Source organism: Hypanus sabinus, chromosome 15, assembly GCF_030144855.1.
Source record: "Hypanus sabinus isolate sHypSab1 chromosome 15, sHypSab1.hap1, whole genome shotgun sequence".
In the NCBI taxonomy this organism is placed as follows: domain Eukaryota; kingdom Metazoa; phylum Chordata; class Chondrichthyes; order Myliobatiformes; family Dasyatidae; genus Hypanus; species Hypanus sabinus.
The window spans coordinates 13,446,962-13,568,857 of NC_082720.1; the positions used below are offsets into that span (position 1 = coordinate 13,446,962).

The window sequence follows — 121,896 nt, forward strand, 5'->3', positions numbered from 1 at the left end:
AGGCAGTATTTGGTAAGCCATATCATCTCGGCAAAGTTTGAATCAGGCTCCTTGATTTGGAACCTTGTATCAGATCCAAACCAACTTCATGATAAATCCTGAGCTATGCCACACATAGGCATTCAACACATTGCAGTTCTGCAATCCAAAACATTGAAGGTGAAATCACCAGCAAACGGTGTAAGTAGTCTCTTCCCCACAGTTGGGGAATCAAGAACATAAGTTCAAGGTGAGAGAGGAAGGATTTCATAAGTACCTGAGAGGCAATGTTTTCTCCTGGAGGATGGTCAGTATATGGAATAAGCTGCCAGATGAAGTGATTGCAGCAGGCACATGGACAACATTAAAAGACATTCAGATAGGTACATGGATAGGAAAGGTTTAGAAAGATATGGGACAAGCTTAGATGGGCATCTTGTCTGGCATGGACCAGTTGGTCTGAAGGGCATGCTTCCAGGCTGTATGACTCTACAACTCAATAAAAAAGTCCAATGGAGATCATAGCAACACACACAAAATGCTGGTGGAACACAACAGGCCAGGCAGTATCTATAAGGAGAAGCACAGTCGACGTTTTGAACTGAGACCCTTCATCAGGACACAATGGAGATCATGTAGTCAAGCAATGCTGGCCAAGATAGATGTTGAGTGCTGTCAGAAAAATTATTGACGTTCATACCCATGGCTGCACATTGACATGTTCTGGTAGTGCAATTGCTGTTGTATTTGAAACATTTCAACTAAGTTATAGACAGAAAGCTCCAGCAAATAATAGTACACGTTCCACTTCTGTTTTTGAGGGATACTTAATGGCCAGAACAACCAGTGTAGAATACTTTGCATTCACCTAAGAGAGCTGACACGACATCAGGTTCACATTTCATAAAAATAGCGGCTGCATAGCACCCACGGCAGCATCATCATTGAAGACGTCATTAGGTCTCTGGAGATTTAAACAACAGCCCACTTATTAAGAAATGAGGTGCTGCCAAAACAGCCACAACATTCATCCTACACAGGTCACTAAATTATCAGCACATTCTCTACACAGAGGACATATTTGATCATTTTGTTTATTACCTGCACAAGATTTTCACTGAACTCGAAGAGCATCTTTCTGGAGATGGGAGCTGTTGGCAGAAGGTCTTGCGGATGCAGTGCAGCAGCAGTGGGTTGATTTGGTGGGGATTAACTGCATCTCGATTTACAGCACAGGGCAAACAATGCAGTGACGTTATCAGAAGACGTATGTGTAATGAAGAAAGTGCACAGAACAAACAAACTGTAGTGATAACTCCCTCCATTTATTACAAACAGGGTGTGCATATACCTGAGCAATCAGATTGCCTCCCATCTGTTTCCACCTAACCTGAATTTAAAATGAACTTGTTTTCTCTTCCCCATTTTTGCGTAAGAGTTTTCAGCCTGAACCATTAACTCCATTCCTCTTTCTGATAGATGTTACTGGGCTTGCTGAGTGGTTTCCAGCATGTTTTTTCTTCGTATTTTAGCTCTCATCGATGTCACTCTCACCCAGAACACATCGCAACAGCACCAGACTGGGAGAAGTGACAAACAAAGGGAATTTGAGAAAAGAAACAGAAAACAGATGGGGGTTGGGAGGAGAAGAAGGTGTGTAAGGGAGAGAAAGATACATCAAAAGAGAGAAAAGCAAGAAAAAAACAGAAAGAAGAAAATGAGATTAGGAGAGATAAGGAGATGGATTGGTAGGGATAGTATAATAGAAACACAATAGATGAAAACAGGGGTTTGCTGAGTCAAAGCACTTTCCCAAGCAATTTGACACCATGACCTTAATGGCTTCTACAAAATGGCGCCTGGATATGCTCTGCCGGAGGCTCTTGGATTTTAGGATTACAAGGATCCGAAAATCTACAGCAAAATAATGTCAGAATAAGTCAATGGCAAACAAATGGCCAGGAAGCTATGATTTAGGTCGAAACCTTAACAGTACCAAAAAGGAAATCTTTGTTGATCAAAGCTTACTTCAATCAATTAATGTATTAATGTATTTTGTTTTCCTTTCCTAGATAGAGTAGATCTTTATTAGTCTGTTTCATAAGGCCTTCATTAGTAAAAGGCAGACTCTGCTTTGTTGATGAATGGAGAATAAATGTATGTTTGGTAGTTTCACTGGGTAGTGAATGGAAGCCAGCACCAAGGGGCTGCTTTCTATTCTGTTTAATGTTCAGGCACTAGAGACTGTGGATGTCACTGTACAAGTGTTCCTAAAGCAGCAATGGAGATCCGTTCCTGAGATTGTTCATAACCTGGTCTGGTCACCAGTTGGAAGTCATTAATGAGTGAGAGAGGATTTCAGAAACAGTTGTGACGGGAGAGGGAGAATTGGCACGGGAAGAATAACAGCAAATTAGTCTTAATGACTACTGAGTGGGCGAGTGGGTCTGCTCAGGGTCCCAGCTCTGCTCAACTTGTCCTAGCTCCTAATTATTCCAGCTTGCGGACAGAGGCTGGAGAGGGAAGGAAGGCAAGCAAAAATGCCCAGTTCCCACCCGTTCCATCAGAATATGCCTGCAGGCCCATAGCTGGAAAATCAGCCCCATTTCCCAGTCACTCAGTCACATGTATCAGGTGTCCATAAATTAGTTACCCAAGGAGGACTCCTAATCTGAAGCACAACACAATCTGTTGCAGGAACTCAGCAGTTCATGAAGCATCTGCGAAAGCAGAAGGATAATTGAGATCTTGCGTCAAGACTTAATATTGAGTTTGAACTTCACCCAGTTCCTCCAGCAGTGGATTCTAGTTTAGTACCAACCTTGCTATGTGCTATACAGCGCCAGTACCTTTAGATTTAATTTGATACTGTTTCAGAGTATGGTTTTTACACAGTTCCCCAGATCAATCGCTCTTGTATTGTTCTTTATATTTAATGTAGCATAAGAAATTTAGTATGATCACGGATGACATGGCTGGATAAGCTTGACATTTGTGTTAATTAGAAAAGGTGCCGAGAGAAAGGTAGGTGTGGGGTGGGAGTCTCTGAAAAACTGAGATTAAGTCGGATTTTCAGAAAATCAGTTTTGGGAATTAGGGATGAACACGATTATAATGTCATTCTCCTGATTCGGATATTGCATGAACGCTTTTCTCACGTTACCTTTATTGAACTTTGAACCAAATACCCTTTTACCCTAACCGAGGTTATTGACGAGAGTGCGGGGGCAGGGAGGTAAACTGTCCATATTTTGTTTTAAAGTTAGAGGAAACTTGGAATAACATTCTTCAATTATAAACACATAATAATGACGGTTTGGTGCATTCACGACTCATCCATTCGACGCTTTCTTTACATTGCTAACATCGAAAGTTAAGTGACCGGGTACTTTCCAATGTTAATAAATAGACATCAGGATGAAAAGACTGCAATTAGCGTTTGGGCCAGGCTTATTTTCGTTTTGCTTTAGTAAATATATCTAGATATCTTGCCACAAATGATCCTTCGCTTTCCGGAAGCTGGAGTGAAGAGCCGGTGTTTTGTTGACTTTCAGTCACCTGATCCTGGCGTCTTGTTTCCATGGTCGCAGAGCAAGTTTTTAAAACTCTGCAAGTGTTTGCGTCATTCCCTGCGAAACCGAGGCGTCGGGACACTTGTTTGGCTTGGAAAGCTTATTCAGAGAGGATGGAGTGCAGACACCCTATGTTCTGGGTGCCGACAAGGGGAGCGGTGAAGGGGAGGAAAGATAGAAAGTGTTCCTCCGTGAGCTTGTGCAGAATACAGGCCTCTTCCAACGCTGCGACACGAAGTACAAAATAAAACACGGGCTGCCCTTCTCCCCTTACCTTTCTGAGCGCCATTCCATGATCTAACCCAAGATGTCAATGCAAAAGCATCGGACTATCTCAGTCTGCCACCGCCGTTCAGTGAGCGCTCTGGGCTATCACTTGGCACGCAGGGAGCTTCTGACCGGCTTCGAGGGTACGTACAGACCATGTTCCTCCTGCAACTCTCAAATATAACTAAACTGCTTCAAAAGAAAGGTGTGCTTGCATGCATTTACCGCCTTTCGCCGTCCTCGAGTGCTTCACAGTCAATATTTGTTTTACAGGAAGTCTAATTACCTCTGCAATGTTGGCAAACGCATCAAGACACTTGAAATAGTAATAAACCTGTTTTAATTTGCTAGAATAATCTTCCCAGCTTTTTTTTCATATATTGGAAAGATTGCCGCTTCTCCTGCCGAAAGATTTTCGGTAAGCCCATGAGGGCTAACATCTGATTCAGAGTTGGCTGCATTTGAGTGGACAACGTGACACCGAAGTGGCAACCAACTCATGGGTGTCGACACAGGAGTGATAACGTCCAGTTTATCCGCTAACCCTAAATTAACCACCTCATCCCAGTTTACTCCTCGTTCCCGTTTCCGCTCTAGTTAGCACTTCTCCTGATTGCTAATCTTGTGTTGGTCAGTAAAAAAACACAGCATTCCTAAGTTAGCCAAACACTCACTGTGGAAATGTACCATGTCTAGATGAAGATATGAAGGAGAATATAGAGATGACAGTGGTATTAGTTCAGCCATCTGGTAATTGTGGATTGTATTCAAAATCCAAAACATAAATTTACAATGTATGCTGATAGTACATCAAAGTTTCACTGTCCATGGAGATACTGACACCTGCCCCCCCCCCCCCCAGAAGAGTCAGTTAATTCTTGTATGCAAAGTTGAAATGGGTTGAAAATCAAACAAAACACGAAGTTCCTTGCCTGCACTGTCACGTGATGCTGATTCCCACATCACAGAATTGAATCAACGATGGCCTCTAAGCCTTCAGCATCAAACAAGAAGCTGGGGGAACTGAGTGGGTTAGGCAGCATCTGTAAAAGGTAATGGGCAGTGAACAGTTCAGGTTGAGATCCTTGATCTGGTCCATTTTCCTCCACAGGTACTGACTGACCAGCTCAGTTCCTCCAGCATCTTGTTTTTACTTGATGTTCCAGTATCTGTAATGCCTTCTGTGTCCAGCTTCCAAGCCTTCCCTTACTGATCTAAAACTCAGGTTACTTTTAGCTTCAGAGGATCTAAGACTGGGGAAAAACAATAACTCAGAAGGGCAGTGGGACCAGTATTAATCTTGAGTTTTATTCCATCTATCAGCTGATTGATTTAATTGTGTTTTGGAAAAATTTTAATGGGACAAAATCAACTAGTTCACAGCTGGCTGAAGTTTTCAAGGATGTTTTCAAACTCTCACAGCTGCAGTTGGAGGTTCCCACCTGCTTCAAAGGGCCTCAATCATACTAATGCCCAGGGCTAGCTGCCTCAATGACTTCACACTCGCATCTACAACAATGAAGTGTATTGAGAAGCTGGTACTGGCCTGGGCTAGGATCTGGGTCTACAGCGGATACAAACTGACTGGCTCTCCACTTGGCCTTGGACCACATGCACAATAGCAACACCTCGATTAGGCTGCTGCTTATTGATGACGCTTCAGTGTTCAACACCATCAACCCCTCAGTATTAACCAACGAGGTTCAAAACTTGTGCCACTGTATCTGACTCTGCAGCTGGATCCTTGATTTCCTTTTTGGGAGATCAGTCAGCATAGATGGGAAATAACATCACTCCTCACTGACAGTGGCCACATGTGCATAACAAGGATGCATCCTTTAGTCCAGTGCTGTATCCTCTGTACACCCCTGACTGTGGATAGGCACAGCACAAATGCCATCTATAAATTCACTCATGACACAACTGTTGTCGAGACAATCAGATGGTGACAAGCAGGCATGCAGGACTGAGAAAGATCAGCTTGTTGAGTGGTATCACTGCAATAACCTAGCAGTCAATGTCAGTAAAACTAAGGAAATTAATGTAGATTTCAAAAAATGTAATTCAGGAGAATATACACCATTCCTCATAGAGGAGTCTGCATTAGAAAGGGTGAGCAGCTTCAAATACCTGAGCAGTAATATTTCAGCATTGATGCAGTCATGAAGAAGGCATGTCAACAGCCCTGCATCATTAGGAGCTCGAGTTTTGGTATGTCGTCAAAGACTACCAAATTTTTAGACGTGTACTGTGGGAGCACTCGCACTGGTTGCATCACTGGCTGGTATGGAGGCTCCAATGTATATGTCTGAAACTCTAAACTCAGCCAGCTCCATCATGGGCAAAAGCCTCCCCAGCCTCAAGAACATCTTCAAAAGGCACTGGCTCGTGAAGTTGACATCCATCATTAAGGACCATCACCATCCAGGATATGCCTGTTTTCTGCTACTACTATCAGGGAGGTGGAACAGGAGCCTGAAGACACAGGCTCAATGCTTCTTTCCCCCTCTGTCATCAGACTTCTGAACAGCTGATGAATCCGTGACCACTACCACTATATACCATAAATATAAATTTATTGTAAGTTACAGTAATTTTTATATCTAGCACTGTACTATAGCCACAAAACACCAAATTTCATAACAGATGACAGTGATATAAAGACAGATAAAGATTCTGATTCTATCTTGTGTTGGAACAGGCAAGTTTGTTTGAAATCAGTTCTTGATATTCAGGTCTCTGCTCAGGAGAAAAGTGCAGAGAGACCTGAGCTTCTGTGAAAATCACCAGCCACTGGACTGTGGCTAGGAACTAAAGTGGAGGTATATGTGTGAAACCACTGCTGCTACCAATTGTAATGGGTGACATGAAGTAAGTGTTATTTTAAGTAGGGGAAGAAGCCTGTATGTTAAAGTTCCCCCTGCATCCTTTGTCAAAACCCAATGTAACCACTGTACATGAATATGTAAATAGATGATGGGTTAACAGGAAGATTTTTCAATCTGAGTATACAATGGGCGTTTATAATCTAGATGTGACAGCCAACCTGTTGAGGGATAAACCAGTATGAGAAACAAGAATGGTTTATAATCTCCTCAAGCTTGTTCTATCAATTCATGATATTGTGTATGATCTGTGACTTCATATCACGGAAATATTTTGGTGACCAAAAGTTTGTTATTCACAAGTTTGCAATTAACAGCTGACTCAGCTTCATTTGCATAGAAAAGAGTATATCAAACTTCACCATTCTCTATCTCCAGAACACTTTTCTAATTCAGTCCTGAACGTTTGTCATTTTCAGAAAATGCTGACGCTTCTTATCTGCCCAAACTATGGAAATACTCTCTCTGCCTCAACTTTCTCTCTCTCTCTCTCTCTCTCTCTCTCTCTGCCTCAGCTCTCTCTCTCTGTCTCTCTCTCTGCTTCTGCTCTCTCTCTCTCTCTCTCTCCCTCTCTCCCTGCCTCCACTCTCCCTCTCTCTCTCTCCCTGTCTCAGTTCTCTCTCTGTCTCGCTGCCTCTTATCTGTCCTCTATTCTCTCTCTCTCTCACTACCTTAGTTCTCCCTCTTTCTCAGCCACTGCTACCTCTCTCTGCCTCATCTCGCTCTCTCTCCCTCCCTGCCCCAGCTCTCTCCCTTCTTGCCTGAGCCCTCTCTCTCAACCTCAGTTCCCTATCTCACTCTGTTTCAACTCTCTTTCTTTATGCCTCCCTGCCTCAGCTCTTTCTCCCTGCCACTACTCTGTCTTCCTGCCTCAGCGTATGTTTTCTCTCCACCCTCTCCCCCACCCTCTCTTCCCCCTCTCCAACAGCCCCCTCTCTCCACCACCAGTCTCCAATCCTCCCCACCCCCCATTCTCTCACTATCTCAGCTCTCTCTAACTCTGTACACTGGCATTCACGGCAGACCAATTGATTCACAGAGAGCACTAGCTTCGCACAGGTTGGGGAGATATTAGCAGGATTAGCAACTCACGATTTATTAGCAAGAGCAAATAAAAGTGAAGCAGGGTCAAAGTAGAGTGGCTATTGTGTGAGTGGACCTGTGTAGGAATGGGAATTAAATACAGTGGGATGATGCAGGATCAGGCAATGTGCTGTAGCTACATGCTGTGGGAGCTGGTGGACTCCATCGTGGTTCCTGGTGACCACATCTGCAGCAGGTGTTGGCTGCAGGAACTCAGGCTCAAATTTGATGACCTGGAATCTGAGCTTCGAACACTGTGACAGAGGGAGAGTTACCTGGATTCTCTGTTTCAGGGGGTAGTCACACCCATTAGATCAGCTGCCTCAAATTTGGTCTGTGGTCAGGGGCAAGTGAGGTGGGTAGAGACAGTGCTGGAGGAGCCTCAGCCCTTGAGCTTGTCAAACAAGTCTGAGATTCTTGTTCCCTGTGTGGATGAGAGTGGGGGCTGTAGGAAGGATGAGCAACCTAACTGTGGCTCTGTAGTTCAGGGAGCCATTCAAGAGGGGGGGGAGACAAAAGAAATTTAGTGGTAATTGGGGATAGTATAGTCAGGGGAATAAACAGAGTTCTCTGTCACAAGGATAGAGCATACTAAAGGCTCTATTGCCTGCCTGGTGCCCGGGTTTGGGACATCTTATCTGACTTGCAGAGGAATTTACATTAGGAGGGGAAAGATCCAGTTGTCGTGTCCATGTGGGTTCCAACAACAAAGGTAGAATGAGGAAAGAGGTTCTGCTGAGGGAATTTGAGCAGCTAGGGACTAAATTAAAAAGCAGAACCAAAAAGGTGGTCATCTCTGGCTTACTACCTGAGCCATGTGCAAATTGACATAGTGTCAAGAAGATGAGAAAGTTAAATGTGTGGCTCAAGGACTGGTGTGGGAGAAGTGGGTTTGAATTCATGGGAAATTGGCACCAGTATTGGGGAAGGAGGGATGGGATGGGCTCCACTTGGACTGTGGAGGAATCTAGATCCTATCTATTCACATCACTAGACCTATGGATAGAGCTTTAAACTAAATAGTAGGGGGGGGTGGGTTCAACAGATTGGAGAAGAATAGATAAAGTAAAAAGAGAAAAGTGTGTATAAAGATAAAGTAAAAGCAAAAGATAAAAAAGAGAAAAGTAAGAGTGGAGTCAAGAAAAGTCAAGTGCAAAAGAGTAAACGGTTACAAGATTTTAAAAGCACATGAGTATAAGAACACTTTATTTGACTTGTGGCAATGATCAGTACAAAGGGATATGATTTTGTGGTGATTACAGAAACGTGGTTGTAGGGTGGAGAGGACTGGATATTAAACATCCAAGGATATCAGGTAATTTGGAATGATAGGCAGGAAGGTAAGGCTAGTGCTCTTAATTAAAGATGAGATCAGGGCAATAGTGAGAGACAGTATAAGTAGCAGAATACTGAATCCATCTAGGTAGAGATTAGGGATAGTAAAGGAAAAAGGTCACAAGTGGGAATTGTCTATTGGCCACAGAATAATAACATTTCAGTGGCACAGGCAATAAACAGAGAAATGTCTGAGGCATGTAAGAATGGAACAGCAGTTATCATGGGGGATGTTAACTTGCGCATAGATTGCATGAATCAAGTTGGTCAAAGCAGCCTTGAGGAAAACTTCACAGAATGTATCCGTGACAGCTTTCTTGAACAGCGTGTACTGACCTACAATGACACAGGTAAAATTAGTGATCTTGTATTCAGGGATCCTCTTGGAAAGAGTGATCTCAGTATGATTGAGTTTCTCATACAAATGGAGGGTGCAACAGTTCAATCTAAACCCACTGTATAATGCCTTTACAATGGAGACTACAATGGGATGAGGGGGGATTTAGCTAGTGTAGACTGAGAACACAGGCTATATGGTGGGACAGTTGAGGAACTGGAAGATTGGGAAAACTTTAAAAAGCAACAAAGAAACGTTAAGCGAGCAATAAAGAAAGGAAAGATAGAGTATGAAAATACACCAGCACAAAATATAAAAATAGGTAGTATAAGTTTTTATAGTTATATAAAGCAGAAAAAGGTGGCTAAAGTGAATGTCGGTCCCGTGGAGGACGAGAAGGAGAAATTGATATTGGGTAATGAGGAAATGGCTGAGGCTTTAAATGACTGTTTTTTTTTTCTCAGTCTTCATGGTGGAGGGCACATCTAACATGCCAAAGAGAGATACTATGGATGTGATGGGAGGTGAGGACCTCGATACAAAAGCTATCATTAAAGACGTCGTGCTGCGCAAATTTGTGGGCCTGAAGATAGATAAGTCCCCTGGTCCTGAAGGAATGCATCCCATAGTACCGAAAGAAATGGCAGAAGTTATAGTAGAGGCTTTGGTGATAGTGTACCAAACTTCTCTGGACTCTGGGTAGGTCCCAGCAGTTTGGAAGATGCTGAATGTCATGCCACTGTTGAAAAAGAAGATGTAGGAAAAAGGCAGGTAACTATAGGGCTGTTAGTTTAACATCTGTTGTTGGGAAAATGCTTGAAGCTATCATTAAAAAAGAAATAGCAAGGTATCTGGAAAGAAATAGATCCATCAGGCAGACTCAGCAAAGGCAGGTCCTGTTTGACAAACTTACTGGAGTTCTTTGAAGATATAGTGTGCGCAGTGGATAGAGGGAAACAGATAGACGTTACTTACTTGGATTTCCAGAAGGCATTTGATAAGGTGCCGCATAAAAGTCTTTTCCATAAGATAAGGATACATAGAGTTGGGGGTGATGTATTAGCATGGATAGAAGATTGATTAAAAGCAGAGAGTTGGGATGCATGGATGTTACTCTGGCTGGCAATCAGTGATGAGCAATTTGCCGCAGGCACTGGTGCTGGGCCCACAACTGTTCATGATATACATTAACAATCCAGAAGATCCTGCCTCTTTGGATCCCGATTGTGCTAGCTCCTTACCATTCACAAGGTATTTGATTCTATTATGTTTAGATACAACTCGTGTTTAATTATGCTGAAATACACATGCCACCATTTTGCTGTTCACTAAACTATTAATTTTTTTCATTATAACTTCATGCCATGGTTACATTGCCACCTATTCTTGTGACATCAGCCAACTTGACCTTCCATCCCATTACTACCTCAAATATGCACCTGAGAAATGGTTGTAATTCCAACTTGGATCATTGGAGCACCCCACTGATCACGTTGCCATTTGAATTCCAGGATGATTAACCCTGCTGTCAGTCACCTGTTGGTTTCTAGAGCAGATCCATAATCTGTCTCCTTTCTATGGACTTCTACTTAACGTGCTAATTGTTTATAAAAGAGTTGATTGTAAACTTTCTGGAAATAAGTAACATTTCTAACTTTCCTCTGTGCACTAGTTACTTTTTAATTAGGTTACTAGTTAGGTTCATTCTATCCTTGCCTCATCACTCCAGTAATAAGGTCTTTTAAGAGTCTCTTAGATAGGTACATGGAGCTCAGGAAAATAGAGGGCTATGCGCTAGGGAAATTCTAGGCAGTCTCTAGAGTAGGTTACTTTGTTGGCATGACATTGTGGGCCAAAGGGCCTGTAACGTGCTGTAAATTTCTATGTTCTGTGGAAGAAAATACATTCTAAGTGTTTTTCCCTCTCCCATTCATTATGGGCTGCAGTCAAGATAGTGAATGTAAACATGAGCAACTCTCCTCAACTCAACCAAACAAGCCCAATTGAATGTGTATTTCACTCATGATGTCCTTTGGTCTCAGATTCTGTCGAAACTAGTTTCTGCATGTTCTCGCTGCTGAGCAAACAGGGAGAACTGGGAGGGGGCAAGCAGAATGTTCAGCAATTATTATGGAATGAAATTAAATAGAGCCCTCTAATCAATCGCTTAAAGTTCTCTGAGAAGAGAACAAGAGCTAATGTTTCAAGGCAATAGCTGTGGCCTGACCTGATGGGTATTCTCAGCATTTTCTGTTTTTATTTTTGGGTAGATATATCTGCAGTTTTTTTTTATTTTTCACTTCTGGAGTCTCTTCCTTAGCTACACAATGTCAGTAGTAGCACTAGGGTTTTGAAGTATAAAGGTGGAAGGACACTACCTGTTCCTCCCTCTGGAATATGTGTACATACAGTAATGGCACTCCTTGATGTGGACAATATTGTGTTGCTCTCACCATCCTATTCCAGTTACCATTATTACTCAACTACTAGAACTCTGAGAGGAATAGGTTAACTGAGGTTGATTTCTTCATATAGGCTGCCAGCAAGGTTTGTGCCTCTGTGCCTGCCCATTTAGCCAACAAACAAAGATAAGGTTAATATTGGAGTTGACTTTTTAGAGGAAAATTAAGAAACACTTTTTATGGGTATTTTATGATGTTTTTGAAATATGGAACTCTATCTAAATAATTGTTGGATATTTGAAAATTTCATAACTGCAATAAAAATAAATGAATTTGTGTAAAGTGTAATAAGGGATTTGGATTGAAGATCGATTAATAAGATTAATTGGGCAGATGGTTTATATGGTGGAACTGCTTGAGAGGTTGAAAGTTCTACTTGTCTTTCTATGTAAAGCATTGGGAGATGAACTCTGAATATGGACTGTAAATGTGGTGCTTTGTTTGTTTAATGAATACTTGCTCGCTTTCAGATGGTGCCATTAAATGGTGGGATTTAGAGACTGGATATTCGACTTTTTGTGTCTCTGAACACACTGGGATGATCACACAGTTACTCTATTGGGCTGAACATAAACTCCTTTTCTCATCATCCAACGATGGAACTATTGTGGTCTGGACTATCGGGGCCACCGTATTTGACCGTATTATGGTATGATCTGCTCCTTTGCTTTCACTGTTTATCCTTGGATTTTAATTTTGTTTGTTTCAACTTTTAATCCAATTTCGCAAAAAGATTGGTTAAATTGTCCCCAGATGAGTCCTAGAGAAGGCATCTAATTTCAAAAGCTGATGTTAAAAATAAAGAATAAAGAAAATTTTTTGATTGAAACAAAGTAACAAATACCTAATTTCGTGGAAAATGAGAACCGCAAATTGCCATGTGACGATGTCAGTTTCAGTGATGTCATTCCATCAATTTTAATTATGAGCATTAACATCAAGAAGAGCTTTTCTATTCCTTTGGTTGGGATCCTTGTATCAACTGAAAAGATTAGCTAGGCCTGTGTTTTCTATCTCATATATTTTATGTTGGAGAGAGCCCATTTCAACTGAACTTGATCCCACAAGCGACAAAGGAATGACTAGTTTCAGAATATGGCACCTATTTATTTTGTTTCTCATTTCTAGTTAAATGCCTCGGTATTTTGCATGGCAATCAATCACCGGAGACATCAGCTCATTTGTGGATTCAAAAACCAGCTTAGAGTTTTTCCCTTGGATGAAAAGAAAGACTCTGGACATGTGCTTGATCTGGGAAAGAGTTTCACTAACTGCAAGCATAAAGACATTGTGTCGGCTGTGGTTTGTCTTGACACCCGGATATATTCTGCTGGGTGAGTACTAGGGATTCAGCTAGTGTTTTAACTATAATTGTAATTGGTTTATTATTGTTATACTTAGTGAGATACAATGAAAAGCTATTGTTTGCATGCAAACCAGACAGGTCTTTCCATACATACCTACATCAAGGTAGTACAAAAGCGAAAACAAAAACAGTGCAGAGTATGGTGTTACAGTTACAAAGAAATTCCCATGCTTAGGCCATGACAAGGTAGGCTGAGAGATGAAGAGTTCAACTTTTTTGTACTGGATGTCCATTCAGGGGTCTTATACTGGTGGGATTGAAGTTGTCCTTGAGCCTGCTCCTACGTATTCTCAAGCTTTTGTATCTTCTGACTCGTAGGAGGGGAGGGGAAAGGAACTGAGGAACTTTAAAACCTTGAAGTTGCATTATGTTAAATTTGTGAAAGAAGAGTCTGCATTTATTAGCAACTAAGTGAGACTCAGCACACTAATAGTCATGGACCATTGTTTGCTTTCAAAACATAGGTTCACCCTTGCAGTGTTCAATGCCACCAAGAGTATGCATTTATGTAGTACTTTTAATGGCATGTACCATACAAACACTGATTCACAGGACTGTACTCGCTATCAGTCCCAACATTCATTGTCCGTGACCTTGGCTGTAGTACACCTATAGAATAACAGTAATCTCGGTCGTCATGCTGTTTCTGTGGCTTTGTTCAGTAGAAAATTCAAACTGATGAAAGAAATATCAAGTCAGGAAGGAGGCAAAAGAAATTGTAGTTCCTGGAGATCTGAAGTAACATGCAAAGGAGCTGGAGGAACTTAGCAGGTCAGGCAGCATTCATAGAGGGAAATGGACCCTTTGCATTTTGAGTCAGGACCATTCATCGGGTTCAGAAAGAAAGAGGGCAGATAGCCAGCATAAAATAATATGGGTGAGAGGGTTGGAGCAAGAGCTGACAAGGAATAGGTAGGTTCAGGTGAGGGAGTGACAGACAGATGAGGAAGAGGGGAGGTGAATGAGGCTGTGGCTTGGGGGGAAACTGGGGGAAGAATGTTCTCATAATACTACTCTCCATTTATTTAAATGGTTTCCAGGTAACCCAGGAGATTGTTGCTCCAATGACTGAACAGAATAATCCCTATGACGATAATTAGCAGTTAAATTACTGGACTTGCAACAGAAAGACCTGGATAAACAAATCAGAAATTTGAATTCAAATCCCAATACTGCAACTGTGGAATTTAAACTAGGTGAATAATGTGAAATAAAAAAAGAAAGGTCAATATTAATAATTGCAACAAACCTATCATACTGTTATTGTGAGAACCCATCATGTTTACAAAATTCTTTCAGAGGAGAAAATCTGCCATCTTTGCAAGCTCTGCCCTAAAGCAATTCTGGTCTCATCCATGTTGGTAATTCTCTAAAAGCCTTCCTGAATCTGCCCAATAAGTCTCTCAACTAGAGATGGGCAATAAACGCCTCTCTTGCCAGTGATCCCACATTCCAAAAAAAATCAATAAGTAAATTTAGTTTGTAATGAAGATGAGAGGCATCAATGCATTAGCTGCAATAACAGGAACATTGATAATAAGACAAAACAGAACGCTAATATACTTACAGATTATCTGACTAAGGTTTATAAGGAGAATATAGGTTTGTTCGTACTTGGGCCAAGTTTGCAAGGTCCATGGCAACAATTCTGTGCTGTAGCTGAAGGAGAAATTGCAAAGTAAGTACCTCTTTATCAATGACACTAGATCACTGGAGCCATGGGTTCCAGGTCTTCACAATCCTTCATGCAAAAGCTGGACCTGTTTCCACTTAGACGTATATTGTCTCTTGCAAGAGATTATCACTGCTTAGATTTATTGTTGCTGAGAGAACCTTTGGCATACCTTCTAACACTTGTAACTCTTCAGACAATTTCACATGTCTGAGAAGCATTTACCAAATCTTTCCTTCAATTTGCCTGGGTTTTATTTTCCTTATCTTTCTGGAGAGGAGTAGAGCTAGTATGTTTGTATACTTAATCAGTTAGGCTGAATGGACAAAAGTCATATATTTTTATTTTTTATTTTTAATAATTTAAAAAACAGTTTATTCATAATTATTTTTAAATAATTTTAGATCAGATGTACTTGTGTCCTCTTTGCATTTTGAAATAAAGTATTTCAAGCATTAGCTGAGCCCTGAATTTGACCATAAAATCTTATAAAGTGTGAACTTGGATTTCATCAAACTATGCACTACAGTAGATTAGTGTAAACAGACCAGAAGTACAACAGTGTACAGGAGGAAGAAATAACACCATTATGTTCCTGAAGTCATAATACAGGCATAAAGTTCTTTTGACATTTTGGAGGTGAACTGCATGGTTTAAAGTCAACAATACTTTTATTAGTCTTAACTAAAGTTAAAAATCATATTTATAATTTAAGGAAAAGAAATTGAATTTTATTAGTTTTTTTGGAATATAAAATGTTGGTAATGTATGGGAATAAGCAATTTCTTTTGCTTGGAGAATCTGGAATGGAGTTGGAGTGTTGGGGAAATGGGGTGGACATCAATTATATTTCTAGATCATTCAGGATTGAAATCAGAAATGTAGCTCATTATTCAGAGGGTTATAAATTGATGGAGGTCTCTACTTCAAAACCCTGTGAATTCAGGGTTTAATCTGGAGCTTCAAAGACTGGGGTTAATAGATTGTTGCAGGTAAGTGACAAAGGATATGGAATAAATATAAGCAAAGCTGCAGAAAATCTGTGAACTATCGAAAAAAGAGAATGGGATCAAAAGTCTGTACAACTTTTATCTTCCTGTGTTCTTCTGCTGCTCACTGTGGGTTGGGGGAAGCAGAGTAAAGATTGGAGCTAAGAATGAGACAATGATGGCAGTTAAAGGGTCTTGTTACACCCACAGACTGAAAAAAAATCCACTCTTATATTTTGAGCAGATATGACAAAAAACTCATCATTTATAACACCAGCTCGTATCCAAACAGTAGAACCCTGCAGGTCATCCATTGTAATTCCACTGCACATGATGCGGGAATCACAAATCTGATGGTCGTTCGAGAAATGGAGAGCACAAGGTAAGGAACACAGTCCATCTCACAGCTAGGCAATTGGTGATAAGGTTATTATTATCAGTTGTACCGAGATACGTGGAAAACTTTTGTTTTGACTTCCATCCATACAGATAATTTCAAAACGATAGTTCATTGAGTTAGTACAAAGGGGAAAACAATAGCACAATGTAGAGTATAGTGATCTGGTTACATAGAAAGTGCATTGCATGTAGGCAATAAGGTACAAGACCATGGCAATGTAGAATGTGAAAATGAAGAGTTTACAATTATCATACAAGAGTTCTGTTCAATTGTCATATGTCAGTGAGGTAGAATCTGTCCTTGAGCCTAATGTGTGTTTTCAACCTTATCTCTTCTTACAGACAAGGCATAATGAATCTCTTAATTGCCAAAATTCTGCCTGCAATTTCTTACCAAACAAAAAACCTTGGACCTTAAAACTTAACAAGCAATGTCTGATTTTATTTTGCAAGATAAACCTTCAATCCCCAACATGACAGTGTAATGTACTTCTGACAAATTCAGTGATGACAACGCAGGTATTCTCTGGGTTACAAAGGTGTTTCATTTGTGAAAACTTAATAAATCAGAAATGAACAGTGTGTGGGAGGGGATAGTAAGAACAGCTGTGATGGAAAATCAAGCAGGCATGAGAAGAACGGATGCCAGCCGGCCTGACGAACATAGTGAGTGAGTCTGCTCAGAGTTCAATTGTTGCGGCTCAGGACTGCAGGGTGTGTGCTGGGTGGTGGGGAGAGAGAGCTTTTGTTCCCAGCAAACAAAAGACAGAATGCAACACCCCATCCCTTTGCTTTAAGGAGAACGTTCATCATGTGTGTGGAGGAGGCTGACAATGATCAGATAGCAATAATGATTTTCCTTTTTACCATTAGCTTTTCATTGGCACCTAGGACTTCCTGAAAAAATTGTGAGAGCAGCTTCACTATGCACACTGTTATCATCTTCTCAATGATGCTAGGAATCCATTTCGGAAGAATGAATAAGAAAGTTCTGACAGAGCATGAATGAGTGTCATGTACCATCATGAGCACAGTAAAAAGGATGGCATTTTCAGCATTAACTCATGTTTGTCCCTACAGGCATCGTTTAATGAACTTTCAATCTCAATTCCTTCAGGCTGATGACTGGCTCCTTTGATAAAAGTGTGAAAGTCTGGTCACAGGATGGACAGCTGATCTTGAAGCTCCCTTACTTTTCTGGATTTATAAGTAGCCTTTGTTTTGTACCTTGTGTGAACACTGTCTGGATCTGCAGTGGCGTCTCATCCCCTTCCATCTTTGACCCAAGCTCCGGAGAAATTGTGAGTGTTGTTTTTATCTTATTAAGAGTAAGTACTGTGATTGAAGGGGCTGTGACAGTGCAACTGTGTAGTTCATAAAGAGACTGAAAGCAAGAAGAGGATGTCACTGCCTGAAAGGAGTTAGCGGTTAACTTCCTCAAAAAATTTAGTAAAAGTGGGGTGAATGGCAACATAGTTTTTTAATTTATTCAAGTTTTGAAATAATGGGTGTTGTTGGAAGTCTAGATTCTGTTGCCCATTTTTGGAAGACAATGCCACTTGTATTCCTGCTGCTCCCTATAAGGTATTCCTGCCTCTGCCCCACAATCCAAAGATGTACCAGTTGGTAGATTAATTGGTCATTGTAAGTTCTTCCGTGGTTAGGCTAGGGTTCAATTGGGGGTGCTGGGTGGCACGGCTGGAAAGGCTACAAGATCCTATTCTGTGTTCCATCCCAATAAGTAAATCAGTAATAGACAGGTAGCTGGTAGACTGAATTTAATGCAAAAATTTACAAAATGAGACATTTTCTTAAAAGAAGTGAAGGCAAATATTGTGAAATGTTTTACACCATTTTACCTAGAGTGCAAGGCATTGGGGTCTGGCTGGAGATACACTAATCTTTGATGAGATGAGTTGGATTCTGATGTACTCTTCTTAAGGGAAGGATTTATACTAAGTCTATGCACAACATTGATTAATCATTGCAGGAATATTCTTAGCATAACTATTCAGGGATCTTGGGAAGGTGGAAAAGAGATTTACTACAATCCGATGAAAGATGAGGGACTTAAAATATATAAAGACATTGAACAGATGGACTTGTTCTCCTATAACAAGAGGGATTTAATGAGGAGGAATATTAAGAGCAATATTCTCAATAATAAGTTGCCCTGGTAGGTAACAAAACATAAAACATTATTGCGCAGGGCAGGCCTTTTGGCACACAATATTTGCTGATCTACAAGAACTTAGGCCGGCTGGTGGCTTAGTGGCATCAGCGCTGGACTTTGGAGCAAAGGCTCACGAGTTCGAATCCAGCTGGCTCCAAATCCTGGTGGAGAGGGATGAGCTCCGCCAGGTTTCAGGTGGCCAAAATACACCATATGATAAGCAATCACCAAAGAGATTGGTGCAAAAGCTTGTCACGACGGCACCACAACTCCTCCACCAGGAGCACCATGCGCGCGCACACGCGCACACACACACACACACACACACACACACACACACACACACACACACACACATACACACTCTACATAAACTTAATCCATGATCAGTCTAGCCCCTCCATAGTTGAGTGTACAAACAAAACTGCTTCCAGTGTCTAACCAGAGGACTCTTCTTAGAATCAGGTTTAATATCACTGGAATATGTCAGGAAATCTGTTGTTATGCAGCAGCAGTGCATTATAATACATAATAATAAAAAACTGTGAATGACAGTGTAAAATATAGAGTTTATATTCAATTAGATAATCAGTGCAAAGAAAGTAGTGAGGTAGTGTTCATGGGTTCAATGTCCATTCAGAAATCTGATGGTAAAGGGGAAGATGCTGTTCCTGAATCATTGAGTGTGGGTTTTCAAGCTCCTGTACCTCCTTCCTGATGGAAGCAATGAGCTGAGGGCATGTCCAGAGTGATGGGGGTCTTTAATGATGGATGCCATCTTTTTGAGGCATCACTCCTTGAAGATGTCCTGGATACTATGGAGGCTAGTGCCCATGATGGCACTGACTGAGTTCACAACTTTCTGCAGATTCTTTTGATCCTGTGCAGTGACCCCTACCCCCCCCCAATACCATTCAGTGATTCAGCCAATTAGAATACCCTGTCTTTGTGCATCTGTCAAAATTTGCAAGTGTCTCTGGTGACATACCCCCATTGAAGTATATCCGCTGTTGCACCTCCTTCCTAACTACATCACTATGTTGAGTTTGTATAAGATGATTAGCAAAGTGAATTGATCCCAAAGGCAAACATGAGGAGATCTGCAGATGCTGGAAATTCAAACAACACACACAAAATGTTGGTGGAACACAGCAGACCAGGCAGCAGCTATAAGGAGAAGCTCTGTCAACGTTTCGGGCCGAGACCTTTCATCAGGACTAACTGAAAAGAGAGATACCAAGAGATTTGAAAGTAGTGGAGGGAGGGGGAAATGCGAAATGATAGGAGAAGACCGGAGGGGGTGGGATGAAGCTAAGAGCTGGAAAGGTGATTGGAGAAAGTGATACAGAGCTGGAGAAGGGAAAGGATCATGGGACGGGAGGCCTCGGGGGAAAGAAAGGGGGAAGGGGGAGCACCAGAGGGAGATGGAGGACAGGCAAGGTGATAGGCAGAGAGAGAGAGGAAAAAAAACAACTAAATATGTCAGGGATAGGGTAAGAAGGGGAGGAGGGGCATTAACGGAAGTTAGAGAAGTCAATGTTCATGCCATCAGGTTGGAGGCTACCAAGCCAGTATATAACGTGTTGTTCCTCCAACCTGAGTGTGGATTAATTTTGACAGTAGAGGAGGCCATGGATAGACATACCAGAATAGGAAAGGGACGTGGAATTAAAATGTGTGGCCACTAGGAGATCCTGCTTTCTCTGGCAGACCGAGCGTAGGTGTTCAGCAAAACGGTCTCCCAGTCTGTGTCGGGTCTCACCAATATATAAAAGGCCACACCGGGAACCACACCAGCCGACTCACAGGCCCAAAGGCCTTGGAGTCAGACAACATCGCAAATGTAAATTTGAAGACTTGCACAAGGGAACTATCCAGAGCAACACTGCTATAATGAAGTTACAGCACTGGGATCGACAGAAAATGCAAAACTGGGCAGCTGTGTCTTGTCCACAAAATGAACAGGACAGCTCTAATTCAGCTAAGCTTCACCCGATCAGTCTATTCTAAATGTCAGAAAAGTGATATAGGGTACCGAGCAGCATTTATTCACCAACAGCTTGTTCAGTAATGCTCAGTTTTGGTTTAGCTAGGTCTGTTCTGCTACAAATTTCATTCAGACATAGGTCAAACACTTCCAAGAGAACCATATACTTGTCGTAGGGTTTGGAGGCTTGTGTGCCTCAATGACCCAGAGAGCTACGTTGCATGGAGTCAAGGCCTTGTGCTTTGGCTCTTGGTAGGATCACACACACCAAGTAGATCAAAGGGTAGAGGCCAGACTAACAGTGGTCCACAGTCCTCATGGTTCAGGGGTTCAGCTCAGGACTAACAGCCCTGACTGGTTAAAAAAACAGTTGTTATAGAAACAGCAATGAAGAACCTCTCTATACAGGCAGAGATGGAGGACCTTCATTGCTGCCCTAAGTGCCAGCAGCATAATGGGCAGTGAATAAGTCATAGAACAATGAGTTGAATTTCAGACATGAGTTGGGTGTGCCTGCCATTGACAATTGACATTAAGGAACCTGACAAAACTGAAGTTAATGGGCATGTGAAGGTTAGAGAATGTACAAGCATAGGTTGATTTGATAAATAACATTCACATAATAAAAGTCTCAGGCAATGCTGTCTCCAACAAAGGAGAGTCTAATCACATATGCCTGACTACCCCTCTACCAACAACACAGAGGTTACCATTATCATAAACTCAAATATGCTAACCAAAGAAATACCATGTCTACTTCTGACCACCAAAGCTATATCCATTGTCTAAGTTAGGAGTGAAATGTAATACTCTCCACACGCCTTCCTTTTATAATTGCTGCTATTTTAGATGATTTTAATTTGGGCAGACAGAAGATAACGAACAACACAGAGTGCAATTGAACTGAACTGATCGGAACGGAATATGCCTGGATTCTTTCGAGTTTGTGTTTTATATTCTGTGTTTTTCACTTGTTTTCTTTTTCTTTTTTTTGCATCTTGGAGGGTGGGGTTGATGTTTTACTTTGAATGGATTCCAGGGTTTTCATTGTTCCATGGCTGTCTGTGGGAAGACAAATCTCAGGGTTATATACAGTACTGCATGTGTACTTTGATAATAAATGTACTTTGAATCTTTGAGTGAAACACCAACAATTTTCAAGAAGATCAACATCTGGCTTTTGCATTTTTTATCTTTCACTCATTTTGTTTCATGGCAGATCTGAAAATCCCAATTGTTTCCCAGAGGTTAGGTTCCTAGCAAACTTTGTTGATACTTTCCAAGCTTACTTCGTTCACAACATTCAACAGAAATATCTTTTACACCTTGAATTCGTTAGCTTTTAATCTGGATAGTTTACCTTGAATACACCTGTTGACTGACTGCTGTCTCATTTTCCTTTCTAAGGTTTCAGAGTCCATTGAAACTTTTCAAAATCAAGAGAATAGGCAACCACTGCATCAATTGGTCTGTATTCCTGAAACCAACCACATAATAGGTAAGGAGCTATGCTAACAATATCTGCAGCTATGCTGACTGTCAAATCTATCAGTACTTTCATTTTCCCCTGAGGGTAGCAAAATAAGTTTTCTTGTAAGACATAAGTTTATTTAGAATTTTTTCTTGCTTGCAATATCACAACGTGACACCCACTTGGGTATTTTAAACTCATGAAACAAACACTTACTGAGAACTGTTTACCTTTGCATTATTATCAATCCGTTGGAAGTCAACATACATTAGTTCAAAGTGATCCAATGTTTACTGAACATCTGCACTCACCCTATCTTCCCATCACCCTGACTGTGATAGAGTTCCTCCACACATGAACCTCCACATACAACACATCATCCTCCAAACAGATCCTACCACTAAACATTATCTTTACCATGGTCCCACCCCAGCTTTTTACAGGGATCACTCCCTTCACAATTCCTTTGTCCATTCACCCCTCCACACTAATCTCCCTCCCAGCACTTATCCCTGCATACAGCCCAAGTATTAAACCTGTCCATTCACCTGCTTCCTCATCTTCATTCAGGGCTCCATGCAGTCATTCAAGGTGAGGCAATACTTCACCTGTGAACCTGCTGGGGTCATCTAATGTGTCTGGTGCTCTCAATGTGGCCTCCTCGACATTTGGTGAGACCCATCATAAATTGAGGGACTGCTTCGGCGAGAACCTCCACTCCATCCATTGACCTTCCCAGTGGCCAAACATTTTAGTTCTCATTCCCGTTTCGACATGTCGGTCCATGGCCTCCTGTTAAGCCAATATGAAGCAACCTTCAGGATAGAGGAGCAACATGTCTGGGTAGCCTCCAATCTGATGGCATGAATATTGATTTCTCCTTCCAGCAAACTTTTCCCCTCCCCTTCTTGTCTCCATTGTGGCCTTTTACCTCTTCTCATTTGCTTATCTATTCCTCTTTCCCTATCTCCTATGTCCACTCTCCTCTCCTATTGGATTTCCTCTTCTCCAGCCCTCTACTTTTCCCACCCACTTGGCTTCACCTATCATCTTCTGCCCCTCACCCCACCTTTTTATTCCGGTGACTTCCCCCTTCCATTTCACTCCTGAAAAAGGGTCTCAGCCCAAAACATAGATTGTTTATTCCTTTTCATAGATTCTGCCAGACCTGCTGAGTTCCTACAGCATTTTGCCCATATTGCTATGGATTTCCAGCGTTTGCAGACTTTCTCATATTTATAGTGTAACCAGTTTCAAATAAGCATGTTTAACAGTATTTTTATATTATGGGGCACCAGGAGAATCATTATTATCTTCAAACGATACAGTAACATCCACAATGCCAGCAGTCTTCCTTCTTGAACATAGTGTCTGGAATCCAACAAAAAAGCCTTTTATCACCATCCGTAGTAAACTCATCTCGCAAATAACCCTGAAGTTTCATTATGCATTTCATTATCTGATGTTAAAGATACCAAATACACAAATGACTTTAAAGTTTAGTCAGAATAAATTATCTCAACAATTGAATTATAATTTAAACTTAACTGAAAAACTCAGCAGCCAATTTGTCAGAACTAACGGAAAATAAAATTAATGTCCCAATAAGTCTGTTTTATTGTTTTTTTTGAGAAGAATAAGTATTAAACAAGGCATCAGAGAGAACTTTATTGATTTTGTTTCAAAGTAGTTCAAATGCATCTTTTAAAACGAAACAAGGGCTTTTGATGGGTTGAGCTTGGTTTAACAAAGGGCAATGTTCCCCAACCATACAGCTTGTTTACTAGTCTGGGAGGAATAACTTGGATTATGTTCTTCAGTTCAGGTGCAGTGCTTGAACCCAGAATCTTCTGACATAGAGGTAATTATTTCACCAGTGATCCAATCCTTTATATCAATAATTGTGTGCAAAAGCACAGGTTTTCTTCAAAAGCTAGGATAATTAATAAGGAGATGAACTCATTTCCTTTCCTCGCTGTGTTTGATTGGTTTCTGCATCATCCATGAATGACTGGCCAACGGAGCTATCAAAGGTACTAGTTTCCTAATCCATTTTGTGTCAAAGTCATATTGTGGTGCTACAGTTATTCTCTGAATTGTGACTGAAAAGAGAAGATCCACCAAGCTTCCTGTTCGCAGTATTTATGGAAGACTATGCCATACAGAAACCTCTGTACAAATAAAAGCAGGGCAGGCTCTAATTAATGATTCCCTGATGGTTGAATAGCTTGCTGATACTAATTGAAAAATGTGTGAAAATCTGCTCTGGAAAGGCACCACATAGGCCGTCCTGTTAAAGTACCTTGGCAGAGTCAGCACCCGATAATGGGAGAACGAAACTGGGTAGTGACTTGTTAAACCTTCTTTGTTTTTCCATGGCAGGTGCCAGCAGGGAACATAAAGACCTGACAGTGTGGAAGTATAATAAGATGGGTTCCATCACAGTGTTACGTAGCAAGCAACCAGTGGAGTGTCTGAGTTACAGTGAGTACAACTGGAGCAGAGGCTGTACCACAGTTTCAAGTCATTTGTTTGTTCACATAGTCGGACCAAACAGTCAGGGTGTTACTTTTGGAAGTTTTCATAAATGAAACAGTGTGAGGTGTTTTATGTTTGAGAAAAACAGTAACAACTCATTTATTGTATACCAAACACTAAACAAGAAGCATGGTAAAAGTACTTTCCATTATTACGTTATCATGTCAGACCAGCCTCCCAAAGGGAAACCCCAGTTTTGTGTTGGTGGTTGTGAATTATGTACATTTCCACCAATTACATTAGCCTACACCCTGGCCATGACTCCTAAGGAAGCAGCTAATATCTCATGTACAATAAAATCCTTAGAACCTTGGTTCATCATTGTATACAATATATGACCCTTCCAATAATCCAATTCTGTTAGTAATGCAGAGAGATGTCAACATGGATTATGCAAGAAAGATCTCCGGCATCCTCCAGCTAAAGGGAAGGAAGTCCAGCCAGTACATTCTCCCGTGAACAATACCCAAAGGCTGTCATGTGTCATCCTCTCTGTCCTATATACAACAGGTTATCGTGACAATAACCAATTCCAATGTCTGATTACTTTGTTACAGGAAGACTTTGATGACAATGGAATGGATTGGGGAAATGTTATCCTGCAGGCTGTTTACCAAAATGTGCAATTAACAGGAAAGAGAGCTCCTCTGTAGTGCCTCCCATGAACACAGAACCATCGTATTTTATATTGTAACAATATTTCAGAACATAGGCACTGTAATGTAGTGGTTAGCACAATACTATACAGTACAGGCAAACTGTAAGGGGTTTGCATGTTCTCCCAGTGTCCGTGTATGTTTTCACTTTCCTCCCATGGTTGGTAGGTTAATTGGTCATTATAAATTGTCCCGTGATTAGACTTGGATTAAATTGGGGGTTGCTGGGTGGCATGGCTCGAAAGATCGGAAGGGTCCTCAGAATTAGCAGAGAAGAAATGAGAATTCAGATCAAAGACCCTTTTCAGAAGTGCCACTATCATTCTCTGTGATATTCGCAACTTGCTATGCTTAAATTAGATGTTGTGTTTCTCTATATTATGAGAGTGCCAGTATGTAGGTGATGTTGACCCAGGGAACTGTGAATTTTAATTGATTAAGCTGTTGTTAATCATTCTATCTACTCTTCTGTCCCAGCCAAGAAGGAGCCAATACTTCTTTTCAGTGGACACAGTGATGGAACAATAATAAAATGGGAACGACAACAGTCATCTTACTTTCTCTACAGGTCAGATTCACACTGAAACATATTCCTTTTGGGCTTATTGCTTCCTAAGGAGTTGACAGGTGCATCCCTTCAAATACTTTGTCCAATTTTTCTTCAATAATTGTCCACTTTGCAACTGAGACCATCAGAAGACACAATGATCTTCAAAGTATGTATAGGTTACCAAATACCACTCAGAGATAACTTTCTTGCAGGAATTCACAGTAGAACAAAGGGATACATCAGAATCAATGACAAACTACACACCCCAACAAAGACTGACAAAAAAAAAATCAATGTGGAAAAGACAAACTGCGAATATTTTAAAAATGAGAAAAATAATGATAAATAAATATTACAGGGAACATGAGTTGTAGAGTCCGTGAAAGTGAGTCCATTGGTTGTCGAACTGCTTCAGTGCTGAGTGAAGTTATCTAGCTGATTCTGGACCGTGATGGTTGAAGGGTAATAACTATTCCTGAAACAAGTGCTGTTGAACCCAAGGCTTCCGTGCCGTCTTCATAATAGCAGTGTGAAGAGAGCATGGCCTAGATGGTGGGGATGATCTGGATGATCTCACCTTGTAGATGTGCACAATGGTGGGGAGCGCTTTTCCAGTAATGGACTAGGCTGTATCCACTACTTTTTGTAGGCACTTCTGTTCCTGGTCGTTGGTGTTTCCATTCAAGGCTGTGATTAAACCAGTCAGGATACTCTCCACTGTGCATCTATAGAAGTTTCTCAAGGTTTTAGATGATATTCCACTTGGACTGATTTTCCAGAAAGTAATATTTTAATATATAGTATAGTGATGTAACATGTATAAAAGAAGCAGATAAATTCTTCTAATAGGATTTCCCTCTTTTTGTTTTTCTGTTTGTTGTAAAATAATCAATGGAAACTTATTGTCAAGTATAGCAGTCATATAATTAGTAGAATGGAAGAAGATGAGTTAGATATTGCACCTATAAGTTTCTCCTGCTTAGACCAGGAATGCTGCACTTCCAGCACTGTTTAGTGGACAGAGCGCATCAGTTTTCAATGACTGCCATAGTGCCAACAGATAATCCCTCTGAATCCTTTGAAAGATCAGTTCTCAGTACTATAGCCCATGTTCTCTGAGATTTCCAGTACTTGACGTTGTCATTGACATTTTAGTTGAGCTGTTCTTAGATTACTGTTTAGCTTGTAATCTTTGCAGTGGTACTGACTAACTGCCATGTGTTTGTCTTGTTTCCCGCCCTTCAGTCATGAGTTGTTCAATATGTTTGAAACACAGTCCATGGAAAAGAACAGCCACAGCAGCAGCAAAGTGGCTAGGATCTCCAGTCACCACAAAGTCCTCTCGGCCCCACGTCCTGTAGGTGCATCTCTAAGCAGAGTAGAGGGATCATCTGGAGTTAAGGAACTGTGCAAACCCACCATCCCACCCAGCTTTACCAGGTAAAGGGGTCCTCTGTGCTCTTCATGGGGTTTCTGCTTCATGCCTCTTGTCTCTGAGTCAAAAGGTTAAGCCCATTTGATTGACACCCCGAGGCTGACAGTTTCCATCAGTTACTATATGATCAGTTCACTACAATCTCCTGGGCTAAAGGCACTGTGTTAGGTGGGGCAACTAATTTCTGGTGCGATACAAAACTGAGTCCCTCTTTAACCTTGTAAGTAAATGGTCCCATGACACCTTCCAAAAATATAATGGGAATTTTCCCTGGTCTCCACACCAATATGTATATAATGCACCATTTGATGCAACTATCTCTGAAGCACATTATTTGATCATTTATTTCATTGCTATTCTTGTCATTGTCTTTTTCTTTGGACAAAAATTACCCATCTGCTACATAAAGACTTTGTGAAGGAAAATTGTTTCTACAAACCAAAGCTCAGAGGAACAAGTTGCTCAAAGGAAGTCACCTGCTTCTGTCATACTTGACTTCACATCCCCATACTCTTTGTTAATAGGAAGGGCTGGTGACAGACTGAAGCAGCAAGCAGTAAAATGTTTTAGTCATTTTAAAAACACAAGATAGATAAGCTAAGAAGGAATTTAGATTGATGTCGAACTCTCAGGACTTCAGTGTTACATTTGAAATGTTATCACTGCTGCAACATAGATAAATTGGCTGATTTTCACAAAACCGGCTTCCACAAACTGCACATAAATGAATGACCAGTTAATTACTTTGAGGAAGGAACATAGTTCATGACACCAGGGCTTTACTCAAGGAAGAGCAGAGCAGTTTTACCCAGTAATGGGCACTTTTGCTCTTGAGTTAATGTCATTTTTGAAAGACGACACCAGCAGCTTTACAGCCCTCTTCCACTAGTGCACTCCAGATCGAAGTGAGCTGGATACCCAGATCCTCAGCAAGGCCAATGCTTGAAATGAAGAACCACAATTTACATTTGCATACTGTTCCAAGGTGCTTTCAAACAAAATAATCTGAAGTAGATCATGGGCCACATGATAATGCAAGCCTAAATCTTTCTTGAACCTGCCCATGAAGCCTGTCCTTTAAATGAATCAGGTCCTTAGTGTGAACTTCCTCAGTAATACTGGCCCAAGTTAATTGGCCGTTGGGAATTGTCCCATGATTAGACGAGGGTTCAGTCTGGAGTTGCTGGGCTGTGTGGCTTGAAGATCCGGAAGGGCCTATTCCATGCTATATCTCTAAATAAAATAAAGCCAAATCAGCAATGGCCTGGGCGTGCAGGGTGATCCATTTATAACTCAAATGCCCCACCCATGGAACTACTTTCATTGGTGGCCAAGGGCTGTCAAAACTGTCAAAAGCATTGAATGTTTGTAAATATTTCAGATATTTAGCTGCATTCAACAGGCTAACATGAAAGATGCTTAAAAAACTTAGTAGACTTAACTCCAGAAAATGTGTCCTATTTAATGTTGAATTTGGGGGCACATTCATGAACTTTCACAGCTGCTGACAACCCTGTGATTTCAGTCTCTGAGGCTGACGTGAAAGTATCCATCAGGAGGGTAACCACACGGTAAGCATCTGACCCAGGCATGTACTGCTTACTGTCACAACCCGTGAACAGCAGAGGCCATTTTATTGGCACTTCACTCAGCCATGGAATATCTGGATAATAAAGATGCAAGCATCAGGGTGCTCTTTATTACTACAGCTCAGTATCAATTAACTCCAAGTACTGGACCTCGATACCTCCTTGTACAACTGAATCCCCTATGTCCTCACTTGTAGACCCTAGTCAGTAAGGACTGGCAACAACATCCCCTCCCCAAACAACATACCCCAGGTGCACCAAAAGGCTGTGTGCTTAGCTCCCTACTCTACTGACTTTACACTTACGACTATGAGGCTAAGTACAGCACCAATGCCATATTTAAGTTTGCTGATGACACCACTATTGCTGGCTGAATCAACAGTGATGATGAAACAGCAAATATGAAGGTTGAAAATCTGGTTGAATGGTATCACAACAACAAATTCTCACTCAACGTCAGCAATACCAAAGAGCTATGGAATCAATGAAAGATTGTACACAACAGGATGGAAATACAACCAATGTGCAAAAGATGACAAACTGTGCAAATATAGAAAGAAAAAAACAGCTATAATAATAAATAAGCAATAAATATTGAGAACATGAGATAATGAGTCCAAAGGTTGTGGAAAGAGTTCAGTGAGTGAAGTTATCCCCTCTGGTTCAAGAGCCTGATGGTTGAGGCTGTTCCAACTGTTCCTGAACCTGACAGTGTAGGTCTTGAAGCTCTTGTACCTTCTTCCTGATGGCAACAGCAAGAAGAAAGCATTACCTTGATGGAGTCCTTGATGATGACTGCTGCTTTACTATGACAGTGCTCCATGTAGGTGTGCCCAGTGGTGGAGACAGCTTTATCTGTGATGGACTGGGCTATATCCACTACTCTTTGGAGGCTTTTCCATTCAAGGACATTGGTATTTCCATACCAGACTGTGATGGAACTAGTCAATATACTCTCCAACACACATGTATAGATGTCTGTCATAGTTTCAGATGACACGCTGAATCCTTACAAAATTCAGAGAAATTTGGAGGCACTGGAGTGCATTCTTCATTATGACACTTAACTGTTGGACCCAGGACAGATTCTCTGAAAGGACAACGAGAATCTTTGTTGCCTTACTTACAGGGAACATGCGTCATTAATAAATATTTAATGTGCAATATTTGCAAGTTCACGTACCAGTCAGGAAGCATCTGTGGAGAGAGAGGCAACTAACATTTCAAATTGGTACCTTTTCCCTCTTTCAGCATTTTCTACAGATGCTTCCAAAAGGTCTGTTTCATGAACGAGATTATTGAGTGGGAGGCACACAAAATGCAGCTGAATGAAGAAGGCAGTGAGCTGGGCAGTGTTTTCTTAATTGCTGGTGGGAGCCTGGCATCTCAACACAAATTTTTATGTTGCAGGTCGGTTTATGTGGAAGAGCTGGATATGCTGGTCCTTGCTGCTGACAATGGCAATATTTATCTTTGGGGCTTCGATGACTCTCTGTGTAGTATTCTCAAGATGATGCCTTCAAAAAGGACTCAAGAGCAGAATAACACAAAGGCAAGAGAGAACCAGATATAGCTTGACATCTCTAGTGTATCAAGTGAACAATTGTGACCTAAGTTCTGAACACTGATTAACAAAGCTGACAATTCAAAGGCATATTACATATTTTGAGAATGGGCTTGCACTGATTAGCTGGTCATTGGTAGATGGGACTTTATCTACCCAAGCGACTCCAATAAATTTTGAGTAACCCTGTAGCACAGCAGTCCAGTTGCTTCATAGCTCCAGGGTTCTGGGTTCAATCCCAATCTAAGGCAGTGTCAGTACAGATTTTGCATGTTCTGTATGTGACCACATGGGATTCCTCTAGGTGCTCTGTTTTTCTCCAGCATTGTAAAGGCATGTCCAATGGTTAATTAGTGACTGTAAATTATACCTTAGTTCATGACGAAAGTTCAAGAGAAGTTGATCAGCATGTGTTGGGGGATGGCATGGGGTAAGGTAATTAAGGAGATTGGGAGGAGAGTAAAGGGATTGCTTCTCTGGGAAATGGCATGGAACTAATGAGCCAAGTGACCTCCTCTGTGCTGTTATAAGTATGATCACATCAAGCTCCAATTTCATGGCACACTCATCCATTTGAAGGAGTGCACCTTCAGTCTTCTTGGGCCCCTAGTTCCTAATGGAACATAGGCTAGGGATGTCCTCTGTTTCCATCGTCCAAAGTTGAAAGTATGTTTGGAGTTCATCAAACTTTCTGTATTCCATTGTATCCACTGTATAGGGATTGGTTTATACAGCTTCACCAGAGCCCTGCTGGCTAGCCTTATCCATTTCCACCTCTCATGACGGGGACATAGGCTTGGACTGAGGGTTTTAAATAGTAAAGATTGATTAATGATACATGCTTTCTGTTAAGGTGAGTAAAACAGCAATGCTTGAAGATTGAGAAGCTTCAGGGAGAGTTTTGTATTGGGAAAGATTAACTGTTGAATGTCCTTCAAGTGGAAATAGGGATTAGACAAGAAACCTCTAAACTAGCTGTACTTTTTCTGAATGAATACAGAAAAATGAAAGAAGGCATAGAAGCCATAAGTTAAGAGAAATAATAAAAGAAAGCTGTAGTATGCACCCTGTAATGGTTGTCTGCTTGTATTGGTTTCCATGTGATGGGAGCCAAGGCCCATTGTTAGAAAATCCTTCTTTCCAAGCAGATCTTTAGTGGGTCAAGCAATGCTTTCAAACTTGTCTTCCATCCCCACTTATTTATAAAATGGAAGGGTGGCCAGTGTGACCAGAGACACCTAGTTTAGGCATACTGTGTGTAGAAGCTCAGCTTGGCAATAGGATTTCAAGGCATTTGCTACTATAAATTAGAAGGAATTATTTATTACATAGGACTTGGGTTTGAAGCGCAAAATCAAATTCACCTCATACAATTCCTTTGACTTTTTTCTAGACTTTAGAACACTTTTCCAAGCAGAGTGTTGAGAGACAATGCAGTCCCCTTGAAGAGGAGAGCGTTTTGGTTACTAACCGTGTTTCAGGTAGAAGGGCACCTTTATCAGCGATTTCATGTTAGTTTGTGATAATGGGACCAGTGGTGTATAGAGCACTCTAAGTCTTAGTTGTAAAACTTGACATAACTCTTCAGTTTGTCAATGTAATTCCTCTGGAAATAATCACAATGTTTTGTTTAATGTATGATTTTATTAACTTGTGCAGCTACATTGTTGACATGTACAGTGTATCTGAGTCCCTCCGTTCCTAATCAAACTCATCTCCCAGAACTGAAGATTGTTTACAGTTGCCTCTTTAGGTTTAACTATATTGCAAATAATTTTCATTATTACTACTTGTAATTTTTCTCAACATTGCTCTGTCGTGGTTACACAATGCTGTGTTATAATAATACAGGATGGTGGTGAATATTGGTAGCTTGAGTTGAGGCATTTGACATTATGGTGTTCACTGAGCTTGGCAATTAGCTTGCAGACTTTTCATCAGCAGTTGAGGCGACATCCCCAGCGCGCACTTTCTCTCTGGGAGTGCTTGAGTTTATATAGGCCACCATTCGCTTGCCTTGGTCCTGATCGACTATCCCTTCAATTGACCTTCGAATTCTTTTGGCTCGCATTTCTTTAGCTCTTAGGGGTTTGTAGATGGTGTATATTTCAAAATGTTTGTTTATGAAGTTTTCAGAAGAGAACCATGCTTCTAAAAATTCTCATGCCTGCTTCATGTTTCCTTACACCAGCACCTCCATGGTGTTCCAGTTGATAGTCAAGAGATGCTTACTGAGGAGAGAAAGTCTGCACAGACCTTTCTCAACATGCGTTGAAATGCACAACCTTGCCCTACAACAAGAATATCTCAGAAATGACAGCTTGGCTGCTCGAACCGCACAGCATCACAATCGCTCACAAGCCAACGGTGACTTTAAGGAAGCTTGTCTCAAGAATCAAGGTACCATAAAGACAACCAACAAAAGCAATGTGGTGTTGTTATGAGTGATGGACAGACCTGATGGACAATGGGGTGCAGAATTAACCATCCCCCCCCCCCGAGAACCACAAACTATTGCTGTTGCTATGCTGCTCATGAGAGAGAGAGAGAGAGAGATAAAGCCCAGGCAAGAACATCTGCTACAGATAAGAGGGGGAGAGAGGCTGTTGATTTACTGTATTATGACTCTTCCTGGATCATTTACCTTCCACTACAAGGACTTTACTTTGCTTGTTAACATTGCTCAGGAGATAGCAGGAGTGGCCTGATTTGATGGACACAGTCCTTCAGAGTTGATGGATAGCTGAGACCCCGTGAGTGGGGATAAAAGACAGGTCTGGAGAGACACCTTTCAGACACACCAATGGACACTGACTGAGTGTTGGGAACCCACAGAAAGGTGGGGGCTTCAGAGACCGAACCAGGAGATCGGTCAGTAAAGCTCACAGTGTTACAGCAGGGCCAGTGGGGACCTGTGTGTGTGTCCACTCAAGCCAGAGTGATGAGTCCGCCACAGAAGAACGGTCTAGCTGAAGAACAGAGGGGTCATAACTGAATGACCACAACGATACGACGGATTAAGAAAGCCAAAAAAGGTTTGCCTGCCGCAGCTGTTGCTGTTACATCTCACTCGCTCTCACTTGCTCTCCAACAATTTCAATACAACAACCATAACGACATCAGCATTTATGAACTGAACTCTATACTTTCCTATGACAATTCATTTACCCCTAGACATCGATAGAGCTTGTTTATTATTGATTATTATTATTCCTACACTTTTAGATTTATTACTACTAACTTGTTTTATATGTATATTTGCATTTTTGATGTTGTATTGTGTAGTTTACTAGTAAGCACCTTTAGTCTGGTACCACCAGACTCCAACAGATTCTTCTTTCTCTGCTGGTCAGACACCCAGTTACGGGGTATGTACAGGATCACCTGTGGAGACTACAACAAGAAATATATTGGCCAGATAGGACATAAACTCTTAACTCATTTACGGAACATAACCTGGCGGTACAGAGACATGATCCACTGTTGCTGAACTCAGGACATGAAGAATGAGAAGGACACCACTTTAACTGGGACATCGAGGAGTTTCTGCACAGGCAAACACAAAGCAGGCACGTGAACTTTCTTGTGATTCTCTTCTGATAACTCTGTAAACAAACCTATCAAAATAAACGGCATCTACAAACCCCTGAGAGCCAAAGAAATATGAACCAATAGAATTGAAAGAGCACTGAAGGGATAGCTAATCAGGACAAGGCAACTGAATGGGGGCCTATATAAACAAAAGCGTTCCCAGAACAAAACACCAACAACTGAGAAATGAGGATGTAACCTCGACTGGTGATGAAATTTTTGCAAGCTAATTGCGAAGCTCAGCAAACACCACAACGTCAAAGTCACATATACTTATCCCAGTTCTAAGCCCTGGAATTTTCTTTACAAATCTTATCCTCATCACTCCTTCCACTTTTAGCAAGATCTTTAACCAGACTTCTTATCCTGTATAATAATAAATGTTATTATAGATCGCAGGCCTTTCAGATTAATGTGTCAATGCCAATCATCAAGTACTAATCCAATTTACCAGTAGCAGGTCCATAGCCCTCTATGGCTTAGCAATTCAAATGTTTATACATTGTGGGAGGACCTGCCTCTATCATCCTCTCAGGCAGCGTGTTGTCAATTTCAACCACCCACTGGGAAAAATGTTCTTCATCTGATTCATTCTAAACGTTTAGCCCCTTCTCTAAATTAATGCAGTGATATGGAAAAAGCCATTACCTACCTAATCCATTTATGTCCCAGACATAGCTTGTTATCAAATATGTCTGATGATGCCCTATGAAAAATATCAAGATGCATAACTATATAAATTACATCATCAAATGTAAGTTAACATTTCTCTTGATTGTAAGAAAGGAAGTCACTTTCCCCTCAGAGGTTTTGAGGAGAACTATTTGTTGCTGAGCTTTTCAGTCTCTTTCTTTGCTTCCTTTGAACCCAGTCAATGTTTTGTTCAATGAATCATCGACAGGACATGTTCTCAATGAGTCAAGACGAACCATTACACAGTGCTGGAGAGGAAACTCATTAGATTTGAGGGATGTCCAGATATAGCATTTGTCCGTAAGAAATAGGAGCAGAATTAGGCCATTTGGCCTATCAAGTATGCTCTGCTGTTCATTTGTGGCTGATTCATTATGCCTCTCAATCCTTACACCCTCTCCACCTCCACTCAGTCTAGGCCTTTCAATATTTGATAGGTTTTACCCCTCACTCTTCTAAACTCCAGCAAGTACAAGCCCAGGGCCATCAAACACTCCTCATATGTTAACTCTTTCATTCCCAGAATCGATCTCCTGAACTCCTCTGGACCCTTTTCAATGCCAGCAAATTATTTCTTAGTCAAGAGGCCCAAAAACTGATCACAATACACCGTGTGGTCTGACCATGCCTTACAAAAACTCAGCATAACATATTTGCTCTTATATTCTAGTCCTCTCAAAATGAATGCTAACATTGCATTTGGCCTCCTTACCACTCACTCAGCCTATAAGTTAAACTTTAGGGAATCCTACACAAGGTCTCCCAAATCCCTTTGCAAGTCATGCTTTTGAATTTTTGCCCCATGTATAAAATAGTCTATGCCTTTATTCCTTCTACTAACGTGCATGACCATAGACTTCCCTGAACTATATTCCATCTATCACTTCCTTCAACATTATCCTAGTCTGTCTAAATCTGTCTGCAAACTTCCTACTTCCTCAATGCTACCTGTCCTGCTGCATATCATCTGCAAATCTGGCCACAAAGCCATCAGTTCCATCATCCAAATCACGGACAGACATATAATGTGAAAAGAAGTGGTCCCAACCCCAATCGCTGCAGAACACCACTGCTGTCAACCAGAAAACACCCTCTTTATTCCCACTCTGTTCCTCCTGCCAGTCAACCAGTCTTCTATCTTTCCTGTAATACCATGAGCTCCTATCGTGTTAAACAGACTCATACGGCACTTTGTCAAAAACTTCTGTACATTCAAGTGAAAGGCATCTGTGACACTCCTTTGTCTATCCTGCCTGTTATTTCCTCTAACATTTCCAACAGATTTGTCAGGAAAAACTTCCCCTTAAGAAAACCATGCTGCTTTTGGCCTAAATTTATTATGTGCCTCAAAATACCCTGTAATCTCATCCTTAATAATAAACTCCAAGATCTTTACGATCACTTTAGTCAGGCTAACTGTCTTATAGTTTTATTTATTTTACCTTCCTCCCTTCTTAAAGAGTGGAGTGATACTTGCAATTTTCCAATCCTCATGAACCATTCCAGAATCTAGTGATTCCTGAGGCATCCACAATCTCTTTTGCTACCTTTCTGAACACTGGGAAGGAGCCCATTTGGTTCAGGTCATTAACTAGCTTAAGTCTGAAGTACCTCTTCTTAGCAATAGCTACTACACTCACTTCTGCCCCCGATATTCTTGAATTTCTGGCATACTGCTAACTGTTCCACAAAAACTGATACCCAAATAAGTATAACCGTAACAAGTGGATGCTGCAGATATTTGGTTTCGCTCGAACAAATGGACCCAGACTCGGTAGTTCCTCCAAGATTCACTTTATTGTTAATACAGAGAAGAAAAATAGAGAGTTGCGAGAAATGCTTTATGTTATACACTACGTACGCCACTAATAGGTAGGGCTAACTTAAGCAACCCCTAGTAGTCTACACCACTGAGAATACTTAGCAACATCTGCGTGTTCCCTGAAGCTGGCGATGGACCGTGGACTGGCTAGGGTGGAGGTCCTTGGCGGTGGTTCAGCTGCTCGGCCAGAAGGTGGGACCCAGGCGAGTGGTCTGCCCAAGAAAGAATTTGCCCACCTTTTATAGCCCTATCACCACCTCCCAGTCCAGCTGGTAGGGGCGAGGCATCCAATCCAATGTTTACATAACCCTAACCTTTTGGCCGGGTGACCTTCAACAATCGGCCTCTGCCTCCTCAGGGACAATGCATACAATTAATCTTAGAAAAAACAATATATAAAAAAATTTAGAGACAAGGTGATTAATTACTTTTACAAAATTCAACACTTCTGGTTTGCTTTCAGGCCATTTAATCAGGTAGACCAGAGTTACGTTGTTTATCTAGTATCAAGGGTCAATTTGCCCAACACACAGGTAGACCTTCAAAACAGGACAGACCCACAAATTCCTAACGGTTAACCATTTCCTTGCTGTCTCCATTTTTCAGACCCACACATCTCACCCATACACTTACCAATACGCTCCACCACCTGACTCTGGTATAGCGAATCACGGACGCCTGAAAGCAATCACAGCAGCACACATTGACTTAAGCACATGCACAATAACTACTATAACGACTAATATTATCACAATCCATATTACCCATTGAACACACCAAACATTTGATATATTCAATCGTACAGCATATTCATAACTCATTCTCAAAAACATATTTTGATGCTCGATACTATCATCAATGCCCTTGATCCTTTGACATGGTCCAAACTTCCTCATCCCAAACCATTCAACGGAGGGGAACCGCAGCGGGAATCCGCGACTTCAGATGGTGACCCATGGACCGAGGGTGTTTTTCTCATGCCATAGGCAGAGCATCTGTATCCCTCATTGAATTGGGAGATCGCCTACACTGATCGCATAAGGTTCCACTTTCTTTTATGATTGGCTGGGGAGGGGTTCCAAGCTCGGACCCTAGAGTCTTCCTCTGAAGTGCCCCTAATAGAGCAAAGTACCATCGCAGCCCTCCAGCCATCGGTCTGTAACACACAAGAAACCAGTAGATCTAGTTCTGAGCTGTCAGGCATTCAGAATTCAAACATTGTATTTCCTCCTGTCCTTCTATAGTGACCCACCAAGTGTTGCCCTGTGCACGGGCTACTGTTTTCCCCTTAAGTTGTTCCCCTCTTGGCCCTGTCACCCATACTTTACTAGCTACTCACTGATCTCACTCATGGGAGCCCCCTCTAAAATACCCTCTAAAGCCACAGGATAAGTCTGAATCAAACGGGAAATAGGGGAACCCCCACTGTTTGTGGTCGATCGTTCAGAACATTCACCACTTGTTGCGGCACTGACTGCCAACCCTTCATAGTGTGGGTGGGGGTCATCAATCAAATCTGCTGCTTGAAAAGTCCATTTAATCGTCCAACCAAGACAGCTGCCTGGGAGTAATAAGGTATATGATGGACTTTGCTCTTTCACCCAATCCTGGATCTGTTGCCCTGTAAAATGGGACTGTGTTATCTGACCCTATTTCCTCGAGTGTGCCATAATGTGACATCAGGCATTCCACCCCCCCCCCGAATAGTGGACTCCTGACTGGCACTAGAAAAGGGTCTGGCCAACAGGAATCCAGAATAAGTGCCCACCATTGTCAATGTATATTTATCATTGTTATGTGGGGGCAGAGGCCCAATGTAATCAATCTGCCATAATTTAGCTGGTACGGAACCTCTCAGTATGGGCAAAATGTCCACGCGAGACAGAGCGAGACTTGACTTGCTGGCAAATAGGACAGTCTGACACATTCATCCATCATCAAAGATATCCCATGGTCTTATCTCCACTCTTGTGTCCCCTTCTCCCCGAGATGGCCGGACTGTTCGTGGGCCCATCTAACTAGAGGTTCTGTAATAGCAGACACCGCAACCAATGTGTCTACTTGATTATTGTAGAGTGTCGTAGGGCTAATATCCTCCCTCCTTCTATTCTGTAGTTGCCACAGACTCCATATGGCCACGTTATCTTGAACAGACTCCTGTAATTCATATGGGGCTCCCTGGACCAGAGGTGAAAGGGGAAGAGCCTGTTCAACTGCCATTTTGACCTGCTCAAGTGCCTCCTTTTGCTCATCTCCCCATGTCAATTTGCTGTTCTTACGAGTGACAGCGTACAATGGATTCAGTAGGATAGTCAAATGGGGAATATGTCTTCCCCATTATCCCAATAACCCAACAAAGCACTGAGCTTCTTGCTTGTTAGTGGGGGTAGCTGTGTCTTGTATTTTATTTTGTACCTTCTCTGGTATAATCCTCTCCCCAGCATGCCAGTGGATCTCCAGAAACGTCTTTGACTGGATTGACTGGGACCTTGAACCTTGTCTTCATTCACAGCCCATCCCCTCTCTCGCACACACTGTAACAGGGACCACAGTGCCTCTGCGACACTCTCCTCGTATGAGGACATGGCAGGTCGAATAACCCCAGCTTGTTCCAAGGAGGCAATAGTAACAGTTATTTCCTTGTGACCTCCCGGGATCCGGTATTGTAGAATCGACACTATCTGCGTCGGTGGAAGGATACACGGGGGCTCCCTCTTAGCCCTTCCGACTACTGCCCGCATGCTCCGGATCCCAAAACTAAAGGTCCCTATTGCATCCCCCATAACACATTCATTCCTAAAATACACTCGGTGGTTACAGCAATTAGGACAGATACACAACACAGGATGTTTTTGTCGATCGTTACACACACTGTTACTTCCCGGGCCCTAGAAAGGGCACCCCCCCCCCCCCCATCCATTCAATATTATAGTGGTCCTCTCCAATTATCGGGATTGCCCGGGATCACTGTATGTTCTGCTCCTGTATCCACTAGAGCAACAAACTGTTGATCATTTCCCTTAGCCCAGTGGACCATTATAGATACATAAGGTGTAGGGTCCCCTGGGTCCACATCGAATTGATCTTATATGTCAGGGGAACCCAGCCATACCCCTAGGTCCGGGAGGGGTTGTGAGGCTGCCATTTTCCTCCTGTATGGCCTTTTTTACTACATCCTGCAATTCAGCTAACGATGGGTACAAGGAGGAGCAGGAAGGGCAGCCAGCGTCTTCCCAGCTTTCATGTGCTCTTGATAAATCGCATACAATACACAATTTGGTACACCGTCAATCTTGTCCTTACTGACGCCTGATTTCAAAAGGGTAGTGAACACCTCCCTGCGCGTCAGGGCAATTTTCCTAGTCCCATTGGTACCATTAGTACCTTCCCCTCCAGTATTCGTTAGCCGTGTCGAACGGACTCGGGGTTTAACCACCGGCAAGTCCAAAAGGTTCGCCAAGGCATTAGTCACGCCGTCCACATCTTCCTGAACTAAGGGCCCCAATAATGCAAGAACCACACCCCGAATGGATGGGGTGGCTGATCGCACCAATCTCGTGTACATCCTTCCGGTGAATTCCTCTTGGTCAGGACCCTGGCCCAATCGCCACTGTGCGTCCCAGTCCCCATACATCCTATTGACCAGGGCCTGTTGTCTTAAGCGGTGAATGCCTTCAGTGGCAGTCTCCCAGTCCCCCATACCTGCGAATCCCAATCAAGGGGGTGCGGGAATACCTTCTTAACAACCTCCAACATTTGAAAAAAAGAACCTATCCGCACAGGGAAATTGGCGTAACTCAGTATTAATATTGGAATTCGAGGTTAAAGACCCTAGCCTTGATAATTTTTCAGGATAAAATGTTATACTAGCACCTCCATCATCTCACAAGCGGAGTAACCATTCGGCCAGCGATTCCCCAGACCTTTGTTGAAAACGGGCAGCCATCTCAGATAGCCCCTTATCACTATCCTCCTTGTACTGGCGAGTCTGTACTCCCGGCTTCCCGTGTGCATTCTTTTGAGAAGTCACAACCAGGTCGAGCCTGCAATTGTTCTGGGGGAAAAGCAGTTTCCCCATCACTAAAGAGCTCATTGTCATTGTCATCATACCATATATCCCCATCCCAGATATCTGGATCTCCCTTGGATAACGACATTAATCTTCATGGGAGCGGGGGTGTAATTCTGGCTGATGTTTAATTTGCACTAACCTAAATGTCATCTTAATTCCCTTCTCCTCAGCTTCCTGTGCCCTATTCTGACTAGTCCTTACCACTTCAGTCATTACAGAGCACCTCTCCTTCATAGCATTCACTTCATCCCTCAACTTAACCTTTTCTTGTTCCACTTCACAAGTCCTTTCCAACTGTTGGCACAAGGCTGTGGCCAGCAGCCATCAGTATGAGAGCCTTGTGTCAATGGAAAATTTATTTCTTGCAAAAATCTAGCCATCTTACTTCCCAATTTCTCGCCAGTGTTATCTAGGCGATCTTTCTTATGGGAGGTCCAAACTTAGCAAGCGCAGCAAACCCATCAGTATTATCCATCCACCCAGATGTGCGATATTGTTCCGGGGCATCCTCTTTGTTCTAGCAAAATATTGCAGCAATCCACATATCCGACCGAGACTACGCCAATTGTTCCACAAAAACTGATACCAAATAAGTATAACCATAACAAGTGGATGGTGCAACTATTTGGTTTCACTCGAACAAATGGACCCAGACTTGGTAGTTCCTCCGAGACTCACCTTATTGTTAATACAGAGAAGAAAAATAGAGAGTTGCGAGAAATACTTTATATTATCCACTACCTACACCACTAATAGGTAGGGTTAACTTAAGCAACCCCTAGTAGTCTACAACACTGAGTATACTTAGCAACATCTGCGTGGTCCCTGAGGCAGGCGATTGACCGTCAACTGGCTAGGGTGGAGGTCCAAAGGTGCGACCCAGGCGAGTGGTCTGCCCAAGAAAGAACTTGCCCACCTTTTATAGCCTTATCACCACCTCCCAGTCCAGCTGGAAGGGGCGAGGCATCCAATCCTAACCTCTTGGTCGTGTGACCTTCAGTAATTGGCCTCTGCCACCTCAGGGACAATGCATTCTATTAAGCTTACAACCAAACAATGTGAAAAAAACATTCTTTAGAGACAAGGTGATTAATTACTTTTACACAAATCAGCACTTTTGGTTTGCTTTCAGGCCACTTAATCAGGTAGACCAGAATCAAATTGTTTCTCCCCTTATCTAGTTTCAAGGGCCAATTTGCCCAACACGCAGGTAGACCTTCAAAACAGGACAGACCCACAAATTCCTAATCGTTAACCATTTCCTTGCCGTATCCATTTTTCATGCCCACACATCCCATCCATACACTTACCAATACACTAACGTCTTCCACAGTGAAAACTGATGCAAAATACTTTTTTAAGTTCAACTGCATTTTCCTTGTCCCCCATTACTCCCTCTCCAGCATCATTTTCTAGTGGCCTGATATCCACTCTCACCTGACTTTTACTTTTTATATGTCTGGAAAAAAATTGGTATCCTCTTTTATTGGCTAACTATCCTTCATATTTCATCTTTTCTCTCCTTATGTTGTTTTCTTTTGGTTTTTAAAAGCTTCCCACTAATTTTTGCTATATTAAGTGCCCTCCCATTTCCCTTTATTGCTCTCTTCGACTTCCTTGGTCAGCCTCGTTTGCCTCATCCTCCCTTTAGAATATTTCTTCATCTCTGGGATATATTAATCCTGAGCCTTCTGAGATTCCCCCCAGAAATACCAGCCTTTGCTGTTCTGCTGTCGTTTCTGTTCGTGTTTCCTTCCCACCAACTTTGGCTAGCTACTCTCTCATGCCTCCATAATTTCCTTTACTCCACAGTCCAGAGGGATTAAGGGAGGATTGAACTTCCTTTTTTTCTTCGGCCATCATAGTCACACAGATGAATCAACCTTATAATGAATGAACAATAATCCCTGTCCTTGATGTCACATCAACATTGCTGCAGTTCCACTCACTCTCCCCTTTTCCTGAATGACACAAGGCTGGAAATGCTAGTTTATAATTCCTTTGGTTGGTTATTTGACTATTGGAGTGCTTGCTAGTTTCCCCAACCCTGACAGTTAATACAGCCATGCACTTGCACAATCCAGCAAGGGTCACCGGTTGGGAATCAGAATAGAAACCCGATATAATTGCTGACCCTACTTCTGACCAGACTGCCCCATACACCACCCATCTCTCTGTTGTGTTTTACAGGAATATTTGTTAGAGATGGAGACAGAGAAGTTAGGTGTTTGTTTGTCCTTCCTGATCCAATTTAACTTTCCTGATGCTACAGCTCATTGCTGTATGCGACAGATTTTTTCTCCTTCATTGTGATTTAAGGAGAACTGTTTGTTGCTGAGTTTTATTTTACTTTGGTCTTGTTTCCTTAATAGAACTTGAAGGGAGTCATTGAGGCTATGGGGAGAATAAAACAAAGTTAAAGTAAATTCTTAGTTAATAGCACAAACTTAGTGGATTTTTTGCTCATGCAGGGTTTGTCTGTAAGAAGGTGTTGTCTCATCATGTTCAACCTGTTGGAGGTATTGCTGTGGTTGGAAGAGATCAAGGCTACAACACTGACTACCTGGTGAGTTCACTCCTTTCTGCTCCTCTAACAGAAGACCTTAGAGGGTCAATGAACTTTAATACTCTTCAGCACTGGATGTGCGGATGCCTAAGCATGAAGAGTATCATTGGGGTCGTTGATGATGGTGCCAATAGGTTGGTTCTTGATGATGCAACATCTCTGTAACCAAAAGGAAGTGCACAGTTGGTTAGTTACTGATGTAATAACTTTGAATTTATAATTAGCCCAGACTGTTGGAACTGAATTATCTTCTTGCTGTTGATGGTGAGCCTCTGAAGTGAATGAAGGTGATATAATCTCAAGCAAGCATGGACTTGGGACATAGACTGCCTCTAGTCACAGACAGTCAGGCTCAAGGAAAAATCTACAACAACTTAGGAAAGTAATACTGAGGCACAGCTCATTTTTACTATGCACTGTACCAGCAGTTATGGTCAAAATGACAATAAAAGTTGACTTGGACTAAATCTCCTTTAAGATGCTGCTGATTAATCTTAACCTGCAGGTCTACAGCCTTGTTGAATGGATTGCATGCTCGCATGCCTATATGGAGTCAGGGCCTGTGCTTTGGCCCTTGGTAGGGTCACCCATGTCAAACAAGTCAAAGAGTAGAGGCCAGAGAAAGAGAGGTTCACTGGCCCTCCAGATTCGGTGGTTCAGCTCAGGACTAACAACCCTGACTGGTAAAGTTGTTGTTAACTACTGGTAAAGTTGGAAAAGCAATTTATCTATATCTGTCTGTGACTGAGAACCCTGAACCACACCGGAGGAGCAATAGAGAAGATGGCCGAGGACAGACAGAGATAGAGGGCCTTCATTGCTGCCCTATATTTTCCATGCAGTCTAGTGGGTGGTAAGTAAGTATGCCCTCTAATATCTGACATTTCCATTCTGGGGATAATTATGGACCATTGACACACCTGTTGTGCCTGATTGAAGGGAGTAACAGCTTCCATGTATGAAATTAATGCAAATCTTCAAAAGTTTGTCATCTATATTACTGTGAATGTGCTCTGTTAATAATCGCAGGAATTTAAGCACAGTTTGGAGTAACCTATTCATCTATCCCAAATGTGTTAGCCCTGAGAGAGTCCTTAGGACAGTGTGGTGGCACTGTCAGTTTAAGTTATAACGTGCCTGACTTGTTTTGGTCTGATGGGACAGTGTAGAGGAAGTAGCACTGGTTTTCAAAGCCCTGTATGAAAAGAAAATTGTTAGTTTGTCTTTCAGATGTGACTTTTCACTGCCTTTGTCTTCATTCTGCTGTTGGATGTTTGACAGATTTCTGGTGGTTGGGACAGGCATCTATGTGTGTGGGATCTGCAAACGGGTGTGCTGTACAACACCTTCTCCAACACTGCACCAGGTGAGGGTGGCAATGTACAAGAGCTGGCCTGTGATGGTGCCATTTTAGATCTTGCCTACAGCCCAAAGCGGTGAGTTATGGTCAGTTTAAAAAAATTTCCATTAATCTGTCTGAATCCACAGTCAGTTTCCTAAACAGCTGGCCCCCAAGGACAATCGCACTGCTAAACAATGTGGTTATGCAACTGCATATGCAGGAATGTAGCACAAGCACATTTAAAAAATATTCATAAAGAATTCAATCACCACACAAAGCCAAAAAGTAAACATGTGAATGCAACAAACAATTAGGAAGGTAAAAACTTCTTATTATATTGTCAAGTGCTTGCAAAATAAGAATAAGGAACTCTTTTTTCAATTGTGGAAAAATATGCAAATGCAGGAAATTGAAAGTAAAATAGATAACTTTGGAAGTTCTCAGCCAGTCATCTGTAACAAAAGAAACAGTTAATGGTGGTAGGTCGTCCTGACCTACTGAGTATTGCACCATTTCTGTTTTATTTCTGCAAATGCATTGGTCTGTGGTGAAGATTCATAGATATCTGTCATAAGATGTGGATGTCACTGGCAAGATAGTGTTGCTCAGCCATCTTTAATGTCCTTAAAATGAGGAAGTCGCTGAGTAACCATAGACAGTCACTCTGGAGTCACCTACAGGTTATAGAAGGTAAAGACAACAGATTTCTCTGCCAATAGTGCAGCAAATGTGTCTTTTTAGTGATTGGTCACATGGAACATAGAAATCTACAGCACATCACAGGCCCCTCAGCCCACCATGTTGTGCTGACCATGTAACCTACTCTAGAAGCCAGCTAGAATTTTCCTACTGCATAGCTCTCTATTTTTCTAAGCTCCATATACCTATCTAAGAGTCGTAAAAGATCCTATTGTATCTGCCTCTACCACTGTTACTAGCAGTGTATTCCACACACCCACCACTTTCTATGTGGAAAAACTTACCTCTGGGCATTCCCCCCCCCCCCCCCGCCCCCGTACCTGCTCCAAGCACCTTAAAGCTACGCCCCATCGTGCTAGCCATTTCAGCCCTGGGGAAAAGCCTCTGACTATCCACACGATCAATGCCTCTCATCATCTTATACGCCTCTATCAGGTCGCCTCTCATCCTCCATCGCTTCAAGGAGAAAAGGCCAAGTTCACTCAACCTGTTCTTATAAGGCACACTCTCCAATCCAGGCAACATTCTTGTAAATCTCCTCTGCACTCTCTCTATAGTATCCACATCCTTCCTGTAGCGAGGTGACCATAGCAGAACACAGTACTCTAAGTGAGTTCTTACTGATGTCTTATATAGCTGTAACATTACCTCACGGCTTTTGAACTCAATCCCAGAGTTGGTGAATGTCAACGTACCGTATGCCTTCTTAACAACACTACCAACGTGTGCAGCAGTTTTGAGTGTCCTATAGACACGGACCCCAAAATCCCTCTGATCCTCCACACTGCCAAGAGTCTTACCATTAATATTATATTCTGTTTTCAAATTTGAACTACCATTGCACAATCACCTGGGTTGAACAACATCTGCTACTTCTGAGCCCAGTTCTGCATCTTAATGATATCCCTCTGACAACCCTTGAGCCTATCCACAACACCCCCAACATTTGTGTGATCAGCAAACTTAGCAACCCACCCTTCGACTTCCCCAAAACACACACAAAATGCTGGTGGAATACAGCAGGCCAGGCAGCATCTATAGGATGTTTCGTCAATGTTTCAGTCAATGTACAGTCGACGTTTCGGGCCGAGACCCTTTGTCAGGACTAACTGAAAGGAAAGTTAGTAAGAGATTTGAAAGTAGGAGGGGGAGGGAGAAATGCGAAATGATAGGAGAAGACCGGAGGGGGTGGGATGAAGCTAAGAGCTGGAAAGGTGATTAACAAAAGGGATACACAGCTGGAGAAGGGAGAGAGAGGATCATGGGATGGGAGGCCTAGGGAGAAAGATAGGGGTAGGGGAGCACCAGAGGGAGATGGAGAGCAGGCAAGGAGTGATTGTGAGAGGGCCAGAGAGAGAGAGAGAAGAAGAAGGGGGAATAAATAAATAAGGGATGGGGTAAGAAGGGGAGGAGGGGCATTAACGGAAGTTAGAAAAATCAATGTTCTTGCCATCAGGTTAGAGGCTACCCAGATGGAATATAAGGTGTTGTTCCTCCAACCTGAGTTTGGATTCATTTTGACAGTAGAGGAGGCCATGGATAGACATATCAGAATGAGAATGGGACGTGGAATTAAAACATGTGGCCACTGCGAGATCCTGCTTTCTCTGGCGGACAGAGCATAGGTGTTCAACAAAATGGTCTCCCAGTCTGCATCGGGTCTCACCAATATATAGAAGGCCGCACCGGGAGCACCGGATGCAGTATATCACACCAACCAACTCACAGGTGAAGTGTCACCTCACCTGGAAGGACTGTCTGAGGCCCTGAATGGTGGTGAGGAAGGAAGTGTAAGGGCAGGTGTAGCACTTGTTCCACTTACAAGGATAGTGCCAGGAGGGAGATCAGTGGGAAGGGATGGGGGGGGGGGGGGAATGAGTGGACAATGGAGTTGCATAGGGAGCGATCCCTGCAGAAAGCAGAAAGGGCAGGAGGGAAAGATGTGCTTGGTAGTGGGATCCTGTTGGAGGTGGCGGAAGTTACAGAGAATTATACGTTGAACCCAGAGGCTGGTGGGGTTGTAGGTGAGGACAAGGGGAACCCTATCCCAAGTGGGGTGGCGGGCGGATGGGGTTAGAGAAGATGTGCAGGAAATGGGAGAGATGCGTTTGAGAGCAAAGTTGATGGTGGAAGAAGTTCAGAGAAACTCTCCCAGTCTGCATCAGGTCTCACCAATATGCAAAAGGCTGCACAGGGAACACCGGACACAATATACCACACCAACGACAGCATCCAGTGCTCCCAGTGTGGCCTTTTATATATTGGTGAGACCTGACGCAGACTGGGAGACCGTTTCGCTGAACACCTACACTCTGTTCGCCAGAGAAAGCAGGATCTCCCAGTGGCCACACATTTTAATTCCATGTCCCATTCCCATTCTGATATGTCTATCCATGGCCTCCTCTACTGTCAAGATGAAGCCAAACTCAGGTTGGAGGAACGGCACCTTATATATCGGCTGGGTAGTCTCCAACCTGATGGCATAAACATTGACTTCTCTAACTTCCATTAATGCCCCTCCTCCCTTTCTTACCTCATCCCTTATTTATTTATTTGTTTGTTTGTTTATTTATTTATCTCTCTTTTCCCACCCCCTTTTTTTTTTCTCTCTCTCTCTGCTCCTCTCACAATCACTGCTTTGCCTGTTCTCCATTTCCCTCTTGTGCTCCTCTCCCCCTTTCTTTCTCCCTAGGCCTCCCGTCCCATGATCCTTTCCCTTCTCCAGCTCTGTATCCCTTTTGCCAATCACCTTTCCAGCTCTTAGCTTCACCCCTCCCCCTCCCATCTTCTCCTATCATTTCAGATTCCCCCCCCCCCCACTTTCAAATCTTTTACTATCTTTTCTTTCAGTTAGTCCTGACGAAGGGTCTCGGCCCGAAACATCGACTGTACTTCTCCCTATAGATGCTGCCTGGCCTGCTGTGTTCCACCAGTATTTTGTGTGTGTTGCTTGAATTTCCAGCATCTGCAGATTTCCTCATGTTTGCGCTTCTACTTCCTCATCCAGGTCATTTATGAAAGAGGAGGGATCCCAGAACAGATCCCTGTGGAATACCACTGGTCATTGACTTCCATGCAGAATATGAACCATCTACAACCACCCTTTGCCTTCTGTGGGCAAGCCATTTGTGATTCCACAATGCAAGGTCTCCTTGGATTCCATGTGTCCTTACTTTCTGAATGAGCCTCCACCTTCATCAATGTGTTTTGTTACATGCTCAAAGAATTCAATCAGGCTCATAAGGCACAACCTGCACGTAACAAAGCTAAGCTGACCATCCCTAATCATATTATGTCTCTCCAAATGCTCATAAATCCTGCTCTTCAGGATCTTCTCCAGCAGTTTGCTCACCACTGAAGTAAGGCTCACTGGTCTATAATTTCCTGGGTTATCTCTACTCCCTTTCTTGAACAAGGGAACAACATTTGCAACCCTTCGATCATCTCCATGCAAAGATCATCACCAGAGGCTCGGCAATCTCCTCCCTCACTTTCCACAGTAGCCTGGGGCATATCTTGTCTGGACTCAGTTTACCTAACTTAATGCTTTTTAAAAGTTCCAGCTCATCCTCTTTCTTAATGTCTATATGCAAAGTGTTTCAGACCACTGTAAGTCATCCCCACAATTGTCAAGCTCCTTTTCCCTGGTAAATACTGAAGCAAAGTATTTATTAAGTACCTCTGCTACCTCCTCCAATTCCATGTATACATTTGCATGGTCGGTGATGCAAAGAGACTTGGGAGTCCTTGTGCAGAACACCCTAAAGGTTAAGTTGCAGGTCAAGTCGGCAGTGAGGAAGGCAAATGCAATGTTAGCATTTATTTTAAGAGGTCCAGAATACAAGTTCAAGGATGTGATGCTGAGGCTTTATAAGGCACTGGTGAGGCCTCATCTTGAGTATTGTGAATTTTTTTGGGCTCCTCATCTTAGAAAAGATGCACTGGCATTGGAGAAGGTCCAGAGGAGTTTCAGAAGGATGATTCCAGGAATGAAAGGGTTATTGTACGTGGAAGGTTTGATGGCTCTGGGACTGTACTTGCTGGACCTCACTGAAAACTTTTGAATGTTGGAAGGCCTGGACAGAATAGATGTGGAAAAGTTGTTTCCAATGGTGGGAAAGTCTAGGACAAGAGAGGTCAGCCTCGGGTTAGAGGGGAACCCTTCCAAAACAGAGATGTGTAGGGATTTCTTTCATCAAAGGGTAGTGAATTTGTGGAATTTGTTGCCACGTGCAGCTGTGGAGGCCAGGTCATGGGTGTATTTAAGGCTGACAGTGATAGGTTCGTCATTGGACAGGGCATCAAAGGTTACGGGGAGAAGGCCAGGAAATGGGGTTGAGGTGGAGAGGAAAAAAAGATCAGTCATGATTGAATGGTGGAGCAGATTCAATGGGTCAGATGGCCTAATTCTGCTCTGATGTCTTATGGCCTTATGGTCTTTCCACTGTTGAACCTGATTGGTCCTATTCTCACACGGCTCATCCTCTTGCTCTTCACATATTTGTAGAATGCCTTAGGGTTTTCCTTAATACTGCTCGCCAAAGCCATCTCATGATCCCTTCTAGTTCTCTTAATTCCATAAGTAAGCTTCTTTCAACCTTGTAATTTTCTAGAGCTCTATCAGTACCTAATTTTTTGAACCTTTCATAAGCTTTTCTTTCCTTCTTAACTTGATTTTCTACATCGTTTGTACACCTTGGTTCTTTTACCCTACCATCATTTCCCTGCCTCATTGGAACATACCTATGCAGAATGCCATGCAGATGTTTCTTGGACATTTTCCATATCTCTGCCATGCATTTCCCCAACGATGGCCTTCTTTCGGTCATGACTCAGTGATGTCCACAACGTCATACTGACCGATCTCTAATTGCGCCATGAGTTCATCCACCTTATTCCGAGGTCTGTGTGCATTTAAATATAGCACATTCAGTCCTGCATTCTTCGCCCTTTTGAATTTTGCCTTTGTGGTACAATTTAACTCTTTGTCTGTATTTGTACCCAATCATTGGGTAATACTCATATAAACTTTTTACCTTTCACCCTTAACCCATTATCCCTATTTCTAGTCTCTCCCAACCTCAGTGGAAAAAGCCTATTTTTATTTACCCTATCTATACCATATATTATTTTGTATATCTCTGTAAAATATTCCCGAGTCTCTGATGCTCAAGGGAATGAAGTTCCCTTGAATAGGTGCTCAATTCCTGGCAACATCCTTGTAAATTTTCTTTGCACTCTTTCAAACCTATTGAAATCTTTCTGTCGGTAGGTGTCCAGAACTACATACAGTGCTCCAAATTCGAGACTGAGGCCAATTAATCTTTGGGCTCTAAAGAAGTCATCTTGCAGGGATGAACCTATTGTTCAGAAGGAGATTTAAGCGCCGTGCCAAATTGAAAAGATCATGGTGTTGAGGCCCGAGGCGAGGAGTGGTGGGGGGGGTGGTGGTAATGTGGTTCAGATCACTGTTCTACAGCGTTTACTGGGCTCTGTGCTGAACTGTGGGACCCTCTTGCGAACTTCAGAAATGTTATGTACTTACAGGTACTGATTGCATGATTTTTTTTCAGTGCAGCTTGGGTGTTAGTTGGTCTTTTTTAAAGGATATTTTATTTATGCGTTCTTTTTGACCCCCATGCAAGGCTTACTGAGAAAGTAAGGAGGCATGGGATCCAAGGGAACCTTGCTATGTGGATCCAGAACTGGCTTGCTCACAGAAGGCAAAGAGTGGTTGTAGACGGGTCAAATTCTGCATGGAGGTCGGTGACCAGTGGTGTGCCTCAAGGATCTGTTCTGCGACCCCTTCACTTTGTGATTTTATAAATGACCTGGATGAGGAAGTGGAGGGATGGGTTAGTAAATTTGCTCATGCAACAAAGGTTGGGGGTGTTGTGGCAAGTATGGAGGGCTGTCAGAGGTTAGAGCAGGACATTGCTAGGATGCAAAACTGGGCTGAGAAGTGGCAGATGGAGTTCAACCCAGATAAGTGTGAGGTGGTTAATTTTGGTAGGCCAAATGTGATGGCAGAATATAGTATTAATGGTAAGACTCTTGGCAGTGTGGAGGATCAGAGGGATCTTGGGGTCCATGTTCATAGGACACTCAAAGCTGCTGCACAGGTTGACTCCGTGGTTAAGAAGGCATATGGTGCATTGGCCTTCATCAACTGTGGGATTGAGTTTAAGAGCTGAGAAGTAATGTTACAGCTATATAGGACCCTGGTCAGACCTAACGGAGTACTGTGCTCAGTTCTGGTCACCTCACTACAGGAAGGATGTGGAAACCATTGAAAGGGTGCAGGGGAGATTTACAAGGATGTTGCCTGGATTGGGGAGCATGCCTTATGAGAATCGGTTGAATGAACTCAGCCTTTTCTTCTTGGAGCGACGGAGGATGAGAGGTGGCCTAATAGAGATGTATAAGATGAGGAAAGGCATTGATCATGTGGATAGTCAGAGGCTTTTACCCAGGGTTGAAATGGCTAACACGAGAGGGCACAGTTCTAAGATGCTTGGAAGTAGGTACAGAGGAGATGTCAGGGGTAAGTTTTTTTTTAACGCAGAATGGTGAGTGTGTGGAATAGGCTGCTAGCAATGGTTGAGGAGGCAACATGATCGGGTCTTTTAAGAGTCTCCCAAATAGGTACATGGAGCTTAGAAAAATTGAGGGCTAAGGGTAACCCTAGGTAATATCTAAAGTAAGAACATGTTCGGCACAGCATTGTGGGCCAAAGTGTCTATATTGTGCTGTAGGTTTTCTATGTTTCTGTGTTTTTATGGGCATGGTGTGTTTTTTATTCTCTGCATGTTGAGTGTACAACAGTCTTTATATATATATATATAAATAGGTACATATCTTTTGGGTATGTTTGTTTTTCATGGATGCCTGTTAGGAGATGAATCTCCAGGTTATTGTACTTTGAACTTTGGATATTAGGGAATTAAGGAGTTGATGGGGATGCAAGAGGAAACATGAGATTGATGTAGAAGTTGTGTTTGGTGGTCAGCATGGATGCAATGAACCTGTTTCTGTGTGTATGACTCTATAAGTGTAAGGGCTAAATATGTTATTAAACTTAGACCTGAGAGATGGGCATAATATACTCATCCCACTATTGTAATCTCTTTATATTTCTCTGTAAGTAACAATGGTCATAAAACATAGGACCTTTCAAAAGGTTGCAATCACCTCCTCATTCAGGTTTTGATCTCAACCCCTTTCCCTGAATTTTATCCACCCACCTCCCTCACTCTATCCCTCTTTCCCTCTTAAAGGGAAGCATGAAGATCAGGGACTAACATCTTGAGAACTAAACTTTGACAAAGACTGGAGGTATAAAAGCAACTAATACTGGGTAAACAAAAATTAAAATAGTAGGTACCTTACATATTGAAAAGCAATTTGAAACCAGAAACCTGTCTATTGCCAGGCCACTGCTTGGGTCCCAGAGTATACACAGTATTCATCTGGTTGCTGTGGATTCCAAGTTGCAGGTTGTGTTATTAGCAAACAAATGATTAACAGGTAATGGGATTCACATGACAGACTCCAATAAATGAGCAAAGCCTGTCAAGAAGTGATAAAGGATTTATTGCAACCAATTTCACTGTGCATACACAACAAAATTGGTTTGAAAAAAAAACACTCAAGCTGGATACTGAGCAATCTTTTTATTCTTTACTCCTGTTGCCAGACTCCCTGCTCAGGCATTGCACTGACTGAAGCCTTTCCAAATGCAATTTCATCATTGGACGACCCTCGACGAGTTGCCCAGTCTCCACACTTCCCCCAATGGTCACTCAAAATCGACTTCCATGGACCACAGCTATCCAAATAGACAATTTCACCACCATTTATGAAAAAGTGAAAATATTCAAAGAAAATTAAAAGCAGATTTATTGCTCAATTATAAATTGCTTAATCTTTAGTTTGGAATCAGGTTGATTATCACTGACATATGTTGTGAAATCTGGTATTTAGTGGTAGCAGCACAATGCTGCTTGGAGTCTGTAAGTGATTTCTCATTAGTCGTGAAAGACCCTGTCAAACATAAATGTATGTTTAATTTTTCATTGACTCATAGAGCTCCACAGCACAGAAACAGGCTCTTCAGCCCACTGAGTCTATGCCAAACGGTCCCTTCAACATAGTCCTATATATAGTCACAATATAGTCACAATATAGTCAACATAGTCACAATATATCTGACTTTGAGCAGAAATTCCCTTCAGTTAAACCTTAGAAGGTCTCAAAACATTGATTTTGGCCTCCGTTCATTGGCTACCAAACCTCATCCATCTCTATTATCCATGATGGAACTACCTGACTGAAAAATAAAGGTCTTGCTTCAATTTAAAATTGGTGTTGCAGTCCCACATCTTCACCTACATTAAGAGTACATTGTCACCTATGCTCATTCCTCTCCAATCACCTTGCAGATCAAATTTACACTTGCCTCTAGATTTTCTCCTTCTGCCTCATGGATAAATATAGGTTGTATTTTTAATTAAATCCTAAAACTCCTGGTGCTTTGGCTGCCCTTCTGCAGTGAGAAGCCTTGAGTGCCTTTTCATCGTGAATCTTTCATTTATATTACTTGGGGCAACATGATAGAATAGTGTTTGGCAGATCGCTTTATAGTGCCAACAAACCAGGTTCAATTCTCACCAATGCCTGTAAGGAGTTTGTACGATCTCAACATGACCACATGGGTATCGTCTGGGTGCTCCAGTTTCCTCCCACAGTGCAAAAACTTACCAGTTGGTAGGTTAATTGGTCACTGTAAATTGTCCCGTGATTAGACTAGGATTGCTGAAGGGCTTTTTCTGCTCTGTATCTCAATAAATACAGATATCCCTCCCCTTTACAAAGGTAGAAACCTTTCTTAAGCCGAAATGGTGTAAAGCGAATAACCATTAATTTATATGGGAAAAATTCTCATAAAAGCAAAAATCCTCTTTGTAATGCAAAAACAGGTTACTAATGTAGGTCTTTTGTAAAAGCAAAGTGGCATAAAGCGAACATTCGCAAAGCGGGGGGACACCTGTAAATAAATGCCTCATGCTGCAGGTTCCTTAAAGTTACCAGAACAGAGACCTTCATCAGTCAAGGCTTGGTCTGGGCCTGAAATCTGAAACCATTTCCATTACAGTAAGCTTCAGCACTGCTTGTGTGTTACTAGTTCAAGAATAGATTATGAAGACACATTATACGCATCGATACCATAATGGTAATGTGGATGAATTTTAGAATTCATCAACATTTAAATAAATAAATAGTTTCATCAAAAACAACCACAAAGCTGTCGGTATTCGGTACACCAGTATAAAATAAAAACAAAATAGCTCAAGCTGCTCAGCAATCCAAGTGGCATCCAACGCATCTTCAAGGAGTGACGCCTCAAAAAGGTGGCATCCATCAATAAGGACCCCCCCCCCCCCCCAACACCCAGCACATGCCCTCTTCGCAGTGCTACCATCAGGGAAGAGGTACAGGAGCCTGAAGGCACACACTCAGCAATTCAGGAACAGCTTCTTCCCCTCTGCCATCAGACTTCAGAATTGACAATGAACCCACTACCTTACTAGCTTTTTTCTTCTTTCTGGACTGCTTATTTAATTTAACTTTTATAAATATATATTTAATTTACAGTTTTTATTATGTTTTGCAATGCACTGCTGCTGCAAAACACAAATATCATGACATATGCCGGTGATATTAGACCTGGTTCTGATTGTTCCAATTTACAAACCATCCTACATATCATTGGCATGTAAAGGGAAACAAGTGTATCCAAAGGAGACTCACACGGTCAAGGAAAGATGGTGCAGAACTCCACACATACAGCACCTGATGTTGGGATTGAACTTGGCTTACTAGATATTGGCCCTGGTAATCCAGTCGCCCCACAAGTGTACCGCCAACATGTCGAAGCTTCTGAGTTCACTAAATTTTTCTTTGCCAAGTAATTTATACCAAGGCCCCTCACAAAGTAACGTGATTTATTCTTGTGGCTATTGATTATCAGTTTGATTAATAATGATGAACAAAACATATGTTAGCTGTTGGAAACAGGATTCATTCAGAATCCCTTACTGTTTGTTAGGAATGAATTTGCCTATTCTTCAAGTGATGGGATGGTCTACATTCGCCACTTCAGCCCCATCACGAGTGAGATGAAACTGGTGAGTGTTCTTCAAGGTCATGAGGCTGACATTACTTCCATCTTGTGGCATTCCCTCTTCAATAAGTGGCTGAGTGGCTCAGAGGATGGGACCATCCGGATCTGGGTAAGTGCCTCACAGGGGACAATGCTATGCCCGAACCAGCTGAAGAAACGGGTTGTGTATAGACAAAAGGGGAGTCAAGCTTGTTGCCGTGTCATGTCAAATACAGTGAGGGATAGGTAGGATGAAAAATGTGCTTTCAGCAGTATCACAGACAGGTAGTTTCAGACAGAATACAACAGGTAAGTTATACCAGACAGTGAAGAGAAAAAAAGTGCATATCAGTCAGAGATAAGTCCATAGTTTTGCCAGAGATGTTCTGTTACTGAGGTAGTGTGGTGAACTACATATACCTGTCTGGACACGCCCCCTGCTGAATGCTCCTGTGGCTCCTCCCACAGACCCCGGTATAAAGGCGATTGAGGCCTGAGCCCGGCCTCTCAGTCTCCAGGATGTAGTATGGTGGTCAACCACTGCTTGTTCCTTCTTCCAGTCAATAAAAGCCGATATCTCGCCTTTACGTCTCAGAGTGAGTTATTGATGGTGCATCAGGTAGAAAACTGCATTTTATGTAAGCATTCCCTCAGCACAATACAAAGAACTTTACAGATGACGATGTGTATTAGAAGAATAATTACCATTCTGTAGAGAAAACGTAACCAATTTGCATGCAGTTAGGTCCCTAAAACACTAAATGGGTAATTATCCAGATTATTCGATTGCTAGATTGATTTTTTGAGTAGGTTCAAATGTTAGCACTACATTGTGGATTGAAGGGCCTGCACTGTGCTGTACTGCTCTATGTTCTTTATTTTATTATCTGTTGTAATAATGTGGCTTTGTGGGTAAATACAACAGAAAGAGAAGTCCGGTGCTATTTCTAAACTGCAATAGTTCTACATCCACCTCATCCAAGTGATTTCTGTAATTTAACACTCTCACAGTACTGCAGTGAAATGTCAGGCAGGAATTACGCACTGGAATGGAGGTCAAAACCACTGTCAGCTGACACATCAGAATGAGCAAATAGGCAGAGCACATTGCTGTGCAATATACAGGCATTACATGGGCAAACTACTGTGGGCTACCAGTGAAATGCATGTCTGGAACATATAAAACCACAGCACAGGAAGAGGCCCTCAGTCCACCATGCTATGCTAAACTAATTAATCTAATGATGCCACTAGACTGTCCGTATCCCTCCATTCTCCACATAATCATGGTCTATTCAAGAGCCATTTAAAACACCTCTGGAGTATCTGCCTTCATAATCACCCCTGGTGGTAGATTCCAGACACTTTACACTTTCTGTGTAAAACCCTTTAAATGTTCACTTTCTCACCTTAAATGCTTGCCTTTTAGTATTAGATATTTCGACCCTGGGGAAAAGATACCAGCTGTCTGCTCATTCTCTGAAGCCTGGGTCCACCGTGGATGTTGTGATATGAAAGCTAGTTCACAAGTAAGCCAGGGCAATTCGATATTGAAAACATGCACCTCCTGTCCATGCAGCTGATAAATACAGAGGAACTGCAGAGACCAATACAGTTTAGCACCATCAGCGTTGCAGGAGTTGTCAGTCATTGCTGAACTCAATGTAGTACTGCCTCAGGGACTCCAGCTCTGGATATTTCCTCACAGTTTACTCCCAAAGCCTACCCCATGAGTGTGTATAGTCACAAGGCAGTAGAGCTTTGAGATCAGTGCATTGCTTCTCCTAGATGAGCTGTTAACCATGGCCAGTGAGCCCCGTCTGCCCGAAACGGCTGGTTTTAAGGTACCAATAACCCGCCTTTGCCCCTTCGCCTGTCAGTAGAAACCGTTCCACTGGGCTTAATAGCAAAGCCACACGTGAAGTCCTGGAGTTGGACTTGGTTGACAAAGGCTATCTGTGGTGCATGCCATTGGGAGCATTTAAAAGATAGAGGGAGCTTGTCCCCACTACCACCGCAGCTGTGACAACCTTTAGGAACTAACTTCATTCTATGCTGCCCGTAATTTTCTAAACTTCTATTGGGTCTCCCATCAGCCTTCATTGCTCCAGAAGCAAGCAACTGCTCGTAAGTCATGACCTCTAATCTGGGCAGCACCCTGATAAAACTCTACTGAACTGCAATAGCATTATTAACATTCCGTACAGCAGTTGAGTGTTTCCCAACGTTTAGTGGAATCTTTATTTGTAACAGAGTGAAGATGGAACCCAATGTGAGCAACTCTTGGCCACACACCGAGCAGTTAATTGTCTTTGCATTGATCAGGTCAATGGCTGTATTATAGCTGGGATTCAGGAAAGAATGAGGTGAGTCTTGACAGTGTGACAGGATGGATGGACTGATGGGGTTGCTGAGGGTGGTACCTGTCTGGCATGAAAAACCAATGCCTGAAGGGGGTATTGCAAATGGTTGTATGCCATTTTTAATGTTTCCTAACAAACCTGCAGATGTGATTATGAAGTGTGTCTATATTTGCTAATGTCAAGCAGCGGGGAAGATATAACAAGTTTTAAAACTTCAGCTCATTTCGATTTGTCCATTTCTTCTCAGCCTGCAACTTACTGATGGCTTTATTTTCCCCTGTGTCTTCTGGCCCTTTTTTTTTCTCTCTGGCTTGGACAGGTCATGTTTACCTGAATGTACACATTACCAAGTTAGAATCTGGTAAGAATTTTTAAATTCCCAGATGAACAAAAGCACGAAATGAAGTATATCTTCGCATAGGATAAATCAGCTCTTGACCTGATGATGTTTAAAATTCTTATTATTGATTTTGGATCTCTCCGTTGCCTCATCCCTCCCTCCTTTCAGACTACAATATAGTCCTTTTGACGATGTTTCTCTATTTCCGGTTCGTGGCATCCTTCTCATATTCATCTCTCTCCCGTTAGTAGCCTGACCTGCATGTGACACCCAAAGTATTTTCTTTTAGCCAGGCTAACAGTTATTGCTCTAGAGACTATGTCTAGGTCTGCAGCCACTTATAGGCCAGACCAGGAAAGAATTAGTCGTATTGGTGAATCAGATGGATTTTTTTTAAAAGTAGCTTTTTAACAAGCTTATTGAAAACAATCCTTTTGATTTACTTGTAGTTTCTCCACTCTGTTTAATAAATTTCTTAATTATCTCCTCAGTGTTTATGACCCTGAAACATTTATAGAGGTGCAGAGAAATATTGGACACACTGATTCAATCTGTTCCATCATCCACATCCCTGAAAGAACCCAGGTAATTCAGCTCCTTCTGCAACAATACTATGACTCTTTTTGTCTTCTGGAGCATTTTCTTCTCATCAGTAGAGTACGTTAGCATTGGGAATGAAGTACTTTTACTGTTGGAGCTATCTAGCTGCAGTATGATTTTGACAAAGTTTAATAAACTTCCACTGCACTGTTTAATTAAATATTCCTGAGTGGTGCTATAGTGAATTGTAATAATCATTCAAAATCAAGGAAGGCATATTGGCACATTGGCCATTAGTCAAGTCACATATTTAAAAAATGAAAAACAGCAATATTATGCTCAAATTTTATAAAACTTTGGTTTGACATCAGTTGGGGTACTGAATGCAATTCTAGACACCACATGTTAGGAAAGCTATATTGGTGCCAAAAATACTACAAAGATTAACCAGGATGTTGCCTGGAATGAAGTGCTTCACTTTTGAGGAGAGATTGGAGAAATTGGAGAAAATGGATCTGTTATCACTGTCGCAGAGTAAGTTAAGAGGGATATAGATATAGTAGATTGCAAAAACTTTTCCTCTGTCAAAGGTATACTGTATAAACCTTGAAGACAGATTTAGTTTAAGGGGGAAAAAATTCAGATGGAAATTAGGAAACCTTTGTCATACAGAGAGTGGCAAATACCTTGAATGCACTGTCCAAGAGAATGGTGGAAGCAGAGTACTTGACAGTATTTAAGAAACCTTTAGATTAGCACTTGAATCACTGAGGCATAGAAGAGTACGGGCCTAGTGCTGGGAGACACTAGTGTGGATTGGTGCGAACTGGTCAGTATGGATATGGTGGTCTGAATGTCCTACTTCCACACTGTATGACTAGAAGTCACCTGACAGGTGTATATCACTAACATTGGTGCAGGGGAAACATGTAGAGGTAGTAATCCAAAATATAATAAATTGTCATCTAAAGTAAATGGCATTTCCTATCCAGTTTTAATTAATGTGCAGTGTTGGTGAGCAGTGTTGTCCATGTTTCCTTTCAGATGTAACAAACCGAAACCCATTAGAATTTAAAAGACATTTTCATTGTGGCTGAAAGATGAAAAACAAAAAATAATGTAAAGTTGTTATTACATTTTTAAAACATTTATGACTAGGCTAAGACCATTTTTGATAAAATTAGAAGTCTGATTTTTAAAGTTTCAGATGACCTAAGATTTGTAAATGGATTAAACAACGAAGGAATAATTTTAGAGGTATTGTACGATTAAACTGACATGTATATTTAGAAGTAAAACAGGTTGATGAAAATGTTACGAAATCCTTAGTATTATAAACAGAGGCATAGAATACAAAGCACCCATATTATGCAGGACCTGTTAGGCAAGAGCTGGAATGTTCAAAGTACCACACATTCTGGAGGGCGCTAAGGGTAAGGAGATTTACTAGAATGTCACAGCTTCAGTTATAGGGGTAATTTAATAGTGCTTTTTTCAATTACAAGTGTTATTGACAATAGGATGGAAAAAATTATTTTCACTGATCAGAGCATCAATAGCCATCGGACAGGGCAACATGGTCAGTATAAAGCTAGAGGAAAGGCCAGCTTGTTATGATCTGGATATATTGTTTGAAAATATGGTGGTATCAAATTTAGATATAACTCCCAAAATGGAATTAGATGTATAATTGGAAAGAACATAATTACAGGGCATTTATGGACAAAAAAGGACGGTGTAATTTTGAAAATATGTTTGGGCAGTCAGCATCTTAGCAGGTGATATATCCCAGATCATAACATCTGTTGTGTAAAAACAAATTAATTTCTCTTTTTGATTAGTAATTAGCATAAATTGGAGACATTTAGTTATCGACCAATTGGCATTTAGTCCAATTCACTCCATCAAAATGGTTTGCAATTTTCAGCACCTTGAGGAGCGCTCCATGCTAACAGCACCATGCTCATTTTTCAGTATATTACTGCATCCTGGGATCGCACACTGCGTGTCTGGAATGCTTACATCAAGTTACCTCCCAAAACTAAAGAAATTATGGAAAATGCAAAGAGTGCAACAATTTGAGATGAACTGTCAGTGGGACTTCAAGTTCCTTGGTGGTGTTTCCATTTTGAAATTAGTTTAACTTATGCCAAATCCAGCAAACCATGAAGCTCCTTACCACCAGTTAACTATTTAGTTACATCATTGCCATGACTAATTGAACAGAATGTGACTAGATGTTCCTGACTCCCAAAGTCCTTTATGCCTCCAAGAAAATACAAATCACGTCTGAAGGAATTCTCTCCATTTGCCTGGATGGTTAATTTGTGACAGGATCCAACACCATCCCAGATAATTCAGTCTGCCAATCGGAGAAACAGAGTATATCAAAATCCGATTTATTATCTTTGGCATGTAACGTGAAATTTGTTAACTTAACAGCAGCAGTTCAATGCAGTACATAATATAGAAGAGAAAATAAATAATAATAATAAATAAATCAATTACAGTATACATATGTTGAATAGATTAAAAAATGTGCAAAAACTAGAAATACTGTATATTAAAAAAAAGTGAGGTAGTGTCCAAGGATTCAATGGTCATTTAGGAATCAGATGGCAGAAGGGAAGAAGCTGTTCCTAAATCGCTGAGTGTGTGTCTTCAGGGCACCAGTCACTCACTGAGTATAACAAGATTGTCCTGGATTCAAAAACATTAGGATGATACACATTCTCTCCTTCAACTTTGATGATGTTCATGGTATGGAGAACAACAACGGATGGCTTATCCTTTAAATTCAGTGCCTAGGATTCACCTGGATTATTTATCAGTAGTGCAATAGTTATTATTTGGTAATATCTACCCATTATTTATGATATTTCTTCTGACATTCCTGAGACAGGAGATTGTAAAGCAGATGGGTTAGCTTGCCTTTGCTTAAATTTCCTACAGACCTTCCAATGATGAGTTGAAAAAAAAACTGACATCTTCTTTCTCTGGAGCAAATATTTTAATGAATTACTGTCTCCACTTGTTTTCCAGTTAACAATAAGTAAATCACCATTAGCCTCCTAATGATTGACCTGAAACAATTGAGTGAAAGAGCCACCAACTGAGAAAAGCAAAGTACTGCTGATGCTAGAAATCTGAGATAAAACAGTAATATTGGAGTAGGTCAGGCAGCATCTATGGAGAGAGAAAGAGTGTCAATATTTCAGACTGATTTCTAATGATAAGTCATGGAACTGAAATAGTAACTTTGATTGTGGAGCAGCCTTGATCATAGCTTTAACAATATATTTGTTCTCCTCACTACACCTGGTCAGGTAAAATTAAGTCAGGTTGGAGGGTGGGGGATGCTGGTGGATATGAAACCTGGCCTTGGTTGCTGATGGCTGCAATGTCGTGTTCATTACTAGCAAAGTAAGTTTTTGTCTGAAATGATGGGTATTTGGAGCCCCCGTCTGGTGAAACTGTGATTCAACATTTTCTACATTGTGCCACAGCAAGATACATTGAAAATCCTGCTGCCATTTGAAAAATGTATATATTATCACAATATGTATTGATATTGTCAATACGAATCAATGTCTTAATAACAGTTGTAGATTGGTCTTTGAAATGATGATCAGATGAGTGTGGAATTAATATAATATTTTGGTGTTTGGATATCAGTATTATAGACAAATTGTTAAATTATTCAACAACACCTGATATGTTCTCAGAGTTCTGACCACTATTTTATGTGATTATGCTATTAACATTTACCCACAGAATATATCACAAGCTGAGCGAAGATAATTATTTGTTCATTCTTTGATACCATTCATTTTGATGACCCGACTGGCCCCTATTGATATCTTTAAGTTCAAGTTCAGTTGTCATTCAACCATACATGAATACCCATGAATGCAGTCAAACGAAACAGCCACTCCAGGGCATCAGTGCAAAATACAGTACTGTATTCTACAGTTATATGAGTATATCAGATATTAAACAAGAATCAGGCTTCAGTTCTTATTGTAAATATATATAAGTTCAGGAAGTTTGCAATTAGCCTTCTTTTTTTTGTAAATTGCAAGCAGTAAATTGAAGTTAAAAGCTCAGACTGCTCCACAGACTAAGAGATTGCACATGCAAGAGCCAAACATTAAATGGGGCTGTGTTAATTGGCTGTCATTAAACCAGGCAAGATGGCTAAGTTACTTGGACCATTGCGACTTGAGTTCAAGCTGGCAGACCAGATGAATGTTTCCTCTTAGCATATCAAACATGGTCACAGGTAGAGGCAATCAAGTAGTTTTTTGTGTACTTACTATATCTGTGTACTCAGAGACAAGCCTAACAACATCAATTTTGGGTGTCAGGCTCTCTGTTGTCAAAAGGTTTTAGGATATTTGTACAAATATAGATTCTCCCAAAGGTGTCTGGACCTTGAGAGGCGTCATATTAATTACAATGTGCTTCCACTGTGTATCTCAAAGGAACGACTTATCAACGCAAAGTATTAAACAATGTCATTCTAACTATTGAAATTCTACTGTTAACTTTCTCTTAAGAGTGTAAACTGTGATGTACCATTGAGTTTGTGAGCCTCTCAAGAGTGTCTCCAGAAAGATGTCTGCTCGTTGTGCTGAATAAAGACATCTAGATCACCAGCTTCCGTGTCTGTCTGGCGACTTCGATCACAGTCGCAACAGTACAAACAGTCATATAGAGTACAAGACACATACACATAAGCATACAGCCACACAAAAGGATATATATAATGTAGTGCAAGTCCCTGAGTGTCATGTCATGTAGATTGATAGTGCATGGGATGGTGTCAGCAAGAACAAGCCTACATCTGTCTGCAGACAAATGCAGTCCAGCTTGTCTCCGCCAAGAGAACACTTAGGGACACCAGCAATGTGAGGCCCAACCCACAACCCAGCATGGAGGCCACCGTGTCTCCTGTCCTAGGTGGCTGAAACAGATGACCCCACGTGTGTGACCTAGTCCGTATTACATCTGAGGCCACACAGTTTCCCTGCTATCAATCTCGCCAATAAACCAGTGAAATGACTTGAAGTATTCTACATGACCAAATTCCAGAAGGAGAAAAACCTGCAAGAGAATCGCTCCCTGTTAGACTATGCATTGGATCCACCTTTCTGTAGCTGGCAGCATGTTCCACAAAGTCCATCTCCTCCAATATTGACAATGATATATTTCTCCCCAGGCATTGATATTTTCTAATGTTGCTATTATTTCTTGATTTCAAGCTTCATCATTCTATACTGTTTCCAATTGAGCTAGATACATGCTCATGCTTAATTCACTCTGAAAACATTATCCTTTTCATCATCACTTTGTGCTAATCCATTTACATTTTAATTTGTCTCCATATAGACTCATTTTGCACATGGTTGACTATATGCTGTTTGGTTTCAGAATATTTCCAGCAGATTTTAAAAAATTATCTTCACAATAGGAACATGGAATATTTTTTGCTTCAGCTGATTAACTATGATCCTTTGCAGTTGTAAAAGTATTCAGATATACAAGGGAAAACACAATGCGGTACAGATATTTGAGCCATTAGATATCAGTGTAATTTAACTGGATATTCATTATGGAAAGGACATATCCAACAGAGCTGAGATAAGATAGCTGAAGTACATTTCCATTGTCCTTTGTCTGTGCTGGAAAAAGATGCAATGGCCCATCACAACACAGATCGGCCCTTTTTGACAGGTAAGGAAAGGGGCTCTGTTGGCAAAAAATTAAACCAAATCCTTAGAAAGAGGTGACATAGGATCGGAAGATGTAGAACCCTAGTGGGTGGAGATAAGAAAATGCAAGAGGAAAAAGACTCTGAAGGGAGTTATATACGGGCCCAAGAACAGTAATTAGGTTATGGAGCATATAACCATATAACAATTACAGCACAGAAACTGACCATCTCAGCCCTTCTAGTCCATGTCAAATGCTTACTCTCACCTAGTCCCATCTACCTGCACTCAACCCATAACACACCATTCCTTTCCTGTCTGTATACCTATCCAATTTTTTTTTAAATGTCAATATCGAAACTGCTTCTACCACTTCTACTCGTTCCACACAGCTACCACTCTCTGAATAAAGAAGTTCCCCCTCGTGTTACCCCTAAACTTTTGCCCCTTAACTCCCAACTCATGTCCTCTTGTTTGAATCTCCCCTACTCTCAATGGAAAAAGCCTATCCACGTCAACTCTATCTAACCCCTCATAATTTTAAATAACCTCTATCAATTCCCCCCTCAGCCCTCTACGGTCCAAAGAATAAAGACCTAATTTGTTCAACCTTTCTCTGTAACTTAGGTGCTAAAACCCAGGTATCATTTTAGTAAATCTTCTCTATACTCTCTATTTTGTTGACATCTTTCCTATAATTTGTTGAACAGAACTGTACACAATACTTCAAATTTGGCCTCACCAATGCCTTGCACAATTTTAACATTACATCCCAACTCCTATACTCAATGCTCTGATTTATAAATGCCAGCTTACCAAAAGCTTTCTTCACCACCCTATCCACATGAGATTCCACCTTCAGGGAACTATGCACCATTATTCCTAGATAACTCTGTCCTACTCCATTCCTCAATGCCCTACCATTTACCATGTATGTCCTATTTTGATTAGTCCTACCAAAATGAAGCACCTTACACTTATTAGCATTAAACTCTATCTGCCATCTTTCAGCCCACTCTTCTAACTGGCCTAAATCTCTCTGCAAGCTTTGAAAACCTGCTTCATGATCCACAACGCCACCTATCTTAGTATCATCTGCATACTTACTAATCCAAGTTACCACCCCATCATCCAGATCATTAATGTATATGACAAACATTGGACCCAGTACAGATCCCTGAGGCACACCACTAGTCACCGGCCTCCAACCTGACAAACAATTAATCACCACTACTCTCTGGCATCTCCCATCCACCCACTGTTGAATCCATTTTACAACTTCAATATTAATACCTAACAATTGAACCTTACTAACTAACCTTCCATGTGGAGCCCTGTCAGAGGCCTTACTGAAGTCCATATAGACCACATCCCCTGCTTCACCCTCATCAACTTTCCTAGTAACTGCTTCAAAAAATTTAATAAGATTTGTCAAACATGACCTTCCACGCAGAAATTCATGTTGACTGTCCTAATCAGACCCTGTCTATCCAGATAATTATATATACCATCTCTAAGAATACTTTCTATTAATTTACCCATCACTGACATCAAACTAACAGGCCTATAATTGCTAGGTTTACTCTTAGAACCCTTTTTAAACAATGGAACCACATGAGCAATATGCCAATCCTCTGGCACCATCCCCGTTTCTAATGACATTTGAAATATTTCTGTCAGAGCCCCTGCTATTTCCCACTTAACTCCCCTCAAGGTCCTAGGGAATATCCTGTCAGGATCTGGAGATTTATCCACTTTTATATTCCTTAAAAGCACCAGTACTTCCTCCTCTTTAATCATCATAGTTTCCATAACTTCCCTACTTGTTTCCCCTACCTTACACAATTCAATATCCAAATAATGAATGCAGAAGAAAATAAATTGTTCAAAATCTCCCCCATCTCTTTTGGCTCCACAGATAGCTGTCAACTCTAATTCTCTAAGGGACCAATTTTATCCCTCACTATCTTTTTGCTATAAAATTTTATCCCTCACTATCCTTTTGCTATTAATTACAATGGGAGATAGAAAAGACAGGTAATAAATACAAGGCTATGATAGTCATGTGGGATTTCAATATGCAGGTAGATTGAGAAAATTAGGTTGGTGCTGGATCCCAAGAGAAAGAATTTGTAGAATGCATAGAAGATAGCTTTTTAGAGCAGTTTGTGGTCGAGTCCATCAGAGGAAAGGCAATTCTGGATTGGGTGTTGTGTAATGAACAAGATTTGATTAGGAAGTTTAAGGTAAAAGAACCCTTGGGAGGTAGTGATCATAATATGGTAGAATCCAGCCCGCAGGTTCAGAAGGAGATGATAAAGTCAGGTGTATCAGTACTGCAGTGGAGTAAAAGGGAGTTATAGAGGCATGAGAGAGGAGCTGGCCAAATTGATTGAAAGGGGACATTAGCAGGGGTGACAACAGAACATCAATGGCTGGAGTTTCTGGGGCTAATTTGGAAGGTGCAGGATACATTCCAAAGATGAGGAATTATCCTAAAGGGAGGATGAGGCAACCGTCGCTGATAAGGGAAATAAAGAGAGCATCAAAGCAAAAGTGAGGACATTTAATATAGCAAAAAAGATAATGGGAAGTTGGAGGTTTGGGAAGCTTCTGAAAACCAAAGAAGGCAACTAAAATAACCATAAGAAGAGGAAAGATAAATTACAAAGGTAAATTATCCAATAATATAAAAGGATGCCAAAAATGATTTTCAGATGTATACAGAGTAAAATAGAGGCGAGATTGGATATTAGACCATCAGAAAATGATGCTGGAGAGGTAGTAATGGACAAAGAAATGGTGATAACACATAATAAGTATTTTGCATTTTGTCCAGGGTTCTGAAATAGCTAGCTGAAGTGATTGTGAAGGCATTAGTATTTATTTTTCAAGAATCGTTAGATTCTGGAATGGTTCCAGAGGACTGGAAATTGCAAATATAACTATACTTTTTAAGAAGGGAGGGACACAGAAGAAAGGAAATTGTATAAACACAAAGTGCACTGCAGATACTGTGGTCTAATCAAGACGTACAAAAAAGCTGGATGAACTCAGCAGGTTGGGCAGAAACCATTGAAAGAAGCAGTCAACGTTTCGGGTTGAAACCCTTCATCAGGACTAAAGAAGGAGGGGCAAGGACCCTATAAAGAAGGTGGAGAGGGTTGAAAACCAATCAGAGGAAAGATCAAGGGATGGGGGAAGGTTAGCTGGGAGGAGAAAGGCAGGAGAGGTGAAGAAGGAATCTACAGGGAAAGCACTATTGGTAGTAGAAGAAGGCAGAGTCATGAGAGGTGATAGTCATGAGCTAGAAGAGGAGACAGAGTAGAGGTGGGATGGGAAGAGAGAGGGAGGGAATTACCGGAAGTTGGAGAATTCGATGTTCATACCAAGGGGCTGGAGACTACCTAGACGGTATATGAGGTGTTGTTCCTCCAACCAAAGTTTGGCCTCATCATGGCAGTAGAGGAGGCCATGTATGGACATATCCGAATGGGAATGTGAAGGAGAGTTGAAGTGAGTGGCAACCGGGAGATCCTGTCTGTTGTGGCGGATGGAGCGAAGGTGCTCGACGAAACGGTCCCTCAATCTGCATCGGGTCTCACCGATGTAGAAGAGGATGCACCGGGAGCACCGGATGCAATAGATAACCCCAACAGACTCACAAGTGAAGTGTTGCCTCACCTGGAAGGACTGTTTGGGGCCCTGAATGGTGGTAAGAGATGAGGTGTAGGGACAGGTGTAGCCCTTACGCTTCCAGGGATAAGTGCCAGGTGGGAGACCTGTGGGGAGGGACATGTGAACCAGGCAGTTGCGGAGGGAACGATCCCTGCGAAAAGCAGAGAGGGTTAGAGAGGGAAAGATGTCCTTAGTGGTGGGGTCCTGTTGAAGGTGGCGGAAGTTGCGGAGGATAATATGTTGGATACGGAGGCTGGTGGGGTGATAGGTGAGGACAAGAGGGACACGGTCCCTGTTGTGGTGATGGGAGGATGGGGTGAGGGCCGAAGTGTGGGAAATGGAGGAGATGCGGGTGAGGGCATCATTGGTGATGGCAGAAAGGAAACCACGATTCTTAAAGAAAGAGGACATTTGGGATGTCCTGGAACGGAAAGCCTCATCCTGGGAGCAGATGCGGCGGAGATGGAGGAACTGCGAATAGAGAATAGCTTTTTGGCATTTGGCAGGGTGGGAAGAGCTATATCAAGGTAGTTATGGGAGTCAGTGGGTTTATAGAAGATGTCAATGGACAGTCTGTCTCCAGAGATGGAGACTAAGAGATCGAGAAAGGGGAGAGAAGTGTCCGAGATGGACCAAGTGAATCTGAGGGCTGGGTGGAAGTTAGAGGCAAAGTAGATGAAATTGATGAGCTCAGCATGGGTGCAGGAAACAGCACCAATGTAGTCATCAATGTATCGAAGGAAAAGTTGGGGAGCAGTACCAGTATAGATTTGGAGAATAGACTGTTCCACATAACACATGAAGAGGCAGGATTAGCTAGGGCCCATTTGAGTGCCCATAGCTACACCCTTGATCTAGAGAAAGTGGGAAGAGCCGAAAGAGAAGTTATTAAGTGTGAGTACCAGCTCTGCCAACCTGAGAAGTGTGGGTGTGTTGGGGAACTGGTGAGGTCTATTGTCCAGAAAGTAGCGGAGGGCTTTGAGACCTTCTGGATGGAGAATTGAAGTGTATAAGGATTGGACATCCATTGTGAAAATGAAGTGGTCGGGATCAGGGAACTGGAAGTTATTGAAGAGGTGGAGGGCATGGGATGTATCCCAGATGTCGGTAGGGAGGGACTGAACTATGAGTGACAAAATGGAGTCAAGGTAGGCAGATACAAGTTCGGTGGGACAGGAGCAGGCCGAAACTATAGGCCTACCAGGACAGTCAGCTTATGGATCTTGGGGAGGAGGTAAAAGCGAGTAGTGCGGGGTGTGGGAATTATGAGTTTTTTGGCTGAGGATGGAAGGTCTCTGGAGTTGATAAGGGTAGAGATGGTACGGGAGACAATGGTTTGATGTTTTTTGGTGGGGTCCTGTTCCAGGGGTAAGTAAGAAGAGGTGTCAGAGAGCTGCCATTTGGCCTCAGTGAGGTAGAGCTCCGTCCGCTAGACCACTACGGCACCACCTTTGTCTGCGGGTTTGATGGTGAGGTTAGGATTAGTGCGGGGGGGGACAAAAGTGAGGCCCTTGCTGAGCACAGAACGCTCTGCCTCTGAGACGGGATGGTGAAGACATGGCAAGGGTTGGGGCTGAGGTCACAGGAAGGTAAAGAGTGGGTGGTCTCAGGAGGGAGAGGGGGTTTGGGATGTTCAGGGAGAGCGGGCTGAGGGGAGGATGAGGGATCATAGGAATGGAGAGGAGATGAGGGGTGGAGGGAGGGTTGGGAGTCACGGGGAGGATGGGGGTAGTAGAGGAATAAGACGAGCGGTAGGACCCAGCGGCAGTAAGAGCGGTCCCGGTCTGGATAGGGTCAGGATCTCGGTCCGAGCTGGATCCAGAGCTGGGGGTGTCAGAGTCTGTGGCCTGCAGGGTGCCAGAACTGAAGTCCGAATCAGAAGCGGGTGAGTCCATGATGCGCTGGGGCCTGATTAGAAAATTATGTTAAATTAAAAATAAGGAAATTGTATACTAGTTAGCCTGACTTCAATGGTTGGGAAGATTATTGGAGTTCATTACTAAGGATAAGGTTTTAGGTACTTGGAGGCCCATGATAAGGTAGGTCAGAGCTGGCATGGTTTCCTTATACGGAAATCTCGCCTGACAAGTCTGTTACAATTCTTTAAGGAAATGACAGGCAGTATAGACTTGGAGAGTCAGTTCATGTTGTTTGCTTGGATTTTCAGAAGGCCTTTGAAGAGGCACTGCACATGAGGCTGCTTAACAAGATAAGAGCCCATGGTATTAGTATGGCTGGAAGTTTGGCTGACTGGCAGAGTAGGAATAAAGGGTGTCCATTCTAGTTGGCTGCTGGTGACTAGTGATGGTCTGTAGGGGTCAGTATTATGACTGCTCCTTCCCACTTTATATGCGAATGATTTCAATGAAAGAGTTGATGGCTTTGTGGCCAAGTTTGCAGACCATACTACGATAGGTGGAGAGGCAGATGTTGATGAAGCAGGGAGGCAGCAGAAGGACTGAAGCAGATGGAAGATAGTGTAGGGATGTCTATTGTCAGTCCGTGACCTCCTCTGCTACTGTGATGAGCCCTCACTCATGTTGGATGAGCGACATCTTATATTCCGTCTGGGTAGCCTCCAACCTTGAACATCGGTTTCTCAAACTTCCAGTAATAGCCACCCCCTCTCCTTCATTGATTCACAGCAAGCAGGCAGCAGAGTAAGTCGCCATTTTGCGGGACAAAATTCAGATGTTTTTTAATTACTTGGGATAAAAGAGGCACGACTGCGCAGGCACGTGACCTCAGAGTGCGGAAGGCTTAAAAAGAACACCGCCATATCCAGCAGGCAGCAGAGTGAGAGGCTTTGGCTCAACAGACTAAACGGGAAGAGGCTTCCTGTGACCATTGAGTCTTATAGTAAAGGGGTAAGTTACAGGTTTATTCATTTAGTAATAACAGTAGCATTAGAGGAGTGTATCTAGGTTTAGTGTTGTGCTTGGAGGGTCAGATGTGGGGACCCTGGGAGACTCCCAGCCTCCCCAAGGATTAGAGATAGGGTCCAGAGTATTCTGAGGGGAAAGGGCAAGCAGCCAAAAGTCTTGGTACACATTGGTACCAATAGACAATAGACAATAGGTGCAGAAGTAGACCATTCGGCCCCTCAAGTCTGCACCGCCATTCTGAGATCATGGCTGATCATTCACTATCAATACCCAGTCCCTGCCTTGTCCCCATATCCCTTGATTCCCCTATCCATCAGATATCTATCTAGCTCCTTCTTGAAAGCATCCAGAGAATTGGCCTCCACCGTCTTCAGAGGCAGTGCATTCCACACCTCCACAACTCTCTGGGAGAAGAAGTTTTTCCTCAACTCTGTTTTAAATAACTGACCTCTTATTCTCAATCCATGTCCTCTGGTACTGGACTCTCCCAACATCTGGAACATATTTCCTGCCTCAATCCTATCAAATCCTTTAATTATCTTAAACGTTTCAATCAGATCCCCTCTCAATCTCCTCAATTCCAGAGTGTACAAGCCCAATCTCTCCAATCTCTCTGTGTAAGACAGCCCTGCCATCCCAGGAATCAACCTAGTGAATCTACGCTGCACTTCCTCAATTGCCAGAATGTCCTTCCTTAAACCTGGAGACCAAAACTGTACACAATATTCCAGGTGTGGTCTCACCAGGGCCCTGTACAAATGCAAAAGGACATCCTTGCTCTTGTACTCAATTCCCCTTGTAACAAAGGCCAACATTCCATTTGCCCTCTTCACTGCCTGTTGCGCTTGCTCATTCACCTTCATTGACTGGTGAACTAGGACTCCTAGGTCTCTTTGCATTTCTCCCTTACCTAACTCTACACCGTTCAGACAATACTCTGCCCTCTTGTTCCTGCTTCCAAAGTGGATAACTTCACATTTATTCACATTGAATGACATCTGCCAAGTATCTGCCCACTCACCCAGCCTATCCAAGTCTCCCTGTATTCTCCTAACGTCCTCTTCGCATGTCACACTGCCACCCAGTTTAGTATCGTCAGCAAACTTGCTGATATAGTTTTCAATGCCCTCATCTAAATCGTTGACATAAATCGTAAAGAGCTGTGGTCCCAATACAGAGCCCTGTGGTACCCCACTAGTCACCTCCATCCAGTCCGAGAAACACCCATTCACTGCTATCCTTTGCTTTCTATCTGCCAACCAGTTTTCTATCCATGTTGAAACCCTGCCCCCAATGCCATGAGCTCTGATTTTACTCACCAACCTCCTATGTGGCACCTTATTGAATGCCTTCTGAAAATCTAGGTACACAACATCCACTGGCTTACCCTCGTCTAACATCCTTGTTACACCCTCAAAAAACTCCAACAGATTAGTCAAGCATGACTTGCCCTTGGTAAATCCATGCTGGCTCGGCCTAATCCTATTTCTGCCATCAAGATGTGCCACTATTTCGTCCTTAATAATGGACTCAAGCATCTTCCCCACGACTGACGTTAGGCTAACAGGGTGATAGTTCTCTGTTTTCTCTTTCCCTCCCTTCTTGAAAAGTGGGATAACATTAGCCACTCTCCAATCATCAGGAACTGATCCTGAATCTAAGGAACATTGGAAAATGATTACCAATGCATCCGCAAAAGTAATTTCCTGAGCCACCTCTTTTAGAACCCTCGAATGCAGACCATCTGGACCCGGGGATTTATTAGCCTTCAGTCCTATCAGTCTACTCATCACAGTTTCTTTCCTAATGTCAATCTGTTTCAATTCCTCTGATATCTTATGACCCTGGCCCATCCATACATCTGGGAGATTGCTTCTGTCCTCCCTGGTGAAGACAGATCTAAAGTACGCATTAAATTCTGTTGCCATTTCCCTGTTTCCCATAACAATTTCTCCCAATTCATTCTTCAAGGGGCCAACATTGTTCTTAACTATCTTCTTTCTCTTCACATAGCTAAAAAAGCTTTTGCTATCCCCTTTTATATTCCTGGCTAGACTGAGCTCATACCTGATTTTTTCTCTCCATATTGCTTTTTTAGTTAAGATCTGCTGTTCCTTAAAACTTTCCCAATCATCTGTATTCCCACTCATCTTAGCCCTGTCATACTTCTTTTTCTTTAATGCTATACAATCTCTGACTTCCTTTGTCAACCACTGTGGCCCCTTCCCCCTCTTTGAATCCTTCCTTCTCATTGGAATGAACTGCTTTTGCATCTTTTGTATTATCCCCAAGAATATCTGCCACTGCTGATCCACTGTCTTTCCTGCCAGGGCATCCGCCCATTTAACTTTGGCCAGCTCTTCCCTCATGGCTCCGTAGTCTCCTTTATTTAATTGCAACACTGACACCTCTGGTCTGCCCTTATCCCTCTCAAATTGTAGATAAAAACTTATCAATGACTTACCAATGACATAGACAGAAAAAGAGAGGAGGTCCTGAAGGAAGATTACTGTGAGCTAGGAAGAAAATTGAAAACACAGACCTCCAGAGTAATAATCTCATGATTACTGCCTGAGCCACATGCTAATGAAAGTAAGAGCAGTGGAATTAAGCAGATGTATGTGTGGCTACGTAACTGGTGCAGTGGGCAGGGCTTCAAATTCTTGGATCATTGGGATCTATTTTGGGGGAGGTATGACTTATACAAAAATGATGGGTTACACCTGAACCCAAATGGTATTAATATCCTGGTGGGATTGTTTGATATTGCTGTTAGGGAGGGTTTAAACTAAGTTGGCAGGGGGAAGGAAACCAGGGTGTTAGGGTCGAGGAAGAGGAAAATAGAAATAAGTCAAAGATACTGTGCAGCAAAGAGGGCAAGAAGGACAGGCAGGTAAATAGACAGGATAATTTGATGTTGGATAGAAATATAGCAAAATCGGTAACAGATACTGATCTAAATGTACTGTACTTAAATGCATGCAGCATTAGAAATATAGTGGATGACCTTGTTGTACAACTACAGGTTAAAAGATAGGACATTGTGGCCATCACCGAGTCATGGCTAAATGATGGCTGTCCAAGGATACACAGAGTATAGGAAAGATAGGAAGGTAGGTAAAAGGGGTGGTGTGGCCCTGATGGTAAGCAACGATATCAAATCACTAGAAAGAAAGTACATAGGGTCAGAAGAGGTAGAATCCTTATGGGTCGAGTTAAGAAATGACAAGGGTAAAAAGACACTAATAGCAGTTATATACAGGCCTCCAAACAGCAGCCGGGATGTGGACTACAAGCTACAGCTGGAAATGGAAAAAGCACGTCAGAAGGAAAATGTCAAGATAATTATGGGGGATTTTAATATGAAAGTGGATTGGGAAAGTCGGGAAGGTACTGGATCTCAGGAGAGGGAGTTTGTAGAATGCCTACAGGATGGCTTTTTGGAACAGATTGTCCATAAGCCCACCAGGGGATTGGCTGTTTTGGATTGGGTGTTGTGTAATGAAACTGAGGCGACTAAGGAGCTAGAGGTGATAGAACCCCTTAGAAGTAGTGATCATAATATGATTGTGTTCAGTTTCAAATTTGAAAAGGAGAAGCTGGTATCAGGTGTAATGATATTTCAGTGGAACAAAGGAAATTACAGTGATATGAGAGGAACTGGCCCAAGTTGATCAGAAAAGTAAGCTGGATGGAGGGACGGTAGAGCAGAATTGGATGAAATTCCTACAAGAAAAAAGGAAGGTGCAGGAAAAATATATTCCAAGAACAAAGAAAATCATGAATGGAAAAATGGCACAAATGTGCTAACGAGAGAGGTTAAGGCTAAATAAAAGCAAAAGAGATGGCGTACAAGGAAGCAAAAATTAGTGGGAAAACTGAGGACTGGACAACTTTTAAAAACTTACAGAAGGAAACAAAGAAAGTCATTAGGAAAGAAAAGATGAATTATGAAAGGAAGTTGGCAATTAACATAAAAAAGGATACTAAGAGTTTTTTTTAATATATGAAGAGTAAAAAAGTGACACGGGTAGATATAGGACCGATTGAAAATGATGCTGGAGAAATTATAATGGGTAACAAAGAGATGGCAGAGGAACTAAATGAGTATTTTGCATCAGTCTTCACAGTGGAAGAATTAGCAACATACCTGATAGCCAGAGGTCTCAGGGAATAGAATTAGGTACAGTCAAGATTACTAGAGAGAAAGTGCTTGGGAAGCTAAATGAACTAAGGATAAATAAGTCGCCCAGACCAGATGAAGTGCACCACGGGTTCTGAAGGAGGTGGCTTTGGAGATTGTGGAGGCATTAGAGATGATCTTCCAGGAATCAATAGACTCTGGCATGGTTCTGGAGGACTGAAAGGTCACAAAGTTTCGCTGTTTAAGAAAGGAGGGAGGCAGCAAAAAGAAAATTACAGACCTATTCGTCTGACATCGATAGTTGGAAAGTTATTGGTGTCGATCCTCAAGGACGAGGTTATAAAATATCTCGAGGTGCATGACAAAATAAGCCCAAGCCAGCATGGTTTCATGAAGGGAAGATCCTGCTTCACCAACCTATTGGAATTTTTTGAGGTAATCTCAAATAAGATTGACAAGGCAGAGGCTGTGGATGTTGTGTATTTAGATTTCCAAAAGGCCTTTGATAAGCTGTCACATAAGAGGCTGCTTAATAAGATGAGAGCCCATGGAATTATAGGAAAGATATTAGAATGGGTGGTGCATTGGCTGATAGGCAGAAAGCAAAGGATGGGAATAAAGGGATCCTATTCTGGTTGGTTGCTGTTTACTAGTGGTGTTCCACAGGGGTCGGTGTTGGGGCCACTTCTTTTTACACTGTATATCGATGATTTAGATTATGGATTAAATAGTTTTGTGGCTAAGTTTGCGGATGACACCAAGAAAGGTGGAGGAGCAAGAAGTGTTGAAGAAATGGAAAGATTGTGGAGAGACTTGGTCAGTTTAGGAGAGTGGGCAAAGAAATGGCAGATGAAATACAACGTTGAGAAATGTACGGTTGTACATTTTGGACGAAGAACTGATCGGGCAGACTATTATTTAGATGGGGAGAAAATTGAAAAAATCAGAAGTGCAAAGGGACTGGGGGTCCTCATGAAAGATACCCTAAAGGTTAACCACCAATTTGGATCAACAGTAAGGAAAGCAAATGCTATGTTGGCATTCATTTCAAGAGGAATAAGAGAAAGGAGGTGTTGATGAGGCTCAATGGGGCACTGGTGAGACCTCATTTGGAATACTGTGTGCAGTTTTGGGCCACCTATCTTAGAAGGGATGTACTGATGTTGGAGAGGATTCAGAGAAGATTTATGTGGATGATTCCTGAAATGCAGGGGTTAACATATGAGGAGCATTTGTCAGCTCTTGGACTATATTCATTACAGTATAGAAGAATGAGAGGGGATCTCATAGAAACATTTCAAATGTTGAAAGAGTTGGACAGAGTAGATGTGGAAAGGCTGTTTCTCTTGGTGGCTGAGTCCAGGATAAGAGGCCACAGACTTAGAATTAGAGGGTACCCATTTAAAACAGAGATAAGGAGAAATTTTTTTAGCCAGAGTGTCATAGATTTATGGAATTCGTTGCCACATACAGCTGTAGAGGCCCGATCACTGAGGATGTTTAAGGAGGAGATTGATGGTTATCTAATTAGTCAGGTTATCAAGGGATACGGGGAAAAAGCCGGAAATTGGAACTAGATGGGAGAATAGTTTAGCTCATGGTGGAGTGCCACTGCACTGCCAGTGCAGACTCGATGGGCCAAATGGCCTACTTCTGCTCCTTAGTTTTATGATCTTGTGAACCTTCTCCCCAGTAATGTTAACTTCACATACTTCTGACCACCGACACTCTGGAACTTCTGCCATACTGCTCGTGTATTCCACGGTGAAGACTGATGCAAAATACTTATTCAGTTCATCCACCATTTGCTTCTCCTCCATTACCACCACTCCAGCATCATTTTCTGGTGGTCTGATATCCACTCTCACCTCTCTTTTACACTTCCTGTATTTGAAGTACCTTTAATATTATCGGCTAGCTTACTTTTGTATTCCATCTTTTCCTTCTTCATGACTTTTAGTTGTCTTCTGTTGGTTTTTAAAAGCCTCCCTATCCTCTAACTTCCCACTAACTTCTGCTCTAATATATGCCTTCTCTTAGGTATTTATGTTGGTCTTGACTTCTTTTGTTAGTCATGTTGTGTCATCTTGCCTTTAGAATACTTCTTCCTCTTTGGGATGTATATATCCTATGCCTTTTGAATTGTTTCCAGAATTTCCAGCATTACTGCTCTGCTGTCATTGCTGCCAGTGTTCTTTTCTAATCAATTTTGGCCAACTTCTCTCTCATGCCTCTGTAATTCCCTTTACTCCATGTTAATACTGATACATCTGACTTTAGATTCTTCTTCTCAATTTCAGGGTGAGTTTGATCATATTATGATCACTTAATCTGAAGGGTTATTTTACCTTAAGCTCTCTAATCAATTCTGATTGTGCAACACCCAGTCCAAAAGAGCTCATCCCCTAGCGGGCTCAACCATGGGCTGCCCTAAAAAGCCATCTGGTAGGCATTCTGGAAACTCCCCCTCTTGGGATCCAACACCAACCTGATTTTCCCAACTTACCTGCATATTGAAATCCCCCATGACTACTGTAACATTAGCCTTTGGCATGCATTTTCTGTCTCCCATTGTAATTGTAGACCACATCGTTACTATTGTTTGGGGGTCTATATATAACTCCCATCAGGAACCTTACAGTTCCTTAGCTCTACCCACAGTGATTCAACACTTTCCAATCCTATGTCACCTCTTTCTAATGACTTGATTTAATTTCTTATCAACAGAGCCATGCCACCCCCTCTACCTACCTGCCTATCCTTTCAATACAATATGTATCCTTGGATGTTAAGCTCCCAGCCATAATCTTGTTTGAGCCATGATTCATTGATGGCTGCAACATCATACATGCCAATCTAGAACTATGCTAATAGTTTATCTACCTCATTCCGTATACTATGTGAATTCAAATATAACACCTTCAGTCTTGTATTTACCTTTTTTCCACTCTGTCCACCTGTTATATCGCACCTCAACTTGTTGACCGCAATTTTGCCCTATCATCAGCTTCACTGCTGTGAGTTTCACAACACATTGCCTCTGTTTGTAAACCAACTACCTCATGCTCAGTACTATCACTCTGGTTTCCATCCCCCACCAATTTAGATTAAACCCTCCCAAACAACTCTTGCAAACCTGCCTGCACGAATATTGTCCCCCTTGGGTTCAGGTGTAACTTGTCCCTTTTGTATAGGTCATACCTTCCCCAGAAGATATCCTAATGATCTGAACCCTTCTCCCTGCACCTGTTCCTCAACCACACATTCACCTGCCAAATCATCCTATTCTCAGCCTCACTGGCACGTGGCACAGATAGGGTTCCAGAGATTATTACCATGGAGGTCTTATTTTTCAGCTTTCTACCTAGCTCCCTAAAATCTCTCTTCAGGACCTCCTCACTTTGTCTACCTATGCTATTTTTACATATAACCATTTTGAGAGGATTAGATTATAAGACAAGGATGTGATGCAGAAGCTTTATAAGTCATTGGTCGGACCACACTTGGAGTACTGTGAGCAGTTTTGAACCCCTTATCTAAGAAAAGATGTGCTGGCATTGGAGAAGGTCCAGAAGAGGTTCACGAGAATGATTCTAGGAATGAAAAGAAGCGTTAACGTATGAGGAGTGTTTGATGGCACGACGGCCTGGATGAATGAGTAGGGATCTCTTTGAAAGGTTTACATAGAGTGGGCGTGGAGTGAATGTTTTCTATAGTGAGGCAGTCTAAAACCAGAGGGCAGCGCCTCAGAATAGAGGGACACCCATTTAGAACAGAATTTAGGATAAATTCCTTTAGGCAGAGAGTGCTGAATCAGTGGAATTCATTGCCACAGATGGCGGTGGACACCAAATCATTGGGTATAATAAAACTGGAGGTTCATAGGTTCGAGATTAGTCAGGGTGTCAAAAGTTGTATGAAGAAGACAGGAGAACGGGGTTGAGAGGGATAGGAAATCAGCCATAATGGAATGGCGGAGTGGACTTGATGGGGCGAATGGCATAATTCTGCACCTAAAGGCTACGTCCACACTAGACTGGATAATTTTGAAAATGCCGGTTTCACGTAAAAATGATAGGCATCCACACAAAGTGTTTTTGAGAATACTTCCACCCACATTAAAATGGGTATTTAAGCAAATCTCCTCCTACTGGGCACGCGCAGGACACATTTACAGAAAACAGGTGACATGTTTGGTGTCAAATCTCACAGTGAAAGTGCGCGTTTGTGCAGTTACAGACTAGAAAAACTTAAAAGGAAATTGCCAAACAATGGATGGCTGTTGGCTCTTGCACAGGGGGATTTAAAACTAAAATAAACAAATACTGGAGCGTAAGGAGGCAACTGACAGGCAGTTCACAGACAGATTGACCTGGCTGATGACGAACATTGAAAAACTGACTAACTATGGTGCATTAATAAAGCACCTTGTTAAATGTATAAAACATGTCTGCATTAGTGTTAGCTTGTATTTCTATACAATGTTACATTAGGCTGTTACACATCTATTGTCAGAGAAGCACTTGCATAAATAGGTAAACCACCTTCATACAAGCAAGGACAGAAAACAGGGCAAAGTGAGTATACTTATTTATTCAGGAAGTTATGGGTCAAAGTATTTGGTGAGTGCATTTCTAACTCTTCCGGCTTCAGTCTCGTTGCTGTCTGTTCTGAAATTGTTAAGTTGGGTGGGGGGTTGCATTCAGGAAAACAATGAAATGCTGCCATTTGTTTCGGCACGTCATGACAGCGTTTCTAGAAATCTCTGGTTACCCCGTGCACACTACTCTTGCCCAAGTGGCATTTTCAAGTCTAAACACTCTGGAGGGCGTTTTAGAAAAGCTCTGTTTTCGGGGGAGGAAAACATTGTTTCAGTGTGGATGGAGGGTCAAAACAAAGTGAAAAAGCTTCTGTTATGGATTTATCCAGTCTAGTGTGGATGTAGCCTAAGTCTTATGGTCTTGTGTCGATAGGTTAATTGGCCTCTGTAGTTTTGCTATTAATCTGTAGATAAGTGTTTGAATCCAGGGTAGAGCTGATAGAAACATAGAAAACCTACAGCAGAATACAGGCCCTTCGGCCCACAAAGCTGTGCCGAACATGTCCTTACTTTAGAACTACCTAGGCTTAACCGAGTTCACTCAACCTATTCTCATAAGGCATGCTCCCCGACCCAGGCAACATCCTTGTAAATCTCCTCTGCACCCTTTCTATAGTTTCCCAATCCTTCCTGTAGAGAGGTGACCAGAACTGATCACAAAACTCCAAGTGGGGTCTGACCAGGGTCCTATGTAGCTGCAACATTACCTCTCGATTCTTAAACCCAATCCCACGACTGATGAAGGTCAATGCACCATACGCCTTCTTAACCACAGAATCAACCTGCGTAGCAGCTTTGAATGTCCTATGGACTCGGATCCCAAGATCCCTCTGATCCTCCACACTGCCAAGAGTCTTGCCGTTAATACTATATTCTGCCATCATATTCGACCTACCAAAATGAACCACCTCACACTTATCTGATGTGAGTGTGAGCTGAATATAATTGGATTAGATCAACACAAACAAGTACTGGAAGAATTAAGCAGGTCAGGTAGCCTTGATGGATGAAAGTCAACAGGTGGGCTGAGACCCTTCATCAGGACTGGAAAGGAATGGGACAGATACCAGAAAAAAATAGTGGGAGGCAGAGGAGCAGGAGCTGGAAGGTGTTGTGTGATTGGGGTGGGGGGGAATGATGCTAGGAGATGGGAAGTAATAGATGGGGAAGGTATATGGCTGAAGAAGAAAGCATCTGGTAGGAGATGACAAGAGAGCATGGAATAAAGCACTGGGGGGGGGGGGGAGGCATTGTTGGGAACCAGAGGGAGGAAAGTGAAGGTTATTGCAGATAGTGAGGGAAGGGAGCGGAAACATAAAGGCTAATGGGACCACAAGGATAAAGGAAAAATAAAGGGGAGTGAGTGTTGGAAACATAAGGGAATAATTACCAGAAGTGAGAGAAATCAATGTTCATACCATAAGGTTGGAGACTACCAAGACTATAACAACCAACAAAAGCATGTAAACTACCAGATTGTTGTAAATTCCTGTCTGTTCAGCTAACATCCTTTTGGGGGAGGAAATCTGCTGACCTAACCTGCTCAGGAGGATGAATAACTCCAGACACATTCCATAAAGCTGTCTGTATGAAATGGCTTAGCTTGCAATGATTACTACCCTTGTCAACAATACCCAGGTCCCAAGCAAAGTAGCAGGAGTCTAATGCAACCTCATTAGTGAGTGTAATTTCAAAGTAATTATGTGATATTGGCATTCCAACCTTCTTGTATAAGGTTCTTCCCACTGATACTAAGTTAGTTTATTTCAAACCCTCAGGTTGATTTGGTTGTAGAAGTCTCTCTTTCAAACACTTGCTTCATGTGGGAGCCTAAAGAATGTGTACTATGAGGACACCGCTAATCAAAAACAAAGGCCTAAAGCAATCCCAGTGAACGTCTGTTGGCAAAACAAATGGTACAAGAACTTTGCAAGAAAGAAAGGAGGAACTGTCTGCCTTCAACCAACATTCTCTCTGAACACATGCCTATCATTCCACTTACTGCTTGAAAGCACGAATGAACTTCGTTTTCTAATTTAGAGCTTTGAATTCTAAACCATTCATTCACAGGCACACCACACCTTGCAATAGAATGTTACAATAGAAACAGCAAGCTACTGTGCCCAGCATATCCACTCATATCTATAATATATTTGAGGGAGAAAAGAATAATATTGTGATTGGGTTAGATGAAGTATGATTAGAAACTCAAATATATTATAGACATGAGTGGATATGCTGGGCACAGTAGCTTCCCTTGAAAATAATCTGCATTCTCATCAGAATGTGACAAGCTCCACATTCCCACTGGAACAGCACACAATCTGCTGGAGGATCTCAGAATGCCTGCATTTACCCTACCTACACCATTCATAATTTTGTATTCTATCAAGTATCCCCTCATTCTCCTACACTCCAGAAAATAAAGTCCTAACCTATTCAACCTTTCTCTCTAACTCACGCCCTCAAGTCCTGGCATACTTCTGAGATGGAAGGTTTATCGCATGAGGACAAATTGAGAAGACTGAGCCAAGATTTGAAGAATAAGGGGAGATCCCATTGAAGTTTACATAATTCATAAAGGGTTGCTAGTACTTTATACAGGAAAGATATTTTACCTGGACATAATTTCTAGAACCCAGGATCACAGTGACAAAATAAAGGATAGACCAATTAAGACTGAAATGAAGAGGAACTTCTTCACTCTGTGCGTGATGAACCTTTAGAAATAACTTATCCAAAGTGGTCAGTCATTGAGTCCGTTGTTACACAGTAGGTATTGTTGCTTCCTCAAAGCTCCATGACCCAGTTTTACTCTTGATCTCAGGCAATGCCCGTGTCAATTCTGCGTGTTTTCCTGTATTACATATGGGTTTCCCCCGGGCAACACAGTTTTCTCTTATGTGCCAGAGACATGCTGATTAACTTTACTTGCCAGTGATGGAGTTCGCAAGGCAATCAAAGTGGAAATGATGTGAGAGAATAAATTACTGGGAAATAGGAGGATTAGAAAATTAATGGGATTGCTCTGATAGCCAGCATATATTCAATAGGTCTATCAGCTTCTTTCCTATCATAAGGAAAAATGAAGTATGTGATAAATGAAACGTGGTGTTGATAGATTTCTGGCTATTAATAGAATTAGGAAATATGGGGAAAAGTGCTGGAAGATGGTGCTGAGGTAGCAGATCAGTCATGTTTGTGATAAATGATGGAGCAGGTCTGAAGAACCCAATAGCCGACTTCTGTAAGTTGTCTTACATTGACAACTCTTTGATCCTTTGACATGTGAATGAACTGCTAGTTCCACTGTCAGTCAGTGAGAGTGACTCAGATAGAAATTATGCAAATAATTTAAATGGTAATAACCATTTTCATAACTTAGGAAAAGCTAGCCTTAGTAATTCTAACATTCAGGAATGCAAGAGGCTATAGAGAGTAGTGAACATAGCCCAGTCCATGAGTGGCACAGCCATCTCCACCATTAACAGAATCTACAAGAGGCACATCCTCAAGAAAGTGCCGTCCACCATCGTGGATGCCCACTATTATGCCCATGTGCTTTTTTCACTGACATTGTCAAACAGGATGTACAGAAGACTAAAGTCCAACACTATCAGGTTCAGGAATGGACTAACACAACCCTAAACTACAATGGAACATCACAGACCACTACTTGCACTGCTATAGGCTTGCCTTTGATTTTGCTTTTTTATGCCCAAGATCTTTTTTTCCTCTCTTCCGTGTCTTGCATAGTTTATATATACTTTATACGTATTTGTCCAAACTTGCTGCAGATGAGTCTTTGATCGTACCTGTACCTCACTGTGTGATGCACATAGCAATAAAGTTGAATATGTTTCCAAATATATTTACGGAAAGGAGGCAGTTCCTAGTACAGTAAAGGAACCACAGGACAGCTTAAAACTTGACTACAGTTAAATACGGTAAAGAAAAATGTTCCCCTTGCAATCATCAGGGGATTTAAAGACTCGTGGGAACCTAGAAGTTCCTGTACAATTCATTACTTGTCACTGGGGGGTTTTGCTTCTCATTTTCACATTTGAAGATAATTCTAATTTTAGTCAGGATCTCGACTGACTCTGGTCCACTGACTCTTGGCATTTACCTCAGGGTATTTTTAGGCCTTAGAGGAAGAGCAGGGGATAATCCTTTGCTGCTGTCAAAAAGCTGTAGAGATAAAAGAAAGCATATGAAAAGTCATCTTCACAATTATTAGTATGTCAAATGTTTTTACAGTTAGTGAAGTACTGCAAAGTGTTTCCATGGTAGTACATTGTAAGAGTTTAGAAACAATGCAGTACATAATCTGGGTATACATAATGAGTACGTGGTAGGCAATTTGAGAACACTTCCGATTTCTCTCTAAATAATGTCATGAGGGTGTCATGTGGTTCTAAGAATACACTCCGTGTTCAGACTAAATGTCTGATCCGAACCACAGCACCTCTAAAAAATAGAACTCCTTCAGCGCTGAATCGAAAAGTGTGTTCAGATTTCTGAAATGGGCCTTGAGTCAGCAGTGCTACTCTGACCTGACAGCCATTGCATGGTGTGCAGATACTACATCTATTGCAACACTCACAAAATATTGGAGGAACCTAGCAAGACGGGCAGCATCAATGGAAAAGATAATCAATCAACGTTTCGGACCAAGACGCTTTATCTCGGGCTGAAATGTCAACTGCTTACTCTCTTCCATGGATACTGCCCAACTTGCTAAATTGCTCCAGCATTTTGTGTGTGTTGACTGGATTTCCAGCATCTGCAGATTTTCTTGAGTTTGTGACTTTATCTGTTTATCTGAATGGTTAGATTGTGAATTCTCCATGTGTCCCAGGATATAGTTTACCACAATATGAGTGTAGGATGAAGCAACGTTATCAAAATACTCCTATACCTCCTCTGAAACATTTTGATGTAGAAATTTGCCTTGAAATTGGTGGAAACCTCTCTATTATACTCCCTGCATTATGTTGAGTCCTATTGGCCTTAAAGAATCAAATACCAAGCAAGGTTTATGTCAGAAGAACTATAACAATGGCACCAGTGAACTATGTATCCAAATGCTAACATAACCGTTGTTCAGCTTTTTCATGGCCTTTTCTTTCAAAGTTGAAGTGATCACTTACCATTCATTCTGACATTGTTTTCACTTCTGTCTGGGACTAATTGTGTAATATGCTCCGGTGCCATGGGGATTCAACAGAAAACGTTTGTCATGGGGATTTACTACTCCTCCTCTCTTGAAGGATTGGCTCCTTGGCAACAATCGTGTGACAGATCTGAGTGTATTTGCTCCAATACCATTCTCAAGCAGCAGTTTTGCAGCAAACTTTCGGTGGCACTTTACATCTCCCGTTTTATGAAGCAAAAAGCTATTGAATCCTTGCCAGATCCCTGCAAGGTAATTGGTCATGAACTATACATTAGCAATGTAAAAACACAAGCACAAACAGCTGAGAGGATCTGTACAATGGTCATCCTCACAGCTGCAAGGAGCAGTTCCCATTATACAAAGGCCGTACTGAGCATTTCAACGTTCAATCAGACCTCTGAGAAAGGGCAAGTAATGACTCAGCTTTAACAATCCCGCCCTTGCAGCACAATCCACAACAATGGATGTTCCTCAGTATTACTACATCTTCTCGAGAACATAGCATTTGCTCTGGAGGAGGTGTGCAGTTAAAGTCTTCTCCTCTTGCACCCTTGGGCTAAGCAAGTAGAGATGGAAGAGTTTTGTTTTCCTAACTGTGACAGCTGGCACACAGCTTTAGCACCGTGGGTCCTGTCCTGACCTCTAGTGTTTGTGGGTTCTTGCTGTAACTATGTGGGTTTCCTCGGGATGCTATGGTATCCTCACATATCCCAACAACATAAGGGTATATTGTGTGTAGGTCATAGAATTACAGAATCACACAACATGGAATCAGGTACTTTGGCCCAACTGATCCATGGCAACAAAATTTCCATCTCAACTTGTCTAATTTGCCTGTGTTCCTCAAAATCACTTCGCTGCTAATCGGCTCTGGTGCACCTTAAGGTCGCATGCTGTACTCTTTCTACGCTCCTGACTGTGTGGCCAGGCACAGCACAAACACCATCTATAAATGTGCAGATGACACAACTATTGTTGGCAGAATCTCAGATGGTGATGAGGAGACGTATAGGAGTGAGGCAGGTCAGCTGGTTGAGTGGTGTCACAGCAACAACCTTGCACTCAATGTCAGCAAGACAAAGGAACTGATGTGGACTTCAGGAAGGGGAAGTCGAGGGAGCTCACACTAGTCCTCTTTGAGGGATCAGCAGTGTAAAGGGTGAGCAATTTCAAGTTCCTGGGTGTCAACATCTCTGAAGACCTATCCTTGGCCTAGCATTTACAATTACAAAGAAGGTAAGACAACTGCTATATTTAATTAGGAGTTTGAGGAGGATTATTATGTCACCAATGACTCTTATATTTTTCCAATTGTTTACAAAGGAAAGGAAATAGAAAATAGGGAGCTACTGATGAAGGATCCCGCCTGCAGCATCGAGTGTTTGCTCTTTTCTATAGCTGCTGCCTGGCCTGCTGAGCTCCTGAATCATTTTGTGTGTGTTGCTTTGGATTTCCAGCATCTACAGATTTTAGCGTGTTTGTAATAGACAACTACAGATTACTTAACCAGAAATTGATAATAGGAAATTGCTGGTTTATTTTTATTTGAAGTGGTCATGGGACACTTAGAAAATTTTGTTTCACAATGCTTCTAACATTTCTCAAGGTTCCAACCAGCAACATAGTTAAAGGGAACCTGTGGATGTGGTGAACCTAGACCTGCAGGAGGACTTTGAAAGGTGTCACACAAAACACTATTGAACAAAATTATTATATGTAGGATTAGAAACAACATATGTGTGAACTGAAGATTCTTATTTAAAAGTATGAAAACAGAAGGCAGTGATAAAATGTAATTTTCGGGTTTGGAGGCCATGATCAGCAGAGTGTGGCAGGTATGAGAGTGGCTCACAATCTGCATTGATAACTTGAATAAGGATCCTGGGTTTAATACATAAAATTTTGTTAATGATCCGCAGCTTGGAGGCAGCGTGGGTTAAAAGGAGGATGCAGAGAGGACTCACGAGTATGTAAACTGGCAAAAGGAACTTGTGGGAGTGACAGCTGTTCAACCTTTGTCTGTAACTCACACCCTGCTGGGGAAAACTGTCTTTTTGAGGCAGCATCTCCTGTAGATGCTATGAATGATGGGAAGGGGTAACCCCATGTAATAATAATAAAATAATAATGGCATCTTTCTTTATGTTGGGTATTGATAAATTCTACCTGGATTATTTGTATGATGATAATTTGTATGGTTTTCTTGAGCCAAGGTAGCATGAATTTCAATAGGTTCAATAGGTACATTTAATGTCAGGGAAATGTATACAATATACATCCTGAAATTCTTTTTCTTTGCAAACATCCACAAAAACAGAGGAGTGCTCCAAGGAAGGAATGACAGTTAAGTGTTAGAACCACAAATCCCCCCAGCTGCTCCCTCCCACGCACAAGCAGCAGCAAGCAACAACCACCCCTGCACCACCAGCAGCAAAAGAACCATCAGCGCCCCCCACCAAGCACTCAATCATGCAATCATGCAGCAAAGCATCAATAAAGACACAACTTGCAGAACCCCAAAGACTACTCATTCACCCAGTAATTCGACATACCACAGGTTCTCTCTCTCTCTCTCTCTCTCTCTCCCTCCCTAATAAGGGAAAAAGAGATGTCCCTCTTTCACAGCGAGAGGGGAGACATAACAAACTATTCATTGATCTATGATATTAGAAGACTGTTGCGTTGTTTTCCAAGCCCTGCGCCAAGAGAGCTCAGGTCTATGGACACACAGCCCACAGAAGCTAACTCACTGCTTCCAATGTTCCATGTTCCCCGTGACGCCTCAGTCAGGGGTACTGGCCTAGAACCAGCTCATCTCCAGAGCCACGAAAATCCGGCACCCTGAAGGTGCACTTCTCTTCCAGGTCGTGTCCTAGGGATATCAAAAAGCAGCTGGTCGTAAGGTCCTGAGAGTGGGTCCCATTCCCACAGAGAACCAAAATCAGAGTGTAATTCCAGGTCAGGGTCTTCAAAAGAACCACGAAAAGGGAAAGAAAGAGATATCAAAGATAGAAATAGAGCTGTTTCTGAAGATGCCAGCAAAGGAGTTGCCATTTAGCTCTGCCCCTGATTTCTCAATGCTGCCATGAGTCAGGAGGGGCAGGAGCCTGAAGGCCTGCACATCAAGGTTCAACAAAAACTTCTTCTCCACAGCCATCAGGTACAAGAGCCTCAGGACTCGCACCACCAGGTTCAGGAACAATTACTACCCTTCAACCATCAAGCTCTTGAACCAAAGCAGATAGCTTCACTCAACTTCACTTCCCTCATCATTGAAAAGTTTCCACAACCAATGGATTCATTTTCAAGGACTCTTCATCTCATGTTCTCAATATTTATTGCTATTTATTTAAATTTGCATTTGCACAGTTTGTTGTCTTCTCCACTCTGGTTGAATGCCCTGGTTGAACACTCTTCCATTGATTCTGTTATAGCTACTATTCTATAGATTTGCTGAGTCTGTCCATAAGGAAATGGATCTCAAGATTATATATGGTGGCATTTATGCACATTGATAACAAAATTTACTTTAAACTTAGAACTTCTTTTCTTGAATTGACCTGAAAAACCCAAATTCAACCTCAAACTATATTTCACGGTGGGTCTGCCCGAGCTGCTTCTGTCTGAGATCCATACAATCTTTCATTCTTTGATCTTTCAAAAAGTTATTTATCTCTCCTTTAAGTACCTCCAGTGATTAAGTCTTTAGTTAAGACTTTGGCACCTGCAGTAATAAGCATCCACTTTGTGTTCTCAGAACTATATCACACTTCGTGTGGGCAGGGGTTTCTTTGTTCGGTGGTTGCCTGTAAGGAGACGAATCTCAAGGCTGTATATAGCATTTGTGTTTGATAATAAATGTACACTGAACTTTGATTTATGTGCAAAAAATGCACAGGTAAACATTCCAACACACAAATTGAATGTGGCCCTTTCAATATATCAAACGTTTCAGTGTTAGTTGCCTTTTCAAATATCATTTCTGCAATCTGATTCCGCTTGTCAAGTACCGATAAAGAGTACCCTTTGTATGCTGTCAGGTATGGTCCTTCATGGAGCTTTATCTGGTATTGCCAGGAGATCATGCTCTGCTCCCCATTCCCATTCTCAGCGCTAACCATTGTGTCCACAGTCAGAACTTCCTGATCCATCTCTTGCTTTAACTGTGGAAAACACAGTCAATCAGAATCAGATGATAGGATCACACACAAAGTGCTGGAGGAACTGAGCAGGTCAGGTAGCATCTAGTGAAATGAGTCAATGTTTCGGCTGAGGGACTTCTAAAGATCTGGAGAGGAGGAGGGAGAATAAAAAATGTAAACAGAGAAACTAGATAGTCTGGTAGGAACTAAAGGGATGTGGGCTACCGGAAATTGAAATGTCCATGCATGTGTCTCCAGAACTCTTACAGGATGTAACAGAGCGGATGCAGAGATTATGAATGCTCTGGCTGGGGTGCAGAGATAGTTTGATAGGTAACTGCAAATTGTGGTCTGGATCAAGCATGAACTGGTCTATTACCTTATACCCCTATATTTAAACTTCCCCTCTATATGGCACTGGGTGGATAGACTTTTCAGTTGGATTTTATTTAGTATTGAAGCACAGCTAGCCTAAATTATGTAGGGAAAGATGAAGAATTTTAACATGTGTAAACAGTAGATGTGAATGTGAGAGAAAGTTTTAAATAAACTTGGTCAGAAATGGACATTAGTCAAGGGAAAAGAGATAAAATACAGCTGGAAGGGATAATAGTGGAAACAAAAACAGTTAGTGGTCATTGGTGAAATTTGCAGCTCTGAGATATGAGATATAAATTGTTGTTTTTGCAGCAATGGTAGAATGCAAGAATGCAAGAATTTCAGTAAGTAGATATATATCAAATGGTTAAATTAAGTAAGTAGTGTAAAGATAGAAATAATAAAGTAGTGAGTATGTTATGGGATGCTCCCAAATGTGCCAGTCTCTGGGATTCAGATGCTCTAACTCCCTGGAGTGTGGCTAGCTAGCACAGACCCCTTAAGGGTTCAGGACAATTCCGCTAGTTGGCAATCATGTTTTGGGCACCAAGAATTGATTGCTTAAGGAGCACCTGAACTGAAGTTCAGTGATCAGCCATAAGCCTAACCAGAGATATTATGAAGTTTTGTTTTTACTCTGTTCGTGTTCTAGCTTGATACTGTTCTCGATTCCAGCCTTGAATACTCCAGCACTTAGGTCCAACCTATCCTCGTCAAAGTCTCTCATCAAGACAATGTTCATGGGTTCAGAAATTGGATGGCAAAGGGCAGGAAGCTGTTCCTGAGTCATTGAATGTGTTCCTTTGAGGTTCTGTACCTCCTTCCTGATGCTAGCAATGAAAACAAGGCATGACCTGGCTAATGGGGATGCTTAACAATGGATGTCACCTTTTTGAGGTATTGCTCCTTGAAGATGTCCTGAATTCTATGGAGGCTTGTGCCCATGATGGAGACAGAGTCCACTAATCTCTGGATACTAATCCAGACATAGCCATCAGCCCTGTATCAACCTAATCCACAGTCTAATCCAAATATTTCAAAGAATTACAGAAAGAAGTATCTCTCTGAGCTTGCGCTTTAAAACCTATTGTCTATTAAGTTCATCTTCTCTACTTCATTTGGTCTCATTAGCAGAGATTGTAAGGTTTTTAAAAAGAATGACCACAATCAGAGCCAAAATCCATCACTTGTTTTTCATGCCGAAGTCGCATATTTCAGATTTCTTCCACGCTTTCTGTAGGAGGGCTGACGTGCTTCCTGAAGGAGCTTGTGTTGGTGAGGTTGAAAAGGAGCTTTTGATAAAGATTTTCAGTCTTTTCCCTTTGCATGCATGTTTTGTGTCTCTTTGCTTTCATGTGCATTTGTGAACGTGTTGGGTGTAATATTTATTGTCAACACTGCACTCACTCTCAGCTTCCAGTTGTTTTTTCCTATCAATACCTGATACTGATCTCAGTAAAACAAAAGCCCATTGGATTATAAACACAAGAGAGTGCAAATGTTGGAAATCAAGAGCAACACACACATATTGCTGGAGGAACTCAGCAGATCAGGCAGCATGTATGGAGAGAAATAAAGTGCCAGCATTTCAGACCAAGACCCTTCATCAGGATTAAGCAACTTCAAATGATTAGTAAAGCCCATTGATTCTCAAGTGAGATTATGATGATAACTCTGAGTGATCGAGTACCACCCTTTTGCTTGCGAGGATTCAAACCCTTTTCTCAGTTCCTAAGTTTCCACTGAATTTGTTCTTGTGATGAAGCTTTCTATTCTAGGACATCTGAACTAGCTTCCTTTTTTTGGAAAGCAGAATTCCTTACCTTCCGTTGCTATCGATGCAGTTTCACTCACATCTCTTCTACTTCCTGTATGCCTTCACTCGGCCAATCCACCCCCGACCCCCCAGGATAGCACTCTCCCAGTCCTCACCTCCCACTCCAAGAGCCTATGCAGCCAATGTATCACTTTCTGCAACTTCTGCCATTTTCAATGAGAGCTCCTGCCCAGGCGCATCTTCCTCTCCCTTCCCTTTCCACAAGATCGCTCTCTCAATGTCTCCCTTGTCTGCTTGTTCCTTTCACTAACCCCCTCCCGGCACTTATTCTTGGAACAATTCTCAGTGTTACACATGCCCCTGCACCTCTAACTTCATCACCATTCTGGACCCTAAGTGAGGTGATACTTCATATGTCAATCCATCGGTGTCACTTATTGGCTCCAGCTTTCCTGGTTCTGCCTCATCTTCATCAATGAGACCTGAACCAGACTTGACTTCTGCACTTTACTCTGTCAATCTTATCTATCAGATCTCCAGGTGGTGAGCCATTTTAACTCTACTTTCAAGCAACCTCTTCTCCCGTTTTAAAACAATTGTTGGAAAGCAATTTTCTGGCTTGACATTTACTGATATGATAGGTTAAACAGACTGCTATTAAATACTGCCAAGAGACTACATTATAGTTTCATTTTTGCAAGATCCAAACTCCTCTGAAATGACTCATGTTGTGAATTGTGATCAAACATTGTTGCTGATGTCAATGCAACTTGTTATAGTCATTTTTTCATACCTTCCCATGTACAATGGTTGAGTAACTTGAAGACCAGAGAACAATACTCTTTCTCGTATGCAACTTCCCTCATTTCAACATAAAGTGTCACAGGTACTACACTAGGAAAGCGTTTTCATAACTTCAACAGTTCAGAGGGACACAGCTGGTGGCAAGAGAGGAACTATACATTCCGATCCCATTTATCATCAACTTTAAGTCAACAGAGCTCCAGATTCCATACACCCAGAAGTGGGAATTAAAACCAGACTCTCTGACCCACTGTTACATTTGTGACTAATAGTTATTGATTACATCAGTCCTTTGCATCTCATATAAAGGAAAGCCTTCTGCCATTTATAAACTGGTGGTTAAAATCTTCCAGGCTCCCAATCCATGAAACGGGATGGGGAACGCCCATGCTGGAGTGATGTCAGGGAGCATCCGTAGAAAGGGAAACAAAGTTAACGTTTCAAGCTTCTACTGATGCTTGGAGTATTGTGAGCTGCTTTGGGCCGGTTATCTAAGAAAGCATATGCTAACACCGGAGAGCGGTCAAAGAAGGTTCACAAAAATGATTCTGGGATTGAAAGGCTTGTGATACGAGGAGAGTTTGATGGTTCTGGGCCTGTACTCACTGGAATTTAAAATGAAGGGTGATCTCATTGAAATGCTGAATGTTGAAAAGACTCAGTAGAATCAATGTGGAGAAGATGTTTCCTTTGGTGGGGGAGTCCAAAACCAGAGGACACAGCTTCAGAATAGAGGGATGTCCTTTTAGAACAGAGGTGAGGAGAAATTTCTTCACCCAGAGAGTGCTGAATCTGTAGAATTTGTTGTCACGTGTGGCAGTGGAGGCCAAGTCATTGGGTACAATTAAGGCAGAGGTTGATAGGTTCTTGATTAGGCAGGGCATGAAGGGATATGGGGAGATTGGGGCTGACAAGGAAAACGGATCAGCCATGATAAAATGGCAGAGCAGATTCAATGGGCCAAATGGCATCATTCTGCTCCTAGGTCTTAAGGTCTTATGGGTGCTGCCCGAGCTGCTGAGTGATTCCAGCACTTTCTGCTTTTATTTTAGATTTCTCACATCTGTGGGTTTTTGTACTTACTGATAAGAGCGTTGATATGCTAGAGACAGAGCATATTGTCATTATGATATTGGAAGATCAATGATACCTGTGAAACCTAAACCCTGCTTATTTTAACAAGGACATGGCTAACCCTGAGGTCTTACTTTGAACAACATTCCTGGTGTTCCCAGATGAATCCAAGTTGGCAAGGTCTTGTACAGGCAGATAATTTGTCCATTCATACCAAACTCCTGTGTATCACCATTGAAGGCCAGCTACAAATCAGAGCCATGGATGGCAAAACAAAAACTGGCCCGTGATCTTGTGGTGCTGAAGCAACACAAGAAAGAAAACACTGGAGGAACTCAAAGGGTCAGGCAGCGTCTATGGAGGAAATTTTTCCAGATGGAAGGTCTCATTGCCTGTCCATTTCTCCCCATTGTTGCTGCCTGACCTGCCAAATTCCTCCAGAACTGTGTACTGAAGCAAAAACTGACCTCAGTTGTCTAGGGGCATGTGATGGAAAATACAAACATACAAGTTCAGAACAAGCAGAAGCTATTCAGGTCCACAAACCCGCTCAATCCTTCAGTAACATCATCGTTCATTTCAGTGTGACCTCTGTTATGAACCCTTCGGATCAGAGTGAGACCCTAAAGTGCCTCAGACCTCAGCACTCTACTTCACCTGAATATCATTAATTTACCTGATTGTGGCTTTTTTATTTACTGTTTATTGCTCCCTGAAGTCTTGAACAAGCCTTTCCATAATGATATTCATTCTAGTGACTTGTGTAACTGCATTGATTCTTCTGTAAATAAACTCTTGTTGGTGTTTTATACTTGAGCCTTCAGTTACTCCAAGCATGGTTTCACTCGGCTGAGTTCATCATAACAGCTGTGTATGGCATTGGCCTGTCAAGGAGAAGTTGTTGAGTGACATGAACATGTGCTCCAGGAAATGCTAACCTCACTGCAGAAGTGTGTCTGAGATTGGCTCTAGTTCTGAGCACTTGCTTGTGTATCTTGCCATGGATTTCCTTAACTCATGTAAAGGATCATTAAACCTATTGCCCCCTGAGTTACTTGATGGCAATGTTGAGTCTTGCCAGTGATTTTTGATACAATGCTCCTTAGCATTTGAGTTGCAGCCTTCCAATTTCAATGGCGCCATGGGAGAAGGATTTACCTAGCTGCTTTGATGTAGACCACTTTACTCAAACAATAAGGAGAGTGTTGAACCAACCACCAGTGGTCAGGGTACAACCAACAGGTTCCTCCATCTATGTCGGGCGGCCTGTCTGTACTGGATTAAAATATAGAATTCCACACTTTGGCTCGAGAGAGCAGATGGCACATGAAGGCACTAACCAGCATATTTTATCAGGGTCTTAATAACTACCTTAATGATGGTTAGCAGCCAGCGACTAGTTAAAGATCTGGAGATTCTTTTATACCTGACAATCCAGAGAGATAAATCCTTGAGAGGAGATGAGAATTTTTCCCAAAAGACTTGTCTTCATGCCTGATCAATATCTGCTTTGACCCCACATTCAAGAAAAAAAACACAAAAGCACTCCACCAACTCCTCTACCTGAGGAGCCAATGCGAGCAGACAAGGACCGGGTTCTCTCCATCTAAGCAGGAGAGATGAACAAGAGAGAAATGCTGTGTTCATTGCAGAAAGGCTGGCCACTATTACTCCTCTTGTCCTGAATTATCAGGAAACTCCCAAGTCTGTCCAGGAAGAGGAGGACTGTGAAGGTCTCTAATTATTCTCCCTCTGCCTTGCTGCTTCTAGAATGGCGCTACCTTCTCTTTTATTGTGGGAGGAACATCAGCACATCCTTGGAGCCTTTATTGACTCCGGTGTTATGGGTCATTTCCTAGATCTTGGGCTGGCCAGATGCATTAACGTGCTCTTTTCACATCTAGACCAGCCAGTCTTCACCACGGCTGTGGATGGGAGACCACTGGTCTCAAGGCCAATTTGTCTTGTTATCTCTCCTCTCAAATTTACCGTTAAACTGCATGTGGAATCCGTTCAATTTTTTCTTATCCATTCCCCGGAGATTCCATTCATTCTGGGTCATCCTTGGCTGGCATTCCACAACCCCCTGATCAATTAGTCCACTGGCGCTATCCAGGGTTGGTCAGCCTCATGCCTGACCAATTAATTTACCTTCTGAGTTGCCTACAAGATCTTTTAAGTCACTTCCTATTTCAGCTGATTCCTCTCCAGATATCTCTGAGCCAGATTCCATTTTATCTGAATTGTCTTGAGTGCTTACTGACTATTGTGACTTGCTGAGGTACTTCACAAAAAGAAGGGCTCCGGACTTCCACCTCATTGGGATTATGATTATGATTTTGATTTGCTACCTGACACTTACTCTCCTCAAGGAGGATCTTATTCTTTCTGCCATTATGAGAAAATGATGGAGGGGCACATTCAGGAAGCACTAGAGCCTGGATTTATTTAACTATCCACATCTCCCGCTGGTGCTGGTTTCTTTTTTTGTATCTAAGAAGGACAGTGGCTTACCTGTGCTGATAGAGACCGTAGAGGAAATGTTATTGCCAATCCAAATGGACTGGGGTCTGCAAGTGAGGAAATTGAGGATCCAATTGCATAAGGAAGGGCTGAAGCTTATCGGTTAGTTTTGAGAGGATGATGGTATTGAATGCTGAGCTGTAGCCAATAAAGAGTATTCTGACATATGCATATTTGTTGTCTAGATGTTCTAGGTTTGAATGAAAATCAAAGTGAGATAGCATCTGCTGTAAACCTGTTGCTCCAGTAAGATGGAATATTGACTCCATAGTAAAGAGAGCTCAGGAGCAGCATGAGGCTGAGCCGGACAATGATCCTGGCAGTAATATCTTTTTACCTGAGGCAGTTTGGTCAGAGGTAGTTAACTGGGGACATGCCTCTAATCTTGCTGGACACCTGGAGGTGACTCACACTATGGAGTTTGCTAAGGGACGATTCTGGCGGCTAATTATGAACAAGGATATCAAGTCTAATGTGTTGGCTTGTGAGATGTGAGCTAGGAACAAAGAACCAGAATCAGAGCCCCAAGGATTATTTCAGCCTCTTCCTATCCCATCTCATCCTAGGTCGCACATTTCCATGGATTTCTTTACTGGTCTCCCTTCATCTCAAGGAAATTCGGTCATCTTCATCATGGTGGATCATTTTTCTAAAGCCTGTCACTTTGTACCTTTCCTAAACTTCCAACAACACCTGAGACAACAAACCTTGTGCTACAGAACACCTTTCAAATACATTGTTTTCCCTAGGATATCATCTTGTATCGTGGTCCCCAGTTCACATCTAGATTCTGTTAGGTTTTCATTGGAGACTCTGCTAGTCATTCCTCTGGCTTTCACCTGCAGATCAATGGACAATTTGAGAGGGGAGAGGGTTAACCAGGATTTGGAGAGGACTCTGATGTGCTTGGTTTCAAGGAAACCTACAACATGGAGTGACCATTTGATCTGGGCTGAGTTTGCCCATAATACTGTACAAATTCCTTCCATAGGAATGCCACCTTTTAAATGCCAATTCAGCTATAATCTTCCATTATTTCTGAAGCAGAAATCTTAGGTGGCTGTTCCATCAGCTGAGCAATTAATTCAGGCAGAAATGGTCAAAGGCCAGGAAAACCCTGCTGGCCAGTTCTCAACAACATCAACGTCATGCTAACCACCAGAGATGGCAAGGTCTATCCTCTTATTCCAGAGAGTGAGTGTGACTATCAGCCAAAGATCTTCCCGTTATATCAGTTGGCTTCCTATTATATCAATCCATTTAAGATCCTTTGCCAGATCAACTTTGTTACTCATTGTTTGCAACTACCATGCACCATGTGTATCCACCCTACTTTTCATGTGTCCCGTCATAAACCTGTGCTTTCTAGCCCTTTGGCTTCTGTCTCCAGCCCTCTTCCATCTCCCCTTTTATTGATGGACAACCAATGTATACAGTTTGACGACTGCTGAACTCCCACATGGTATGTGGCAAGATGCAATATTTGGTTGACTGGTAAGGATATGGACCAGAGGAGCGGTATGGGTTCCTTCTTGGGAAATTTTGGATCATGAATTGATAACAGAAGTTCATAGCCACCATTCTGATTGTCCTGGGCTATCAGGAGCGGGCCATAGGAGCTGTCATCAACCCTTTGGATCAGTGGTAACCATGGGTTCCTTGTGTGGCTATGTACTACTTAATTTACGCGTGCTGAACACTCATTGTTCAGTCTTGAACTAGCTGTTCCATAGTGATGTTAGTTCTGAATGACCTCTGTATCTTCATTGATTCTTCTGTAAATAAACTCTTGTTGGTGTTTTATGCTCGAGTCTCCAGTTACCCCGCCAGTGGGTTCACTAGCCTGAGTTTATCGTTGCAACCTCAACGCTACACTCCTGTCTACCTACAGTAACTTTTCACTCCCTTGTTAATCAAAGATCTGTCGACCCCTGCTTTAAAGAATGTCAAATACTTCCAATGCTTCTAAGAATGGTGTTTCAAAGACAGATGACTCTGGGTGAAAAGGATTTTTCATCTTTGTGTTAAATGGTTGATCCTGTGGTTTTTAAACAGTGACCTCTAGTTCCAGATTCTCCCACATAAGGAAACCTTGTCTCTGCATCCAATTTTTTAACATCCTTCTGGATCTCACGTATTTCAATAAAATCACCTCTCAGTCTTCTAAACTTGAACAGGTTCAAGCCTAAGTTGTTGACAATTGAAATCAAGATCCATGTCCCAATAGAGAGTGGAGAAGGGGAGCTCCACCCATTGGATTCAACTAGCAATTGCTTGCTGCCACAATTTCCAACATCTCGGTCTATTCTACCTCCCTGTACTTCTCCAAAGCAAAGTTTATTCCAAGTAGGCCTTTCTTCAACAGCAGTTCTGTGAGAGCCTTTCTCCCTTCTCCCCTCTGTGGTTTTCACTGCTGTCCAGCTCATCAACTGTGTTCTTACCAAGACTCATTACTACAGCCAGCTATCGTTTCTCGGTATCAGCACTTCCTCATCTCCTCTTTGTACAGCCTGTATCTCCTCCCTTCTCTTAGCGCTAATGCAGGTTTGTAAACCAAAATGTCAATAATTCCTTTCCCTCACTGATGCAGGTTGGCCCACAGACTTCCTGCTGTAGATTTTGTGTTGTTCTGTGTCTAAATGTCTGACGTTTATAGTTTCATATGGTCTGCACCTCTTAGTTTTATAGCATTCTTTAATTTTATGCAAATCAAATCCTCAGAAGCAGACTGAGGTCCTGGCAAGAAATCGTGTTGCTCTGTCTCAGAGTTGTGCACCACTGTCTATGGCAGTAGTCAAGTTTTTCCAAGGGAAAGGGTTATTATTTGGATTGGAGATAAATGGATCTTCTTCTAGGAAAGTCTGGTAGAGAGAGAAGCTTGAGTGTTGTCTTGCTTTCTCCTTGTATTTTGAAGCAATATGCTAATGTTGACAAATATCTAGATCTGAATGCAAATTAAGATTCAATTGGAAAAACTCAACCATTGATCTATCATAATACAACTGTAAATGGAGCTTTTGGGAGCTTGGCCTTTATTGTGAACGCTGTGCAGCAAGCCACAGTCCACAATCGACCCTTTGTTTAAAGCTAGAGATTGAACAAAGGCACGATTCTTTTTGCCAGATCTGTTGAAGGCTTTAAACCTTAGTGCGCAAGACCCAAATCAGATATTGTCAAAAATGTTTATGTATCCCAAGAGTACCTTGAACAAATCAGCACACTGAGTACAAATCCATAAATGACCTCAGTCTCATTACTGTCACAGGGTGTCATAAATGTAAATGAAGTATGTAGAACCAGGAGAATTTTCAATGGAAGGAACCAAGAAAAAGAGAGAAATCACATCCACACACTTTCACATCACGTTGCTCAACCCCACCAGTATCCTCACCACAGACCACAGTGCTCTTCAAGACCACCTACCCACATTCTCACAATATTCCTCAAGCCTATCCAACTGATGTCCCACCATGTCCCTCACTACCATTTACAATTTCATTGAGCCACTCAAGCCCACTGTGTCACCAATGTACTTTCCCATTTTCTCTTTATATCAGACATACCTTGCAAGTACCCAATTTCTGCCTCAACTTCTTTAAATCCACTTAGCCGTCATAATATTACACCATTCGTCTCCAAAGTACATTTGCAATTATCATCTGAGCACCTTTTAGTGTCTTCACCTAAAACATTGGTTTGTGCTTTACAAAAGCTATGAGACTAAGGTTGTGGGAGCTAAGGTATTTGGAGGAGGAAATTTAGGAGGCATGGAAGGGTCAGACAATAACACAATCACTGAATCCAGATAAACATAGGTGTGGTGCTATAGATCTCACAAATAAAATTCATGAGAACCCACGTCCTGCCCCTTGATTCCTGTTCACAAGACCCTTCCCAGTGCTGCCCTCTCACTGCCCCATTCCTCAGGCAAGCATTTAGCTGACTTCTTATCTTGCAAATTCAGGCCCTGTCAATCTTTGCAGACTTCACATTCAAAGGCAATTTCGGGCTGATATTATGTGACGTAATCACATAATGTCACAGGAATCTCAGGGCTGTATATGGTGATGTATATGGAATTTGATAATAAATTTACTTTGAACTTTGGACTGAAGTTTTCTTCCCTGAATTTAATATACCTACTAAGGATTTACATTGTTAGGAGCTTACGCTTGACAAATCTTTTGAAGTTTGTTGATGAAGTAACTAAAAAGATGAGGGTAGGGCAGTGGATGTTGTCTATTTGAACCTTAGCAAGGCTTTTGACAAGGTCCTGCATGATAGGCTGGTCAGGAAGGCTAGGTTCCATGGAATCTGGGGAGAGCTAATTAGGTGGATTCAAAATTGGCTCCAAGGTAGGAAGCAGAGTGTGATGGTTGAAGATTGTTTCTCAGAATGGAGGCTGGTGACTAGCTGTGTTGCAGGGAATAGTGTTGGGATCCTTATTATTCCTATAGTGAAGAAGGTTATCATAGAATAAACTCTTCATGGGCTTCCAGTCAGATACAGGTATATATTATAACCAACATTTCAATAACAATCTCGTCCAATTTCATCCGCCAACCCATAGCCCATCCCTTCTGATTAGTTAGTCCTCATCCAATTAGGTTTCCACTTTCAAACTTTGTTTACAATGGAATTCCAGTTCTTACTTAGAGTGAGTCCCCCATCTTTGTTAAAATGCTTTTCTTCTAGTTTTATTTCAATGGTTTCCTTTACCAGGCAGTCCCAAAAGCCATTGGCGTGGCACAGTAGCTTTGTGTCATTGAAGTCAATCCTATGGCCATTGCAAATGTCCTGCTATCGCCAATTTCTCCAGGTCACCCAAACAGATACACTTCCTATGCTCCTTGATGCTTGTTTCCACCGTGCATCCTGTCTGGCTGATATTCATAATGGCCATTGGACCATTGGGCAGTTGGGCCGTAAGATTTGAGTCAGGCCGTTGGGCTGCAGGCAAAGCCGGATTGGGATCAGAGGAGCCGAAATGGATGCAGTCCATGCTGATGTCGTCTGCTACTCAGAGGCACCAGAGTTGGTGCCTTGTGAGATGACACAAAGGTGGTGTACAGTGAAGTTATAACTGACTGTCTTGGACATTTCTTTTGCAAGACCCTGTTGGATATTGACTGTCACAGGCCTGCTTCCCTTGTTTGGTGGGAAGACATGCAGCAAGGCAGGAGTTGCCTTGGTTGTAGCGAGAACTAGGCCTCGAGCCATAGGTTTGTATTGTTGCGTGACATCAGGCGCGGATGGGGAGGGTGGGGTGGCCGCTCTTGTTGGTGCTGCCCTCCAGTGCTGGATTGGTGGAATTACAGGTTGGACTGCCAGGTCTTGCTGCTCAGGGTCTTGGATTAAAAATGCGTCTTCATACATGACTATGCTCTTTTTTTCCCTTTTCTCGTTATTTTGAATGCGCGTGTATGTTTTTGCACCTTGGCCCCAAAGGAACGCTGTGTCTTGTTCAGTTGTATCCATGTATGGTTTGAATGACAACGAAACTTGAGTTGATTTGATTTAGCACACTGACCTCCACCAGTCAGAGTGCTGAGAGTAGTAGATGGGACATTATGTTACAATTGTATAAGTTAGTGGTGAGACCAAACTTGGAGACCTGTGTATAGTTTTGGTTACCCTATTATAGGAAAGAAGTGACTGAACTAGAAAAGATTATGGATTTTACCAGGACTAAAGTCCTTGAGTTATAGGGAGAAGTTGGCCAGGCTGTGTCGTTATCACTTGGAATATAGGAGAATGAGGGGTGACTCTATAGAAGAGTTTAAAAGTTATAGGAGACATGGATATCATGAATGGTGATAATATTTACTCCAGGGTGAGGGGAGTACAAAAGTAGGGGGCATACATTTAGAGTGAGTGGGAAAAGATTTAAAAGCAACTGGAAGACAACTTTTTCACCAAGAGGATGGTGAGATTTTGGAATAAGCTGCCAGAAGAAGTGGTTGTAGCAGGCACAATATTATCATTTTAAGAAGCACTTGGATAGATACATTAAAGGGTGGAGCTTAGAAGGATATAGGCTGAATGCAGGAAGTTGTGACTAGCTGGTTGGATGTCATTTAGTTATTTATTGATATACTGCGTGGAATAGGAGCTCCTCGCCCTTTGAGCTGTTCTGCTCAGCAATCCCTCAATTTAATTCAAACCTAATCACTGGACAATTTACAATTACCAATTAATCTACCAACCGGTATGTTTTTGGACTGTGGGAGAAAACCGTAACACCTGGAGGAAACTCACGCAGTCACAAAGAACGTAAAACTCCTTTCAGGCAGCAGTAGAATTGAGCCCGGGTAAAGCATCATGCTACTACACAACCATATCGTATGTTGGTATGGATTTGTTAGGCCAAAGGGCTTGTATCCATGCTGTATTGTTCTGTGAATCTATGACATAGTGAATTAAAGTAATAATGATTCCATTAATGTTAAATCAACACTCATTCTTCACAGCAATACACAATATTCCAATAAAGTGTGCTCACCTCTCCTCACAGAGAAGGGGTGTTACGTTGAAGCAATGAATAGCACACGTGACTTGTGAGGAGGGCTACATACTATCGCAGACTCCAAAGCCAAATGTTATGATGCTGCCAACATCACGGCCTATCTCCCAAATGAGTTCAATCGCTTTGAAGTTAGATATGGCCCTTGTGGGTAAGGGGATCGGGGGTATGGAGAGAAAGCAGGTACAGGGTTCTGAGTTGGATGATCAGCCACGATCATACTGAATGGCGGTGCAGGCTCAAAGGGCCAAATGGCCTACTCCTGCACCTATTTTCTATGTTTCTATGTTTATGCTCGGTTCGATGTCACTAACTCTGAGCCTCCGAGGAAGCCACCACTACAACCTGCAACGTGCTCATCTCTGAGGCTGAGGTACGCAGATGTTTCCAGAGTGGACAGTCGCAAGGCTGTGGGACCAGACGGCATCCCAGGGCGAGTACTCAGGATGTACGCAGCACAATTGGCAGGTGCGTTTACAGATATTTTTAATCTCTCCCTCTCCCAGTGTAGAGTGCCCTCCTGCTTCAAATTATCCACCGTTGTCCCTGCACCAAAAAAGACCAAGGTAACATGCCTGAACAACTGGTGTCCTGTCGTACTCATCTCAATAATAAGCAAATGCTTTGAGAGGCTGGTCAAGGATTACATCTGCAGCTTGCTGCCACCCACACTGGACCCCCTACAATTCAGCTACCAACACCACTGATCGACAGATGACGCAATAGCCACTGCTCTACACACCGTCCTTACACATCTGGAGAAAGAAGGATGCTGATGTGAGAATGCTGTTCTTGGATTGCATTCCAGCATTCAACACCATAGTTCCATCCAGGCTCAACAAGAAGCTCAGAGACCTCAGCCTTGTGCATCTGGATCCTGGACATCCTGTCAGATCGCCAGCAGGAGGTAAGAGTGGGCTCCCTCACCTCCACCCCTCTGACTCTCAATACAGGAGCCCCTCAGGGCTGTGTACTAAGTCCCCTTCTTTATTCCCTGTGTAGCCATGACTGTGTCACCACCCATAGTTCTAATCTGCTAACTAAATTTGCCAATGACACTACATTGATTGGCCTTATCGCAAACAATAACGAGGTGACCTACAGGGAAGAAGTCATCTCTCTGACACAGTGGTGTCAAGAAAAGAACCTCTCCCACAATGTTGCAAAAACAAAGGAGCTGGTTGTGGATTACAGAAGGAATGGAGACGAGCTAACCCCTATTGATATCAATGGATCTGGGGCTGAGAGGGTAAACAGCTTTAAGTCCCTAGGCATCCACATCACCGAGGACCTCACGTGGTCTGTACACATCAGCTGTGTGGTGAAAAAGGCACAACAGCACCTCTTTCACCTCAGACGGTTGAGAAAGTTTGGTATGGGCCCCCAGATCCTAAGAACTTTCTACTGGGCCACAATTGAGAGCATCCTGACTGGCTGCATCACTGCCTTAATCACAGGACTCTGCAGAGAGTGGTGTGGACAGCCCTATGCATCTGTAGTTGTGAACTTCTCATTATTCAGGACATTTACAAGGACAGATGCATAAAAAGGACTCATTGGATCATTGGGGCCCCGAGTCACCCCAGCCAGAATCTATTCTAGATGCTACCCTCCAGGAAACGGTACCACAGCATAAAAGCCAGGACCAACAGGCTGTGGACAACTTCTTCCAACTGATTAACTCACGCTGACTTGAGTGTACTCTAGGTTACATTGCTTGTTTTATTTATTATTAATTATTTTAAATTATTCTGACTGCACATTGCACGTTTAGGCAGAGACGTGGTGTAAAGATTTTTACTCCTCATGTATGTGAAGGATGTAAGAGATAAAGTCAATTCAATTCAATTCAATTCAATATAAGATGTTGGTGAGGCCTAATTTGAAGTATTGTGTGAAGTTTTGGTCACCTATCTACAGGAAAGATGGACATAGAAAATTTACAAGGATATTGTTGTGACTGGAGGACCTGAGTTATAAGGAAGAAATGAATGGGTTAGAATTTTATTCCTTGGAATGTAGAAAATTGAGGTGAGATTTGATCAGCAGCATACCAAATTATAGATAGGGTAAATGCAAGCAGGCTTTTTCCACTGAGGTTGGGAGGGATGACAATTAGAGGTCATGAGTTAAGGGTGAAAGGTGAAAACTTTAAGGTGAACATGATGGGAAACATCTTCACTCATAGGGTCATGAGAGTGTGAATGAGCTGCCAGCACAACTGGTGCAGCTTCTATAGATGTACCGTTTAGAGCATTCTGACTGGCTGCATCACTGTCTGGTATGGGAGGGGGTGCGAGGTTAGTACACAGGACTGAAAGAAGCTGCAGAGGGCTATAATTTTAGTCAGCTCCAGCTCGGGTACTAGCTTAAAAAGTATCCAGAACATCTTCAAGGAGCGGTGTCTTAGAAAGGCAGTGTTCATTATTAAGGACCTCCAGCACCCAGGGCATGCCCTTTTCTCACTGCTGCCATCAGATAGGAGGCACAGAAGCCTGAAGGCACACACTCAGTGATTCAGGAACAGCTTCTTCCCCCTCCGCCATCCGATTCCTAAATGGACATTACTTCATGAACACGATCTCACTTTTTTAATATATATTATTTCTGTTTTTTCACTATTTTTAATCTATTCAATATATGTATACTGTAATTGATTTACTTATTTATTTACTATTATATTTATTTTTTCTTCTTCGTCTTCTATATTATGTATTTCATTGAACTGCTGCTGCTAAATTAACAAATTTTATGACACATGCCGGTGATAATAAACCTGATTCTGATTCTGATTCTAATTGTGCGAGTTTGATTTCCATGTTTAAGAGAAGTTTGGATAGGTACAGGTAGGGGTATGGAGGGCTCTGGTCTGAGTGCCGGTCAATGGGAGTAAGTGGTTTACATGGTTTGGCATGGACTAGATGGGCTGAAGGGCCTGTTTCTGTGCTGTACTTTCTATGATTTTATGAGCAATAAATACCAATCTTACATATGAGGTGCAGACCTCAACATCAAAAAAGAAAGAAAATAACTTACTGACAAATTTGAAGTATCTGGATTTAGATTTGTAGCAGCAGCTTATTTAGTAGTAACTCTTAATGGTGAATAAGAAAAGCTATAGACTCAAGTCCTCTTTCTGGCGTCTGTACATTATCGAAAAATGATACATTCCTGATAATCAAAAGCCCCTCAAGCAGATACAAAAGATTTTGTACAACTTTTCTTGTGCTAAACATGAACAATATTTATCTGTTATTCACCATTGCTGGTCACTGATACTTTGCTGTATAGAGGAGCTTACATTTCCCAGGAGTTGTTTAATAGACCTTGGGGGGTGGGGGCAGACTATTCACAGGCTTTGCTTTCATTTAACATGATAAGTTAAGATAAGGTTTTGACATTACAGCACACCTTGCAATCATTTTACACTACAAAAACAATTTCCCCCACTAATACATCAGTTAATTTTTGGAATCACATATACATTTACTATCTGCTCTAATAAAACAATTCAGGTTGGATATAAGTGCCATGTCATTTATCTTTATGCATAAGAGGATAGGAAAGATTTGATATTTAACATGTAAACCTTATTCTGACAAGAAGATGTAATACATGATATGGACATTACATTACATTTACTTCACGTTATAGATGACAGTATTTTTAGGAAAAATAAATAACTTTGTAAGCGATAAAACAACATGAAATAGGCACATTTGTAAACTTGTAATGTTTTTATGCTTTTAATCCGATCCTTATACATATGCTCACAGAAACGGTGCTTCTGTTCAATGATTCAGTATTGAAGTCAAGATAGGATCCAGTTCAACGAACGTCATGGAGAAAGAAATGTGATGGATACAACAGAACTATTGTGTTTTGTGCTCTGACTTTCACAAAATGTCCAGAAGTACTGGAAACAGCCAAAAGCAAAGCATTTATTTAGGAAGAAATAATCAGTCAGGAAATGGACAGAACCACAAAGGATCCAATCATTTGACAATGGGTGTGACACAAATTTCTAACAGCACAAATTGATGAAGCACGTAACCAGTGTTTCCATTCATTAAAACATTATCTTAAGAGATCCTTCCTCCAATATTTGCTGCACATTGTCTTGACTACTGAAACATTATAAATTACCATCATCGACTGCCTCATTTCTCTTTGGTAAGGCAAAAAATTTGAATTGGTTTAACCGATGTCCCAGTTAGATGAATAAATTTATAGTCGCTGGGAAACTAAGAACTATGGATCACAACTTGACACAAAGTACTTGTTTTAATTTGTTCGCAATTGTTACATCCTCAATGGGCTTTATAAAGGGAGGCACAGAATGCTGAGGCAAGGAATGAATCTTTATAAAACATTAGTTTGGCCACAACTGGAGTATTGTGTTCAGTTTTGTTTGCTACATTTTAGAAACAAAGTATAAAGGTTTTGGAAAGTGAACAGGTGAAATATACAAAAATATACAGTATCCAGAGACATACATTTTGTATTTAGAATAGTTAATTTGGGATTGTTCATTTTTGGAACAGAAAAATTATGAGGAAATCTGAAAGGACTACTTAAAATAACAATAGAGGAGGTAAAGGGAAATTTTTCCTATTAGTAAAGTGCTTAAGTATAGGAGGTTATAAAGTGAAGGTGACAGGCCAAAGAACCAGTGACCTTGTGAGGCAAGTAGGTTGTTCTGCCGTGTGTAGTAGTGAAGGTGGATACATTTGTAGTGATCAAACAGCTGGAGAGGTCTCTGAGGGAAAGTGTTTGCAATTCTATTGAGACAGTGGTGGGATTAGTGTTCAGGTAACTATATTGCTCTTATATAGAACTGGGGCTGACTTGGTGAGCGGACTTCTATTCTTTTGTTGTAATTATACTTTGGCCCAGGGCACACTCTTACTGTTTACTAAGCTTTGTTTAAAGAATAAAAAACAATGCGTATAAGATTCCACAGAAGAGAGGAGAAAGGTGAAACTGACTTAATGTACTGTCAAGTGCTGTTTCATGGAATTTTAGAGTGCTTATGGACAGGTTACAAAGCGCAAGTACCCAATGGTGGGAATATTAAATGAGTCATTTGTGTTGAATTTCACTCTTAAAGATGATATTTATCCTTAGTTTTTGAATGTTGTTCACAATGAAACTGTTAACGTTTGTGCAGATGACTGTGAAGGCTGGAAATTCCAGTACAGTACTGAAGTGGGGGTACAGAACCCGCACCTGATGTTGCGTACAACTGGTGTATACTGATTGTACACTGAAGTAGCAACGAGCACCATGACCATTAGACCATAAGATATAGGAGCAGAACGAGGCAGTTTGGCCCATCAAGTCTGTTCCACCATTTCATCGTGGCTGATCCATTTCCCTCTCAACCCCAATCTCCTGCCTTCTCCCTGTATCCCTTCATGCCTGACCAATCTAGAATCTATCAACTTCTGCCCTAAATATACATAAATATACTTCCACAGCTGCCTGCGGCAATGAATTCCACAGATTTACCACTCCCTGGCTAAAGAAATTCCTCCTCATTTCCGTTCTAAAAGGATGTCCCTCTATTCTGAGGCTGTGTCCTCTGGTCTTAGACTCACACATCATAGGAAGCAACCTCTCCACATCCACTCTATCGAGGACTTCCAACATTTGATAGTTTTCAAAGAGGTCATTCCACAGTCCTCTGAATTCCAGTGAGTACAGGCCCAAACCCATCAAACACTCCTCATATTACAAGCCTCTCAATTCTGGAATCATTTTCATGAACTCCTTTTGAAAACTCTCCAATTTCAGCACATCTTTTCTTCGATAAGGGGCACAAAACCTCACAATACTCCAACTGAGGCCTCACCAGTGCTTTATAAAGCCTCAACATTACATCCTTGCTTTTATGATCTAGCCAATGACCAACAGCAATTACAGGAATTTTCAGCACCAACCAAATGTAACCTGGATTGAGCAGCCTGTTCCCTCATTCAAAAAATGATGACTGTTCTTAGCATTTTCCCCCAATAGCAAAATCTTTGATTTCCCAACATAAATCAAACTACCAGTCTCAAATTTGAATATAATCAACAACCCTTTTGGCAATGCATTTTTTTTTCTCCTCTTGGTCCTATCTTGCTAAGCTCTCATTCTATCCTTCCAAGACTGGATTCCCCAGCTCCAACAGCTGCCTTGAATTCCCCTTTCTGATTGTTCTAGGTATCAAAGGGATAATTTCTGGTACTTCTAAATTCCAACGGCCTCTGTCGCTCCTCACTGGATGAACACATCATCCTAGTAAATCAACTCAGCACTGCTGCCAAGTGAAGTACTGACACATAATTGTAGAGAATGGACAGGAAGGTTTGGTTTACTTTGGCATCACTGTCATCACAGACATTATGGGTTAAAGGACCTTTTCCTCTGTTGTACTGTTCTTTCTTCAGGTAATTGAAGCTAATAACAAGTTTGACCTGTCTGCATCTGTGCAACGACACGTACACATCGTGCAGCACCATCATTATGTGTCGTGTTGTCAACACCTCAGAATTGTCCTAATAAAAATCTCTGTCATCGACTGTCGTGGACAAACATTCACATGCCCAGCAGACATGTATATTGTACGTGTGAGCTGAGACGTTCTTCGATCTTAGCAATCTATTTGCCAGGAGACATCATTAGTGTTGATTATGATGCATCCTTCGAATGCTTGGCCTTTATATACTTTTCAATCAGCTGATTGGACAGCATTTCGGAACCTCAATTGTAACATGGGGAGGAAATTATACTGTATTGGTATCATCACTCCAAAATCAAAGGCACACACTGCAGCTTATTCACAGTGTCAGCTGTGACAGAAACAATGCACACGCCCTAACAATTTCTCTGCGATGTACAAAAAGGCCATTTGGCTTTTGGAGTGTATGCCAGTTCTCAAAACAAGCCATCGATCCCATTCACCCACTTATTATTTCTTCACTAAATATATTTAAGCTACAGTTAGATAGATTATTACCTGGTAGGGGAATTAACGGTTATGGGTAAAAGGCAGGTAGATGGAGCTGAGTTTACGGACAGATCAGCCATAAACTTATTGAATGGTGGGGCTGCTTCAATGGTCCAGATGGCCTACTCCTGCTCCTATTTCTTATGTTCTTATTACCCTGTAAACTGTACTCTTTAGATACCAATCGATTCTAACCCAGTATCTTCCTACGCAACTGAACCAGGGCTAATTTACAGAAGCTAATTGATTTCCCATCTAGATGCAAGAGGAAACTGGATCACCTAGAGAAATCCCACACAATCTCACAGAGAAGGTGCAAGTTCTGCACAAACAGCACCTGAAGTTAGGATCAAGCCCATGTAAGAATTTTTTAGATAAGCATGTGGATGATAGAAAAATGGAAGGCTGCCAAGTGAAGTATGTAGGAGAGAAAGGTTAGATCGATCTTGGAGTAGGTTAAAAGGTCAGAGCAATGTAGCAGGCCATAGGGCCTGCACTGTACTGAAATGTGCTGGGTATCAGATGTGGGATGTCCGGGAGACTTCCAGCCTCCCTGATGGCCACGTCTGCACCAGGTGCATCAAGCTGCAGCTCCTTAAAGACCGAGTTAGGGACCTGGAGCTGCAGCTCAGCTCCATGACCTCCGGCTTGCGGCTTGTTAGGGAAAGTGAGGAAGTGATCGATAGGAGTGTCAGGCGGGTAGTCACCCCGGGGCCACAGGAGACAGGTAAGTGGGTGACTGTCAGGAGAGGGAGAGTGTCAGGAAGTGGAGAGCACCCCTGTGGCTATCCCTCTTAACAATAAGTATTCTATTTTGAGTACTGCTGGGGAAGGTACAGTGGCCATTCCTCTGCACTGAGTCTGGTCCTGTGGCTCAGAAGGGTAGGGAACAGAAGAGAAGGGCAGCGGTAATAGGGGACTCTATAGTTAGCGGGACAGATAGGCGATTCTGTGCGTGCGAAAAAGAAACAAGGATGGCAGTTTGCCTCCCAGGTGCCAGGGTTCGTGATGTTTCTGAATGAATCCACAATATCCTTAAATGGGTGGATGAGCAGCCAGAGGTCGTGGTACATATTGGTACCAATGGCATAGGTAGAAAAAGGGAGGCAGTCCTGAAAGCAGAATACAGGGAGTTAGGAAGGAAGCTGAGAAGCAGGACCTCAAAGGTAGTAATCTCAGGATTACTGCCTGTGCCACACGACAGTGAGTACAGCAATAGAGTGAGGTGGAGGATAAATGTGTGGCTGAGGGATTGGAGCAGGGGGCAGGGATTCAAGTTCCTGGATCATTGGGACGTCTTATGGGGCAGATGTGACCTGTACAAAAAGGACGGGTTACGCTTGAATCCAAGGGGGACCAATATCCTGGTGGAAAGGTTTGCTAAGGCTATTAGGGAGGGTATAAACTAGATTTGCAGGGCGGGGTGGGAATCGAAGTGAAGAGGCAGAGGATGGGGAGGTTGGAGCACAAGTAGAGACAGCTTGGAGGGAGTTTGTAAGGAAGGATAGGCAGATGTTAGAGCAAAGATACACTCAGCCAGATGTTTTGAAATGCATCTATTTTAATGCAAGGAGTATCATAAACAATATGGATGAACTTAGAGTGTGGATCAATACGTGGAACTGTGACATAGACATAGACTTGGATGTCTCAGGAACAGAAGTGGCTGCTGAGTGTGTCAAGCTTTAGATATTGTCAAAAAGGACAGGGACGGAGGCAAAAGTGTTGGGGACTTGACATTGCTAACCAGGGGTAGTGTCATTGCTGCAGAAAGGGAGGATGTCATGGAGGGATTATCTAGTGAGTCAGTGTGGGTGGAAGTCAGGAAAGGGGTAATAACTCTACTGGGTATTTTTTATAGCACCCCAATAGTATCAGAGACATCGAGGAGCAGAGAGGGAGGCAGACTCTGGAACAATGCAATAATAATAAGGCTGTCGTGATGGGAGATTTTAACTTTCTTAATATTTACTGGCATCTCCTTAACTCGAGGGGTTTAGATGGGGTAGAGGTTGTTAGGTGTGCTCAGGAAGGTTTCCTGATGCAATATGTAGATAAGTTAAGCAGAGAAGAGGCTGTAGTTGATCTGGGATTGTGTCAGATGTCAGATCTCTTGGTGGGAGGTGGTGATCACAACTCTATCTCCTTTACCATAGCACTAGAGAGGGATACGAGCAGACAATTTGGGAAAACATTTAATTGGGGAAGGGAGAAATATGATGCTATTAGGCAGGAACTGGGGAACATAAATTGGAAGCAGATGTTCTCATGGAAACGCACAGCAGAAATGTGGCAAATGTTCAGAGAATTACTGTAAAGACTACCCAGTAGAGTTATTACCCCCTTCCTGCTCTAGAAAATCACAGGGTTTCCAGAAAGGAGCTTAAGAATGAAATTAGGAAAGCTAGAAGAGGCCATGAGAAGGCCTTGCTGAGCAGGTTTAAGGAAAATCCCAAGTTGTTCTACAAGTATGTAAAGAGCAAGAGGATGAGCCAGGTGAGAATAGGACCAATCAGGTGTGATAATGGAGATGTCTGCATGGAGTTGGAGGAGATAGCAGAGGTACTTAAATGAATACTTTGCTTCAGTATTCACCAAGGGAAAGGACCTTGGCAATTGTGGGGATGACTTACACTGGACTGAAATGCTTGAGCAGATAGACATTCAGAAAGAGGATGTGCTGGAGCTCTTAGAAAGCATTAAGTTAGATAAGTCACTGGGACCAGATGAGATATACCCCAGGCTACTGTGGGAAGTGAGGGAAGAGATTACAGAGCCTCTGGTGATGATCTTTGCATCATCAATAAGGACAGGAGATACACCAGAGGATCAGAGGGTTGCAAATGTTGTTCCCTTGTTCAAGAAAGGGAGTAGGAATAACCCAGAAAATTATAGACCAGTGAGTCTTATTTCAGTGGTGGGCAAATTGTTGGAGAAGATCCTGAGAGGCAGGATTTATGAGCACTTGGAGGGACATAATCTGATTAGGGATAGTTAGCGTGTCTTTTTCAAGGGCTGGTCGTGCCTGAATTCTCTGAGGATGTAACATTTCATTTTGATGAAGGTAGAGCAGTGGATTTCAGTAAAGCATTTAATAAAGTTCCCCATACAAGGCTCATTCAGAAAGTAAGAAGGCATGGAATCCAAGGAGACCTTGCTTTGTGGATCCAGAATTGTTTTGCCCACAGAAGGCAAAAGGGTGGTTGTAGATTATTCATATTCTGCAGGAAGATCGGTGACCAGTAGTATTCCACGGGGATCTTGTAAAAAATACAAGATTTTTATAAATGACCTGGATGAGGAAGTAGAGTGTGTGTTAGTAAGTTTGCTGATAACACAAAGGTTGGGGATGTTGTGGATAATCTGGAGGGTTGTTAGTTTACAGCGGGACATTGATAGGATGCAGAACTGGGCTGAGTAGTGGCAGATGGAGTGTGGGTGTGTGGAATGCACTGTCAGCAACGGTAGTGGAGGCGGATTCAATAGGGTCTTTTAAGAGACTCTTAGATACGTACACGGAGCTTAGAAAAATAGAGAGCTATGCGGTAGGGAAATTCTAGGCAGTTTTTAGAGTAGGTTACGTGGTCGGCACAACATTATGGGCAGAAAGGCCTGTAACGTGATGTAGGTGTTTATGTTCTATGTTCAATGTTCTAGATTTTATTTTCTATGTAAGTGTTAGGCTTACATGGTGTTGATGCCCCTGCAGTGTTGATAGGTACAGAATTCTGTCGACAAAACTCCCTAATCCTTTCTTCTATTTTCCATTGATTCACACATCTATCCACTCTTGCCTGCTGACATAATTTATGTCTACATTAACTACCCTAGCAGGGAAACTTACAACATCTCGCCAACAAAGAACAAAATTTCCTGCTATCTATTCAATCTTCTTCCATTTAAACTTGCCCTCTTGTTCTTGACTGATCAACAACTAGCACTCATTGACATCTCTTTAACTTTTGTCCATCAGTTAATTTCAAACTTCAACATTAGGTCAAAGTAACTTTTTCCTTCATCCAAAACAGAAAAACAAGAAGCAGAAATAAATTATTCAGAACGTTGATCTTGCTCAGATATTCAAAATGATTACAATTGATCTGACTGCATGCTCAATCAGTGGTAACCTTTCTCACATTAGATCCATTTAACTTTGCCTTAAAAATATTCAGAAAATGCTTCCATCACCATATGAGGGATAGAGTTCCAAAGACTCATCACCCTCCAGGAGAATATTTGTTTTCACCTGTCTGTTAAATGGTGACTCCTCATTGTACACTCAATGGCCATTTTGTTAAGTAAAGGTGTGTAACACGGTGTGGTCTTCTGCTGCTGTAGCCCATCCACTTCAACATTCAATGAGGTGTGCATTCACAGATGTTATTATGCACAGGACTATTATAGCATATGGTTATTTGAGTTACTGTCACATTCTTTCCTAATCTGAGGGAAGACATTTTGCCATAGAGGGAGTACAGAGAAGGTTCACCAGATTGATTCCTGGGATGGCAGGACTTTCATATGAAGAAAGACTGGATCGACTAGGCTTATACTCACTGGAATTTAGAAGATTGAGGGGGGATCTTATTGAAATGTATAAAATTCTAAAGGGATTGGACAGGCTAGATGCAAGAAGATTGTTTCCGATGTTGGGGAAGTCCAGAACGAGGGGTCACAGTTTAAGGAAGCCTTTTAGGACTGAGATGAGGAAAAATTTCTTCAAACAGAGAGTGGTGAATCTGTGGAATTCTCTGCCACAGGGAACAGTTGAGGCCGGTTCATTGGCTATATTTAAGAGGAAGTTAGATATGGCCTTTGTGGCTAGGGATCAGGGAGTATGGAGAGAAAGCAGGTACAGGGTTCTGAGTTGGATGATCAGCCATGATCATACTGAATGACTGTGCAGGCTCGAAGGGCCAAATGGCCTACTCCTGCACCTATTTTCTATGTTTCTATGTTTCCCATCAGCTTGAAGCAGTCTGGCCATTGTCCTCTGAGCTCATTCACTAACAAAGCATTTTTGCCCACAGAACTGCAGCACATAGCATATTTTTATTTTGTTTTTCCTACCATTCTCTATAAGCTCTAGAGACTGTTGTGTATGAAAATCCCAGGAGTTTGGTAGCTTTTGAGATATTCAAACCACACCATGTGGCACCAACAATCATTCCGTGGAAAACGTCACTTACATCATATTTCTTCCACATTCTGGTGTCTGGTCTGAACAACAAATGAACCCAACCAGGTGTGCGTGTATGGAGTTGCTGCCATATGATTAGCTGGCCATGTAAATGCATTAATGAGCAGGTGTACAGGTGTACCTAATAAAGAAGACACTGAGCATAGATTTCAATGCATATGGAACAAACCGTTTGCATCCACCCTGTAAAGATCTCTCAGGATCTTCTACATCTCAATCGAGTGCACTCTCACTCTTCTAAACTTCAGCAGATATAAGCTTAGAGTGTTTTAATATCATTCGTTCATGTGGTCTTTGCAGGCCAAGCCAACATTTAATTGTCCTTCTCTAATTGCCTTTGAGAAGGTGGTTGTGAACTGTTTACTTAAACAACTGCAGTCCTTGAGGTGTAGGCATACCCAAAAGACTACAAGACCATAACACCACAGGATATAGGAGCAGAATCAGGCGATTTGGCCCATCGAGTCAGCTCTAACATTTCATCATGGCTGACCCATTTTCCCTCTTAGCCCCAATCTCTTGCTTTCTCCCCATATCCCTTCATGCCCTGACTAAACAGGAATTTATCAATCTCTGCCTTAAATACACCCAATGACTTGGCCTCCACAGCAGCCTGTGGCAACCAATTCCACATATTCACCACTCTCTGGCTAAAGAAATTCCTTCTCATCTCCATTCCAGGTATAGTATAGGAGGGGTGTTCCAGATCTTCTCTCCATTCACAATGCAATCCAGGGCTTGGTCCAACCTATGCTGAGAAGACAACCTACCTACAGCAGGTGTCAGGCGAATAAACTTTCCTTGAACTGCAGCTGGTTTCCAGAGACCTCAGATGAGTACTGCAGGATAATTTCTTAGAACTATGTACATTGGCAAAGGCTGTCTCAGTGGCCATTAGTCTGAGGTAGTGCAACAATGTACGATTGATGAGGGAGAAGTGATGGTTCATTTCACATCTCTGGAGGTTTTTAGACGAATCCGACTATAAACTGGACTAGGATATAGAATGATTGATGATCAGATATTGGTGGAACGCAGCAGGCCAGGCAGCATCTATAGGAAGAAGTATAGTCAACGTTTTGAGCCAAGATCCTTTGTCAGGACTAACTGAAAGAAAAGACAGTAAGAGATTTGGACTAGGACATAGAATAATTGATGATCAGATATTGTCGGTTTTTACACAATTGTACAAAATCCAAATTTATCCTTCAGAAAAGACCAAACATAATGAAAGCAACCTAACAGCTAGAGCACTGAGCAAAAAGAAGTTAGTTTTCAAACTGACTGACTGACTTCACCAGAGCAGGCGATGTCAGGGTCAAAGGAAGAACTGGGGGAGGATTGACTCAGACCAGGCACTGCATTGTGTTGAAGCTACAGAGGCTGCGTCTGCAATGGGCAGTACAAATAGTTGATTGAGAGTGTCACAGTCTTGGACACACTCTCCCCTGCATGCTGGACTGTGCCCATAATGTAAACTGTGCCTCTATTGTGGCTTCTTCTCGCATTTCAGAAGCCTTTCTTTGTGAGTGGTGAGGAGCCAGTGGTGTGATTCTGAGTCTGCATTGTACCATGCACACCCAAAAATTCTAACAATCCCTTATGATGCTCTGCAATCTGCACCATTGAAGTGGACATTCTCCTAAGCATCTTCTGCAGGTTAGGAATTCTCATCAGCTTGTCTTTACATTGTGTTACCTGAAAAAAATTCTCATAAGGAATGTAACTGGAAAAAGTACGAATATGATGAGTGACAACCTTTGGGCAACAATGGAGCTTGTGATTGCAGTCGGAAGAGTTAATGATATCTCTTATTGTGTGGTTAACTGGGAAAGCAATTTATTCAAACATGTCTTGATGAAAAAGTAAGAATGATTTAATGTTTCTGTTCCATGTACTTGTTTAGAGAAAACTGTGGCTGAGCTAACAAAGATGCCTATGTGTCTGGAGTTGCCTGTTTAACAATATAAATGTCAATTTGCCATGAATAGTTCTATTGACAAAGCCATTTGGAAGTGAAGATATTATGTATGATTATTATTATTATTTTAAAATATGGTAGGAATTATGCAGCCTTGTGACCTTTAAATTTATAATCAGTTGCACTATAGGTGAGGGAAAGGCTATTTAACCTCTTGGGCCTCTGTTTTGGAACAACGGTTCAATTTCTTCATTTCTCTCATCATTGCTCAGTTTATACACAGCAAAGGGTTTTACATCTTGCACCATTTCAAAGGAGCATGGATTCAACTGTAAGTACTACTTAGATTTGTTGAGGCAGTATTCATTGTGATTTTACTTAAATATATTTTATGTAACATGGTTGTCGGTTACCTTTCCTCCTTTGTGCAAGGTTAGTTCTTGTTCTGAACCTACCTCCAGCCTTAAGCTCACAAGATCAGCTTGTTTCAGAAAAAAAAATCATTAAAATTACTGTGTGAGCTTACAACTGTTGTACTTTGCTTTGCTAAGTTTAAAGAATGTTGTCAGTGAGCTGATATTTAGAAAGTGTGTGTCGAGACCTTGGGATGTTCAAAAAGATTATAAACAACGAAATACAGTTGTCTTTGAAATACAGTCACTGATGTAGAGAGGAAAATAAATTTCTGCTGAACTCAACAAAATTACACATATGTAGATTGCAAAAATGTAATAGCAATCAGAAAATTGGGTTTATTTTAGCTGAGTGTTAAAAATTGTTCAGGGTCACAAGAACATGCTGTTATTTTTCAGTGCTAGGCACTAACTAAAATGTGGGTAGAATTGGCTCAGATTGGGAGGGTTAAAAAGAGCCTCAGAATATCTATTCCTGCATAAGGCAATACTTAATGTTATTGCAATGCTATTGGACCAACACTCAAATATCAGTACACACAGTGGTCACAAACTTCCAAGCTCCTGACTCAGAGAGGCAAGTGTGCAAGCAAATGTTGCTGGGTGTAATATACAGAGAAAAGGCCTGAAGTTACATTTACCAGCTCAGTGATCAGATGTTTCAGGTATCATCTCCTCTCCTGGGCTATGGGGAGTGAACTTCAGTTCAGTATGATCCAGCATGTTGGCAAGGGCAGCCTTTGGTTTTCACTGAGCCCTGAAGAGGGACATGTAAACTACAAACCAGAAAAAGAGTCTTGATCTCTGATAAGAATTAAGAAACACTGTGAGATGGTAAATACTGACTGGACTGCAAATGGCCTGACAATGAGATGGACTTTGGTCAGACCGCAGAGCGAACAGTGAGCAGCAAACTGAGGGACTTCTAAATCAGTGGCTTCTTTGGTGCTTCTACTGTTGTCGGTCGTCACATTTCCGAAGGCAGCCCACCCAAAAAAGAAGATTCATATTAAAGCACACTTTCAGAAGCCACATGTAAGTCCCAGGAATGTGGAAGTGAAGTGGGGTGAGATATCCAGAAAAGGGATTGAAATGAATTGTCAAAGAGGGCATTGGTGTGGCCAATGATGTAGGACCACAGGGGACAGGGAATGGAAGAGGAAATGGGCATTGGAGACTAGGAAGGGCTTGGAGTAGGCAATTGTAGTGGTTTATCAGGAATGAGGATTGGAGTGAAACATGGAGTCAGAGCGGGCTATAAATGGGGGAACGCATATTTGAGTGAACTGGAGTGAACTCTCCTTACCCATGATTAGACTGAAGGCAAACAGTCAATGATTCAGGATTAGCTTCTTCCCCTCTGCCACCAGATTTCTGAATGGACATCGAACCCATGAACAGTATCTCAAGACTTCTTTATTTCTATTTTTGCACTACTTATTTAACTATTTAATAAATAGATAAACATATATATGTACACACATACATTTTTGCTATTATTATGTACTGCATTGTACTGCTGCTGAAAAAACAACTAATTTCACCGCAGATGGAATACAGTGTCAGGAAGTGTATGGTCATGTACTTTGGCAGAAGAAATAAAAGGGTTGACTGTTTTCTAAATGGAGAGAAAATACAAAAAAAACAGGTGCAAAGGGTGTTTGTGCAGTATTCCCTGAAGTTAAATTTATAGGTGGAATCTGTGGTGAGGAAGGCAAATGTGATGTTAGCATTCATTTCAAGAAGGCTGGAATATAAAAGCAAGGATGTAATGTTGAGATTTTATAAAGCACTGGTGAGGCCTCACTCAAAGTACTGAGCAGTTTTGGGCCCCTTATTTTAAAAAGGACGTGTTAAAACTGGAGAGGGTTCAGAGGAGGTTCACAAAAATGATTTCAGATTTGAATGGCTTGTCATATAAAAAGCATTTGATGGCTCTGGGCCTGTATTCACTAGAATTCAGAAGAATGAGTGGTGACCTCCTTGAAACCTATCAAATGGTGAATGGCCTTGATAGAGTGGATGTGGAGGAGATGATTCCCACAGTGAGAGAGTCTAAGACTAGAGGACACAAACTCAGAATAGAGGGAAGTCCTTTTAGAATTGAGATGAGGAGGAATTTCTTTACCCAGAAAGTAATGAATCTATGGAATTTATTGTCACAGGCAGCTGTGGAGAGCAAGTCTGTATGTATATTTAAGGCAGGTTGATAGATTCTTGATTGGTCAGGGCATGAAGGGACATGGGAGGAAGGCAAGAGGGTGGGACTGAGGGGAAAAATGGATCAGCCATGATGAAATGGCAGAGCAGAATTGATGGGCCAAATGGCCTAATTCTTCTCCTATGTATTATAGTCTTATGGTCTTATAATCCAGTGATATTAAACCTGATATCTGATTCTGGTTCTGTTTCTGAATTTTGGGGTAAGAGATTAGATAGGATTAAGGGGTAGATTATAACAGTCTACTAGAAGGGAAAGTAAGAGTGTGGCAATGGAGTGAGCTTTGCTGAAGACTTTTAAAGAGTCAATAAATGAATGAGGGCTATCAGTTTCAGGTGTGGGTAATGAAAAGTGAGTTCAGGAAACAAAGGGAATAATTGGACCGGGTTGACAGGAATGCCATTGAAAGAAGCCATGGGGGTATGGAACTGTCAAGAAGGAGCTAAAACCAATTATGGGTTTGGGAAATTCCAACTTTCTCCATGGTGATGAACATAAAGTAGACATCATGGGGTTTGTTGGACGATGGTATGGGGGAATTGACTAGGTTTGGGGAGTGTGTTTACTGTGGTCAGTTAACAAAAGCATCTTTGGCAGAGTTAATTCAGTATTTTAGTTTTTCCTGGGCATTCTTGGAGAAATTTGGATGGGACTACTAGAATGTGTATATCATCCCTTAGATGCCTTATTTTTTTTCTTCTGTTAGTTTGAAATTTGAGGTACCGTACACACAAGCTACTTGACCCATGGAGTTCCTCTGGTAGATTTTTTTTCGTATGGAGGGATTGTTGCATCAGCAAGATTTGCTATATGAAAAGAAATTGAAAGGTGGGTTGGGGAAAGTCTCCACACATGTGATGCACCACACAGCTGAGTGTGACTATTTGGATTAAGATACTAAAGAAACTTCCCTGTTTGAATCACCACAAAAACTGAGGGCAGAGAAGAGAATGGAGTGTTAGAAGAGCACAAGAAGGTTTTTATTTCCTCAAGTCTAAATCTCTTTTGTCCAAAGCTGTTATTATTTCAGCCCTGCAATTCCATATTTTCAATTTCTGCAAAAGAAGCAAAGGAGAGAAGGGAGAGTAGTACAAGTACAATGAGGGTTCAGTGCCCGGTTTGACAGATGTGGGGGTTTATGCAACAGCCATTGCTAAACATGACTTAAATCATCCCTTTGTTGACTCTACTCCATTGTCCATTGTGCAGGTATCAATGTGTCTGATTGTGCCTGGCTGCTGTGTGTACGCATCCCATCGAGGCTGAGATTGACACAATGAACACATCATCGCATTGCACGCTGGTGCTTTTAGCCATGTGTCTCATCCAGGGTAAGTGCCCACCAACCACTATGCATCATCTTAAGGGATCATGGGATGGTACAGCTGAGAAGGTGTCCATTTGAGCCATAAAGCCTATGCTGTCTTCTTGAATGGCGCATTTGCTAAGCATTACATTTTCCATAGAGACCTATTTCTTGGATGCAATTGTAACTTAAAACTTAGTTTTGCTTCTCTGAATAAAAAAAAGTCAACTCATCAATCCTTCTGGTTCTTGGGCCAAATATCATAAATTTCTCCCCTCCTACTTCTGGCCAGCACTCAAACAGGCACAGTTTACACCCTTAGTTGCTCTCAAGATTATGTGATAGTGATAGAATACTTGGTGAAAATTGGAGCATCTCAAGTATGAATTAGATACACATGTGAAAATGTAAAGCAACTACAGGGTGATGAGGGAGCATGGGGAGTGGGCTGCAAGACAGACAAAGTTAGCGCAAGCTTGTTATATATGAAGGCTCCATGATAGTATGATTCCATTCTTTGACACAATATAGATTTCTATGAAACCTAGTCTTAACCTTCTCCACTCTTAGAAGAATAATGCTAGATTTCATTTTCTGGAAAAGCTTATTGGATTTCCTTCCTCTAAATCTTTTCAACTTCCCCTCCCCTGCCCTATCTCTTCTGACAGTTACAGAACTATGAGTGATGATTACACTCACAGTCTCTATGTGTGAATTCACACTGAGCTAATGTTCAGGGAGAGTTCATCCAAAATTCACAGCTTGGCCACATACAGAGTGCATGCACATTCCAATCCGCCTGGCAGTGCCTTGAACTGCAATTTGAATGGGGAAACAAGACAAGAGTGCGAGGCCCCTCTAATCCCAATAACCACCCAGGGAAGTCTCGCTGGAATTCTTCAGTGTGTCTGGAACATCAAATAAGTATCAGATCAGGCATTACTATGATGCTTCCTGTATACCGTTGCACGTGAACTAGACTCAAAAGAACAGGGCAGAATGTTGCTGTCAGAGGGTCAACATTCTGATTAAGACAATTTCTTAAAAGAGAATATTAGGGGATAAAACTGATTATATGATTTATTTTGTCCACCTTTAAAATTTTTCTTAATTGTATATGTGTATTTATAATTAACTATTAGATACATAGATAGATACTTTATTGATCCCAAGAGAATCCCAAAGTACCTGTTATGTTAATTAGTCATGCTCTTTTTAATTAAGTTTGTTCCACATTTCTTTCTTGCCTTACGTACATGTGAAGCTAAATCAAACCGATGTGGAGGTGTGTCAGCCAGAAGATTGGTTATTCACCTGAGATTAGATTTGTCCCTGAAGAACAGTTGTAATGTCATAGTGTGAACAGTATGGACACCAGCTGTTCCTTCATCTGTAACATACAGCAGGGAGAAGCAGGGACAATTTACATTTACATCACACCGTTCAAAACCACACTTTGCATGGATGCTAGCTGCTGATGAAATACCTTTTGCGGTAAAACAGCATAATGACATCACCATACAGGAATCAACTATAGAAAGGTTAGTGGCTGAAAGCATCAAATCAAATGCAATAGATCATTCCAAATTAGTCTTGGCTGTTTAGAAAACTCAGGACAGGAACTCATTAAAGAAAAGGATTCTGGAAGCCTTTACATCTATGAGAATATTGACAGTCACATTGGGACTTAAAATTGAATATTTCACATTGCAGAATGTGTAGAGTCAGGCTGAATCACTGTAGAGTGACAACAAGTCATAACAGACTTCCTGTGTTCGCTTTCCTAGGATCTCTCTGCCAGTGGTCCGTCTGGGTCGATAATTCCGTTTCTGCTTGGGAAGGCGAAACTGTGATACTGAACTGTTCTTTTCAATACCCTGACCCAGTCCGAGACCCATCCACTGTAACTGCCAGGTGGCTG

At 41.9% G+C, this 121,896-nt stretch overlaps 1 protein-coding gene across 6 annotated transcripts; it reads left to right on the forward strand.

The window, feature by feature from the left end:
• Positions 1-3,571: 3,571 nt before the first annotated feature.
• On the forward strand, positions 3,572-120,000 carry LOC132405308 (uncharacterized). Of its 6 annotated transcripts, none has more exons than XM_059990013.1 (18): positions 3,574-3,961; positions 9,923-9,982; positions 12,391-12,569; positions 13,049-13,254; positions 16,192-16,329; positions 17,464-17,647; positions 21,914-22,004; positions 24,360-24,461; positions 25,649-25,739; positions 26,967-27,161; positions 30,156-30,297; positions 31,703-31,790; positions 42,959-43,053; positions 44,335-44,489; positions 55,203-55,386; positions 57,510-57,622; positions 58,451-58,544; positions 119,879-120,000. In XM_059990013.1, the coding sequence occupies exons 1-18, from the start codon at positions 3,859-3,861 to the stop codon at positions 119,933-119,935; spliced, it is 2,277 nt and encodes a 758-aa protein (XP_059845996.1). In that variant the 5' UTR covers positions 3,574-3,858; the 3' UTR covers positions 119,936-120,000. The 6 variants fall into 6 exon arrangements, 4 of the variants coding, with proteins under 4 accessions (XP_059845996.1, XP_059845998.1, XP_059845995.1 ...); XM_059990015.1 differs by lacking the exon at positions 119,879-120,000 and adding an exon at positions 60,474-63,170 and having other exon boundaries at positions 55,203-55,281; XM_059990012.1 differs by lacking the exon at positions 119,879-120,000 and adding an exon at positions 60,474-63,169 and having other exon boundaries at positions 3,576-3,961.
• The last annotated feature ends 1,896 nt before the right edge of the window (positions 120,001-121,896 follow it).

Excerpts from the sequence above, each read along its gene's own strand:
- LOC132405308 (XM_059990012.1), top strand. The coding sequence starts at position 3,859 with ATGTCAATGCAAAAGCATCGGACTATCTCAGTCTGCCACCGCCGTTCA. Across the intron at positions 9,983-12,390 it reads TACTATGGATGTGATGGGAG|ATGGTGCCATTAAATGGTGG; the intron begins GTGAGGACCTCG and ends GCTCGCTTTCAG. Across the intron at positions 43,054-44,334 it reads GCTACAACACTGACTACCTG|ATTTCTGGTGGTTGGGACAG; the intron begins GTGAGTTCACTC and ends GATGTTTGACAG.